The sequence below is a fragment of the Lygodium microphyllum genome, chromosome 21 (assembly GCF_053477565.2).
Source record: "Lygodium microphyllum isolate KBCC chromosome 21, Lygodium_microphyllum_v1.1.10, whole genome shotgun sequence".
In the NCBI taxonomy this organism is placed as follows: Eukaryota; Viridiplantae; Streptophyta; class Polypodiopsida; order Schizaeales; family Lygodiaceae; genus Lygodium; species Lygodium microphyllum.
In genome coordinates, this window is record NC_141155.1 from 61,050,639 (window position 1) to 61,194,817 (window position 144,179).

Below are 144,179 nucleotides of genomic sequence, written 5' to 3' on the forward strand. Positions count from 1 at the left end.
ATTCTTTGTTCATCATCATTTTGCTCTGGCAGGCTTCTCTAACTGCCTCACAACTAAGCAAGAACTCCTAGAACGGCTGCCTAGCAGGCTGTCAGAACAAGGTCACTAGAACTACCTTCTAAAATAGGTCTTTCAATGCCTGGCAATGTCTTTACAGAAGCCAACAACTACTCAAACCTCCTCAAACATACAGAACCTAAACCTAGGACTTCATGCCTCAAGTGCCAGTCCCCAACAAACAAAAGAAAGTAACCCTCACCCGCACATATATCATTAATTGCTTAAGGGAAAGACTTGAAAAGGGGACGAAACCACCTGGAATGGCCACAAGAAGCTCCTTTACAGCAACACCTCCCTCCACCGACCTCGTCAACTTGTATGGTGCAATCACTAAAACAACAAAGCATTAAACGTACTTGCACCAAACAGAAATAGGGCCCTCTTGGCCTAAAGAAATAGCACATTTCACTGCAAACTAACTGGCCCTCTTGGCCTAAAGAGATAGATTATTAAAACCTGAAAACAACTGGCCCTCTTGGCCTAAAGAAATCTAACATTAACTACTTAAAGCTACTGGCCGTCTTGGCCTAACGGAATAAACAAACTAGCTCATAGAAATCCCTCCTTGGAAGAAGGCAAATATACGCAAATATACTCCATTCCAAGGGGAAAAATAGGGCTCTCAACCCTAAACTAAATGCATCAAGTTATGGCCCATACCTCCTGCATATATAACAAGAGGCGTACGCATAACATATCATTGGATCAACCTATGGGTCTAAGATAATAGTGGTAGATAGGTCTCGGCTACTCTTTGCATTACCCATATCAACCATCCCCTGCCATATAACGTGTGGTCTGATAACATTCCCCACAAGCAACAAGGTCCTGTCTCATTATCAATAACAATGTCAAGAATCGCATGGTGGGGGGACTTGCTCAAGATGCTGGACCGAACACACACAGAATGCATAAGAAGAAGCTCACTCAAGAGACAAGAAGAGAGATGGAGGCCAAAACATTTTCTTGCTGGTTTTTTCTTCTTCTTCCACACACTTTACAATGTACACAAATTATAGATAAGATCCAACATAAAGGAAATTGGCCTACTAAGTCAAACAATGCATAACCGATTACACTAGTTGACTAGCGCTATAACTATGCCAGTTGTAAATAGGTGTAACAACCTGAATATAATAAGTAATGAGTCAGTGGCCATGTGAGAGTCATAATGACCACCAATGTGCTAAGTGTAGACGTGTGGACCCATCTAACTAGGCGGTCCATCATTACTATCTGCATGTGTTGAGCTTGTCATCTCAACAAACAATATTCGGACTAGGACCAGAGTTGAAAAAGAGGTCCTCCTCATAAGCAAAATTAGCTAAGGAATCCGCAAAAACTGATTCCAATAATGTGGAATCAGCTGAAGAGATATGCTCTCAAATTCATCAAGTAGGGTTATAGCACTTCAATGATACATATGAAGGAGAGGATTCCAGACTGTATATGTCCCATCTAGCTGATTCAAGATCAGCTGGAAATCCCCTTTTATTAACAACTGCCTAATAGCACCTTTCTTAGCAATATTCAAACCCATAATCAGAGCTTTATGCTCAGCCATGTTGTTAGTAAATCCTACCCCGAGATAAGTAGATAATTTCATTGTAACTCTACGTCGGGGATCTCAGATAACTACTCCAACACTTCCTTTTCTATTAGGGCCCCTGACACTCTATCAAAATATAATGTATACGTCCATAATGGGTTTACACAGCCAGCCATCAAGAACTCCCCTATTCATAATTATGATAGTCAAAGTTCAATATATTTAGAGGATGAACTAACGGCTCCATCGCACCTTCTTCATTAAACTCGATAGGGATGCTTGTCAAGATTTGTAAGCAGTCATGGCAAAAAACTTTAATTTCCCACACAAAGGTACCATCTTCTTGCTCAATCACTTTATGTCCCTTACTCCACTAGATATGCCTCCCCTAAGGATATCTTTGCTCAAGATATGGGTGCTCCAAATAAGGAATTAATCGCCCCATCAACCAATTTAATCTCTCCTGTAGGTCTCAAATCAACCCAAGCATGGACTTGCAATGCATTTAGCACATTAGCATACTTAAAATTAATAAGATTTAATCTTATTAAGATTAACTTTATTCTTAAATTCCACCCCTTGTAGATCAACTAATAGAACTGTGGACTTATTTTTACCTATCTTGTAAGGGCCATCCCATCGAGGTTCCAACTTTCCTGGAAACATCTCCCTATGCGCATCATATTATAGAACTAATTGCCCCTTTTTAAAAGTATATTTCTTCACTTTCAGATCATGCAACCGTTTCATTCAACGTTCAGCTACCTCCTGGTGCAACAAACTCTGCAATTTGAGCTCATCCAAGTGGGCTATAGTCGTAAATCGTTCAAATAGGGCATCTTCATCATTGCGAATCTAATGGTCGGCAACTCAATTTCTAAGGGCAAGACACACTCCTCCCTGTAAATAATTTGAATGGGGTGTGGCCAGTGGCTCATTTAAACGTCGTATTATACGTCCAAACTGCCACATATAATTTTGTATCCTGGTCCCGCTTCTTTTCAGAGACTATCTTGGATAGGATACCCACAAGCTACTTATTGGTACTTTCGACTTTTCCATTTGCTTGTGGATTATAGGGGGTCCTCTTGTTATGCATAATTTTCCATGTTTCAGTTAGGCTTCTAATTACCTTATTTAAAAAATGGGTTCCGCGGTCTGATACTATTTCTTTTGGCGGACCAAAACGACATATAATTTGCTCAAGTAGGAAACTGGCAGTCTCTTTTGCATTGTCTTGCCTTGTCGCCCGTGCTTCTAACCATTTTGTAAAATAATCAGTTGCTACTCTAATGTATCTTTGTTAGAAATCAAGCTCACCGTCAGTGTGTCTTTATCTATGACCGACATCTATGACAGCTAGAGTGTGCAGCTATCTACATGTGACTACATTAAATAAGTCGGGTCGGGTTAGTAGTCAGTTAGTGACCTGACTAGAGTTAGTCTGTCTAGTCTACACTTACACTAGGTCACTTTATCTTTGTATTGTGTGTGTTTTTGAGGGTTAGAGTGTGGAACATGAAGAAATGACTTTGAGAGCCTGAAGGCTCATGACAATGGAGTTTTCCTGTCTCTCTCTCTTAACTTTGAACATGGTATCAGAGCCTTACTTGGTGGACCTCTTGGAGCAGGAGGGAGTGAAGATGATCTGCAATTGAAGACTTGTGTCATTTGTCAAACAAGCTGAATGTCATTGTAAACTGGAAGGTATGCATTGAGTGATTGCCTACTCTATGGTTCAAGCTACAGGTTGTGGCTCGTTAAGAGCCTTGTGAAGGGGGTATTAAGCACTAGTGTGTGCTCCATCAACATCAACCTCATCAAATCAAGCTACTGGAGCAGAGGACAGATCTACACAAATTGCGCCTGGTTCTGCAGACATCTCAGTTGGCTGGAAACATCACATACGAGTGATATGAAGTGGCTAAATGCTTGACAGGGACTAGTGGGAAGTACTTGAAGAGTACAAAGTGTGAATGCTTGTGTGAGAGCTCACTTATGAGCTGAAAACAGAGATTACAGGTTTGTCATAAACAGTGGCCTGCTATATACAGCCACTACAAAGTGTATATACTTGTCTGGCATGAGCTTGAAGCACTCATACATACCTAGAAGCATCACTGTCAAGAAACCATATGTATCGGATGTAATGCATTTGAGCTAAAGTTGCTCACTGAAATCACTCAGATCTGAAGTATGTTAGTGGCTGAAAACTGTCATACACAGTCAATGACAAGCATTGCGTATTACTGAAGCAATACAGGTCATCTTGGGGGTTCTATCATCTATATGAACTGACCTATACATGTTGAATGTATGGAGGATTGAAGCAAGCAATGAGCATCATTGAAAACTGAATTCTGAAGCTGAAGTAAATGCAATCACACTGTCTTGGTTAATTACAAACAGTTCAGGAAGTTTATGTCATTGGTCAATGAAGACAGATTGTCTATGCCTACTCAGATGCTCATGTATTGAACTTGCAACTACAAAGTAAATGTATGATATGATTGGAAGACATTTTGGAGCTGCTTGGAGTTGCATCATGGCTAATGCACATGGGACTGACAATATCACTCAGATAGTTGGAGAGAAGTTGGACAACAAGAACTTTAATTTATGGAAATTCAGAATGAAAAACTTTTTGGTTGGCAGAGGTTATTGGGATCTATGATGAGGCTGCTCCTGAGTTGCCTGCACACAATCCAACAAATGAATAGAAAAGAGCCTACAGGCTATGGAATGAAAGAGCATGCAAGGTGATGCATTAGTTTTCTTTATGTATATATGATGCTATGGTAATTCAAATCACTGGATGTGAGACTCCGAAGGATGCTTGGGACATACTGATGAAAAATTATGGAACCATGACACATGCAAGGAAGATCCAATTGAAACAACAGTTCAACAACATGTCTAGGAATGGCAAGAGCATCCAGGTGTATACCACGAAGATTAAGAACATAGCTGATCAACTTGCTACCATTGGCTCAAGTGTATCAGAAGATGATATGATTGTTGTTGCCTTGAATGGCTTAGGCAAAGAGTACAAAGCTTTTGACACTTCTATTTCTGTTAAAGAAGAGCCCCCTAGCTGGGAAGAGCTAGTTTCCTTGTTGCTGCATGAGGAAGTCAAACTTGGTTTGAATACAGGTTCCAGTGCATCTCAGAGTAGAGACACTATGTTATACTCTAGCCAGCGTGGCAGAGGATCTAGAGGTCGTGGTTTATTTCGAGGTCGTGGTGACACTCGTAATGCTTATGGATAGCAGCATCAGTAGAGTAATTGGCATGCTGCAAATACACAAGGCCAGCGTGGATTTGGCGGGTTTAGAGGTAGGGGGAGATCACCCTGAGGTAGAGGTGGCGGATCTGGTTCATGGCAGTAATCTGATCAGTCCAATAGGGACAAGGATTGCCATTATTGTGGCCGGTATGGGCATATTACAAAGGATTGTTACAAGAAGCAGGGAGATATGAAGGCAAAGGGCAGATAGCATGGGCACTATGCATCTTCTAGTGGTACTCATGATGAGCTAGTTGATAGACTCTTTGCCATGCAGCATGTATCCAGAAATGCATGGAGACATGATAGAGATGACAGATGGTACATTGACTCTGGAGCGTCGAACCACATGACACCGCATGGAGAGTGGTTTGATGAGATGGTTGCACGTACACATGGTCATGTATGTACTGGGGATGACACCCAACATGACATAAAGCGTAAAGGGATTGTTCCTCTTATGATGCCTGATGGCAAGAAGAAAGCCCTGCATGATGTATTACATGTATCGACCATAACAAAGAATCTATTGTCTGTGGGTCAAATGGCAGAATAGAATTTGCAAGTGAGGTTTAACAAAGATGGGTGCTTCATTTAGGAGTATGGAAATGGCTGCAAGTTAATTGCCAAGGGTAGAAGGGATGGTAGGATGTTTACATTGGATGCGACCATTACGGGACTCAAGGCAGCCATGTTTGCTCATGATGAGAGTGCCATTCGGAATGTAGAGATTTGGCACAAGTGGATTGGACATGTCAATGTACAAAAGCTGAAATCTATGCAGCAGAAGGAAGTAGTACTTGGATTACCTAAATTCAAGTATAATGATTTTGGTCATGTATGCCCTGCATGTCAGTTTGGAAAGCAGGCACGGTTTCCTTTCATGAGACATGTAAAAAACAGCACTAGGCCTTTACAGTTGGTGCACTCTGATGTCTGGGGTCCTTCACATAATGCTTCTTTTGGTGGTGCACGGTATTATGTCTCATTCGTTGATGATTTCAGCAGGTACACTTGGCTTTATATTTTGAAGCATAAGGATGATGTGTTTGATGCATTCAGAGACTTCAAGAAGCATGCTGAAAATGAATTGGGATGTTACATATCATGCTTGAGATCAGATGGAGGAGGTGAATATGTCTCCAATTACTTTGACAAGTATCTTGCTAAATATGGGATCAAAAGACAGCTCACATGTAGTTATACATCGCAGCAAAACGGTGTTGCAGAGAGGAAAAACTGGGTTTTGATGGAGTCAGCTAGAGCTATGCCGAATGAAAAATGTCTGCCAAATGGTTATTGGGCTGAAGCAGTGATGACTGCTGTCTATGTGTTTAATTATGGAACGATCCCTAAATGCTATGCACAAAGAGGAAAATCAGAATTTGTATCTTTTCAGCATTTAGATCATCACACAAACTTCCTCCCCCCCTCACCGTTTAGGTGTTGCTGCGGTGCATAGGTGTAAATGGTTGTTTTGTGTCATTTTTGTACGCAAAAAAATAATAAACACGTACTATAACACAAAGGACAAGGCCAAATTGAGGCTTGACCTCATGCTTTAACCTCGCCAAACATTCACGCACATAAATCTTATTTTTCCATATTTTTTAACTACAAAAATCCCAATTTTCTTTATTTTTTGCTATTTTTTCCTATTTATTATTCATGGAAAATAAGTATTTTCTGATTTATTTGTGTTGAATTATTATTTTGATTGAGACTTAACATTTTCTTTGAGTTTATCCCATTTCCATTCCTTTTTTTCCAACTCAAAATCGGAAAAAACCACTAATTTCCATTAAAAATGACATTTTGCGGGTTTTAAAGAATTAATAACACCTCTAAATCATCACGGGTTTTGCATTTTTGTAGTTACAGCCCTCAAATATGATGGAAACAAGGTTCAAACAAAAATTCATCACATATGAACAACATTTGGACCATGAAACAACAAAAACAAGCAAATTTCTTCATAAAATTGGAGCATACCACGTGTCTTACGTGTTGCGGGTTTTTTAATAATTATTCCGAGCAGCCCACGGACCGACCAACAACCATTCTTCAGTGTTGAACCTCTTTCCTCAGCCTGAACTTCATCTTGAAGCAATCCGATCACAGCCGGACAAGCATCCTTCAGCCCCTCTTCTTCTTGATTTCTTGCATACAAACCACCACTTAGAGAAGAGAGATGGAGAGAGAAATACTAGATCTGCATCTCCACAACCGGGCAGCCATTGGAGGAGCGGATTGAAGCGATGGAGAGCAAAGATAGGAAGAAGAACAGGCCCAAGATTAGTTGGGGGGTTTTTTTTGGCTCCATAACCATCTCTCCTCCATTTCTCTTTGTGGCACCTTCTTTCTTACCTGCGTGAGAAAAAAACGAACCCCCCTCCCCCCCACATTGTTTGATTTTTGGGGCTCCCCAAAGGGAGCCCCAAAGGGTCACACCCTTTGGGCCTTCCGGGCACTCCCTCTTCCACGTCCCGTACCCGAATCGTGGTCTGAAAAATCCTGGGCATCTGTCTTGAAGTCCTCCATTGCGAAGCATCTCCCAGGGTCTTGTCTATCATGCCAAAAAATTATGAAAATTCTCCAGCCGCCATCCAGTGGCTCTTTTAAGCACTTTTCGGGCATTGCCACTTAAAATCGTACTGATTGCCACCGCTGCCTTCGACGAAGTCTATTTTTCCCCTGATATTCATAAATTTTGGCTATTTTTAAGCACTTCTCGGCATCTAAAATCATCTATGAATTGATGCAACTATCTATGGGCTGCAAATTGAGCCAACTAAATCAAGTTTAAAAGCATGTAAAGCTAATGTGCAATCTAAAGTATGGATGCAGGTACTAGATCAAATGGAACATGGTAAAGCAATCAAAGAAGATTTGGCTAATGTGAGTCAGTGCATTCGAGGAATAACTGGTTGGAAAGAACCGGTAGATTCTTTTTCTGCCTTTGCACATTTGGCTAATGTCAATCATAAAGAAGTCTCGATTGAATAAAAGAGAAGAAGAGAAGATGAACTAGGGCCTTCCTCTTCTAGCCCTCCAAAATGGGTAACTAGAAGAATGCCTGAACAACCAAATCTTCTTGAAAATATAACCTCAGATCAAGAGATGGAAGATGCGCCACAAACAAAGAAGACCGAAGGAAAGAAGATAGGCAAGCAGCCAGGCTACAAATTGCAATCTGACATAGAATCCGCAAAACCGATCTCAAATGAGTCCTAGAAGAACAAATTCTAGGAAGCAAAATTGAATTCACCTTGAGCGAAATTCTTGGAATTGCTAAATGTGAATTCCATGATGTAATTATTAATGTAATCAAAAGGAAAAGACAAAGTGTTGGTGATGAAGCTGAAGAAACAGCACATGCTTTTTGGCAAGTTCTTTGAGTTTTTGTGCAAGATGAAAAGAAGCCGACTTCACAAGGAATTCAACTTGAAGCAGTTAAAGAATTAATTGCAGTAATTGAAGCTGAAGATAAAGAAAGCATGAATGCAAAAATTAAAGAAGTGAAAGCTAAAAATGTAATGGTCCGCTCGTCCAAACCAATTGGGCAGCCCACCTCTCAAAAAGAAGGCCGTCTACAGCACATGCATGAGGAGGAAGAGGCTCAGTTCATTCCAATCAGTCACTACTCCCATAAGCATTGGGCAAGAGCAACAATGGAGATAGTCGTTAAAATTGGAGAAAAAGAAACACCATGTATTACACTCTTAGACCATGGCTCAAAGATAAACATCATGGCAAGGAGTCTCTATGAAAGTGGCACATGGCCCATAGATGTTGATCTAGGTTGGCAAATGAGAGCTGCAAACAACTCTTCTGGAGAGTTATATGCTACATGTCCTATTGTGCAGATAACTATTAGAGACATAAAAGACAATTTTTACTTTTTTGTTCAAGACTCTTGTAGTTATCCTATCATTCTTGGGCAACCTTACATTTCTAAAGCTCGCTTGTAAACAAAAGCTCTCGATGATGCTTCTTTCTATGCTCGAATCCGAAGCAAGGATAATGAACGAGCTGTCCAATTTCTTACTGTGTGTGTTAACCATCATCAAAAGAGAGATTGACTGTGTGATTATCATATGCCTTCTAATGCCCAAGAATTCAAGGGTTTTCGGGCTGCACTGTTATAAAAGGAGGCTATGGTAGTGCATCATGTAAAAAGATTGAACCTCCTTATATTATACAAACTATGTCTCTAGCAAATCTATATGTATGTACAGCCAATAGTATGGGTTGTTATAAGTCTCTTCTAGCCATGACTAAAGCTGAAAGAAAATACTTATGTCATGTAAAAAGGGAGCTAAAAACTTATGACATGATGGCTGAAAATGAATATATTTCAGGCTTTTTTTTGTACTGATTACTACTGACACATTGGCTGAAATATATGCAGCTCCTCATACAGAAAATTAGGCTGAAAATCAGTCCATAAAAGTATGTACATTGGATTTTTATCAAACAATTCAAGAAATTTTTTAGTAGGAAGATATTGATTTACTCAATAAGGTTGAAGCGCAAGTGGAGACAAGATACAAGATGGTGGATAAGAAAGTCAAGCCTGTGGCAATCCCACTACCTCCTGAAAGTGAAGGGTTGGTTGATAGGGCAACAAATCAGCCAATTCTTCCTGATCCTTCCAACATTGGCCACAAGTTCACATCCAAAAGTATAAAAAAGCTCAAAATAGGTGAAAATTATTTCCTTTCGCCGATTGAAAAACACTCTTTTATGCAAATGCTAATGAAACATAGAAAAGCTTTTGCATTTCAGCCAAGTGAAATAGGCTGTGTGGATCCAAATATTGTCGCTCCTATGGTCATTTTTATAGCTCCACATGTACCTTGGAACCTCAAATCTATTCCTCTTCCAAGGGCGCATTTACCCAAATTACTGGAACTTCTAAATGAAAGATCAGAATGAAGATTTTGGAACCTTCTTCAGCACCTTACTCAAATTGATGGTATACTGTGCCTAAGAAAAATGGATCTTTACGATTTATTCAAGATCTACAGTCTGTCAATTGTGTCACAATCCAAAATGTTGGTTCGGGTCCAATTGTTGATGAGTTTGTTAAAGCTTTTGTAGCTAGAGCAATTTATTCTATGGGCGATCACCTATATTCAGGATATGACCAATTTCAGCTTTCATTAGAAAGCCGAGACATTACCACAACGAAGACACCTCTTGGATTGGTCCGCATGTGCACTCTACCACAAGGTGCAATAGACTCAGGAGCCCATATGATAAATGCCATGCACAAAGTCTTAAGGGACTTTATTCCACAACTTACTATTCCATTTCTTGATGATGTACCTATCAAGGGATGTGAAGTCTATGAAAAGAATGAGGAGCTTGACAAAGATGGTTGCAGGACATTTGTAGTTAACCATATTCATGATTGTGACAGGATTTTGACAAGGCTAGAAGAGGTACATCTTACCCTTTCTGGAGCTAAGTCGATTTTTGAAGTAGAAGAAGTCCTAGTGGTCAGTCATCTATGTGGTCCCTATGGATGTAAACCTTCGCCAATCAAGATAGATGCCATCAGCAGAATGCAAGAAAAATGCAAAAATGCTTCAGAAGTAAGAAGATTTCTTAGCGCATGCGCATTCTATCTCATATGGATACCACATTTTGCTCATGTAGCCGAAAATATTTATCAATTATTAAGAAAAGGCCAAAAATTCTCTTGGGGTAATGAGCATACTCTCACTATGCGTAAATTAAAGAAGCTCTTAATTTTAGCCCCCACTCTCAAAAGGGCTAATTATTCAAATCATCAACCCATCATCCTTACTGTGGTGGATACAAGTCCCATTGGGATAGGATGGGTTATTGGCCAAGAGGATCTTAAAGGTAACAGGTATGCAATTTGTTTTGGAAGAAAAGTTCTCAATGAACATCAAAGAAGGTATGCATAAGTAAAAAGGGAATTGTAACAACATTAAAGTGTGATCATGAATACTTTATAGGTGCTTCCGTAGTGGTGGAAACTAATTGTCTTCCACTCTTGGGCATGATTGCCAACTGCTCTACACCTGACATTGCTATGCTAAGATGGATTGCACATATTAAATCTCGCAATCCCAAATTAAAGCATATTGCATGAAAGGTGAATTCAGCTGTTGACATGCTATCACGTGCAAGATATGACAATTAAGAAGAGTTGATGGAAGAAGATGAAGCTGAAGAATCTATACTTGCTTAAATTCATTCCATGGCTGCTGAAAACACATTTTCAGTTATAGCATATACTAGTCCAAAGCTAAAAACAACAGGGTGGTCAACTAGAAGCTAGCATGCTCATTGCATTGTTCAAGTTCTAGTTCATTTCCTTGAAGAAGATTATGAAGAAGATTGCCGAAGATTGGTCAATATTTGAGCACAATGAAGAAGAAGGAGACTTGGACTGATGAGGAGTTCAAGCATATCAAGAGGAAAGCTTATGGCTTTTTTCTTAAAGAATGACATCTATGGAAGCACACAAAGAAGAAGAAAGGAGCGCCTGTCCGAGTTGTAGGTAACAAAAAGTTGCAACAAAAGATTATGAAGAAATTTCATGAAAGCTTGTGGGCAGGACATAGAGGCATATGGGGAACCTTTATTAAAGTCAAAGAAAAATATTGGTGGCAAAACATGTATTAGGACATAGCACATTTTGTTGAAACATGTTATGTGTGTCAGATGCATTCTACGATCAAGCATTGAGATGGGTTACAACCAACTTATCCATTGTCTATACATTATAGATGGGTTATTGATCTTGTAACCATACTTACAAGAATATGGAATATGTGATATTTAGTGCTTGCAAGAGAGGATCTAACCAATCAAGTTGAGGACAAAGCCTTAACAACCAAATCCACTCAAGCTGTTTGTCGTTTTTTGCTTGAATAAGTGTTTTGTAGATATGGTTGTGTGGGAGAGTTGGATGCTGATGAGGCACGTAACTTCTTTGCTCAATTGGGTATTAAGTTGGTTGTAACATCAGCCTACAACCCTGAAGGCAATGGGAAAAGTGAGAGAGGGCACCAGCCTATTCTCAAAGCTCTAGCAAAGTCTTGTAGAGAAAGATCAAAGAATGGCCTAAAATGATACCTTTTGCATTATGGGCTGATTGGACTACTCACAGTACAATGACTAGCTATATGCTAGCTAAACTTATGCATGGACAACAACCAATTATGCCAATTGAAGAATCTATTCTCACATGGAGTCTTCTACCTTGGGAGGAAGGCATCAGTAGAGAAGGGTTGTTGACTTTGCGCATATAGAAGCTAGAAAAAGGTCCTGAAGATGTTCAAGCAGCTATTGAGAAGCTAAAGACAACAAGACTAAAGAATAAAAGAAGATTTGATCAGCAACATTGACTTCGGCCAAGAGAAATTCAAGAAAATGGCTGGGTGCTTGTCTATGACAACAGCATAGGTAATCAATATAATGCTTCTGGGAAGATGGTAAAGTGTTGGTTTGGCCCATATGTGGTAAAGATCGTTCATGACAATGCCACATATTCATTGGTTGAATTGGATGGAACAAACATGAAGATACCCATAGCTGGAAAAAGAATCAAGCTCTTCAAACGAAGAGAAAGTTCAACATATGAGCTAGAAGACTTGAATATAATTCAAGAGCATGAAGACGTAGAGGTAGAAGATGAAGACATTGACATGGCAGAAGATACTTCTTCCGACACTGCAAATCTGTAAGACTTTGGCACATGTTGGAGGATGTGCATGTTAGGAGGGGGTGGATGCCATGCCGCTATGCACACATTGTGTAAAAAAATCTCGAGTGTGGCTTCCTTTTAGATTTAGAGAGCCAATGCCACTTTAGGCATTAGTGTTAGTGTCCATGGTTCAAAATATTAGATTTTTTTGGACAAGTTTTTAGTCAATTTTTTTATATTCTAGATATTATCTATTGTAAAAGTCCATAAAACTATAGACAACTTCTAGATTAGGATGACATGTAAAATAAAGCATGTAGCTTTCAACCAATTTGAGAGGATTTTATGTAAAAAGAGAGATTGATAAAATCACACGACGTGCGATTGCTGTTTTCAAGCAGTGAACAACACACCGAAGTGGGAGATGAAGAAGGAGTGATCTGGCTAAATTTTTGTCAAGTATCCGAGAATTTAACCCCCCTTAGGAGCTAATGGAGGCATCAGATTGGCAATCTTGAGTAGCATAGAGGAAGGTATTATTTTGTACACATTTTTGTCTATTAGAGTTATATTTTCTCATAATGTTGAAAGAAACTGACATGCTTCATCTCTGCTAGTATTCTTCTATATTTTCTAATTCTTTTTTAGAGTATTCTTCTACATCTTCAATCTCTTTGAACCCCTTCTCTTCTGTCTACTCCTCTCCCTAAATCTACCTTCACCCTGTTGTCTCTTATCTTCAAGAACTTGGCTTGAAACCTTCAACCCTTCTCTTATCTCTACCGTCTCCAAAGTAAAAGCTCTTGAACCCCCATACATTCTTCTCTTGCCAAACCCCTTTGGTGACCTTCAACCCTACGTGCTACAACAACGCTATACTACAAGGCTCCCTGGCCTTCCTTCTCGCATCTATGCCAGATGGGTTGGGACGCACTAATGCACCATCAATTGTGCACATTATCCTACTCCCTCTAAACCATCCCTCTCCTCAATTTGTAAACCGGGTGTGAGATATGGGTTCCCTTCATTCCTCTCCAAGTGATGTGGGCTATAGGGTGCGAGATTGATCTATCATTCTAACCTGAGTGGCTATGAGTCGAGTGCTGTATTCTTCATGTCATTAATAACTTAATAGGTCTTCATCAATAATGCTACTGTCCTAGGTGTTTTTGCATGGTCCCCCCTATGATTGAAGCATGATGTGGTGAGCCATGATACCTCTAATAAAATCAACTTTGATACCTTGCATATCAACAATGTCTTGTCTTAAGTGTCGGGACATGAGGATTCTATTGATTTTGAGTATCTTGGTTCCTGTTGAGATTATCATCACCAATTTTTTAATATTTAAGTATGGGGACACGTCCCTATACGTTTATTCTGCATATCATCAAGCAAACACCTCTATCCAATCTCTAAACATAGAACTCCCCTTTTTATATCCTCTTGGGGTCCCTACCCCACCCTTCCATCATGTCTCATCTCTTAACTAGTGGTTTTCTAATTTTCCTTTTAGCATTGTTCTTATTTTTTCAATTTTCCACATTGTCGTGTCACTACGCGGACATAGTGTGAAAAACTCTAAAGTGCATGATCATCCAGCTTTCTTATTGATCTAGAAAGTCAATGTCATCTAAGTCATTAGTGCTAGTGTCCATGGCATGGATGGTTCAAAAGTACTAGTTTTTGGGACAATTTGAGACTATTTTTGATGTTTTGGATATTATTTATTGTAAATATCCTAAAAAGCTATGAAACTTCTAGAATAGGGTTGCATGCAAAAGCAAGTTTCTTTTTCAGTCAATTTTGGATTTCTCATGAAAAAGAAAGATGGGTGAAATCACGCACATCATGATCGCAATTGACAGGCAGTAAACAGCACTTTGAATTGAGAAAAGAAGAAGGAATGATCTGGGAGATTCCTGAGCGAGTGTCTTGGAGTTTTACCCCCCCTTTTGAAGCCAATTGAACCATTAGATTTGGATTCTGAGCAACAAAGAAGAAGCTAATGTTTGATGCATGTTTTGGGGTCTATGAGGGAGCTCTAGGAGATCTAATGCTTAGAGATTGCTTTTGAGTAGTGCTAGACAATAGATTTTAGGTTCTATCAATACATAGTGATTAAATTCATTATGATTTGTGTTTTATCGTATTTACCTCTTGTCTATTCTTTTTCTTCTTTTACATCTCATATCCTCTACTTCCTTCTATCTCTAATCCTCAATGGATACAACCTTTCAACTAAAACCCCTACAACATTAGTGAACCCAACATGAAAGGTCGTCAAAAGGAAAGACAAGATGGGAGAACCTTTAAGCACAATTTCCAATTATGTTTTGCAGTAGTTAGTGCAGAGGATGAACATGCTTATGCAGGTACAACAACAACAACAAGTGATGCATGCTTCTGCTCAAACAGAAACTGGTATGATGAATGTCTTGCAAGCAGTTGAGTGTGAGATGAAGTTGTTCAATGGCATGAATGTATCTGCATATGTACATACCTATGCTCAAATGATGGAATTCTTTGGGGTGGCTCAACTTGCATGGAGCTAATATTTTGTTTGGATGATTGTATATGAATTGAAAGCATGAATTAGTGAATTGTACATGCAGGATGTTGACTGGGTAGCTTTCAAGAAGACACTCAGGGAAGAATTTTACATTGAAGATACTAGTTTGATTACGCATAAGACTTTTCAAGAATGGGTTTTACAACCCAATAAGGGTCTTGTGGCTACAAAATTGTTAAGAGAATTTGAAAGCCGATTTGAGCAGTTAGATCTTGCAGAACATTAAGCTCTTGCAAGTCATAAATTTGAATTGTTTCTACAAGCAGCAAATCTTGAGCCTCAAGAGAAGCTTGATGATTTTCTAGAGGATTAGACTACAAATACAGGTCTTAAAACAGAGTGAAGACATGTCAAGGAAGCTGTTACGGCACTTGTGAAAAAGCATATAAGAAGAGAAAGATTGCATGTCTCTAGCTTGCCCACTATTATAGGAAAAACAATTGATGTATCCAATAAACCACCCACTTCTGTGGCTAAACCTATGGCTTTACTTGCTATTGTTCCCAACGTTAGGGAAGATGTATTAGATGAATTGGTTAAAGGCATGCAGGATCTTCAATTGAAGGTCGCAAAGTTGGATAAAAAAGGATAAGAGTAAAGGGGAGGGACAACAATCCCTAAACCAAGAAAAATATATATGTGGTATGATAGTTTGTAGCATGAGAGAAAGGATTTGTGTTGCCTATCAGGAGGCCTTGGCATGACAGCTCATCTTTTTGAAAGATGGCAAGATCCATGCACAAGAAATGGGATTGCCTCTTGCTTTGAATTTTGGAAAGGGAGGTATGCAAACATTGTTAGAAGACCTGGCTTCTCTAAATGCTTATTCAACTATACATGCTTCTACTTTTGGTCTAAAATTAGATAGAATACGTGGCCAAGTGATAGTTGGTCCAAAGGCTGCAATATGGACACATGCTTTGCATGCAACTGAAAAGATAAAAGTTATTGATAGTGAAATGTCTCATGTAGGGCAAGACATTTGTGACATAACTGGTTGGGAATCACTGGTAGATGCATATTTAGTGTATGCATATTTAGCAAAGGTACAAAATATGGATGTACTTGTGGAAGAGAAATGAAAGAGATATGAAGATAATGCAAGGACGTCTAAAAGAGTGACAAGAAGAAGTGTGGATCATCCTAAAGCTACAAATCAGCCTCCTCCCGAGCATGTTATGGAAGAGGTTAGTCAAAAGTAAAAACAAGATAGCAAACAAGAGGGCAAAAAGAAGGGCAAACAATCAGGATATAAGTTGTAGTTTGACATTGAGACAGCCATAGATCTTAAGAAGGTACTTGAAGAACGGATCTTAAATAGTTGGGTGGAATTCATCTTGGAAGAGGTGCTTGGCATCGCCAAGCACAAGCAATAATTTCATGATGAAATCACTGACATAATCAAGAGGAAGCATTAGTTTCTTGGTGATACCACTAGTACATTGTTGCAATTTGAAGAGAAAATTGGTTTGTTGGGTATTGGGGCTAAATATGAGCATGACCTAAGTACTAGATTATCTATGCAGGATGCTAATAATTAGTGGAAAACATGTGGAAAAGATAAGGAAGTGGTTAAAAATGCATTGTCTTGTAGCAATATACATGGTGGAGTAAGGCAAATGCAACAATATGGGGAAGAGACTCTAGGATTTATTCCTCGGAGTCATTACACAAGAAATTATTGGGCCAGGGCTACCACTGAAACGGTAGTTAAAATAGGGGAGCCTGGAACTCCTTGTGTTGCCTTGCTTGACCATGGGTTTGAAATTAATGTCATTGAGTGTGGATTTTATGAGAATGGTGCATGGCCTGTGGACACTGGTCATGGTTTGCATATGAGGGCTACAAATAATTCTTTAGGGGAGCTCTATGCTGCACGTCGTGATGTGAGGGTGAAATTGGTGATTATAAGAAAAGCAACACTTCTTTGTGCAAGGTAGTTCCTCATCTGCATTGATTTTGGGACAACAGCCCTATATTATAGGGGTGCATATGGAAACAAAGGTGCTTGATGATGGTTCTACTTATTACAGGGGTGCATATGGAAACAAAGGTGCTTGATGATGGTTCTGCTTATGCAAGAGTCAAAAGCAAGGATGGGAAGAAAGCATTTCGATTTCTTACTATTTTGTGTTAATCATCCTCCTAGGAATCGGGATACACTTCGAGAGTCTCCTTTGCCTCCAAATGCAAGGGAATTCAAAGACCTGGATTTTCATTAAGCACTACAATAATGCAGGGATACAGTAGTGTTGTTCAAAGGATGTACTCACATCTTGATGGAATGAAGCATGTATTTACTATTGGTTATTCTTAATTTACAGCAAACAATTCATGTTGGTTTAAGCCTGTGGAAGCTATTTGCAAGGTTGAACATATATCTATGAAATGGGCTACTAAGGAATTGAGAGTATTGGGGCTGTTAGTTGAAAATGAAGGCATTTTAGGCATCTTTTATGGGCTGAATATTAATGACACTATGGCTGAAATTTTAGCAACTATACATGCGAAAAATGAGGTTGAAAACAAAGTGTTGTCAGTATTTTCTTTGGACATGTATGATGTTAGGCATTGTTTGCTTAGCACAAAGGATTACAATGGGTTGAAGCACTTGTGAAGACAAAGTATAAGACAGTTGAAAAAAAGGTGAAACCAATTGCTTTTCCGCTTCCACTAGAAAGTGAGGCTCTGTATGAAAAAGTGCCAAGGTAGCCTAGCTTATGGGATCCTAAAGATATAGGTCATCAGTTTACATCTGAAACATTACAAGAATTGAAAGTTGGTGCAAAAGGGGAGTCTTTTGCCTGTTGAAAGAGACAGTTTTATGCAGATGTTGGCTAGGCATGGAAAAGCATTTGCATTTCAGTCAACTCAAATAGGTTGTGTGGATCCAAATATTGTCTCTCCTATGGTAATATTTACTGTGCCACATGTACCATGGAACTTGAGGTCTATTCCAGTACACCTGAAGCTTACTTGCAAAAGCTAATGGATTTGCTAAATGAAAAGATTCACATGAAGATCATGGATCCCTCTTCAGCCCCGTACTCAAATCGTTGGTTTACTATGCCCAAAAAGAATGGGGCTTTGAGGTGTATTCAAGACATGGAACTGATAAATAAAGTGAACATAAGAAATGGTTGTGTAGTGGATGAAAAGAATGAAGAGATGGATGCTCATGGGTGCAGACAATTTGTTGCATACCATATTGTGGATTGTGAAAGGATTTTGATGCGCCTAGAAGAGGTGATTTTAACTCTTTCTCGACAAAAGTCTATCTTCGGAGTTGAAGAGGTTTTGGTTGTTGGGCATATGTGTGGGCCCTATGGGCGGAGACCATCATCATAAAAAATAGATGGGATTGATAGAATTCAAGATGTATGCAAGAATGTAATAGAGGTGCGTAGATTCTTGGGAGCATGTGTGTTCTATTTGATATGGATTCCTCACTTTGCACACGTAGCTGATGCTCTATATTAGCTCTTGAGGAAAGGTCAAAGGTTTAGAAAGTAATGAAATTGAAGCAGCTCTTGAAATCTACTCCTACATTAAGAAAGGCTAATTATGCACATGGAAAGCCTATCATTATTACTATTGATACAAGCCCAATCAGGATTGGATGGAAAATTGGGCAAGGTGATGAGGAAGGGCAAAGATATGCAATCTTATTTGGTGCTAAAGTATTGATTGAATGAAAGAGAAGGTATCCACAGGTCAAAAGAGAATTATGGGGAATTGCGATAGCCCTTAAATGTGATAAGGAGTATTTTATGGGTGCTCATGTAGTCATCGAGACCAATTTTTTGCCTATATTGGGTATGATTACTAGTTGTGCTACCTCGGACATTGCTATTCTCCAGTGGATTGTATACATCAAATCTTTGAACCCTGAATTTCAACATATTGCAGGAAGAGATAACCTAGTGGTAGACATGTTATCTCGGGCATGCTATGTGAATGAAGATGGGATGATGGATGAGGAGGAAGAAGATGACTTTATTGTAGCTAAAAATGATGTTGTAAGAGTGAATCTAGCAATACAAGGAGTTTCTACAGCACTAATAGAAGTTTGGACAGCAAAGAGAAGACACTTTAGATGTTTTGAATCTTGTATAGAAGTGTTTCTAAAAGACAAATATGCAGGAGAATGGCTGAAAATTAGTCAATACCTCAGTACATTAACAAACAGAGACAAATGGTCAAATGGGGAGTTTAAGAAGATCAAGAGGAAAGCTTATGGGTTTTCTTAAAAGATGGATACTTATGGAAACATGCTAAAAAGAAACAGGTTATGCCATTGTGAGTTTTGGGTGACAGAGCTTCACAAGCAAATGTTATGCAAGAATTTTATGAAAGCTTATGGGCTAGCCATAGAGGTGTTTGGGGTACTTTTGCAAAGATCAAACAAAGATATTGGTGGCATGGTATGTATAAGGATGTTTCTCACTTTGTGGAAACATGCACAACATGTCAAATGTATTCATCTATGAGACATCAGGATGGATTGCAGCCCACATATCCATTGTCTTTTCATTTTAAGTGGGTGGTGGATTTAGTCACAATGCCTACAGGTCTTTGGAAAATGAGATATCTTGTACTTGCTTGTGAAGACTTGAATAATCATGTAGAAGGGAGAGCTCTATGTACTAAGATAACAAATGCAGTGTATATTTTTCTCTTAGAAGTGATCTTTTGTCGATGTGGCTGTGTGGGAAAAACTACAGTAGATAGGGGTGAGTTGGATGCAAATAAAGCTCATGATTTCTTTGCACGGTTGGGGGTAAAGCTTGCTTTAACTTCAGCTTATAACCGTGAAGGAAATGTAAAAAGTGAAAGAGTTCATCCACCTATTGTGAAGGCATTGGCAAAAGCATGTGGAGAGAAGGTAAAAGAGTGGCCATAATTGCTCCCTTATGCTTTGTGGGCTGACAAAACAACTCATAGTGATGTTATAGGATACATGCCTACTGAATTGATGTAAGGTCAAAAACCTATCATGCCGATAAAAGAGACGATAGTCACATGGAGTGTACTACCCTGGGAAGAAGTTGAATCGAGAGGAGTTGTTGGCCTTACGCATTAGACAGTTGCAAAGAAAGTTAGAAGACATATAAACAGCAGTTGCAAAGTTAAGGGCAGCAAGGATATAGAACAAGAAAAAAAGACATAGATTTAGGCCAAGAACCATAAAAGATGGGGATTGGGTATTGCTTTATGATAGCAATTTAGACAATTGGCATAGTGCCATGCGTAAAGTTTCCAAAAGATAGTTTGCACGCTATGTGGTAAGACATATATTTGATAATGCTACTTATGCATTAAATGAGCTGGATGGGACATCCATAAAACTTTTGGTAGCAAGAAAAAGAATCAAATTATTCAAGAGATGGGAATCTATTGCCTATGAGTTGCCAGAATTGGAAGAAAATAGTGGCCATGATACAAGGGCTAGTCAAGAAGATATGGAAGATGAAGAAGCAAAGAATATGGCTGTAGAGGATGAGGAGGACTCAGAATCTAGTGACCAGTGGATGTCATGCCACTATGCAAAGTGTGAAAAACTCTGGAGTGCATCGTCATCTGTATTTTTTATTGATCTAGAGAGTCAATGTCATCTGAGTCATTAATGCTAGTGTCCATGGCATGGATGGTTCAAAAATACTAGATTTTTTGACCATTTAAGCTTATTTTTTATATTTTGAATATTATTTATTGTAATTATCCTAAAAAGATAGGGAAACTTCTAGAATAGGGTGGCATACAAAAGCAAGTTACTTTTTCAGCCAGTTTTGGATTTTTCATGAAAAAGAAAGATGGGTGAAATCGCATGCGTCGTGATCACAATTGATAGGTAGTAAATAGCACTTTGATCTAAGAGAAGAAGGAGTGATCTAGGAGATTCCTAATCAGGTGTCCTAGTGTTTTATCCCCCTTTTGGAGCCAACAGAACCATCAGATTTGGGTTCAGAGTAGCAGAGAAGAAGCTAATGTTTGATGCACATTTTGAGGTCTATGAGGGAGCTCCAGGAGATTTAATGCTTGGAGATTTCTTAGTGCTTGCCAGATAAGGGATTTTAGGTTTTATAAATACATAATGATTCGATTCATCGTTCTTTGTGTTTTATCTTGTTTACCTCTTGTCTATTCTTTTTCTTCTCTTCCATCTCCTATCCTCTACCTCCTTCTATCTTTGATCCTTGGTGGATACGACCTTTCGACTAAAACCCCTTCGACAATGTGAACCTCACCTAAGATCCATGGAACTAAAATATGATGTGATACACCTGTTTATCCCTTCAAGCTACACACTTCCCCTATTTCAACTACCTTGATATGTTATGAATTTTTGAAAATGTTTACACCAATCAGACGTGTTTTTATGTGACCACCTTCTTTTTCGCATCAAAACTATTATGTGAGCTTCCAGCCTTGATCATCCCATCACACCACACATTTTTCATTTTTACAACATGTTATTCCAATGCATGTCTTAATCATTATTAAATTTTTAAGGGTTTAGGATACTTTAATACTCATATTTTCCATCTTTCTATGTGAATGCACCCTTGCTTCAATAGAGTTGCACTTTAATATCACTCTCGTATTCATCCCTTTGAAGTGAACTTTTTTTTTCTTTTATAGTCCCATGTTTCAACTTACAGTTCATTCATTATTTATTTTTAACCACTTTTACGCTCTTTAAATGTATTTCCATGTCCCCTATCATCCTAGAGATGAAACTTGCCTTTATGTCAATATTTATCCCTTTGAATTGGACATTTTTCCATTTTACCACCCTTTGTTTCAAGCCTTGTGTGCATAAGCTATTAATTTTTAAAGGATTTTATGTGAATCGGATGTGTTTTCACATGAACATGTCATTTTTGCTTTGGAACTGTGGTTTGTTGACCTAATAGTCCCAATTCTTCCCTTTCCTCAAAAAATTTCCATTTTGACAAGCCATCATTTTGATGCACAAATTGGTCGTTATTAATTTTTATGTGTTTGCTTGTATTTTTATTTGGTATTTTTTTATTTTTTCCATGTGAATATCCTCATTTCTCATCGAAACTACATTCTTACTTGATAGCCTTGTCCATTACCTCCAACTAGACATTTTTTCTTCTTATTTCCTTCTATTCAAGTAGATAAATTTTTTGTTATTAATTTTTTATTATGCTTTTGTGTGCTTTTTGTGGTATTTTTCCATGTGAACATCTCTTTTGCCACCAAAAGAGTTGGTTGAGTTGCCCATCCTGTTCCCCCATTGGCATGCACACTTTTTCTTTTTTCCACCTCTTCCCGGTTGGTCCCCAGTTAATTTTTCCATGTTTTTATGCATGATGGCTTCCGTGTGTGTTGCGTAACAGCCTGGTTTTCATCTCGTAACTTGCGCCATTGGAACTGACGTATTGTATCTAACCCACCTGTACTCTCGTTGTGCTTGGCTGATTCCAACATCTCAATTTTTTAAACCCCGCTTTAGGCTCATGTATGGGATGATAAGGCGTTCATGGTTCATTATTTAAAACACAAAAAACCCTGCAACCCGATGTCAAGTGTTTTCACAAAAACTAAAAGCCCCCTATAACAACTTTAGGTAGGAAGTTCTTTTTATAGTTTAGATGTTGTGTGGTTGTTTGATTTGTAGTTTTGTAGTTGAATTTTTTATGTTTGTTTAGCATTTTTTTGCTGATTATGTTTAGATTTTTGAGTGTGGAAACTTGATAGCCTTGGTCGAGATTGGAGTTTTCTTGGACAAGTTGGAGCTAGAGTTTGTAGGTAGTTGCCAAACATCTTGGAAACACATATATTTTTTTGTCTATACTCTTGCACATCACGGGGATCATGGGTTCACGAGCATTTCACATTGCACTTGTTAGATACACTACACTCAGGGGTTGTCTTTTGAACTTATCAAATAATTCTATGCCATGGATTGGGTTGATGCACATTTTGCACCATCACTGAGCACTAGCACAACATAAGGCCTGCTACAGCTATATGCAGTAAATCTTAGATGCATGCGTACTTGAGATCAAAGCACCTTTCATTGTGCACGCATAGTTCTTGCAAGCACGACAATTGGGATATTCATCACTCAAATAGGAACCTTTAGATGAGTGAGAAAGGTGGTTGGGTGAGTTTAAGGGTCATGAAGGATGCACCAATTGTGAGATGGGTTATTTTCTTAACTGATTGTGAGATCTTGGGAGGGTAGAGAGGAGTACGATATTTAACTTGTTGAGTGATGTGAGGTGAGCTAAAGGATTTAATGTAATGAAGGAACTATGTTTGCATCTTGTATGATGCACAAGCACATGTAGACACGCTAGGCACTCAATTTTTCAGTGCATTCATCTCTTTGCATGGAGGATTGCTTATTATTTGATTGCATAGCATGGATTCAATTTTGCATTTTCTTCTCAAATCATGTATGATTGGGCACAAAGTTTATTTTTTAATAGCATATTCTTGCTAGGACACATTGCATTGTGACAAAATATGTATGTCTGAATAAAATAAAATGTCTTTGAAGGCTCACAGAATAAAGGAATGTCATATACTTCATAGTAAAGTTATGGGATACCTTGATGAAGTATCACGATTTAGTATGGAAGAAGTTAGTGTAGCAACAATTTTTAGCTAGGAAAGAGATAGACATGCTACTCAACTATGGTACAATAGAAGAACACTCAAAGAATTATGGAGAGGAATTTAGATTGCATTAATGATGATAAAGATGATTATCATTGAAGTAGTCAATTCCATTGCATATGGGTCACTTGTGGCTAGTTGCCTTTATTATAGGAGAAGAACATTATAGTCAATTTGGCAATCCTAAAATTTGATTGATGTTGGGTCATTGGACACCACAACGACATGTCTTACTTATACGCTTGAAGAGGATAAAGGTCATGAAAGGCATAAACCATGGAGCTTATGACTTTCTAATCAAGCCAGAGAAGGAATTGAGAAGAAATATAATAGACAAAAAGAATATGATTGAATGATATGAAAGGAGTTGTTTTGCCACATTGCTAGAATAGGCTAAGGATCATCCAAGACCATAGGATTCTCTTGTCAAGAACAATTTTTGGTTGAGCTCAGAACTTGAGAAAGTCGCCCTACCAAGATTGATACCAATACTACCATCGGACAAAGTTCAAGATCATGGACCAATGGAGGTCCTATTTTGCAAAATCAGGAGCAGACATATGGATTGCCATTGAAAAAGCCATCATCCTTGCAACCATAGGTTTCCTATAAAATTTAAGGTTAAAAAGAGTGAGATAGTAGAAATCCTGAAGGCTGCTGAAGTTACATTGGGAAACATCGATGCTACTGTGTTGAGTGAATTAGTGCTGGTAATAGATGTGACTAATCTTAAGAAGGAAAGTGAGGCTAAAAGGCTTGAGAAGGGTAGAACTCCAAGCAAAAGAGTGGAGGATGAATAACTTTTTTATAGCTAGGCAAAAGCATTGATACTTGTGGGAGCCATGCAACATAGGATCTCAATACTTTACCGTTGTAGAGGAAATAAGAAATTATGCAAGCAAAGATCTAGCTTGTTCACGGACTTTGGGCAAGAAGATTAAAGATTTGCGGACCAAAGACTACATATCTAACCAAAAATTTTGAGTCACATCACAAACCTATTTAGGCTTGATTTTATAACAAATGGATTTAAAGAAAGGGGACACGATTTGCAAGGTGGAGCAAAGGAGAGAAATTGAAGAGTGCCATGGAAAACGAAAACATCTCCTTAAGGGAGAAGGTCCATGATTTGGAAAAGCAAGTATTGCAAAGGGAGTATGAGTTAGAGAGCATTAGAAAGAGAGAGGCAGAACAACTTAAACAATATGGAGAAAGAGATATTGGAACCACATGGAGCAGAATCTTCTAAACATGTCAGGATTGAGGAGGAATCAAAGCGTTGAAGGTCAAGCTAGAAAAAAGCAACAGTTAAGGCATGCTGCCCTTAAAAACTATGAAGGACAGGCTCTATTATGAGTAGAGATTCAAAGAAGGAGATGCGGTGAAATAGAAGGAAAAGCTTAGATAAGCTTTTGAAAAGATTAAAAACTTAAAAGGCTAAAAGGTTTTCTTAAACCAAGAATGATTAGAAAAGCCTTAGCTTTTCAAAAAACACAACAAGTGTTTTGGGAGAGGAGATATTATACAAAGAGAAGAGAGTGAAGTGCTAAGGGCACCTTCCTTGTGAGTAAAATTTATCTTATGAGAGAAGAGAGAGGAGGGTCACTTCAAGACTATTCAACTTGTTGTTGTTGGATGTTGCACAATTTCACAGGCATTAAACGTATGTTTATTGTATCAAAGTCAATAAATCAAAGCTTTTGTGTATGTTTGTGGAAAAATATGAAACACTACATTGTGCATTTTTTGAAATTATAAGCTATAAGAGGCAACATAGATCATTTTTGCTGGTGTGTTGGTAGTTAAGAGTCAAAAATATTATATTAGTGTGTAGTATTTATACAAAGACAATTCTATAATTGACACTCCTTGTTGTACATTTTGGGGTTGTGTAAGACGTTTATCTTGCACACCACTCGCTTAACATCTTTTTTCATGCCCCTGATGAGGAGTGCTGATAGAATTGACTTTGTTGAGATTTGTTGCATTCTTGAGACTACTTTTCGTGGCCAGTTCATTCTTGGAATTTCACAATAGATGCATCATTGAGTGAATCACTTATTCAAATTTGAAACTCCAAATTTTAAAATTCTAGTTGTTGGATGAGGGTCAAATTTGGTATGAGGATTATGAAAAAACCCTCAAATTGAGAAATCCTCCTATTACTATGGAATATAAAGAAACCAAGTAGGTGTTTCTTTAACAATTTAAGGAAATTAAAACTTCTCAAGTCCTTTAGCGAAAAATAGAAACTTGCCAAAAAAAAGAATACTAGACCATAGATTTTTTTGTCTTAGAGTACACCGGACTTTGGGATTGTTGGAATACATCCCTAGGCCCAGGAGAGAAAGCATGTAAAATGCTGAAAATAAAACATTTTCTTGAAAATTTGCAGGGAGAGGGGAGAATAAAATTGAAAATTAAGGAACCAAGTACCTTTGAGGAAATTGTAATGAATGCCATAGAAAAAGAGAGAGAAAAAAAAAGAGCCATATAGAATACCTAATGTTGAAAGTAGAGATAAAAAATGGCAAGGGGATGGTCAAAATTATTAGATTTTAGTAAGACAAAATACTCAATTATCTCTAGAGGTTTAAGATCAATTGTCTTGACAAATGCAAAACATGAGCTTAGGAGCTTTGAGAGGTAGACACTTAGGAAGAGGTCATGGGGGATTGGGACAAACTAATCAAGAAAATATGAGAGGAGAAAGAGGAGGAAATGGGAGAGGATATTTTCAAAGTCCAATGGTGGCTTGTTATTCATGTGAGGAGATAGGTCACATAAGTAACATTTGTCCATTTCCACCTAGAGTAGGAGGAGACATGTATCGTTTGCCTCTAGACGAAATGATTATGAAATAGAAATAAAGACTAAACATCTTCTCAAACACAAAAACCTATGGAAGAAGAAAAAGGAAAGACCGTAATAAACTGTATTCTTGTTGAAAAAAAGGAGGAGGAAAAGAAAACTGTAGATGTAATGCCAACAATGAAAAGAAGGAGAAATGCAGAGAGAGATGAACCTAAGACTACTAAAACTCGAGAGAAAAGAGGGAGGAAGCTTTAAAAATGAGGAAAAAGAGAAGGTGATAATTTTAAAAAACCTAGGAAACATGATCATACTTCAAATATTCCTTTAGTGGAAGGAGAAAGTGATTATGACTTGAGAAAGGATTTGATGGGTAGAAGCAGATATAATATTTGCTCAACTAATGGAGTTATATCCTAGGATGAGAGGACAATGGAAGAAATTAGTAAATCCAAGAGAGAGAGAGAGAGAGAGAGAAAGAGAGAGAGAGAGAGAGAGAGAGAGAGAGAGAGAGAGAGAGAGAGAGAGAGAGAGAGGAACTGTAAGAGTTTTGAGTGTAGAGGAGTCACCTGATATTTGTCTCGTAGTTGATGCTTGGTACAAAACCCAAAATATAGGAGAGGCTTACATTGATGGAGGAGCACAAGTCAATGTGATTACAAAAGCATGTGTAGAGCAATTTGGACTTCGAATAATTATAGGACTCGGATTTCGGATCAAGCTTACAAATTGTGCAAAAGTGAAATGTATAGGAATAATTTAGAATATGGAAGTCAAGGTGTATGGAGTAGCTATGAAAATCACTTGTCATGTTATGCCAACAAGTTTAGGTGCTTTTTTACTTGTCCTGGGTAGACCTTGGTTCAAAAAGGCAAGTGCAATACAAGATTGGGGAAAAGGAATCATAACAATTTATGCCCATTGAAGAATAGCAAAGAAGTTTGATATTGCCTTAAGAAAGGAATTAGTAAATAAGGATGATAGTGAAGAAGAAGAAGAAGAGGAGGAGAGTGAGTTTTGAAGACGATGAAAGTGAGGATGAAAGTTCAGAAAGTGACTTAGATCCAGAGGCTTCATCAATAATAATTGAGAAAAAGAAGGAAAAAAAGAAAACATCATTTAAAGATATCAAAGAGAAGTCAATAACACCTTTCAAACCTTCAATAGTTTTAAGATTATCGAGAAACATAGCTTTCATCCTTCATCTAAAGAAAAAGGACTTTTGCTTCTGCTAAAGGATGAAGAATTATCATTAGAAGAAGAACAATTTGTGAATGTTAAGACTAAAGAAAATTTAAAAAACATATTGATTAGAGAAGATGAATAAGCAAATCTAGAAGAATTTAAAAAAGTAAAAAATAAATTATCAAAAAATATATGCCATGGTTTTATCTTCTTCCTTATGTTATCAATTTTTAGACTGGATGGATTGCATGTTGGTTCCTTGGTGGATGTCACCATTTCTTTTTAGCGTGCACATTTCGATTATAGTGTATACATACATCCTATAGGTATCAAATTTCTTCATTTTTTTAGTGCATGATAAACCACATTTAATTCCTAATATGAATCCAACTAATCAATTTTTTCACATGTATCCATGCTCAACACACCATTAAAATAAAATAAAATAAATAGACCATTCACATTGCATGCACTTCATACACTAAACACACATCATAATTTGTAATAAAAGAAACAAGTTGTCACTCATGCATGGAGTGGAAAAAAGCACTACTACACACATGATAATTTTTAATAATGAATTTACATTTAGAGGCCCTATGAGTCAAGATCACAGTTATGGATTGTGCTTAATACATCAATCAAAATTTTAAAAAGATTATAGTGGGGTAGTTAAGAAATTACCATTTTTTCTAAAGTTTATCACCTAATAAAAATGTCACCCATTGGTGATAAAAATTTTAAAAAATGATCAAAAATTAAAGTTGCACCTACTCACCTCTCACTGATCGCTAATTCAATGAATGCGCTACATGGGAGTGCAGGTGATGAATCTACTAGTTAGTCATTGTCGACATGATTAGTTTAGCCTTGGTTTTGTAGTGTCCATATATTGTGGTTTTTCTAGTTTTTTTAGTATTTTGATGGTCACGATGTTTTGGTCAAGGATATGGTATGTATGTTTGGTTTTTTTTAATTGTTTGATATGGGGATCGGAATGTCTGTGTGTTGCATATCATAAAGCTTCCAATCATATTTGTAGCTAGGACATGTCAAAATTTCTATTGGATGTGGTTTGCTTGGGGTGGTCAGTGGTCTTGGTGTACGAGAGCTGATACTTTTGTTGATCTCTCATCTATTTTTGTTCTATTTTTTTGTAGGCATTCTTTCTATCTGTATTGTGTGTGTGTGTGTGTGTGTGTGTGTGTTTATCATCTAAATGGCACCTCAACCCATTCAATATGTTTCTCTAGTTTGTAGAGATTATTCTCCACTATTAAAATCAAACATTCTTATTAAGGCCATCTTTTCAATTTTGTGGCTATTTCATTGTCACTGATTCCAGATGATCTTGCTATGTGTATTTTCCAGTAGCTTGTCATTTGTTAGCTAATGAGGATATTATCAAAGTGTTGTAGAAACAAACCCGTACCATCCTGTATCCTAAGAAAGTTCTAATCACCTTAGGTGTCTAGATGGCAATGATTTCTTATCCATTATGAAAGTTGTTGTGTCAATTTCTTCAAGACTAGTTCATGCCTGCCAAGACTCCCTCCAATTACTTGTCCAAGGTATTGTTCATTGCCTTTAAAAGGGTATTTAAAGGAGTGGTCATTGACTAGAGTTTATACCTTTGTATAAAAATAGATCAATATTTTATTAAGGTATCTAGGCTAATGTCACTATGGACCCTATATGTATGCTTTTTTGACATACTCTACCCTTTCCAAAGAAATTCCACCACCTTCTAAAAACCTTCTAGTGGTTCCTCCTCCTTCAAAAAATCTTGAAACCATTCCTAAAGATTATGATTCTCCTCCTCCTCTGGTGATCCAGAGAAAGTGCTTAAAGCATGTGGCAAAAAATATTCTAGTTTCAATACCTCTAGTGTGATTAAGTGATCTTCCTGCATGCCTTTTATCTACAATTTTTTTAAGGGCACATAGAGATGTTAATGTAGAAATATTAATTCCTTCTTTGCACTACCTACTACCTCAATTATGCTCTATTCCACCAAGTCCTAGTATACTCCTAATGCCTTCTTTGTCAGATACGGACTTGGTTGCTCTTCAATGTAGTGTGATGTTATGTCTGCTATTTCAAGCTAAGGTGGAGAGGTTACACTCTAGAATGAACTTTTCTAGACTTGTTATGAGAAATTTATGAAATATATCCCACCAGATTACTTCTTTTTTTGTGCATTATCAACAACAAAAGATTTCCTTTTATATGAAGTTATCTACTATGGATTTGTGTCATCTACAAGATGGGTGAGTGGTGCTTGGTTCTCTAATCTCCTTGTGGAAGTGGTTAGGATGGTATCTGAAGCCTATGTTACACCTGATACCATGTTGATGGCATACATATATATTTGAGGTAATCTTGCAATTCCAGAGGATGAGGATTTGTCTTGGTATGTGGGGGATATTATTTTGCAAGCTATCCTTTATGTTTGATATTTGGAGATAAGAATAGATGAAACTTTCCAAGCTTATTTATCCAAAGTGAATGACTGCCCTAAAGTTTCTTGGTATCCAATGCTAGATTTTTTGGCATTGAATTATTGACAATTAAAAGCCTCTACATGTCTATAAAATGCTAGCCAACTGAAGGAGGATCTTTTAGCCCATATTTCTTCCCAGCCTCCTTTTGAAACATCCTTCTTTGAAGCTTACAATCATCAATTTGTTTTAGGTCTATAAATACCTTCACTCATTTATTATTAATAGATGGCCCATAGATTTGATTCTTATTTATCCATACTTCAATCAACTCCCCATATTATTCCCTAACTTATTTTTTAAAATTAGATCCCCAAATTTTTGTTTTTACTCATTGTTCGTTCATTGCAGATCGTGTTTTTTTACCTCCTCCTTGTCCTCTACCATCTACTACACTTCTTTATACTTTTCTACCATATTTCTGGACTCCTTTCTTATCATATTATATTAAATCACTTGATTCTCCATCTTAGGCTTCTTCTTTATGATTTTTCATATCCATAACTTCATCCTTTAATGCTTGTTTCTCTTTATTCTTCCACATCTTTCATTTTTGATCCACCTTAGTTGGTTGATAGCCACTTAGGTTTGGATTTGTAGATATCTAAATGTAGATGATGGAGTCAAATAGATTTGTTGATAGGTTCCCATATTAATTGGCATGCCATTCCAAGGGAATGGAAGACTCTTATTTAAGCTTATTAGAGTTATTTGTAGTTTGCCCAAATATTTTATCAATCTACTGATACTTCAATTAATTTGGTTGCTCATTTTGCATGGTTCTTAGCGTATATGCACCATCATTCTCATAATTATTAGAAGCTAGTAACTAAATTGTGCCTTAAGCCAATGTGGATATTGATCCCCATTAGTTGGGCATATTGTATTTCCATGCTCTTTGTATCTTCGACCAGATATCTTGTACTTATGGAGCAAATGTGTTGTTTGCAATTCATTCAAAATCCTCCCAAGACATTTATGGACAAATCTCTTTTCATACACATATTTAGAAATCATCAAGCTTTAAGAGTGATACATTCAATTGATTCTTGATGTATCTTTGTTAAGGCATAATGATATATTGTGTTTTTGGAGGTGATATTCAAGTGACTGTTGTATATCCAGTTTGTGTATGTGGTGTGAGTTATGTATAAAGGGGTCATGGTTTGATGAAGATAAATGAGAGGATGATTCTTTGATAATTGAAATGGATAGCAAAAACCCATTATATCATTTACAAGTTTATCATGATTTTATCTTTTTAGAATAAGTTCATGGATAAAGGTGTTTTCCTTTCGTCAGAGACTTGTTTGCTAGGTGCATGCTATTAGAAGGGATCCTAGATTTGTTTGAGCTAGATTTGATGATTAATAATTGTTATTTTAGATCTTTTATTCTCTTTTTTTAAGGTTGTGAGGACTATCCTTGATTAAGTGTAGAGATATGTTGAGTGCTTGGAGATATGTTGAGTGCTAAAATGATCGTATTTTTTGTTGGATTCTAGGTGATTTTTTTTTAGTTTTATGATTGATTGATTGGTTTTTGGATGGTTTGAAAGTTTTTTAAAGTATTTTGGAATGTCTTGAGTTGGTTTTGGTTTGAGCTCTATAGTTTTTATGCCTTCTATAGACATTTTGTGGTGTACTGTTAAGCTTCGATATGCCTTCTGCTACCTTTTGTATGCTTTTGTAAGTGTTTTGATGGATGGATGTTTAGATTGGGGAGGCTTCTAATCTTGGAAAAATAAGAATAAAATATCTTAATATATTGAAGAAGCAAAATAAGTATATGATGAAAGCTTGAACTAAAGACTAAAGTAACAATGCCATTGATGTGCTCTCAAGGGATATTGTAGTGGCTTTGTTGCCTCGTCATATCATGCATACCTCTTGGGAGGGGTATCCATGACCAAGAGAGGATTATTGAGTGTTATTCTTATGTATTATTGAGAGAGACCATACGTGAGAGATATATTTGTATGAGAGATAGCCAATTTTTATGAAGAAACAATGCATCTACATAAGAGAGATTAAGAGAAGGACTATAAAGACTATGAAGATGATGAAATATGAATACTATATGATGAATTATATTAAAATATGATCATTTATTTGTGTTATTTTGGTTCTTTGATGGTTTCTATGAAGAATATGAAAAATAATTTTAGATTTATTGTGATAAATCCATGGGAGATTTACTATATGATGTTGTGTGAAGATTGGTTAGTCTTGGTGTTCTTTTTCTTCTTATGGTTGATTAAAGTATGAACAACATGCTTTTTGGTATGACAAGATAGATTTTCTTACGATAGTCTTTCTATTTTCTTGGTGTTCCTCTTGGGATTATTAAGCAATATAGACATGGATGCTTTGCATTTGCACAATTGGAGATTTCAGATATACCTTTTGAATTTTTCATGTCTCCTACAAGATGCAATTGCACTAAGTATTGACCATATCCTTCAAGTGAGTACATCTCTCCATATTTTATTATGTTTGAAATACTTGTGTGTGTAAAGAATAGATGTAGCACCTCAAATGTTTACTTAGAAACCTCAAATGCAGTGAGCCACCACATATGGCCGCACTTTGATTGAGCACTAAAATTTCATGGGTTATTCTTGTTGAATTATAAAGCTTTGTTAATCAAAGTTACACTAACTCTTTCAAGATTTACTCCTTTGACGATCTCACTTTCATCTAATTTTATAAAAAACTATAGTTTACCATTATATTTCTCAACAAACATATTATAGTACATTATTATTTCTGTTTGCACCTTGTATAGATGTAGATAATAATTGTTGAGCTCAATGAGCTTCACCTTGTATGCATTATTGGTCCCAACCTTTAGTATTTTGATGCCTTGAACATGCATGAGATCTCCTATTGGGTCCAAAACCTTTGCATTAAGTTGTCGTACTAGGTTTGGTCATGCACTGAAGAGAAATAGAATTATGTCTCTTTGTAGACCTTCAAAGTTAATAGAGTCCTTGAATATTTTTTAGTAAGTCATTGTACTAATATGCCAGGGGGTTCACCTATAACAAATCATCTATAGAACAAACGTTCAAAGGATATTAAGAAATACCCTTTCTTTACATGCTAAAAGGCCTTTAAATGATCCCTTTTACTTTACTAAACTTAAGGATTTTTTGAATACTCTATTTGCATCTGAATTTACTTCCAGTGGGAGCTCCTTGGTATATTCGGATGTACACAGAGTCTTACTTACACTTGAGCTTGAGCTTGTGGGACAGTTACATGCATTTGCTCTCTCGAGAGCTTTATGTCTGCAGTTAGTTTGTAGTGGGCTGATTTGATACGCCTATTGGGGCAAGCACCTATCTCTATCACATATTTGTCAATTTTGTATGCATCTTGGATGGTTATGCACTGAGCTTCTTACTCTATCAGTTGTGCTTGCGCTTGGTCTCTTCTCTTACCCCAAGACCCATTACATGCATGACTTCTAGATCTATGAGATGTCTCTTGCCTGATAGGTTATTGGCTTGACAGTTCTTGGTACCTTCTTGCCACTTGACACTCACTGTTGGATGTATCTTGCTACCTAGCAGTTGCAGTGACATATGTATTGGTGATTGCTTCACTTTGGGACAGTTTTACATACTACTATCATTTATTCCAGCAAGCTGAAATCTGTAGATTTTGAGCACTTTTATGAGGGTAATGCTTACTGTTTGATGTTATCTTGGTCATATTTGGTGGATAGGTGGTTCTCTTGGTGATATCCACTCTTTCAGCCAGTTTTAGTAGTGGTTTTAGTGCACTTTCTACTAATTATAGCAACCTACAATTTTAGTTTTTTGCCTTGATTTGGGACAGTATGACTTGTCATCTGAAAGACACAGCTCTCTTTAACATTACCAAGTTGAATGGTACCAACTATGGGTATTGGAAGTCCCAGATATGGCAAGTTTTGGTGTAGAAGTTGCAAATTAAACCATTGCATTTCAAGGGTGCTAAATCTGAGGATATGGATGATGATGTTTGGATGGAAGTTTATGAGCTATGCAAGTCTACCATTATCTTGTCACTCTCAGAAGAGGTCCATCATAATGTTGTTGAAGATGAGAATCAAAGTGCATGGGATTTATGGGAGAAGATTCAGGAGCTTTATGTGCAACAGAGTCCTACATCACAGATGTATTGGCTGAAGCAGTTAATGGACCTTCGCATGAAGGAGGCGACATCCCTATCATCTCATTTTAGCCAGTTTCATGCTATCATGAAGAATCTATTGTCACAGGGTATTGAGTTCAAAGACAACTTGCACCCGTTGTTTCTGCTTGGCACCTTGCCTGAATCATGGGATGTCTTACATACTACCATATGCATGAACAAGCTTGATGGGCTGAAAATCAAAGATGTTGAGAGTGCTTTGTTGAATGAGGAAATCAAGAGGAGAAAAAAATGATGCTTCCCGCTCTTCACATGCATTGACTGCTAGAGGTGGGAGACATGGCACGCATGATAATGATCATAAGGGCATGGACTCTCAGAAGTCCAGGTGCAAGTCACGTGGTCGCAGTAAGTCCCGTGGATGGAAGTCTGATCTTACCTATCATTATTGTGGGAAAGCATGACATATTAGGTTGTAGTGCCATAAGATGCACGATGATAAGTGCAAGGAAAAGTGAAAAGAGAAAGTGCAGGAAAAGTCTTCTGAATGTAGTATTGTACCTACAAAGTCCAGTGTGAAGATAGAAGAGGTTAATGTCATGCAAGCCATTGATTCAAATGGAGATTACATACTTGCAGCTTCTTCATGCGATGCCTTACAAGCTTCTCAGATACATTCTATGTATGCACAATGCTGGCTTTTGGATTCGGGTGCGTCATTTCATGTGACACCCTGTAGAGATTGGTTTCATACCTATCGTACCATCTCTGATTTTGTGCATCCTGGTGATGACAGGTCTCTTGAAATTGTGGGAATTGGAGATGTTAGGCTGCAGTTTCCTTCTAGCAGTTCTTTTATTTTGCATGATGTATGCCATGTACCTGCATTGACTCGCAGCCTTATGTCAGCTGGACAGCTTGATGATGCAGGGTATTTTGTGTCTTTTGGAGACTCTGCATGAAAGATTACTCGTGGCAGGCTTGTGCTTGCAAGAGGTGCCAATTCTGGCAGCCTCTATCCCTTACTTGTATCTGGAGCTACCTTGGATCATATTTTTTTCTGTGGGTTCTATCCCCCATGTATCCCTCTAGCATGCTCTTTTGGGGCATATGTCCCTTAAAGGAATGAAACTGCTCCATGCTTTGCAGTATCTTCCGCCTTTTGACTCTTCGCATTTTGATTCTTGTGATCATTGTTTGTATGGCAGGCAGACTAGAAATATGCATAAAAAGTCCGGTAAGAAATGCATGGGTGAGCCCTTGGCTCTTGTGCACTCAGATGTATGTGGGCCCATGCCCTATCAGTCACTCGGTGGGGTAAAGTACTTTGTTACTTTCATAGATGATTACTCACGTAAGATTTGGGCTTATCCAATCAAGAGACAATCCGATGTCTTAGATATATTTCAGCATTGGCTACATTAGGAGAGAACCAGTCTAGGAAAAGGCTAAAATGCCTAAGGTTAGATAATGAGGGTGAGTATGTATCACATGATTTTGAGTAGTTTTATGATGAGTGGGGTATTAAGCTTTAGTTGATCGCCCCTTACACGCCACCCTAGAATGGTATGGCTGAAGGTATGAATAGGACCATTCAGGAAAGGGTCCGTAGCATATGCAACCTGAGAAAGTGGTCGAGGTACACAGAGTTATCTTTCAAGAGGAGCCACCTGCTCTCGTTCAGCCTGCTCCACAGCAAGCTAGACAGAGTGAGCATCGCCTAATGCTCATGGCCCAGATGTTAGACATGCTGATGTTAGACAGGATGTTGGTCAGGTAGCAAAGCTTGGGTTGAGGTGTTCTACTAGAGATAGATGACCTCCTGGCTGTTTTGTGCTCTATATGGATTATGTACTGGTTACAGATGTAGGAGAGCCTCTCACTTATGATGAAGCTATGCATAGGGGTGATTTTCACTCTTGGGAGAGGGCTATGTAGTCTGAGCTTGACTTATTGCAGACTTGGGATTTGGTTTCCTTGCCTCAGGGTAAGAAGGCTTTGCCATGCAAGTGGGTGTACAAGTTGAAAAGTACCCCTGGACACCCCAAGCCGGTATACAAGGCTCGATTGGTTGCTAAGGTTTTTAAGTAGGAGCATGGTGTTGACTTTGATGAAGTCTTTTCTCCTATGGTCAAGATGACCACCCTACGCTTAGTCTTGGCCTTGGTTGCATAGCTTGACCTGGACTTGTACCATATGGATGTCAAGACGGCTATTTTACATGGGGACTTGCATGATGAGATTTACATGGAGCAGTCTAAGGGCTTTGCCGACCTTGGCAGGGAACATTTAGTGTGTAAGCTAAAGAAGAGTCTATATGGCTTGAAGCAAGAACCTAGGGAATGGTACCATAAGTTTGATGCATTCATGCAGTCACAGGGCTACAGCCACAGTGCTATGGATCCGTGCTTGTACACGAAGAGAGCTCGTGACGGTTCTTTACTGGTTTTTGTACTCTATGTGGATGACATGCTTTTAGTAGCAGGGACAACTCATGAGGAGCTAGATGCTCTTAAGGCTCAACTCAGGAAGAGCTTTGAGATGAAAGATCTGGGATATGCCTCTCATATACTTGGTATGTGCATTACGTGCGATAGATCTCAGAGACTACTCTATCTGTCACAGAGGGAGTACATTCATAAAGTCCTTGAGCGCTTCCGTACGTAGGATGTTAAGCCTATTGGCTGTCCATTACCTTCTCACATAAAGGTTTCACAGGCCGATTGTCCACAGACAGATGAGCAGAGGGACGAGATGGCCAAGATTACCTATGCATTAGTCGTGGGCATTCTTATGTATGCCATGATAGCCACCCGTCCAGATATTGCTTTTGTAGTTGGGGTTGTGGCACATTATATGGCTATACCTGGCAAGAAACATTGGGACGCCATGAAGGGTATCATGAGGTACCTGAAGGGCATAGCAGATATGTGTATTTGCTATGGCAGCCAGGATACAGGAGTCGTGTGGTACACTAAATTTGATTATGTAGGATATGCAGATAGTAGGAAGTCCACTTCTAGCTATGTGTTCACTTATGCTAAAGGGGCTATCTCTTGGATGTCTAGGGCGCAGAAGTGTACGGTTCTTTCTACTACAGAGCTTGAGTATATTGCAGCCAAAGAGGCTTGCAAGGAGCCTATCTGGTTAGGCCGTTTGATTGCAGACCTTGGTATGACAGATGTTATGCCTACACTACATTCGGATTCTATGAGTGCTATTCAGTTGGCCAAGAATCCAGTCTTCCATACGAGGATGAGACATTGAGGTGAGTTATCACTTCATTCGTGAGGTTGTTGAGGACAGGTCTATTGACCTTGTCAAGATTTCGACTGAGCAGAATCTTGCAAACTTGCTCAAGAAGAGCCTCACTATAGAGCACTTTGTCTTCCTCAGGAGATTGATGGGTGTTAAATGAGATGATGCCTTTTTCCTCATCCTGTTGTACATGAGTATATGTTGTATTGTCTTTTCTTTTCTTTTCTCTCTTAGTGGGGTAGATTCTCCTTTAAGTGGGAGGTTGTTGGGGGTAAAGGCGCCTCCACCTAGCCACTCGTGTATTACTACACTGACAGTACCCGCCATTGCACACTGCAGGTGGGGGGCGTCATCACAGTCACTTATTCTTTATTCTTTTAATGCCAATTTGAATAAAAGGAAGGCCCGGCCACACATTGTGGTTGTTGGAGTTCCCACTTTGAGTTTCACTCTCTCTCTTGCTCTTGCTCTCCATCCGCCATAGCTCTCACCGCCAAGCTTCTTCCTCCTGGGTTCCACTTCCCTTTCACTACAATGTTAAGAGTTCACACATAGTATAGGCACCCGGGGGGTCCACTAGGGTCTACCGTATGGTACCATGTAAATGTAAGGGAGGGGGTTATTTAAGGGAATGAAGGTACATTTTATGAGGTAAGGTCCCATAAATAGAGGGTAGATAAGGGGTATTTTCATATATTTCTTGCAAGTAGGTGACATCTCCTTATTACTACTAGTGAATCCCCCGTGTATAGGCATAGCTCATTGCAAAGATGATTGGCTGAAATAGGAAAATTTTGATCAAAATAGCCAACAAAGCTTAGATAAATAGGCACACAATGTACAAGATTGAAGAAATAAAAATGCAGATGCTAGAAGGAAAAATAAAGTTCACAGAAGCATTTGATGCAAGCAATATGGTAGTAGAATAAAGGGGAAAAAATGCAAAAGATAGCTCAAATCAAAACGCAGGTAGTAGGGGATGAAAATAGGTTATTCTACAATAAACAAGGGTTACTTGAGCTAATGCCACACCGTAATAGTCAAGGAAGATAAGCAATAGTAGTAGATATTGATGGTAGGCTTGAAGTAGAAAAGAGCACCATAGGACCTAACACTAACTTTGATGCCATGTCAAAAGTGAGTGCAACAATTGAAGCATGTGAAAATATTGTAATATACTATGCAGTACAATAAAAAAGAGAGACAACAAAGATAAAGAAGAACAATAGAAAGAAAGAACTAAGAATAATGTTGGGGAAATAGAACCCATATATTAAGACATGAGATAATCAAATATGACTGTGATTCATTGGAGCTAAACATGCACTAGTATTGACTCCCTCTCTCCAACAAGACTTGTAAGAAAAAGAGAGTATGCTGATAATACAACTAAGGAGGAGGGAGTCCCATGGCTAAAAATAGCCATAAAAATCTTGAAACTATCGACCAATTGAATAAAATGATAAATTAAAAATCTAGTTGGCCATATCAACAATAAATAATCAAACACCCATAAAATAGGGAAAAATAATTGGTGCTTACTACTCCACTCTAGAAAAAAAATGTACAAGCAATATACTCTTGGTAATTGTAGAATGTTGCATTCCAAGGTGGTCTAGCTAGGGCAATCAAGAAGTATACCTTCTACATATTGATATCAACAATCTTATAACACCATATTGGGGAATATGGGAATTTCCCATAAGTTTAGGACACGTGGTCAAATCTTTGTATTTGTCATAATTTGAACATTATAACTCCAAATTGAGTGCTCTATAGCTCAATAGATTCCATTTTTCAAGCACTTTCTAATGATAGGTCACATCATATGGTTTCGAGAAACTTATGGGCATGTTATTCGGATGCCACCTTCTTAGAATTCAAAAAATGGGAATTGGGAGATTTCCAAACTCACTAATACTGTGTTTTATGAGGATACATTCAACAAATAAAATTATACTTTCTATAACATCCACTGATGTCTATGGTAGATGGGTTTACTCACCAAACCTCAAGCTAGAGTTTCATTTGTGCTAAATAGTTTTTATATATCATTGAGAATAAGACAAGTTCCAACTCCAATACATTACATACAAACTATGGGGAGGATGTTGAAAGACTTCCACATATTTATGGCTAAAATATTAAATAAAACATCAAACAATACTTTCTACACTATGATAACTAAAATTAGGTTCCTAAGCTAATGATACACCAAACACTAAGCCAATACTTCAAATTATGAAACACAAACTATCTCAACCACACTTTCAGAATACATTAGAGACAACAACCCAATGAACCTAATAAGAGACAACATTGGTGGCATAAGAAGTGTAGCATATTAAATTTATGGATGCACTTATGACCCCCATGTTTTTTCCCTCCTTATTTAAGGTTATGAATTTACATTTTTGGTATTCTTCCTTTTCATTATTTTTAATTGTAGGATTGTGTCTACCCTTCATTGCTACTCCATCACTATTTGCATTTTTTCTTTTCCCTCTTACTATTGTTTCCAAACATTAGTATCAAAGCATTTACCATTTTACCCCCTTTAGAATCCTCTCCCACATGGATGCAAAATTCATCATATTGGTATATTGTTCAAGGTGGACTTAATCCATGTACTCAATTCATACCTCAACATGATAAAGGATATTGTGATAGTTTCTAGCATCTACATACAAAAAAAGTGGAGAAGTTCCCAATAAGGATTTTCTTAGCTCACCAATTAACAAGGAAGGAAGAATTTGGATAGAAAGCTTATTGTCTCCATACCATTTGCACTTTTGCATATTTTGCTACATGAAACTCTTCCAAAAAGTTGTTTTGCACAGTGTATTTGTGGAGAACATGGAAATTAAACATGTGTGATAGACCTTTTTCATATCTTATCCAAGTGTGGGTCCAAACTCACCCTAAGGTCTAAAGGAGGTATGAAATCTACTATGGTAGGTTGGAATTTTGCAACCTTTCCTAGAAATACATGTTTAAAGATCTATGAGGATTTTGGTGTCTTTTAAAACCCCTAGAATGACTTATATTTACTCATTCTTGGCAATTTGCTGCATTGCAAAGACCAAATATTGCATCAAGTTCCATCTATAGTTTTCAACTTTACCAAATTTGCACTTATTGCTCTTATTACATTAGTTTGTATGCTCTGAACAAATTTTTCTTTTCTAATATATGCACACTAGTTTATAGCAATCATTATTGCATTGGGAGTGTAGACATGATTTTGCAATTGGGATCACTTTGTAGTTGTGATTTGAGCAGTTTCCTGGTGCATTTGAGACATCAAAGTATTTGGAAACAACAAAGTATTCAATAATCTACTTTTGACCAATGAGAAATTTGATGGAAGAAACTATCCACTTTGGTCCTATATGATGGGCCATGTGTTGGGTGACAAAGGCACATGGAATGTTACTACAAATATTGAAAAGTGACCTAAGCCTCTCCTATTATAATTACTACTTTGTTACATTTAAGGACAAGGCAGGTCCTAGTTCCAATATACCAAATGTGTGTCCTATTGAACAAAAGCCTAGATGGGATGCTAATAGTGTCCAAGCATATGCATTAGATGATATGTTGAAACAACAATCATACCTTATATTCTCTTATGTGAAATTGTTATGTACGCTTGGGATACAATTATCAAGATCTATTAGGTGCAAAATGAGGCATGTGTTACCTACCTACATAAATAATTTTTTTCTAAGCTATGAATGGGGGTCATGGAATGGATGCATTTCTCACAACATCAACAATCTCATAGAGCATCTTGCTACAATGGATGGAAGCATGCTAGATGGCACCTTAATTGTCAATATTTCAATTCCTTACTATTGTCTTATCAATATTTGCATCTATACTTTGGCACATCATGAAATAAAATCCCAAGGCACACATTTGATGACTTGACATCATTGTTACTGTAGGAAGATTAAAAGTTGTAGTCCAAGGAGAAGAGGAAGAAATTGCAAGGTTTGGAATTTACTAATATAATGAATTTTAGTTTTGAGGAGAAGGATGATAAACATCATGTTCATGAGGATTATGTATTTGGCATACATTATAGTTATGATCCTTCTATGAATGACACATGTACATTCCTTTTTTATTTCAAATGTTTGATATTTTGATAGTAATATCAATAAACTTGTCATTCCTCACATAAAAAGTTGTTTTTCTCTTTAGAAATGATGCTATACAAAGGCTATGTTTAGTACATGCTAGCAATGCCTCATACTTGTTAAAGGAGTTGATAAGGTGCAATTGTAGCAACTAATGGTAGTATGCTTACTCTCTCATTCGTGCTTTATGTATCCGAGATAAAACGTGTTGTCGTCAGATAATCACAAATGCTAGTTTTAGAGTTATGGTTGTGGATAAAATATGTGCGGTTCATTATCTTAGTGGCGATGGTACTATTGTAGCATTAGGGACTTTATATCATGGACTCTATAAGATGGATATCTATGAGAGACTTGTATATGATGCATGTGCTATTATTGTAAGTTCTACTAATGATGTTAAGTTGCCATTAAATGTTTTGACCACCCAAATTATGATTCTTTGTTGCCTCTTGCTAGGCCAGACATGGTGTTTGATTTTCCACATTCACCTATAAAATATGTGAAGATTTTATTCTTAGTAGTAAAGGCTAATGTGATAATTTCAAAGGATAATTTTATTAGGGTGACTCAGAATTTATAGCTTGTATATAGTGATGATTGTGTTCCTACAAGGACCCATTCGATGGCAACTATTTTTATTCTCACATATGATTTAGGGTGTTCTTATGTATGATTGAATATGAGACAAGTTATACCCTTGGTACACTATATATAGATCTTGGGGTGGAGTATATGTCCAAAGAGTGTTATAACATTTAAGATGAAAAAGGAATTGAGCATGAATGTATAGTGCTTACACTTGATAGAAAAATGGAGTGGCAAAGAAGAAAAATAAGACTTGTATGTAGAGTGCATTATGCATAGCAAAAGTTCAAACATTGCCTTGGTTTCTAGTTGGAAGCTATTATGTGTTCTAGTTACATAGTGAATAAGTGTCCAACCAATGTTTTGCAAATAGTTACATCTTATAAAGCCTTCTATTGCACATTTATGTGTTTTTAGATGTTTGGTCTATGCTCTTGAGCGATAAAAAAAAATAGCCAATGTTGGATAACAATGCCATGAAATCTACTTTTGTGGGGTGTGGCAAGGAAATAGTATATAATTTATAATCCCACTACAAAGAAAGTGATTATTAGTTGGGGATGTAGGATTTGAAAACGTGCTATCGATGTTCACTTAGATAGACATGTTACATGGATCATTTTGCAAGTAATTTCTCTCATCTTAAGAGACATGAGACGATATGTAATTGATTTTCATGCTCCTCTAATGACTTACTATAAATAAGTATATCATTGGGACAAACAACTATCCCCTTTTCGAGATACAAACAAGACAAATCATTTATTATCTATTGGAAAGTCATAGGGGCAGTTAACTCCTTCTCTCATATAAGTGACATCAAGATATATCCACAAAAGATATCCTTGATACTTTCTTTCCCTTGTTTACTATATGATATATAAATGGGGATCATGGCTCCTTACATCTACACAATCTCACATTGTGCAATCAGAGATGTTGCCCACTAATTAGTTTATTGATAGAAGCAGGCAATGCTTGAAGAGAGAGAAAATACTAATGAGTCAAAATAGTTTCACAAATGGGCTTGATAAACTACTATAGGCAATAAATTGGCTACTCATTTCCCTACAAGACACATACTAGAATCTATTTTCCCATTTTATTTGTTGGTAGCCATGCTTCTGTTAATTTTCTCGACATAAACAACAAAAGAGAGTCTTAATTGGATGCATGCCATGCACGTTGAGAGTGATATGATTATAATTATAATTGGCACATGGAGTTTAGTTGACTTGCCTAAGGGTAAAAAGTCCATTAGTACCAAGGGGTCCCTTACTAAAGAGCAAAAGTGATGGTAGCATTGATTTCTACAAGGCTCAATTTGTTGCAACAAGTCATGCTAAAAAGAGGGGGGACTATTTATGATGACACTTTTACACATTCTTCACATATAACTACTATTTGATCTCTTATTGTATTGACTGCACATTATGGATGGGATGCATATCTACTAGAAATTAAGTGTTTTCCTTAATGATGGTGTGTATTAGAAGTTGTATGTCTTGAAGCCTCCTTGTTTTGTTGTTAGAGGGCATGAGGTAAAAGTACACAAGTTGAGAAAAGCTCTTTATGGAGTTCATGCAAGCACCTCAAACTTGGTTTGAAAAAAAGATAAATGCATACTTGTTGGCTTGTGGTTTTTGTAATAGCTTAGTTGAGAGTACACCTATATGAGAAAATATAAGGGATCTCTCTTGGTCAACAATTTGTATCTAAATGACTTGCTATTCACCGAACTAGATTAAGTTGCAATTTTAAACTTCAAAATTGATTTACAATGTACTTTCAAGCTTGGGATGGTTGAATTTGCCTTGACCATTCAATCTATGCAAAAAGAGTATGTTGTCTTGATGCATGTAATCCTATGGCTACTTTGATGGAATGTGACCTACCTCTTAGTCTTCAAGTTCTAGATGATCTAGCTGATCCATTAGTATATCAACATGACCTAGTTGATCCATTAATGTATCAACAGGCTGTTGGGATGCCTTCTTGATATTTTTGCCACATTAGGAGATGTGTCATTTGTAGTATCATATGTGAGCAAGCTTATGCATTTCCCAAGTTCAAAGCATTAGCTTGCAATGAAGAGGATCTTTCACTGCTAGTAAGACACATAATTATGCTTCTTCTATCTAGGTGATCCTCAGTTACTTGATTTTTGTGATTCTATTGGGCAAGTTTTTATGATGCTAGAGTATGCATTAGTGAGCTTTCTCTTGGTACTTCATATACATCGTGGGTTGAGGAAAAAGTAACCTATGGTGTGTGCTTCTACCTATAAACTTGAGTAAATGGCAACGGTATAGCTACAACTAAATGGGTATGGCTTAGATGACTTGCTGCTAACTTGGGTATTGATCAATGATATTCTATCATAATTAATACTAATAGTTCAAAGCGCTTCTACAATTATGAAGAATCCAATCTTCTATGCCACTTCCTTAAAATATTGTCATAGTAGTTAGTGATGCTTGTACCATACCCTCAAACATCATTTGCATAGGTTTCTATCTAATCCCATGCCAAAGGTTGACCAAAAGATCAATTGTGATGGAGGCTTTTTGCTTTGGAAGTGTTAGTGCCCATCTCGACTAATATATGTACTTAGAGTTGTTGGGAATCATGTGGCAAAATGTTTGGAGGTCTAGTTACCTCTAATAGTTTCTAACAGTCTTAAAAAACCCTATGGGAATCCCCTTTATGATCCATGCTTTAAAAATACCCTCAGAGCAATATCTAAACCGATGCTCGAAAGATTTGGGCACTTGCAATTGTAATAAAATCTAGTACCAGCATTATTGTCCACAATTGCTTTGGCTAGAAGGAAATTAATAGTGATGTGACTTTGCATGCTACGCTACGTCTATTGAATACTCAAGATATTTTACACCAGACCATGCTTTTGCATGCGATGCTAATTAATGTGCACTCAAATATATTCACTCCTTGTGCATGTTAGATGTGCACACAAAATAGTCTTTTGAAAAGCATTATGGGCTATAGCTTTCTTGTCAAGTTTGATGGCACCAAAGGCACTGCAAAGACACAAAAGATGTGTCTACACATGAATCACGTACGAGGGTGACGGAGGGTTGGAGATGCTATATATAAGAATGCAGGTTGGCGAGCACTCTCATACACCGCATATCTCTCAAGTCCACCATGGCTTCTTTCCAGGGAACTCCTTCTTCTTCTTCTTCTTCGTCGACTTCTTCTTCTTCTTCTTCTTCTTCTTCTTCGCCGACTTCTTCTCTGAATGCCTCGAGCAGCAGTCGCACATCTCGGATGAGACATTTGCAGCGGCCCCTCCCAAGACGAGGCCAAGTGAAGGCCGCCATCGCCTCCTCCTGCCTCAGCTCCCTCTCCTCCCTCCTCCTCCTCCTCCTCCTCATCACAACACCCTCAACCACAGCAGCAGCCGGCGCACATTTTCTCCTAAGCCAGCTGCTCCCCCGTCCTCCCCTCCCAACACAGGATCACAGGGATGAAGATGTGGTTCTATCCTAGATTATGATGGTACTTCCAGTGATGCGAGTGCTGATGGCGGTGATGACATGACTACAATGGTAGTGGATATCATAGATATGAAATTAATGGTACTCCTAATGATGGGAGTGGTGGGGGCGCTGATGAAGATTGTGATTATAATGGTGATGATGCTGTTTGCAAATCAAGTGCAGAATCATTTGCATGTTCTCACCTCCCCTTTCCTCTTCACCCTCCGTTTGCCTACTTGGAGATGTACAGCCTTTTCTTAAGGCGAGAGCTAGTTCATAGAGCCCACCCTTTCAAGACTCAAGGGGCCTGATTTGAGGTTCTCTCCTTTCGTTTTGACCTTCCTTATCATTACTGGGCAGCACCTACATGCATAGAAGATACTAGCACATGTACATCACTAATGTTGGCTTGTTCTCTTTATGGTGCATTGTATAGATGGGAAAATACTTCCAACTAGCTATGTGCATAACATATTGTTAATCAATGTATTATTGTATCATGATTGTGATCCATTCAGACATCTAAGGAGCAACTCTTTAAGTCCCACTTGTAAGTTGTTCCCACTGTAATTCACAATTTGTTTTTTAGTATAACTTCTTGTCTTTTAATGTAATTTATAGTCTACAAAGTTTAGAGTTGCAAGTATGACCAATAGGTACATTCTAGGGGAAACACATGACAAACTTTTGTAGTATTTCCTATGTTTGCAAAGTATGCATTAGGAAAATATTGCACTTTTAGGTGACAATCACACTTGTTGGTTTAGTAACTTTGCATTGAAATCTTCCAAAGATATCTAATATAAACATTCACTAATGATTGGTTTATCAATAATATAAATAAGGAAAAAAAGCTATCGTGTAACTATTTTGTGAGGTCATTTTGCACACACAATTGTAAGAGTGACATGAAAACCTTTAACTTGAATATTTACAGGCTTTTTCCAATCTCTTAATGGCTTTTACAACTCAAGAATTGGTCCCAATATTGTCTAATTAAACTAAAATGAGCTCATTTTAATCAATCTAGAATCTAGTTTTGAAACATTTGTAGGTTTTCTTCAATTTTGTTAATTATCTTGAAACCAAACCTCAACTTTTCATGGACATTGTTTATATGCAAAATTTTAAAGCAAAAGAAGGATCATAATACCATAAGCTCTGCTCATGTCTAAGTGAGTGATGGTATCAATGGTTGGAATTGAGTGGGCAAATAATGGTTTGAATACAGATTGCAAGGTTCTCTTATTTATCATCAATAAGACACCTTAAAATTTTTATGGAAAAGTAGGGCTTCATGGAAACTTCTATATGCTGTGGATATGAGGATGCTTAGTTGTGAATGGTTGGCATTGTCAACCAAAAGCATCTCTAGGAATCAATACAAAAAAATCCAACGTAGAGATGTGTAGTTTTTTTTTAAAGTTGTAAATTGTATTCCATTAAAATACTACTAAAAAGGCTCATGCATAACAATCTTAGAACCTTCTCTCTAAAAACTTAGAAGTAGTCCCCCAACTTTGTAAGTTGCTTGATATAAACCTTGTATTTTTTAATTAATATATCAAATTCAATTCCTTCTATTAACCAATCCACAATACTCAATGGGAGTACAAACTTAGATAGATAAAGTGAGATTTCTAGAATGACAATGTGGTGAGGGAGAGTAATTATTGTTACAAGTGGCTAGGCTCATGCATCCATGTAGGATCACCCATTGGATCAAGCTTTGGAAAAAAAAAAAGGTTCTCTACATCAATCAAAACTTGAAATGAATTCTTCCTCCCAGAAGTGATAGTCAACTCAACATAGTTATTCCCAATATATCGCTTCAAGGGTTCTTTTCCAGTGTATTTTCTTATTTTCAATACCATGATGTGGAATTTTAAAAGGTTGGGTCTTTAAAGCTGCCTTAATATTTAAAAAGTAAAATATTTTATCTTGATTTAAGATATGTCTCAACAGTTTTTGTTCTTCATTTCCTTCGTTTTTGCATTCCTCTTGTAGCTCTCATCATTTTGGCACGTTAGTTCCTCCAAACTCCTCTTTCTACATTATCTCTACCTAATCAATCTCTTTTTTTGTCAATATCTCAGTTTTCTTCAATGTATTTTTCTATGTGACCATCTAACTCTATACAAACTTTTACATTCTACAATAGAAGAGAGGATGATATGTGCTATCCATAATTTGTAAAGATACTCACAAAACCACCAAACCAAAAAAAGAAAATCAAAGCTTTCACTGGAAATGGCAAATTTTTAGGCAATTTCTTAGAAATGAAATCGTGTGGCCTACTGCCATCATGCAAAGTAACTATATCTAAATCTTGCATATAAAGCATGAAGAGAGACATGTGTGCATTTCTTATCTTTAGTTGTTGCCTCTTGTTGTAGAGAGTCGATGTTCCAATCAAGAGCATACTATGGCACTTCTTCTATATTGTGCAATTGAGCAATGATGTTATTGGTGATACTATTATTGTTGTTGTGGTGGTTGTCATTGTTGTTTGACAATCTAACCCACATCAATTCACTCATAGATGGCTAAGATGACCATAATGGTAACATGTTGGCTTAAACTTTTTACATTGAACATTGAGATTTGAAATTTGAAATTTTACCTTGGGTGCTTTGTTTTTTGGTCCATAGTGCCCCTAGATGTGAAATTGGGTGAACAAGAAGGCAAGATAGCATTTTTCATGGACATGCCATGATCAAGTATACATATTAATTCTTGCTCATGCCATATGAATCCACATCCCATGTGAATGCACCCTTAACAGGACATCCTTGAGCCAACCAAGCAAACCCACCCTTGCCATGTCATCATAAAACCTCTAGAAGACATTCCCTATCATTGCTTGCATCATCGATTACCTCATCATAGAATATTCTAGATGATCTTTAGGCGTGCTCCAACACTTATAAAAGGGGGGCTCACCATAGAGGTCCTCAATCTTGCCAATGCCAGTCTTGGGGGCTCAAGGATTTGAGGCTTCTAAGTAAGTAACTTTGAGTTCTAGTTCTAGTTCTTGTCTAATCATGGTATCTAGTCTTATCTTGTCTTCCATTATACTCCTATTGTCTTGTCACCTTGTAATCTCGTAGTACGAGATCTTGTCTAATATTGTCTTGTATCTTATTCATCCTCGTCGAGGGAGATCTTGTGATTCTGATATCTTGTATCCATACCTATAGTCCCAAGTTGTGGGATCCTTCATATCCTATCGAGTCCTATTGTCTATATCTACGGTCTCAAGTTGTGGGATTTTTTATATCTTGTTAAGTTATCATTGTGCCCCTACGTGACATTATCTTGTAGTTAGAATTATTGTAACAAATACTGCATCTAGTCTAGTCTCTCAAGCACAGTCTAGTGCTCCTATAATAGTTTGGCAAGACTACTTTCTAGCCCTACTGAGCACCATGGAGGTGAATCTTGAAAGAATCATGGCCTTCCTTCAAAACCTTCAACAACAAATTCAAGACTTGAATGAATGACAAGCACAACTTCAAATAGAATACCCTATGCAGCTAGGCCCTACACTTCAAGAGGTGCAAGACTAGATTTGAGACTTGTAGAACAACAAAGAAAGTGATCAGATGATTTTGCGTGTTTATCAACCCCCAACAAGAGAACCCAAGATCAGCATGCTAGAAAAGTTCAATGGTGATCATTCGAAGTTCAAGGGATTCTTGCAACAAGTAAAGCTCTATATCTGCATGTTACCGAATAGGTATCGAGATGATGCTTCAAATGTGGGATTCATTGTGACTTTTCTTTCTGGTCAAGATTTATCATGGTTTTTCCCAATCTTGGAAAAGAATATGCCAATACTTCATAACTATGAGGCATTTCTTTGTGAGCTCACTTTCACATTTGGAGATGCAGATATTGGTTGAGTAGTAGAAACAAAACTTTAGAAGCTATTGCAAGGTAACTGCCATGCCTTTGCTTATGCATATGAATTTAGGCAATTAATTTTGTGTGACCTCACTTGGCATGAGGGGTATTTTATCAGCCAATTTCGATGGGTCTTCAAGATGACATCAAGGATCTCATGCTCACTATGCCTGAGGTAAAAACACTCAATGATTATATCATACAAGCCATCCAATGTGATAATAGATTATTTGAGAGGAAGCATGAAAAGTGAGAAGAATTAATGGATTGCCAATGGAACCTAGCCCTAATCAAAGAACCAATTAGAGAAGAAACCAAGCCCGACCCGATGCAAATAGATAATACCAAATTCCAACCCCCCTTGACCCCATAAGAAAAGAAAAGATGAAGAGAGAATCATCTATGCATATATTGTGGAAACCCTAGACACATCACCCTAAATTTCCGAAATAAGAGGGCAAGAACCCCAAGAGTTGCTAAAACCACCCTTTACCAAAAAAAGAGGATGTTTGATTGTAAATGAGACTGTATAACTAGACCTTAATATAAGAAAGGGTCTCTTGATCCTAGCCATGATCCTAGCCACACCCATGGAAACTTTCCTTATCATAGTCTAGATGATTTTACCAAGAAAGACCCTTTCACTACAAGATATAGACCTTATATCGACGTTTAAAGTGATGAAAATACAAACAACAAAATTTGCCCCCGTCGTCGCAAAAAGCGTCGTTATTGATGACGCCATAGAAACGTCGCTATTGGCGTCGCTATGCGACGCCAATAGCGACGTAACCAGTAAATTTGCGACGCGCATAGCGACGGTAATAGTGACGAGAGCAGTAAATTTGCGACGCTAATAGCGACGGTAACAGGGATAAAAAAAATTTTGTGGTAGGGCAGGCACTGTGTGCTGTATGAGAGCCATACAAAATAGTTTCTGCACTACTGTATACAAAGCACTTGCAAAGAAAAAGAATGTATACTGAAATCATAAAACTGATACATGAAATAAATACATGATCGCATAAAAAGCGATTGGTACAATCATGACAGGATATCACTAATACATAGAAAATGTCTACATAGATCAGGCGACTAAAAAATAAAGGTGTGTGAGCTCCAAGGATCCAAGGGCGAGCTACAAATCCTCATCCCCCGAAAGCTCATCCCGCCGCAAAGGAGCATTGAACGGATTCTGCAGAAAAAGAAACAATACATCAATCCACCATACAATAATGCATTCGAATATCTCATGGTAACTACGGATAAGAAAGATGAGTGACTTACAGGGCCGCCGCATCTATACAATCGGTCGATCAATGCATTGAGACCGTGCCTCTCTGCATATCGAGTCTCAAGGCCTTGCGGATCACGATTTGTAATGGAGTGCTGCAAAGAAAACAAAATGCTAACTGTTAGAAACATGATTGTCAATACAAAGAATATTTCAAAAAAACAAATAAGAAAAACAAAAGAGAAACTTACAAAGTCCTCCAAATATGTCATGTGGCCGCCACTCCCAAGATGATGGACTACTCTGGCCTCGAGTCGTGCCCTCGCCGCCTCGCGCTGCTGACTCCAACATCCTGGAGAATCTATAGCCTCCTCCCTCAGTCGGCGCCAGTCATCTGCATCTAACCACTCGGGCTTTGCAGCCCCACTCTTGATTGCCTTGCATGCGTCGGATTGTCTATGTGACATGTATGCACGCATGCAATCCATCATCCAGCCCGTAGAGAATCTATCTACTGCGGCTGGCACCGGAAACTCCTCGTGCAAGGATGCTACTATGTAGTCTGAGAGCGGAATTTAGGAGCCATGAAGTGCTTAAAAATAGCAAAAAATTATGAATATCAAGGGAAAAATAATCAATGTCAAAGGCGGCGGCTTGATCTAGGACGATTTTAAGCGCCCAAGTGCTTTAAAGGCGCCCGAGCGACACTTGTTGATTTTTCATAAATTTTCAGACAATCGTGCAGGTTGACACGAGCTACTGGCCAATGCAGGATGCTAAGCCGGACGCCCAGGATTTTTCAGAGCTCGATTCCAAGTCCGGACGGGGAAATGGCCAAGAAACCGGTCAAGATGCGAAGAGGTGGACAAAATTTGGCCAAAATGGGCAACTGACCCTTGGGAGCCCAATTTTAAATGTCACATGAAAAGTTTGATGAAAGAGATAAAAAAAACGTGGAGAAGAAGGCGCCATACTGCGCCCGATTTTTGCGCCATGATGATGGAGGAGCCATCTCCTGCCTGTGAGCAACCCCCCCAATCGACATTGGGCATTGATTCCCCTCTGAACCCTGACTCTATCGCCGCCCTTCGCTTGCGCAATGATGCCCTCTTTGAAGATCTCTGATTTCAGTCTTTCTCTCTCCTCCCTCTCTCTCTTCTAAAGGCAAGTTCATGTGGGAAGAAGAAGGAAGAAGAAAGAATGGTGGAGGCTTGTCCGGCATGGATCGGATTGCTCCACGGGCTGGAAATGGTGATTGGTGATTGTGCTGGACATGAAGTGCTGCTGATTTCCAAATTTGCAGCCATGGACATGAAACCCAAAACACGCAAATAAGCGGTAATTTAAAATTTTCAAAGGAAATTTGAGATTCTATAGCTTTTGATTGATGAAACGTTGTTCATGTGGGCTAAAAATTATGTATGTTGCTATTTTACATGAGTTCTTGCTGGTCATAATCAGAAAATCAGGAAAACATGCATCTTGTGGTTCAAAATAATACATTAAAACACGTAAAACATGAAAAATCAAGGGAAAATGATGGTTTTTTTGGCATAAAAGGGGGAAGTAAATAGGAACATCAACTAAACTTTCATTTTTCTGCAAGAAGGAACTAAGGGCCACAGCCCATAACCTGTTTTGAATTTTCAGTAATTAAATAATGCAGGAAAATAAGGAAAAATACAAGAAAATGGTGGAAAAACCCTAAAAAATAGGGGAAAAATACATTTTGGGTTCCGAAAAATAAGGATAAATAAGAACAATGGTTGTGAATGTTTGTGGGGACTGAAGCATGAGGATTTGCCTCAGTTCAACCCCACCTTCTTGTTCTAAGTGTGTTTTTTCCGTTTTTTTCACATAAAATGATGGTAAAATACCCCATAAACCTATCCAACGATGCACTATTTAAACGGGGAAGGGTAGAGGAGTTGAAATATGTCTAAATGCCATGTGAGATGATGGGAAAGTTGCTGATTTCTATGCATAGCATTTAGGACGGATGATAATTAAAATTAAGAGCTTAGTACCACGAGGATCACCTCGGTGCTAAGCCCATACAACGAAGCACGAACGGTAGTTGGAAACCATTAAAAGAATGTTTTTGCACTTGTACAGGATACTATTTTGCTAAATGTTTGAGCACTAGGCATCCACTAAATGCATAGAGCATGAAAAGAATTTAAAAAAAGAAAAGTATCAGTAATCAGCTCCTGGACATGCATTGCAATTGGTTTATTAGGACATGACCTACGATGAGAGGCAGTGAGGTACCCATGCTGTAGGTAGACGCGGGTCCCAAAGGGGAAATCAAGTAAGGACAATGGTACATTCCTGGACACGCTTATTTGGTACCTTGAGCGACTTTTGTGCGAAATGTTTAGATGTTGAGCGACGCATCGAGGGGCCAATCCCCAAGGTGTAGGAGAGTCGCAGAGGTTGACGGCATTCAGCCGTAGGAGGAACCCCATGTGTATGTGATTCGAGCCTTTTGGCTATGTGAAAGGGACTCCCTCTGAGGAGTAATATCGGGTTAGGATCAGTTGGACTACAACGTATTACAAACGCAATGTTTAGGAAGGCAGAGATTTTGATAGACGCTCCTGGCCGCGAGGCCGAGGGGTTGTCTTGTGCATAATGACGAGGCCCGGCTAGTGCATGAGCCAGTGCCGGCCCATTTTTAGGTCCATCAGTGGTGCGTCTGCCGGGAGCCGCTTAAAAGTGGCGGTTCTCGAATCCTGGTTGTTTAGGGACCAACTAGTAGTTTATGCCAAAGGATACTGAGATTGATCCGTTATTTATTGATAAGCATCGTCTAGCAGAAATCCAAAAGCAAGAAAGAGACGAAAGAGCTAGGCGACGTGCTGAAATTTTTAGGAGATATTCCCCTAAGCGTAGCGGTGCTGAACCCTTACGAGGGAGTGGATCTAGTGGTCTTGGGGCCACAAGCAGTAAGTTAGGAGAAGGCGGAAGCTCTAGTGCTCCCCTTCCTTCTATAAGCCAGTCTATGTCAAGTACGGGAGGTGTAACCCCACCATCCCCTATTCCTAGTGCAAATCCAATCCTTGTCATGGTGCAGCCTATTGCAATTCCAGCAGGAACGACGGATTTGCCGGCTCTAGGTTACCCGCTACCCATTTTTAATGGGCTAGTTGAGGAAGATGCGGAACTCCACATTAGGGAGTTTCAAAAGCTGATGTTTAACTGTCGGATTCAAGAAGAAGGACATTTAATGATGTTCTTCAATATGACTCTCAAAGGAAGAGCTGCTATATGGTATCATGGTTTAGAAGCCGGAACCATATTGAATATTGATTCATTTTATGGAGCTTTTCGAAGGGAGTTTGCCCCTGAAAGGGGTGGGAAATATTGGTTGCGTGTACTCAACGTGACCTGCCAAGAACCACACGAGGATATTCGTGCTTATGCGAAGAAGATAAAAGAGGTTTTTCGTAAGTTGGACACCTCCATTCCTATCCCCGCAGCCGCCCAATTGCAATATTTCCTACATGGTTTGGACTTTAATATCCAATTGCAGTTGAGTAGTGTTCCCTTGGGGGATATAGATACTGCCATTACACGAGCACAAGAGGTGGAATCCCGATTACAAGTAGCCTATGCTTCTCGAGGCAATTTGAACATGGGTTTAGTATTGGGAAATAATGTGGCAATGGCCAATGGCAGTGGTGGTCAAGGGATAGCGATGGCTAACCCTAATGGGAGAGGGAGCATGATGCAGAATGTCCCTTTATTACCAGCTCCCCCTAGCATGTCGATGCCTACGGGCAGTCAAATGGTGGAAGCCAGGCGGTCAATTCTAATACCATGCCTGTGGCTCAACAACCAGTGCCTAATCGAATTGTTAGGCCGATGGAACGACATGATAATGACCAAGGCTATGAGTCGAGTTCTTCCAATATTCTTGGCGAGGTTAAGGACATGATGAAGCATTATATCGACATGATTACGGAGCAGTATCGACAAATAGCCGTTGATGTCAACTTCCTTAAAAAACAACAAAATTTGATAGGAAGTAGATACCCAGAGGAGGGTGCACCTTCGAGGTTTAGTTGCAAATGGTGTGGCGGGCAGCACTATCCAAGAAATTGCCCAAATGTTAAGTGCGACATTTGTGGAAAATCTGGCCATTTAGCAGCTACTTGCTGGAGTAAGATCAGTTCTCTCCAGCGAGGAAGTCGGCAACCAGGGCCTGTTAATCATCGTGCCCAAGGAAATGATTCCCAGCGAGAGGACGGGCCTAAACAAATACTTCAACGACCAAAGACTACAGTGGAGGAGCTACCAAGTGGTAGTGGGGTTAGTTTGATTGAGGCTGTACGCGTTAATGATGCTGAAACCTCTAATTTACGAGCTGTTCTTACAAGAGGTCAAAAGGGTAGAGAAGCCGACAAGGATAAGCCTGTCGACGGAAACCCTAAACAAGGCGACAAAGGGACGCAAGTTTTGGATCCTGCCATGGAAGGGGGACCTTTGAAGCCCGTAGAAAGTAAAGCTGATAAGGAACCTCCAAAGAAGAAGGTGAAAGTTAAAAAAGAGGCATTAAAGCCAGTTCAGCGACCTAAAGAGCGGATGGTTTGGCGTGAAAAGCGAGCTCTATCGAACTATCATGAATTCGATTTGGCGAGCTCTCTTTACGAAGTCAAGCCGGATGTGAATCTCTTGCAGCTTATTAAGCTTTCCCCAGGAGTACGCAAGGAATTTAGAAAGATCCTACGTACCGGGTATATCGTAGAACCTTTGGGTATTGCGCGAGTTAGTGATGACTGGTTCGAGCATGCTGAGAAGCATTGCCCAAGGGTTGCAGCCTATGTCGATGGGATATTAGTAGATTATGCCATTGTCGACAGGGGATCATCTGTTAACATTATGAGTTCTGAACTAATGGAAAGGTTGGGTCTTGCGATCTAGAAAGATACCTCCACAATTCTCAGAATGGCAGATGATAGTTTGAGACAGCCGGAAGGCTCCATTACTAGGGTCCATGTCACTGTTGCAAGTGTAGAATGCCTGTTGGACTTTAGGGTGATTCATTTTGCAGGCCGTCCAAGTTACCAAGTATTACTCGGACGACCTTGGATCCTGCAAGCGGACTGCCAAGTGGATATACCTGCCGGTCGGCTAATATTCGGCAGAGGTGCCCAGCGTGTGGTGGTTGATGCTTATCCTGAGTCCCCGCAGAGTGAGAGAGCTCCTCTATCTTCTACAGAATTGGAGACATTAGAAGATTTATCTACCAGTGAGACATCATCGAGTGATGAGTCTAAAAAGGGATCCACCATGGAAGACATCTATCAGATCACTTTGAACGAGCCGATAGAGGCCCAAGATCGTATAAGAGATGCAGATGTTATCGAGCTAGACCTTGGTACGCCTGATGATTCGCGGCCAATCAAATTAGGTTCTATGCTCAGCTCAGCAGAAAGGGAGGACTATGTGGCCTTGATCCAGGAATTCCGTGATATCTTTGCCTGGAGTTATGATGAGTTGAGAGGCATCCCTCCTAGTCTTGCGGTTCATACAATTCCGTTGAAAGAGGGCAGTCGTCCTGTACGGCAGAAAGTAAGGCGTATGCCTTTCGAACTCAGGGACGGCCTGTTTGAAGAGTTACAGAAGCTTCGGAAAGTGGGTTTGATTTTTCCTGTGCAACACACGGAATGATGTTCGCCAGTTGTGATTAGAAAGAAGAAGAATAATCAAATCCGTTTATGTGTAGACTTTAGAGAACTGAATAAGCAGACAGTTAAGGACTACTACCCATTGCCATTTATTGACCAGATTTTGGATCAATTAGCGGGTAGGGAGATATATTCATTCATGGATTGCTTTGCAGGATATAACCAGATGGCAATTGCAGAAGAGGACAAGTTGAAAACAACTTTTATCATTGTATTTAGTACTTTTGCGTACCATGTGATGGCCTTTGGTTTATGCAATGCACCTGGTTCGTGGCAACGAACAACAGATAAGACATTCGGTGACATATCCCCTTAAGAGTTGAAGGTGTTTATTGATGACTTAGGGGCTGCCACCGTGAGAGAGAGGCAGTTGATCATTTTAAGAAAATACTTTGAGCGCTGTAGACAATTCTGCATCACCTTAAACCCACGGAAGTGTGTTTTTGGAGTATCTTATGGGCTATTGCTAGGTCATGTGGTCAATTCGGTAGAAATTGCGACAGACCCCGAGAAAGTCAAAGTTATAGCTGCCATGGGTCCACCACGCACTCCGAAAGAAGTTCATAGCTTTCTGTCTTCGGTTGGTTATTACCGTAGATTCATCAACGCCTTAGCAGAAAGAACGTTGCCGCTTACAAATTTATTGTCCTTTAGCTGTTCGTTTGTATGGGGTGACCCTTGTAAGGTAGCATTCGAGGATGTGAAACAAGAGCTAGCAAGAGCGCCCGTTTTAAAAGCACCTAAAAGAGGTGAGGTGTTTTATATATTTTCAGCAGCCACGATGTATAGTATCAGCTGCTGTTTAGCCCAAATTTGGGAAGAGAAGTGGTACCACCCGATTGCTTTTGCTAGTCGGAAGCTAGGGGTATCCGAAATCAATTATACTTACATGGAGAAATTGTGTCTAGCGATGGTCTTTGGGACCAAGAAATTCAGGCATTACATTCTCTATGAGAAAGTCGTGCTTTATACGAAGGCGGAGGGACTTCGACTAGCCACCAAGGTTGCAAGGCATCGTGGAATGTCTAGTGGACTTTGGGGAGCCGAAAGAATCTGTGGCTGAAGGTAGTGACATGGAGTTGTTATTTAAAATAGATGAGGCATCTATTTCCTCCTGGTATGCTGCAATAACGCATTATTTATCAACGGGAGAGGGGGGATCCGAACTATCTAAAGCTGAGAGAAGGAAAATTAAGCAGCAAGCGTTAAAGTTTGCTTTGATCGCAGGTACATTATATCGGCAAGGGGTTGATGATATCTATCGCCGGTGTGTGATGCCTGACGAGGTGCCATTCATTTTGGAAGAGTGCCATGATTCTGCTTGCGGTGGCCATTTTGCTGGACGGCTTACAGCACAAAAGGCTTTAAGAGCAGGTTATTGGTGGCCCGCCATCTTCCAGGATGCATTTGCGTATGTTAAGAGATGCGATATTTGCCAACGACATGATAGTCGAGAGAATAGGAAACGACCACTCACCCCTATTATGGCGATACTTCCATTTGAGAAGTGGGGAATAGACTTTGTGGGTCCTATTACTCCGTTGTCGACTACGCAAAAGAGGTACATCATTGTAGCAACTGACTACTTCACAAAGTGGTCAGAAGCACGTGCAACAAGGAAAGATGATGCTAAAGAAACTGCTAGTTTCCTTTTAGAGCAGATAATATGCCAGTTTGGTCCGCCGAAAGAATTAGTGTCGGACCGTGGAACCCATTTCGTGAATAAGGTGATTAAAGGTTTGACAGAGCTATGGAAAATCAAGCATAACAAGACAACCCCATATAATCCGCAAGCCAATGGGCAAGTTGAAAGCACCAACAAGCAGCTTGTGGGCATCCTGTCCAAAATTGTGTCGGAAAAGAAACGGGATTGGGATAAAAAGTTATACGTGGCAGTGTGGGCCTACAATACGACCTTCAAACGAGCCACTGGCCATACCCCGTTCAAGTTAGTATATGGGGAGGAGTGTGTCTTGCCTTTAGAAATTGAGCTGCCGACTATTCGGTTTGCCATCAATCATTCTTTGAGCGATGAAGACGCACTTTTTGAACGCTTGACGACACTGGCACATTTAGATGAGCTTAAGTTGCAGAGTTTATTGCACCAAGAAGTGGCGAAGCGCCGAATGAAGCAGCTACACGACCTCAAAGCCAAGAAATACACCTTCAAGAAAGGATAGCTTGTTCTGTATTATGACGCACGACGTGAATTATTTCCAGGCAAGCTAGAGCCCAAATGGGATGGGCCCTATAGGATCGTCAGAATAGGAAAGAATAAATCCACAGTGTTGTTAGTTGACCTTGAGGGGATAGAATTTAAAAATAAGGTTAATCTTAATAAGATTAACCTTATTATTTCTGACTGCACTAATGCTATGACTGCCTTGCAGGTCTAGGCGAGATCGATCAAACATCTGCAAGGAAATCGTGATAGAGGTTGATGGGTCGTCTGATCCCTTATTTAGAACACCCATATTTAGAACAGAGGTATCATCAGGGAAAGCTCATTTGGTGGAGCAAAGGATACAAGGTGATTGAGCAAGAAGGCGGGACATTTATTTGGGAGATCAAGGTCTTCTGCCATCACTGCCTACAAATTTTGACGAGCATCCCTGTTGAATTCAATGACGATGGAGGGATAGAGCCTACAGTCCACCCATTGAATATGTTGAATTTCGATTACCATAATTACCAGTAGAGTTCCGGATGGCGGGCTATGTAAACCCTTTATGGACGTACACCTTGTACTTTGATGGGGCGTCCAGGGGTCCATGCAAAAAAGGAAGTGTAGGAGTTGTCATCCGAGACCCCCGACAACGCATTGTCATGAAGCTAGCTGCTTATCTCGGGGTGAATTTTACCAATAATATGGCAGAATACAAAGCCCTGATTATGGGTTTGAATATTGCAAAGAAGGGTGGTATTCGCCAGTTACTGGTGAAAGGGGACTCTCAGTTGGTTTTAAATCAACTCAATGGGACGTACATGGTACGAAACCCCATCCTTTGCATGTACCATCATACTGCCATAGCCCTGCTAGACGAATTCGATAGAGTGTCTTTTCAACTGATTCCACGGAATTGGAATCAGTTTGCTGATTCTTTGGCTAATTTTGCGTATGAAGAAGACCTCTTCTTTAATTGTGGCCCTTGTCCCGATATATCTATTGATGGTGAGACAGGACCTGGTTGTTTGTGGGGTATGCTTTCTGAACATGCCCTCTTTGGCAGACGATGGTTGATCTAGGTGATGCAGAGGGTAAGCGAGACTCATCTGCCTCTATTATCTTGGACCCATAGACTGATTCGATGACATGTGATGCGAACACCTCTTGCAATATACGTAGGAGGGATAGGTCATAATTTAATGCACTTAGTTTAGGGCTACAAGCCCTGTTCCCCTAGGAATGGTATGCTTTGATGTCTATCATGGTTGTTTCCAGGAGGATGTTATGCGTAGTATTGTTTGATTTCATTAGGCCAAGAGGGCCGATTCAGTTTTGTAGCAAAGTAATGTCTGATTTCATTAGGCCAAGAGGGCCATTTGCCTGTCTAGTGCAGGTACGTTTAATTGGGTTTTTGTTTTAAGTGTTGTGCTGGACAAGTTTTGTGGTTCGTGGAATTTAGTGAAGCTTGGAGGGAGCCTTTGTCGCGGCATCGATGGAAGCTTCTTGTGGCCAATCCAGGTGATACCTCTCCTTGTACTTGTCGAGGGGATACATTTTTGTTGGGGACCGGCAACCAAGGCATGAAGTCCCAGGTTTAGGTTGAGTATGTTTGAGGGAGGTCGGAGTAGTCATTGCCTCCTGTTAAGACATTGTTAGACATTGAAAGACCTGTTTTAGAAGGAAGTCCTAGTGGCCCTGTCCTGCTAGCCTGCTAGGCAGCCGTTCTAGGAGCTCTTGTCAGTAGTGAGGCAGTTAGAGAAGCCTGCCAGAAGATAATAATGATGATGCCAAGAAACTCTGTACATCCTAGAAGATGAATATAAATACGAAGGTGTGTAAAAAGGGGTTCTCACCCCTCTCAAAGAAAAGAAAAGAAAAGAAATGTAAATATATAAGCAGTTGATCATTGCCTTGCGAAGGCCTGGTAGGTTCTTGGGGACGAATCAGACCCGGGGCTGATACCTTGTCTTCCTAGGGGTGGCTTCTTGCCAAATATAATACCCAAACAAGGAAGGTTGGAGCGAAAATAAAAGTGAGCGTTAGAAAAGGATTAAGTGTCGCCTTGTGAGGGCTTGGCAGGTTCTTGGGTGCCGAGACAGGTCGTGAGGCCGATGCCCTGTTCTCCTTGGGTCACTACGCTCAGCTCCCTCCTTTTTACATGTCCAAGTATGTTCATCCAATACAAACCCTAAAAGAAAAACTGTACTGACAAAAAAAACTCTTTGATCAGGCTATAGGAGTCCTCGCCTTGTAGGAGCTCCTAGTTGTGTTGTCTTTGGTTGGTAAGTAGTGCAGACTACCACTTAGGGCAACCTCTTTGATAGGTTTTTTTTTAGTTTGGCTGTGTTGGAGCAGCTGGTTTGTGACTCACTTCGGATCTTCTATTAGATGATGCTATGCCTACTCCTTGTGGATGTCATGCCTTGGTTCTGTCCAAGGGTAGGGGGAGCATTGTGCTGAGTTTTATTATATAATTGTTTTGTATTAGTTTGATGCTTCTTTGGTTGTTTATGTGCAGATATGTTCGTGGATTCGACGGGCTGAGTCGCCCTATCCCATGGTCGCCAATGAGAGCGGAATTTAGGAGCCATGAAGTGCTTAAAAATAGCAAAAAATTATGAATATCAAGGGAAAAATATTCAATGTCAAAGGCGGCGGCTCGATCTAGGACGATTTTAAGCGCAAAGTGCTTTAAAGGCGCCCGAGCGACACTTGTTGATTTTTCATAATTTTTCAGACAGTCGTGCGGGTTGACACGAGCTACTGGCCAATGCGGGATGCTAAGCAGGACGCCTAGGATTTTTCAGAGCTCGATTCCGAGTCCGGACGGGGAAATGGCCAAGAAACTGGTCAAGATGCGAAGAGGTGGACAAAATTTGGCCAAAATGGGCAAGTGACCCTTGGGAGCCCAATTTTAAATGTCACATGAAAAGTTTGATGAAAGAGATTAAAAAAAACGTGGAGAAGAAGGCGCCATACTGCGCCCGATTTTTGCGCCATGATGATGGAGGAGCCATCTCCTGCCTGTGAGCAACCCCCCCAATCGACATTGGGCATTGATTCCCCTCTGAACCCTGACTCTATCGCCGGTCTTCGCTCGCGCAATGATGCCCTCTTTGAATATCTTTGATTTCAGTCTTTCTCTCTCCTCCCTCTCTCTCTTCTAAAGGCAAGTTCATGTGGGAAGAAGAAGGAAGAAGAAAGAATGGTGGAGGCTTGTCCGGCATGGATCAGATTGCTCCACGGGCTGGAAATGGTGATTGGTGATTGTGCTAGACATGAAGTGCTGCTGATTTCCAAATTTGCAGCCATGGACATGAAACCCGAAACACGCAAATAAGCGGTAATTTAAAATTTTCAAAGGAAATTTGAGATTCTATAGCTTTTGATTGATGAAACGTTGTTCATGTGGGCTAAAAATTATGTTTGTTGCTATTTTACATGAGTTCTTGCTGGTCATAATCAGAAAATCAGGAAAACATGCATCTTGTGGTTCAAAATAATACATTAAAACACGTAAAACATGAAAAATCAAGGGAAAATGATGGTTTTTTTGGCATAAAAGGGGGAAGTAAATAGGAACATCAACTAAACTTTCATTTTTCTGCAAGAAGGAACTAAGGGCCACAGCCCATAACCTGTTTTGAATTTTAAGGAAAAATACAAGAAAAGGGTGGAAAAACCCTAAAAAATAGGAGAAAAATACATTTTGGGTTCCGAAAAATAAGGATAAATAAGAAAAATGGTTGTGAATGTTTGTGGGGACTGAAGCATGAGGATTTGCCTCAGTTCAACCCCACCTTCTTGTTCTAAGTGTGTTTTTTCCATTTTTTTCACATAAAATGATGGTAAAATACCCCATAAACCTATCCAACGATGCACTATTTAAACGGGGAAGGGTAGAGGAGTTGAAATATGTCTAAACGCCGTGTGAGATGATGGAAAAGTTGTTGATTTCTATGTATAGCATTTAGGACGGATGATAATTAAAATTAAGAGCTTAGTAGCACGAGGATCACCTCGGTGCTAAGCCCATACAATGAAGCACGAACGGTAGTTGGAAACCATTAAAAGAATGTTTTTGCACTTGTGCACGATACTGTTTTGCTAAATGTTTGAGCACTAGGCATCCACTAAATGCATAGAGCATGAAAAGAATTTAAAAAAAAGAAAAGTATCAGTGATCAGCTCCTGGACATGCATTGCAATTGGTTTATTAGGACATGACCTACGATGAGAGGCAGTGAGGTACCCATGCTGTAGGTAGACGCGGGTCCCAAAGGGGAAATCAAGTAAGAACAATGGTACATTCCTGGACACGCTTATTTGGTACCTTGAGCGACTTTTGTGCGAAATGTTTAGATGTTGAGCGACGCATCGAGGGGCCAATCCCCAAGGTGTAGGAGAGTCGCAGAGGTTGACGGCATTCAGCCGTAGGAGGAACCCCATGTGTATGTGATTCGAGCCTTTTGGCTATGTGAAAGGGACTCCCTCTGAGGAGTAATATCGGGTTAGGATCAGTTGGACTACAACGTATTACAAACGCAATGTTTAGGAAGGCAGAGATTTTGATAGACGCTCCTGGCCGCGAGGCCGAGGGGTTGTCTTGTGCGTAGTGACGAGGCCCGGCTAGTGCAGGAGCCAGTGCCGGCCTGTTTTTAGGTCCATCATAGTCCTTGCTCCCCTCCGGTATGTTCTTCCAATGATCCAGGACGTTGTGCCGAAAAACTTGTTGGCGCAACTCTCTCATGCGAGCCATCACCCTCCTCCCCTCATCATTCATGATGATGGCTCCTGACCTACTATCAACTAGATATCCATAACCCCTAGGAGTCTGCCTAAGATGGGTCCTCTCCCATCTTCGTCCACACTCTTGGGCATATCCAGGAGACCCTTCTACATCTGGTGTACCGACGGGGGTAACCTCTCTCGGAGTGGCACCCAAAGGGGTGCCACCTCTGCTGACGGCTGCGCAAAAGCCAGAGTAACTGGAGTAGACGTCCCCACAGGTGTGACAAATCCTGGAGGTGACGAAGCTCTAGCTGAACGATGAGACGGAGACACCACATCCGTGTCTCCACAGCAGCATCCCCTTGATCCTGATGCAATCCCTCCCTCTGTCCCAAGTCGTGAGCGTCGAGATCGTTTGCTCGAAGCCGAAGCATCTGATTGCGCTGAAGCAGATCTAGCAGAGCGCCCTGACGAAGAATGAGACAGCTCCTGGATTGGCATTTCTCTGAATCTCGCAAGCTGGTCTGGAGACATGCGTGCGAAGATGTCCTGCAACTCCTCATCGCTCATTCCTCGACTCATCATGAAAATGTCACCTGCACAGATAAAAAATGGTGTTAGAATAATCAATTAAAATTATACAAAGCACAGTAATATAAATCATTTTTTAAAAATCCCTCTTAAAATGCATATCTTATTTACCTTTATAAGAGATCTAAACAACGAATTGAGTAAGTGGATTCTCGAAGTATGAAGTATTCTATGGTCCCATGTTAATCTCCTGACACAACTCCGCATACACTGGAAGGTCGATAGACATGTCACCACAAAAGAATGAGTCTGCCTCATTCTCAAAAAATTCTTGGACTCCTGTATTTCCATCATTGTTAGCGGATGCGGGCTCCAAGCTTTCGACGGCCTCCACCCCTTGTAATGACGACCCCTCTATTTGCATATTATCTTCATCTATGCTCGGAACATCGCTTTGATCATATACTCTCACACTTCGGGGAGTTGAAGGTATAACATACCACCATCGAGGTTGTTGGGGGTTTGGATAGAAGATTACCTGTTCACAAACACGTACAAAGCGAGTTCAAACCATTGTGACATAAACCATGTCGTATTACAATTAGCAAGTAAATGACTCCATGCACCTATTCACAATGGGCCGGCAACACAAAGGTGTCGCGCAAATCTGTCCATTTTTTTCGGAATCTATTTCAAGAAATCTCGATGGAACTCGTCGAACTATTGCTCCATCTCCTCCAAGTACCACTTTGAACCACTACACATCGAATAGTATCATGGAGAAGCTATGGTAATCCACTGTAATAATACTTTGCAAGTTCCCAAAATACTCCATCTCATCCATAACCGTGTTCGGATCCGTTGCTCGTCGCCGGCTCTCTTGCACGAACCTTGCCATGACACCACAGTCCATTGTGGAGCGCATTTTGTCAATACGCTCCACGCGAAATGGCCGTCCGTGCAACCACGCTACACTATATATTTTGTACTGTACATTGAAATACTCAAATTAGATGTCGCATATAAATTTAGATACGACAGATTCTAAACCCCTCATCACCTTTGGACTACATCCCCTCGAGAATTCCCACTCCTCCATTGAGACCTCTGTCCCTTTGCTGGATGCTGCGGTCAAGGCTCCATGCAACCATCGTGTGACATAAACCGCGGCATCTCCTCCATGCCTTCGGGATATTGAATCGGTCGATGATGCGTACTACGTCGGAATTCAGCTCGCACTTTCTCTCGATCTTGCCTTGCAATCTGGTACTTGGCGAGCCACGTCTCCATGGAGGCATGGTGAAACATACAAAAGCGATTCACCTTCTCTTCCATTGAGGCATCCTTCTTTTTTCTACCCCATTTCCAACCACCACATCTCCAGTCAGTCTATCATCGTCCTTCAGCGTCCATAGCATTTCATTGTCTGGTTCCACCGTTGGTAGCCATTGTGAGATATGCACTAACGCCTCTGACACCAACCAACCTTCGGCCATACTACCTTCTGGCCGAGATCGTTGTTGCACAAAGCCTTTCAGGGTTTTCATGAAGCGCTCCAGGAAGAACATCCATCGCGTATGGACAGGTCGAGCAATCTCCACTTCGTCCCACAAGATGCACAAGAAGGTGGACTTGTATTGTGAGCATGCTAGTGGGCAGGTATTTCTCAAAGAGACAGATCGTCTCCACTGCTCCCCACCTCGCGGATTCAATAGAAGACGTCTTAATCTCTTTCTATGAGATCCATTGCACTAAAGTCGACAACTTGTAAATGGCCCTGTGAATTTCTGGAGTAAGGCATCCTGCGATCGCGATCGGTAGGACAAACTGCCACAAATGAGAAAGCATTATGAATAATGGCCACTTTTCAAATTGCAAAATGCCCACGCTAATTACAATCCATTCGTAGCACAAACTTGACATATCTTATGCCAATCATGGGATTTTAGCCCCAACAATTGGTCATCTTTAGAAAATGCGGACCTGAGAGAACGCATCATACCCGTCGGAGTGCGAATAGACTTGATTACTTGCTTCACAATGCGCTCTTCTTTAGTGGACAAAACCCAAGGAGCGTGAGAAAGCTGCACGTGACCATCAGCACTCGAGTACGGCCAAAGCGCCTCCATCTTACATACCTCCTTCAAATCCATTCGTGCCCCTATAGTGTCTCTCTTTCCTGTGATGTGGTCCCATAGCAAGCTGCCCACATTCTTGAAAATATGCATGGGATCCAACAAGTGGTTGACTTGTAAGTGTCAAGATTGTGGGAGAGAAGGAAGGAGTCTCACTTGTAGCTTTCTTGCTTGCACAATGGGAAAATACACACAAGGGTGGAGGCTGAAAACAATTTTCCTCTTCTTAGTTGTGTAAGCCAAAAGAACTCTCTTACAAAGAAAATAGAAGAACCCTATATATGGGTCTCAAACCAAACTCAACTAACTAAGGTGGCATACTAACTGAGCCACGAACTAGAGTAGATAAGGATAGCTGTCATGTAGCTATTATTCATGGGCGGTGTACCAACCGCGTCTGCAACTGACAAGTCGGTGACATAAATACACAACGGTCACCTTGGCGTATCACGAGTGGAGCTCGATATCTCAACACTCCCCCTCGAGCTCAATCCCAATTCCTGCACACCAAGCAGGTCTCTGAACTTGCGCAGCTTCTTTGCACCCAATGCCTTCGTGAATATGTCAGCTACCTGATCCTCTGTGCTGACATAAACTAGATCAATAAGACCTAGTAAAACCCTCTCTCGCACATAGTGATAATGCACCTCAATGTGCTTTGTTCTAGCATGATAGACTGGGTTATTTGCCAAGTGTATACTACTCATATTGTCACAATAAATGACAACTAGCCCATCTGTAGACTGATGCATATCATAAAGTAGCTTATGCAACCAAGCTACCTCACATGCAGCCATTGCTGCACCCCTGTACTCAGCCTCTGTGCTCGATAAGGCAATTGTAGGCTGTTTCTTGCTACTCCAAGTGACTACAGCACTCCCAAAAGAGAACACATATCCACTGGTAGATCGTCTATCAGAAATGCTACCAGCCCAATCAGCATCAGTGTATCCATGCAACTGTATCTGAACCCCAGTCTCATAAAATAGTCCATATTGCAATATGGACTTCACATACCTGAGTATGCGTCTAGCCGCATCCAAATGCGATTTCCTTGGAGCCTACATAAACTGACTTACCAATCCAATAGCATAGCTCAAATCTGGCCTGGTAATAGTCATATAAATCAAACTTCCTACTATGCGTCTGTACATAGTAGGGTCTTCTAGAAGCTCACCTGCATCTGTGCTCAGCTTCACATTCTGCTCCAAAGGAACTGAAATAGGCTTACAGCCTGTCATCCCATATTTGGACAGCATGTCCAATCCATACTGCCTCTGCAAGAGCTGTATCCCACTTGGTGATCTAATCACCTCAATGCGCAAGAAATAACGCAGCTCTCCCAAATCCTTCATCTCAAACTTCTGCTTCAATAGCATTTTCACATGAAGGATATCTTCATCACTATCACCTGTCATAATCAAATCATCAACATAAATGACAAGTAGCATAATACCTTTCTCTGTTTTTCTCACATAAAGTGAGAAATCTGCCTTGGAAATCTGAAAGCCAATAGTGACAAGATACTGTCCTATCTTGTCAGACCATGCTCTAGGTGCTTGCTTCAAGCCATACAAGGCTTTCTTCAACCTGCAAACAAACTCAGGATGAACAGCATGCACATAACCAACCAAACTCAACTAACTAAGGTGGCATACTAACTGAGCCACGAACTAGAGTAGATAAGGATAGCTGTCATGTAGCTATTATTCATGGGCGGTGTACCAACTGCATCTGCAACTGACAAGTCGGTGACATAAATACACAACGGTCACCTTGGCGTATCATGAATGGAGCTCGATATCTCAACAGTAAGTGGGTCCAATATGGCAACTCGTAGAAAACTGAGAACCGTCGCATTCCATTTGGATGTGATTTCGGGTTGACCATTTTCAGCTCGTACCAGCTTGCGGCATTCATACCTGTTGGAGGTTGTCCAAGGAAACCTTCCCTGATTTCATGATCCTCCAGCAAGAAAGCGGCGTGTCCTTGATATACCATCTTCTTTATGGTTCGTGACCTTCGGGAGTCTAATTGTGGCCCACACAATGGACATGCATGATAACCTGAGGTAACCATACCTGTAAGGCGAGCCACGACCTAGTGAATACTTGATTGAATGAGATAAAATATAGATATTACCAGCGAGAACGGAGGTCTGCTCACATGAGCACTCTCCCAATTCCGGAAAGTCATGCATCGTCCACATGAGAATGGCTCAAATGTTGGCTGACCGTCGACCATCGCGCATGCTCATATCTTGCATAGTGACCCCCTCCTCCCACAAAATCTTAAGCTCATCGACTAATGGATGAAGATACACGTCCATATTTTTTACTTTGTAGCGGCCTGGGACAAGCAAGCTAAGGATGAGATGTCCTTTCTTCGTAGAAAGCCATGGAGGGATGTTGTAGTTGACAAGGACTATAGGCCACACACTGTAAGAAGTTGAGCGCAAACCAAATGGGTTCACACCATCTATCACGAGACCGAGCCGAAGATTCCTTGGCTCTCGCGCAAAGCCTGGGAAGGTAGAGTCAATGTGGCTCCATGTGCGCGAATACGCTGATATTCGTTGAACTCCATCCATGGACCTATTCTGCACATGCCACATTGTCAAGCTTGCCATGCCGGACGTACGAAACATGTGGTTTATGCGGGGGATGAGCGGAAAGTGTCTGAGAACTTTTTGAGGGATGGTTTTCCCTTGCAAGTCCTGTCGATACCTGTGAGCACCACACTTTGGACATGTCTCCATAGTCTTGTATTCATCTCAAAACAGTATGCAATCGTTGATACATGCATGGATGTTATTGTAGTCCATGCCAAGCTTCCGTAAAACATGTCGTGCATCATCACGAGACTCAGGCATGGTATTTGCAGGTGGTAATATATGATATTTCAATAACTTGAAAAAAATCATAAAACACCTTGAAAAATCACAAATGTTTGTAATAATAGTGTCAAAAAATAATAATCAATGAAGCCTATGTGTAAGGTACGTGAATAACTCGGTCACACTCGTATCGCTCCACCCGTATTTTGCTTGCACACTTAAGAGTGCAAGCAATGTCTTCAACCGAGATACTCGGCACCCATCATATAATGGTATGGATGCTTCCTCTCTAAGTGGATCAGATGTCTCGACATCCATGGGAATCAATGCATCGATCATTGCCTCCATCTTAGGCTCCAAGATTGTAGGTAGGTCTGGAAGGTTGTCTGTCTCCTCTAGCATTGATGGTATAGATTGGCCTTGCGAGTGGTGGATTGGCTCCTGCACTCCATCCATCGCACGCCCACGAACTCTTCTAATTGGCCACAAAGGGTGCACTCCCCCTTGGGACAAGACATCACCCCCCTGGGTAGAAAATTTGCCAACAAGACCCAATCTTATTGTGTATGGTTTTCAATTAGCTTGCGAGTACAATGCATGATTAATATTAACTTCAAATTACTGTTTGCTGAAAATCCGCAATCGCCCAATCAATGATCTCAGATTGAAACTCGCCAAATCATCGTACGTGTTCTATAGACAATCGACGTTTTCGTCTAATTGCCAACTTGCATTGAGAGCAAGGACATGGGACACGCTGATTAAGATACGCCTCGCGATCTTGAACAATAAGACCTTCTTCGTTTTCCATCTTATCTACATTACATCAAATGAGGCTCAAATGGATAGCTTTATGGAGATGTATGTTGAGTTACAAGTTGACCATAAGCTCTTGCTTGAGAGGTTTTAGCCTCTGCAAGAGCTTGAGAAGCAAATTTAAAGAAATCTAAACTTCAAGATATAAGAAATGCTTTACTGATTAATGTAAAGAATGCATTGTACATAGTAGTTGAGAGATTTATTGATGTTATATCTCGGCCATATACCATGCTCAAGGATTTGTTTGTCCCGGTAGATAATTATTCGTTATTGTAAAAAAAAAAGAGCATTGGTTCATAAGGTTCATGAGTCGAAGACTAAATGTTTGGACTTGACTAAAAGATTGGATAATGGCTTAGATGCTAAAAGGAAAAGTGATGAATATGTTACTTCATCATTGCAACAAAAAGATTGGTGACAAGGATGCTATGATTAATGAAGTTTTTCACGAGGTGAATATAGAGTTGAAGGGGATGGAACACGATTCTTCTTTGGGATTTAATGGCGATAAGTCAATTATTGAGGTGTCTTCTTGTACAACCATTATACCTTATATACCTAGCTACGGTCTCTAGGTTATGTGCTTTGAGTATCTTAGAGGGGCTCTACTAGGATTACTTATACAACTGCACTAGAGGGCTTTGAGTATAAGTAATCCATTTATGAGCATCATTGAGGATCTCTTAGTCTAATAATAAATCAGTCTCAACAAAAAGCATCTTAGAAATGTGGTTTTTTTGTCCTAGGTCCATATATTAAAATTAATGCCATCTATGAAATTTATCAACTATAGTAGTAAAATTTGTTTCAATCAATTCTACTCATAGTCATAACATTTGAAGAAAATATCCTATGCTCAATTTAAGGGATTCTTCTTCTATAACAATACTTTTGGGTTCATTTTGATGAAGTACCGTAATGACCATTAGCTAGGGTATCATTTTCTTTTAGTCCTTCCGTTGACTAGTTGGTATGATTTCTAATTTGTTATGCCTATAAAGTTAATACAAAAACAATGAATTATGCATATCACAATTAGATCCCTTACTTGGACATTATGAAGGATATGACCAATTTTAAGCCATCTTAAAGAGTCACCAATATACGTGGCCCATGGCAAAGCACATTGCATACCATTATCGATAAGTCTATTATCGTGCATCTTAAATCTCCTAATTAGACTTTATAAAGTGTATGACTAATTTTTAGCCCTCTTAAGGAGTCGATGTAATGGTACCCATAAAAAAAGCAAAGTGGATACCATTACCATAATCATGGATATGCTATCGTTCAATATATGTTATCTTTCTCTTTCTCTCCCTCTCCCTCTCTTTCTCTCGCATTTCCTCTCCCTCTCACAATATATCTTAACACTCTCCAAAAGCAAAAGGGAGAGGGAGAGAGAGAATGCACTCTCCCTCCCTCTCCCTCTCCCTCTCTTTCTCTTTCTCTCCCTCTCTCATTTCCTCCCCCTCCCTCCCTCTCCCTCTCCCTCTCTTTCTCTCTTTCTCTCTTTCTCTCTCATTTCCTCTCCTAAACAAGCAAAAAAGAAAGTGATTTAAACCTTTAACAAGCAAAAGGGAGAGGGAGAGAGAGAATGCACTCTCCCTCCCTCTCCCTCTCCCTCTCTTTCTCTTTCTCTCCCTCTCTCATTTCCTCCCCCTCCCTCTCCCTCTCCCTCTCTTTCTCTTTCTCTTTCTCTCCCTCTTTCTCCCTCTCCCTCTCTTTCTCTCTCATTTCCTCTCCTAAACAAGCAAAAAAGAAAGTGATTTAAACATTAAACAAGAAAAAGGGAGAGGGAGAGGGGGAGAGAGAATGCACTCTCTCCTCTCCTCTCCCTCTCCCTCTCCCTCTCCCTCTCCCTCTCCCTCTCCCTCTCCCTCTCCCTCTCTTTCTCTTTCTCTCCCTCTCCCTCTCTTTCTCTCTTTCTCTCTCATTTCCTCTCCTAAACAAGCAAAAAAGAAAGTGATTTAAACCTTAAACAAGCAAAAGGGAGAGGGAGAGAGAGAATGCACTCTCCCTCCCTCTCCCTCTCCCTCTCCCTCTCCCTCTCCCTCTCCCTCTCTCTTTCTCTCCCTCTCTCTCCCTCTCCCTCTCTTTCTCTCTCATTTCCTCTCCTAAACAAGCAAAAGAGAAAGTGATTTAAACCTTAAACAAGCAAAAGAAAGAGAGAGGGAGACTCACCGATGAGATATGGCGAGTGTGGGGCGGCTCCTCTTTACGATGAAGGCTCCTCCTCTCCTTCACGAACAACGGCGGCGGCGGCAAGTCTTCTTCCTCTCCTTCTTTCACGACGGTCGCTCTCTCCCTCGCTCTCGCTCTCAAAACACAAAATGTGAAAATGCGAAATAAAGCCGCGCTCGGTTTCAGCCCGCTTTTATCCCTGTGGATCGGCGCTCAATAGCGACGCAAATAGCGACGCCGCTACCCGCCGTCGCTAATCGCCATCACTACCAGCTCAAATCCTTGTAGTGTTTCCCTCAAGGCCTTAGTTAACTTTGGGGCCTCTACATGTTTCATTGATGATGGCTTTGTGAATATATACTATATGTTGGTACTCCATGGAAATCCTACAATAGTTGAAGTCATGGATGGAAGACCTCTAGCATTTGGAGACATTATTAAGGAAACCTGACCACTCATGGAAACTCTTGGCAATCACAAATCTCGTAAATACTTTAGTGTCATATCCATTCCCACAAATCCAATCATCATTGGGATGCCTTGACTAAAGAAACACACCTAGAAATTGATTGGATTAAGCAAAAGATTACATGTTATGAAAATCAAGGAAAGTTAGTATATTTAGGAGCCAAAGCCTTTATGCATACAAAAAGGCAAGAACTGACCTAGATGATATATCATATACCAACTCAAGAATCTAGTAAGGATGAGTCAGACAAGCTACCAAGCCAGTATCAAGAATTCCAAGATGTCTTTGAAAAATAATACAGATCTCTTGCTCGAACACAAACAATATGATTGTGCTACATAACTCCATGAGGGGGACTCAACCACCTTTTGGACCCATCTATCCCTCGATGAACTAGGTGAACTATGCAAGAACGTTGATGAGAACTTAGCCAAGGGTTCATTAGGTACTCAAAGTCTCCTACTAGAGCCCATTTCTATTCGTGAAGAAGAAAGATGCGTCACTTTGAATGTGTGTGGATTATCGAGGACTCAACAAGATAACAATCAAGAATCGATACCCTTTTCCATTGATATCAGAGCTCTTGGAACACCTTGGAAAAGCCGAGATCTTCACAAATATTGATCTATGAGGTGATTACAATCTTTTACGAATTAAAGGAGGAGACGAATGTAAGACAACCTTTTGCACAAGGTATGGTCACTTCAAGTATGTTGTTATGCCATTCAGTCTCACCAATGCTCATGTAGTGTTTCAACATATGATGAATGATATCTTTTGAGAGCATCTAGATGATTTTGTAGTTATATACTTGGATAATATATTGATATTCTCAAAGAATCCAAAGGAGCATGAGCACCATGTAAAATTAGTTTTGAAAATACTTAGACCAAAAAAACTATATGCAAAACTTGAGAAGTATTTTTTTCCATCAGACAAAAGTGGAATTCTTAGGATACAATGTTTCCAAAAGAGGAATCTTCATGAACCACAAGAAGATCAAGACTATTCTTGATTGGTAGACACCCACATGTGTCCATGATGTCCAATGTTTCCTTGACTTTGCCAACTTCTATGGGATATCTATCAAGAATTAATCAAAGTTAGTCACACCACTCACTTGACTCACAAGAAACTCAAAGTTCTCATGGACCTTAGAAGTTGAGAAGCCCTTCTAGACCCTAAATACCACTTTCACCACCACTGCCCCAATCCTAGTCTAGTCAGATCCTACCAAGCCATTTTTCTTAGAGACTAATGCATCAAACTATGCCTTAGGAGCCATCTCGTCCCAGCATGGAGATGATGGTCATATGTATCCAGTGGAATTCCACTCAAGGAAGTTCTCCCCTCTAGAGATAAACCATGAGATCCATGACAAAGAACTCATTGCCATTTCAAATGCCCTTGATACTTGGCGTCATCATCTAGAGGGTGCAACCCATAAAGTTATCATATATACAAATCACAAAAATCTAGAATACTTTATGACAACCAACATCCTCAATCAAAGACAATCACGTTGGAGTAACTTCTTATTTGGGTTTGAGTTTGTCATCACCTATCACCTAGGATGTCAACAATGCCAATTAGATGCTTTATCAAGAAGATCCTATCTAGCACCTAAGAAGGGAGTAGAAGCTTTTGATCAACAATGAGCAATACTACTCAAGCCAGAGCACCTCCAGCTAGCAGCAATCTCCAGTTGTTGACGACCCTATCTTGATCTACTTAATCCATGAAGCCCTATCGCATGATAATTTGGCCAATGATGTCAAGAGAAAAAATCAAGAGGGAAAAGGAAATTAAGTTTGTGGGTTTTAGGAAACTAATGGATTGTTATACTATAAGGATCTACTTTACATCCCTCTGGGAAAGTTGAGACTCTAGGTACTTCAACAATGCCATGATACACCAATAGCGAAGACACTTTAGAGTTAATAAGACCTTAGAGCTTATTTTAGGAGATTTCTGGTGGCCCCAAATGTGGAAAAAGCTAAGGAATATATAAAATCATGTGATATCTACAATAGGGCCAAGGTATGCCATCATAAACCACATGGCCTCTTGCAACCCTTGCCCATTCTAGCATGACCTTGGTCTTATCTATCAATGGATTTCATTACAAATCTTCCCAAATCAGAAAAATATGACTCTATTCTTATTGTGGTAAATAGGTTCACAAAAATGACACATGTCATCTCTATCACCAAGACCATCACAAGCACAGTGTGTCAGGACCTAAAATAGGCCTACTGACACTGGCTAAATGGCACTAGCTAGGACTCTACTACACACCCAACCATCCCTCATGGCCTCGCGGCCCAGGAGTGTCTAAGGGATATACTACCCTAACCTCTAATGTAGAACTTCACATTTGTATGGATTATAATCCAATGACTAACCCTTCCCAAACTCCTTAGAGGGAGTCTCTACACATATTGGTGTAATACACCACATAAGCACAAACAAAGGGAGTGTCCCTAGGTTGATTACCGTTGTGCCACTATGGCTCTCCTACACGTGGGGGATTGGGGGCCATGAAAACATAAAGCATGTATGATACATAATCCACTCTTTCAAATTATTGATCCATGAGATAATTGATAGTCCTCATCACTAAATACTCCCCAAGGAACAAACCACTAACCCTATAGCTTAGGGTACCTCATCTCCTCAACGTAGGTCATCGTTCATGAAATTGATTCATGTGCATCCAGGATGATACCATATGGTGCATGCAATGAAATTGTGTATGATGTATAGTTCTCAAACAAGTTTTATTCATCAACAACTAGCATTGTGAAGGTGTAAAAATGGTTCTTTTTATGCCTTTCTTCTAACTAAGATTGTTGCATTGGTTAGGGCCAACACTGAGCATTCTCATGCTACTGGACCCTCTTAATTTTAAACCACATATGTCCTATATGTCATGCATAAAAAAACATTAGAATTTAATGTATTATCAACACTTTAAGACCCCCCTTCTTCTTACCGCTTAAGATTGTGCATTCGTGGTAGGTTTAGAGCATATGTTTTATGTATTTGTCCTTCATGAAAGCCATAAAAACCCACTGCAACATAGAGATAGGGCTGAATTGAGACTAGACCTTATATCTCAGCCTTATCATGCATTCACAAACACAAATATTATTTTTCTCTATTTTTCAAATGTTATATATATATATATATATATATATATATATATATATATATATATATATATAAAATTTTTCACTATTTATTTATTGATAAATATAAAAAAAATTACTTACTGATTTAGACTGATTGATCTTACTAAGAATTATTTTCCTATCATATTCCATCCCATATGAACACTATATGCATGATAAAACCCCAAAATCGCATAACTTCCCTTAAATCGCAATGTTGCAGGTTTTGTTGCAAAGAAATGATTAGATGACTTCTTTTTCTTGATTTCTCTAACATTTTTGATCAATCATAGCATTGGCAACCAAATGCAACCATTTCCAATCAAAAATTATCATAAAACAATAAAATCTACGACATACGCATCTCGTGATTGGAGGCCCATTAACGCTTTCCAACAGTCTTTGACGATCCTTCCAACCTCTATCTATGCTCGTTATACTCATCATCATCCCACGATCAAAATCTCTCATCCCAGTCCACCCCCTTCTCTTATAGAATCAACCATGGAAATACACACGAGGAGAGATGAGAGAGGAGAGGAGAGAGAAAGACTACAAATTGATCTCTTGATAGAATATAACATTTTTTTAATGGATTGAAGCATCGAAGAGCATGGAAATTTTGTGTCTTTTTGCATTCTTCTATCCCCATGATGTCAAGGGGCACAAAAATCAAATTTTTATTCAAGGGGGGGAGGGGCCGTTGGGGGGGAGGGGTGCACTGAAAAAATGGCACCCCCCCTCCCCATGGTTCATGTTTTTTGAGTTAGCCTTTTCATTAGGCTACTAAGCTTAACCACTCAAAATAACTAGTTTATCCTTGGCTTTTCACACTGTCAGCAACTGGATTTTTGCTTTTGGTAGGGCAAAGGAGCTCAGATGGCTTTGGTGACATTGAAATCTATAAACTTGGCCTCCATCGCACACTTTTTGACTCCTGGATCACATAATTGCTTCATAAGAGGTGAAACATTGCGGGGATTAAATAGGGATTCAAACGAACTTCAATCGACAAACCGAGACTTGTGTTGTGTTTCTGGCATCGAACTCCATCTAGAAAAACTCTAGCTCATCGATCAACAACCGTTTCATTTTGCATGAAAAATTGGTCTTTTACGCCTCTTGGGCCACTTTTTTCTTTTTTAAAAAGTCCAAAATCCAGCTCTCATTGGTGACCACGGGATAGGGCGACTCATCCCATTGAATCCCATGAACTTATCTACACGAACAACAACCATAAAAAGTATCAAGCTGCCACAAAAAATAATACTCAACAAAGCACAAGAATAGCTCTCATGTACCCCCCTAACAAAATCAAGATATGATAATCCTCAAGGGATAGGCCCAACATAATCTGACAAAAATCCAGAGCAAGTCACTAACCAACTATTCCAACATAGATTGGCTAAAAAGAACTATCAAAGAAGTCGTCCTAGGTGGTGGTTTGAACTAGCTATTGAACTTAGGACAACTGGACCAAGAACTCCTACTAGGCAAGGACTCCTATAGCCTAGAAGCATAGATTTTCATTTAACACATTTTTCTCTTTCAAGGTTTTTATACCTAAGCGTGTAAAAAGGAGGGAGTGAGTGTAGTGACCCAAGGAGAATAGGGTATTAGCCTCAGGTCCCTGACTTGGCACCCAAGAGCCTACGAAGCTCTTGCAAAGGTGACACTTCAATCTTTTTCTTTCTCGCTCACTTTTATTTTTGCTCAAATTTCATTATCTCTTTATTTTGGCTAGCTGCTACCCCAAGGAAGACAAAGCATCGGCCCTAGGTTTGACTCGTCCCTAGGTACCTACCAAGCCCTCGCAAGGCGATAATCAACTGCTCTTAAGTTTTTTTCCTTCTTCTCTTTTCTATTTTAGGGGGGTTAGAACCCGTTTTTACACACCTCTGTATTTTGATATTTCAGTAGGCTTCTCTAATTGCCTCACACTAGCAGGGACTTCTAGAACAATTGCCTAGCAGGCTAGCAGAATAGGGTTACTAGGACTTCCTTCTAAAAATAGGTCTTTCAATGCCTGAGAATATCTTTACAAGAGGTAGACAACTACTCAAACCTCCCCCAGATATACCTAACCTAACCCTAGGACTTCATGCCTTGATTTCCTATCCTCAACAAAAAAACAATTCTCCCCAAGTACATAAACACATATAACATAAAAGAAAAGTAATTATAAAGGAAGAACACCACCTAGAATTGACCATAAGAAGCTTCAACACAGTAAAAGACTCCCTCCAAATTTCGCTAAATTTGTCTAATACAAAACTAAGACAAAACCCATTAACCGCACCCGCACTAAATAGACACATGGACCTCTTGGCCTAACGACATGTGACATTTCACTGCAAAATGATTGGCCCTCTTGGCCTAACGAGATAATCAAAACAACCATTCAACAGTGTACTGCTAAAACAAACTCTTGATCCTGACATAACTCCACTGAAGCACAAGATTGACCAAGGATAAGGGCTCCTCAATCCCTACACTAGATGCATTAGATTATTGGCTAATCCCCTACATAAACAGCAAGGGGTATCTAATGAATATGATGATAAACAATCCTATCATCCATGACAGAATAGGAAGGTGCTCAATTGCTACCTAACTCATAACCCAAACTAGCCATCGGTGGCCAAAATAGGACGTGTCAGCAAGAAAGTCCCCAAAGTAGTCTTGGGCTAATATTAGAGGATAATTGTAAGAGCTCCCTTGAACCACAATTGAAAAAGATATCTTAAACAAAAGCATAATTGGCCAAGGAATCTGCAAAGTGATTCCATTGCCGAGGAACTCGCTAACAAGTCATTGTCTCAAAAATATACAATATATCCAAGGCTGCATGACAGTACATCCATAGCATGGGATCCCACACACTATAGGTCCCATTCAACTGGTTTATCACTAATTGCGATTCACCTTTCACCAATAACTGGTGGATACCACCACATCATGCTACATTCATCCCCATAATCAAGGCCTTGTATTCTATCATATTATTAGTAAAACAGTGTCCTAAATATACTCCCGTTTTCATAACAACCCTATGTTGGGGATCTTCAATGACCACACCAGCACTCGCATGTTTAGTGGGCCTTCTAGAAGCTTCATCAAAATACAAAGTATAGACTAAGTCTTCACTGCTAGGCCATGCCATACTGATTAGCTCACTTGTACTTATGATAATCAAAGTCAAGCCAAGAGAGATGATGTATGACAAGTACAATCCCTCCTTCCTTGCGAAGCACTATGTATTGATAGAACTTGAGAAGATAAACAAAATCCTTGTATGGGACTACTCGAAAGCAATCTCCAAGCATTAGATCTCCTAGACCTCCCTGCTGGACAAAAAATGCACACCAAATACTAACTTCTTTTTTGCTGCTCAGACATCAAATTTGATGGTTTGGTTGGCTCCGAAAGGGGGCCAAAAAGTTGGGATACTTTCTCACAATTCTCACAAATCGCTCCTTCTTCCTCCAAGTCTTTGGGGGAGTACTACTCGCTACTTCAAAATTACGATATGCATCATGTGAATTTGGAAGTCCCTCTTTTTGCATGAGATCTCCAAAACTTGGTTGAAACGTAACTTGTTTTTTTGCATGACACCCTACTCTAGAAGTTTTCTACACCTTTTCAGGATATTTATAAGAAATAATACCCAAATATAAAAAATAGGCCAAATTTATCCAAAAATCTTGTATTTTCAAACCATTTATACTATGGACATTGGCACTAATGACTAATATGGCATTGACTCTCTGGATCAATAAGAAACCTAGATGATGATGCACTTCAAGGTTTTTCACACCATATCTGCGTATGTTTGAAAAATGTACGTCATGTCCATTTATATATGATTTGAGAAATATGCAATAGTGGATCTATGATATGCACCCAATCAATCAATGCTCACATGAAAATTATGTATGCACTAAAGAATTGTGCCTAGCCTATCTACACGTGCTCATGTGTCATGCATAATTTAAACAAAGTTCCTTGATTATTTAAATCCTTATCCTCACCTCTCAACTTTTAGCAAGAAAATATGTCATACTCTGCTCCACCCATCCAAAATCCCACAAACACTCTGGAAATGATGGTCCTCAAGATGTTGATAAGAACAACCCATCTCACAATTGGTGGCATCCTTCACGACCCTCTAACTCACCCAACCACCTTATCCACTCATCCAGAGGTTCCTAACTTTGTGATGAACATCCCAAATACGATGTGTGCAAGAAATGTACGTGCTCAATGATAGGTGCTCTCTCATGTACATGTGCATCTAAGATTTACTGCATATAGCTATAGCAGGCCTCATGCCATGTTAGTGCTCAACAATGGTGTAAAATGTGTATAATCCCAATGCATGGCATGGAAGTATTTGAACAATTCAAGAGACAACCCTTGAGGGTAGTGCATCAACAAGTGCAACGTGAAGTGCTCGTGAACCCATAATCCCTATGATGTGCAAGAGTCTCAGCAAGAAAACAAACCTTGTTCCACAATGTTCGGCAGCTACTAGCAAACTCTAGCTTCAACCTGTCCAAAAAAATACCAAGCTCAACCAAGGCTATCAAGTCTCACATTCAACAAATAAAAATTTTTTTAAAAAAAACAAATCCTAAATTGGACAAACATAGAAAGTTCAACTACAAAACAACAAAACAAACTATCACACAAACAATTAATCTTGCAGAAATCAAACCTAACTACAGTTTGATTAGGGGTTTTCAATTTTCAGAAAAATGCTTGACAACGAGATTGTTCAAAAGGGCTAGCTACAAGAGTGAAGATTTCTATTGACTGCAGGTCGACATATAGAAAAAGAGTTTGATGTCTATCATATAACACCATATTAGAGAATTTGGAAATTTTCCAAGTCACAATTTCAAATAAGTGATAAATATTTGATCATGTGTCTAAACATTGATCCATATTTAAAAGTGGGATTTGGAAAGGTAGCTTATATAGCATTTATGACAGACTCCACCTTTAAGTAAGACAACAAGATTTGATCATGTGATCAAATAATAATTGCCTCATACAAAGAGGCCACAGTGGGTGTGATTGTAAATCTTAGCACCCCTCCTCAATCACAACCAAAAAGTACAAAGTGTGTAGAGGCTTTAGTGAAAACAACACCTGCAAAGTGTGGGCACACCATAGACATGGCAAAATACCAGAGGCTATCATCGTAGAAAAGGCTAAGTGTAGGTACCACAAACATGGTGGTCATCCAAAGGCTATAACAAGGGCCTCACAAAGTGTGCAGAGGCTGTAGTACCAGGCTACATGAGGAGTTTACAAGCTTATGTCAGAAGCATTAGGGCTAGGCACTACAAGCCATGTCTTCAAGTTCTTCAAATGAATACATTGATTGCTCTTTGGTGTAGGTAGCTTCATGTCCTCCTGCAAGTGGATCACAAGAATCTTCTATGTATTGTAGATAAGCAACACAAGTCATGTTACTCTTCATGAAGTGTATCCACATAGATATCTTCTTGTTTGTCATTGACATCAGCATCAAGTAAGTGAGATTAGACCAGTGATGAGTTGATCTTTGAATATGCCAAAGGACGCAAGACAGTAGTGTGAAGGCACACCGTAGTATCAAGAGATACTAGAGTTGAAGATGATGACTCTTGATGTTGATCTTTTTCTTGATGAAGGTCTTTAAATCTTTAAATCTTCCAAGGTCTCCCCTCCTCATTGATTTGATGGGCAATCTGTGGATTTGAGTGGCAGTAGCCGGGTCGAAGTGGCAAGAATGAGAGAATGAAGTAAACTTGAAGCTTTGGTGCTTGTGGCTATGGAGGTGAGCTATGGATACTTGATCTTCAAGTCTTCCAAAAACACTTCCCCTCCTTGATGATTTGAGTGGTGAATCTTGCTTGAAACTTCAAAAAATCAATGGATTAGAGTGGCCTTAGGTGGGTAGGAGAGAGAGAATAAAGATGAGGTAAACTAAAAAGCTTGAAGTTGAAATGATATGGCTTCTCTACAGTTAGGGTTTTGAGCCAGCTGGTTTTTTATTCTGTGCAACTCGTATAGGTAGCTATAGCACGAATGGTTTGATGGGAGTAAGATTATGAGATAGGCATCATTTGCCCATGACCAGTGATGGATTCGCGCAGCGTAGGAGGAGAAAAATCAGTACAACCAAAGAGTGCGCTTGTTTTGACAACGATCATGAAAAAACAGAATGATGCACCATAGAGTGGATAATGTCCAATTGTTTTGTGATACATAGAAGCATTTAGAGTCAATAAATGCTTTTCCAGAAGGAAGCTTCCAAAGATATAGCCTATATGATGAGATATGAAAGCTCCAAGTACAACAGGTCCTGTTTGGCTATGGCAGTCACAAGCTGGATTAAAGATAAAGATGAAGTTGAAAAAATGAAGTCCTGAGCTGGATGTGAGTTGGGCAGAGATGATCAAAGGTGAGAAGAGATTGGAGAGGTAATGGCATGATCAGTTGAGCTCTGGTACCATGTCATAGATGTGGGATCTAGAGCATGGTAGTAGCTATGGTGGCTCGAAGATGAAGATTAAGCTCATGATGACATAGACAAAGACTTGACCTGTTACACAAGTGAATTAGATTCCAAGATTGAGACTTGGACTCATGAACACAATCTTGTGTATAAGACTAACAATGACCAAGACACTAACTGAAATGGTAAAGCATCATGATATTGCATTCATCATACATTTAAGTGGTAGTCAAGTACAATGTTTTATAGTTGTTGGATGGGTAGCAGTTTCCCTTTCTGTGCATATGGGATTCAATCTACCTGCATGTTCTAAGCCCAGAACTGCCTTATACAAAGAGTCCACAATGGGTGTGATTGTAAATCTCAACAAAAAATCTAATGTTTGTATACAAGATTGTGATGTAACTATTGGTTATTTGAGTTGCACAAGAGGAGTCCAAAGCCAATCCCAAGGAACAATGCTTCCACTGCTAGATGTTGAAGAGGTAGAGGATATTATGAATGCAAATATAGAGTTAGGGATAATTGATGATGTAGAGGATTTGTTTAGGGATGCTCTAGTTATAGATGTATTACCTATCATTGTAGCTACATACATAGTACTCAAGAGTCATGCAGAAGTGGAGGTTTTGATTGAGGATGTTGCTATGATTTTTGATATGCAAGAGGGTATTTAGGATATAAATGCCTGGACTTAGGCAATGGAATATGTTACAAATGCTATGGATGATAATCTAGATATGTTGTCCCACTGATATTATTGGAAACATGTCTAATGATGATTATGTGAAGATGGATTGTATTGATTCTATAGTGCAAGAGAGGGATGATGATATGAAAGTTGAGGATGTAAAAAAAGGCTATGTTTTGGGCGATACTTGGTTGTGTAGTTGTATGCTCCAATACTTTTTTGGTATTGAGGTAATTAGATGTGGTGATGGTATATGGCTATCCCAAAGGCAATACGGCTTGGATGTGTTATCCAAATATGGTATGATATCATGTAAGCCTCTTTTAGTACCATTAGAGCAAAATGTAAGGTTGAGTGTTGATATTGGGGATGAGATAGAAGACCCTGCCCTATTCAAGAGTATAGTAGGAAGTTTAGTATACATGACTATCATAAGGCTATACTTGAGCTATGTTGTTGAACTTGTCAATCAATTTATGTAGATGCTTAGAAAGCCTCATTTGGATGCAATTAGACGCATATTGAGGTATGTGAAGTCCACTTTACACTATGGACTCTTTTATGAGGTGGATAAGGATATACAAGTGTTTGGACACAGAAACAAAGATTGGAATGGTAGCATGTTTGATAGAAGATCTACTAGTAGATTCATATTTTTCCTTGGTAGTGTAGCAATTACATGGAGTAGTAAAAAGCAACCTAAAATCGTTTTATCGAGTACAAAGGTGGAGTACAGAGATGCTATTATGGCAGCATGTGAGGTGGTATGGCTACAAAAGTTATTGGGTGATTTGAATGTGCAGGGAGATGGTCTAGTTGTCATTCACTATGACAATATGAGTAGCATACAGTTAGCTAGAAACCTAGTATTCCATACTAGGACAAAAAAACTAAGATGCATTACCACTTTATAAGAGAGAAGGCATTTGCATGATAGATTGAATTGGCATATGTCATCACATAGGATCAGATAGATGACATTTTTACAAAGGTAGTTTGTGCATAGAAGCTTCAAAATTTTTGAAGCTTACTTGGAGTTAGAGAGATATAATTGAGCTTGAGGGGAAATGTTGAGATGGCAAGCTCAATATGAGTGGATATTAATGATGGACTATCTGATAAGATGGATCCACATGTCTATGCTTAGCACATTAATGGTCATTATGATCCTCATATGGCCATAAACTAATCACTTATTACACTTAGTTTGTTGCACCTACCTATAGCTAGCATAGTTATAGCGCTAGTCAATTAGTATAGTTAGTTATGCACTATTTGACGTAGTATGTCACTTCCTTTATATTGTATCTTGTTTATACTCTATGTACATTGTATTCTATGTGAAATAAGAAGAAGAAGAAATGAGAAAGAAAAAATTTTGGCCTCCATTTCTCTTATTATGTTCTTATTGAGCTTCCTCGTGTGTATGGTCTTTGTTTGGCATAGTAGCTCAAGCAAGTCCCCCCACCATGCGATTCATGACATCATAGAACATGTAATGCATTAGTAGGTATGAAACCAATCCTGATGCAAGGTAACATAAAAGAAAGCCCTCGAATCAAGTAGCCAACACTAAAAGTAAGTAGATGAAGCATTGGTCAATTGAGGTAGCATCAAGAGACAAAGTAGCTAAAATATAATCATCATTAGACTCATGCTGCACTATATTTATCTCTTTAATTTTCACATTGGGATTATTAGGGACAATGCTACAATCATCAAAATTTGCATTATCCTATGGTTTTCCCTTGCCTTTCTAATTGTGCCTACCATTACACATTTTATGGCATGTGGCTTAATATGACCCTATTGTCCATAATAATTATATGCTAGAGAGGACTAATGTCTGTTGGACTTACTACAAGATTTGCCTATGATACTAAGACTTTCCCCTCTTGGTCTCTGAGTCTCTACCATGGTTATTATTGCCATTTCCATCATTTCTACCTCTCCTATATCATTTCATTTAACACCACCCTGAGGCAGATGAGCACTCATAATAGTACGAAAGGTGGCCCATGACTCAGGCAATGTAACAAGCAAGACCAAATACTTGATGTTACATTCAAGTTGAATTCCCTATGATACAAGTTGGTTGAAAATGGAATGAAGCTCATTCTAATGAGTAGACATATCCATATCATCCTTCATGCAAAGGTCTTCAAAACGCTATATTAGAGAATTTGGAAATTTCCAAGTCCAATTTCAAAACATGGCTAAATCTTGATCCATATTTGAAAGTGGGATTTGGGAAGGTAGCTTATTTGCATTTAGGATAGACTCCACCTTTAAGTAAGACAACAAGATTTGACTACATTGTCAAATAACAAAGGTATTGTTGATTCCCAAAGTACATAGAAATTCTCTCCACTTCCCTAATTCAGTATTTACAAGCTTCTTCAGCTACTACTAGTACAATTGAGATGCAAAATTTTTCTTTTCATAAAGATCACAAATCTTTTTCCATAGTGCATAAGTACTAGCATCAATATCAATGATATTAAATTACAGTTGGTTTAATAATGACAAAATGATAGTAGATTTACATAGCTCATCAAGTTCTGTGCAATCTTCTGCAGCATAAAGCTCAAGATTTATGCCCTCTAACTGCAATGGTTTAACATGCCTCTTCTACACCAAGTTGCAATACTTGCATCTTACAGTATTGGAAATTATTGTCATGAAGCTTTTCAATATTGAAATAACACTATCGGCCACCGTTTGAAGTGATTTATGGTTATAGATTGTCTACACCTATTGCATCTTTATCAAATAAGATTTAGAGTGCTGATGACATTGCTAACATGCACGCTACTATTTTTTATGAGGTTAAAGATATGATTGCCAAAGCCCAACAATCATATAAAAAGCAAGAAAATAAGAAAAGAGAGGCCATGAATTTCAAAGTTGATGATTATGTTTGGTTAAGAATAGAAAAACGTAGATTACAAAGTGTAGATAAAAACCCAGTTGTGAAATTAGCACCTAGATTCTATGGACCATTTAAGATCATTCACAAAATCAATGACAATGCATTTAAGTTAGAATTACCACCAGATATTTGGTCAAGTTTAAAAACCATCCTGTTGAAGAGGCCCAATGGATGCACGCTAGAGACTTAAATGCTTTCCCCACTCTGTTAGCTCCACATTGAGCTAATAGCAATTGAGGACAATTGCTATCCCAACCTGGGGGTATGATGCCAGGAGGCATATTTCACAGTGGATTCTATGCCACTGCGGATTCTGTGAGGTTTTACAATGGATTCCGTAAACTTTTATTATCAGGGCTCATACACAAAGTGGATTCTTTGTGCGAGAAGTTGATGGGGACGCCTATCCTTTTCGGGCGTTTCGTTAATTTAGTGTGTACATGGGTGATTCCATACCGGGTGATTCCGCAAAATACATATTAAATTAATAGACGTTTATGAGTTTAGAGTGCGCACTCGTGATAAATTAAGGTTAGGATTGATTTCTAACCAGTTGATTTATTTATGTAGCTAAAGACTACTAGGTATTCACTTTTGTCGGTTTAATTGTATTATTTTACTAACGATTGTGAATGCTTCAGTTGATGTGTAGAGATAACAACAGTGGTGGTGGAAAGCATTGGCGGATAGCCTGTATTCGAGTTATCATCTATATTTTGATGGGCGCATACCTTAGCCATGGCGCCTATATTTTGTTGCGCCTATTTATTAAGGCGTTGGATATTTATTTATTATTTTGTATGCACATGGGTGCACGATTATGATATTTGTATTTGGACATTGTATTGGGTATGCCTGACTTCTTGCACGCCCGCCCATTAGGTTTATTTCTATTTAGCACTAAAGCAAACTCAAAAACCAAAAGCGTGCTATTTTGTAATTTGGGCTATTATTTAAGCTTGAAGACGATTAATACATAAAATACATGCTTTGTGGAGCGCTCACACAAGGCATGGGGGGAGATTGCACCCAATTGGTCTCTTGTTCATGTCGTGCATGCTTTCTACCTTGAGTTTTGTGCAAAAAGTAGAGTTCTTTTGTTCTTGGGGACCTTCCGACGCTCACTATGCGCGCTTATGGCATTTGATCTGTGCACCAATATTGTAAGTAATTACTGGAAGAAATATTCTGAAAAAATGAAGTGTAATAAATGCAAAAAGACTGGGCACATCACCAATAAGTGTCCTAGTGTTCCAGAACCACCTAAAGAATTGGAGGCTAGCTTTGCCTCCCAATCCACTGAAGGTCGGCTCTTTTGAGTCTTGTAAACTCTCTACCTATAACCATCTTTTGTAGCCTGATTTATAAAAGGCATCTCAGTATAGATTAAGGGGGGGCATCCTGTCATGCTTTATCCAATGCCACCTGGTATTGAGAGGGGGTGTTGAGAATGTAAGCATGTAAACTCTCCTTATGCTAGAGGGGATAAGGGTAGCTAAGTGTGAATGGTCTTGGGGGGAGGGGAAACCCTAACCCTAGCCAACTAGGGCTATATAAATAGCCCATGAGTCTACATCAACTGTGAGTGAGAGTGACCCAAGTTGTACTTTCGTGAGTAATTGAATAAGTAAGACTTGTTCTTGCACTTGTGAGCTATTCTCTCCCTCTTGTGCACACTTCAATATTTGCTTCGACTCTGATTTTCCACATTGTACAAGTGAGGAAAAGATGAAGTGCTGTGGGAATGAGATTGGGATATTGCTAAAAGCATGCCATGATGAGTCTTGTGGTAGATAGAAGCATAGCATGATAAGCCCTATGGTGGCAAATACTTTATGGAAGAAGCGACAACTAGGAAGACTATGCTCGCAGGTTATTGGTGGCCTACATTGCATAAAGATGCATATAAATACTGCAAGTGTTGTGATGCTTGTCAAGTGATGGGAAAGACTACCAAAACTAGTGCCATGCCATTGCAACCCATCATTTTCCTAAAGTTGTTTGAGAACTGGGGCATCGACTTTGCGGTCCCAATTGACCCTCCAACCTGAAGAAAGTAGAACCAATATATTCCGGTATATACATACTATGTGACGAAATGGTGTGAGCTAAAGCTCTCAAACAAGATGATGACAACAAAGTGGTTCTCTTCCTATATGAGAATATCATCACGTACTTTGGAAGTCCCTTAGAGTTGATAAGTGATAGAGACACTCACTTTCTGAATAAGATTATGGAAGAGTTAATAGATCTTTACAAGATTCGCCACCGCAAGTCCACACTGTACTACCCTAGAGTCGATATCCAAGTCGAAGTCACCAATTAGATCATTTGTTTCATCTTGACAAGGACAATTTTTGTACATGATTGTGATTGGATGATCACCTTACAGTGACCCTCTAGGTGTATAGAACCTTCCATAAGAATACTACAAGATATACACCTTTCTAGTTGGTATATGGCATAAAAGTTGTCTTCCCTATCAAGCTAGAACTACCTTCTTTATAAGTGGCCATTAAAGAGTAGCTCTGAGATGATGAGTCCCTGCAGTGCTACCTGTTGCACTTAGAATGTTGGGATGAGACATGCAGGATGGCCTTACAATGTATGGAAGCCACATAAGGCCAGCAAAAGGTTTACCATGATAGCTTCATCAAGTACAAAAAATTCAAGGAAGATGACTTAGTGCTCGCCTATGATTTGCACTTTCTAGAAAAGCTCCAACAGTGTTGGATGGGCCCCTACAAGGTACTCATGGTTAACCCTAATGGCTTTGGCTATCAATGCCTTTAATGATCCTTTCTTGATTAATGGCTATTGCCTGAAGAAGTATTTCCCTCCTTGGGGATCCTAAGAATCATATAAGTCAATAGTCCCTCTCTCTCTTGGGCGTCGCTCCTCCTTACTACTTCTCATGCTACTACTAATGATAGCTATTATTCTCATTCTAACAAGGTGGCATCATTCTTTTAGCCCCTCATCTCCACCTCTCATGCCTATTATATTACCTTTCTTTTCAATCTAGCAGATGTGGCATAGATAATTATGATATATGGTATTTCTACCATTTATCTGAAGAAAAAGAGAAAAGAAGAAATAGTCATGAAGAGAGAAAATGACTTTCGTCCTATCATGGTGACCTACTCTTCAAGAAAAGGTGAAAATACCCTTGGGGATAGGAAGAAAGGAAAAACAAGGGAAAGAAAAAAATATGAAAAAAAAATGAATAAAATGTCATGAGAGAAAAGAAAGAAATTCCTTGTCATAACAGACTACCTTGCTCTAAGAAAATGTCATAACACCCTTGGGTGGGAAGCTGGTTGTGGAAAAGATGGCAACATCCCGCAGTCCAAAATAGATGACTTCTCAATTGAAATACCTAGGATGCAAATAGCTAACCTTTCCATTGAAATCCCTAGGATGTAATTCCAAGGCCGCCTCCCTTGGTGTGTTGTGTCCTTGCTTCGACAGTTGTGTTTGACTCTTATAGCAAACGACCTCTTTTACATGCAATTCAAGTTCATGATTTGTTGGCTACCTCCCTAGGTATGCATCTTCATCAGGAAATCTTGTTTGCCATCATCAACAAGATGAGTTAGCTCTTCATTGACAATTTTTGAGTGATGTAAGCTTTTATCCTAACTGAATGGGGACGTAAGTATGGGCTGCCCTTTGGATCTATCAATAGAGCATACAATAGAGGGGGAGCTAAGTGTGATTGGTTTTTCCTTTAATTAAATCTAAGAGGTGGGGATTGGGGAACATTACAACACTGGCACTAGGTATGTTTTCATTTCCTTATGCACACATAGGAGGGCCTCTATGATCACCATAGGACATGATACTTTGCTTTGTGCACTACACTCTAAGGCTCCCTAGCCTACCTTCTTGCACCTATACCAAATGGGTTGGGATGCATTGATACATCATCAATTGTGCACACTGTCATATTACCTTTGTGCCATTTGTATTGTTGATTTCTCAATCGAGTGTGAGATATGGATTCACTTCCTTCCTCTCTAAGTGATTGAGCCATGGGGTGAGAGACTGATCTATCATTCTTACATGAGCACCTGTTGAGCTAAGCATTGTATTCTTTGTTATCAATAACTTAATGGCTCTTCAACAACAATGTTGCCTTCTTGGGTATTGTTGCATGGTCCCTGCCATGTTGGATGTTTGTTCTGGTGAGCTATGGTACCTCCTATAGATGACTCCAACGCTTAATGCATCGTCAACAATGGTCGACCTCTACCATCTAAATGGGCCAAGTGTTGCTAACCCTACCTCTTGCATTTATATATATATATATATATATATATATATATATATATATATATATATATATATATATATATATATATATATGTATGTCATGTTTTAAGTATAGGGACGTAAGGATTTAGTTCATGGTCAAATGCTAGGCCCCTGCCGATTAGATAAATCGGTCCATTAAGGTTTTAAGTGTGGGGATGTGTCCCTATGTATCTCGTGTACATATACTTATGAACACCCTGCTATATGATCTTTAAATGATATCATGTCTTCTCTATGCCCTCTTGGGGTCCCTTTCCTGCCCACCCATCTTGTTCCACCACATACCCAAGGTCTTCCTTGCCCATTTATCCCATTTTCTCATTTTGTTGTTCTTCCATGTGAACTTATCCTATGTTCACTAAAACTGACATCTAACCTTACCATACAATTTTTCTCTTTGGGTTGGGCATTTTTTCCTTCTACAATGTCCTGTTGTGACTTATAGTTTATCTGTTATTAATTTTTTCTCACTTTTATGCCATTCAAATGTATTTCTATGTGAATGTACCCTATGTTCACCCAAACTAATATCTAACCTTACAACCTTATTTGTCCTTGCAAATCCAACACTTTTGTTTTTACTTCTCTCTGTTTCGAGCAACTATTCTTTAGTTATTAATTTTTGAAGAATTCTATGCGAATCAAATGTGTTTCCATGAAAACTCACCTTTCTTGTGCCAAAATTGCAATTTGTTGACCTTATATCCCTTTCCTTTCCTTTTTACAACCTATCATTCTAACGCACAGATTGTCGTTATTCATTTTGTGTATTTGCAAGTATTTCCTTACATATTCTTTCATATTTTCCAAAGTAAACATACTTTCTTCTCATTAGAGTGGTGTATGCTTGGATAGCCTTGAGCAACATATCCAAATGGATATTCTTTCTTTTTTCTCCCCTTCATTCTGGCACATGGATTTCATGTTATTAATTTTTAATTGTGTTTTTATAAGTATTTTTGTCAATATTTTCATGTGAATGCACCCTCTTGCCACCAGCATTGTGTTTTGATATGACAACCATGTCAAACACCGCATTCATGATATTTTTCCTTTTTGTTGTACTCTATTTTGCTTGATGGATCTTTTCAAATTAATTTTTGTTTTGCTTTTTGTGTGTTTTTTTACCATTTTTCCATGCGAATGCCCATGTTTCTCACTGGACCCGTATTTTGATTTGATAACCATGTTCGTATTGTTAAATCAAACATTTTTCATTTTTTCTACAATCCATTTTGGTGAATAGATTTTTTGTTATTAAATTCCAATCACTTTTTTGAGAGTATTTTTTACCATTTTTCCATGTGAATGCCTATTTTTCATGTTGAACGTATCATTTATGTCATCCATTCCTGTTCTCCCAGTCATCGTGCCAACTTTTCCTTTTTATCGCATATCAATTCAATGCTCAGATCGTTTCAATTTAATTTTTTAGTGACTGTTTAGTCTTATTACTCTGCATGTCCTCTTGTGACCACCCAGTTTTCACCTCGAAATGTGTGCCATCAATTCCAAAGTCTTGTGGACGACCTGTTCATGGTCCTTCCCCCTTCCATTTGCTCTCGATAACGTAAATTTTTATCCCCATGCCGTGCTTGTGCATGAGATGGAGGGGTCTATTTTTCCCTTTATTTATTTAAAATAAACTACCCTTCCCCACCCATTTGTGTCCCTCGCTCCCTTCCCTCTCTTTCTTCTTCTTTCTTCTTCAAAAGCAAAGTGCATATCATTACCATAATCATGGATATGTTATCATTCTAATATATACACACATAGGTGGACTACATCTTGAGTAGACAAAAACTATCCATTTCAGTAGACATACATCTCCATAAAGCTATCCATTTGAGTATACATCTCTTTCTCTTTCTCTCCCTCTCTCTCCCTCTCCCTCTCTTTCTCTCTCATTTCCTCTCCCTCTCACAATATATCCTAACACTCTCCAAAAGCAAAAGGGAGAGGGAGAGAGAGAATGCACTCTCCCTCCCTCTCCCTCTCTTTCTCTTTCTCTCCCTCTCCCTCTCCCTCTCTTTCTCTTTCTCTTTCTCCCTCTCTCTTTCTCTCCCTCCCAGCACCCCATCCCACCACCCATCCCCCTTGCCAACACCCTGCCCGCCCAACCTCCTCCCCCCTCGCCCAACACCTCCCCCACCCCCCATTCTACCACCCTACCTAGCCCCCCATCCCACCCTACCATTGTCCCCCCTATCTGCCCAACCCCCCACCCCGAACTCCTCCTTCTCCTCTTTAACCATTCCCCTCCTTCCTCCTCCCCCACCATCTCCTCCTCCTCCTCCTTCACCATCCCCCTCCTTCCTCATCCCTCACCACCACCTCCTCCTTTCCCACCACCACCACCACCTCCTTCACCTCCCTCCTTGCCCTCTCCTCCTCCTCCTCCTCAACCATCTCCTCCTCCGCCCACCTCCCATAGCCCCTATTCCCACACACCTCCGTGACCCCCTTTCCCCCCACCATCTTCAACCCACACCCATGCCCCTTCCACAACCCCCATTTGTGTGCCCCCATAGGACACGCCTCTCTTTGAACCCCCATCATTCCCTTGCTACCCTAAAACCCTGGGACCCATTTTTAAAAATTTTCAAAATTTCATTATAAATAAAGCTAAAATTTTTGGAATATTTAGTTCCCATTAAAAATTTTCAAAAAAATTAAAAATCTAAAATAACATCAGAGAAAAAGTTTAATATCCCATAAAGTTCATAAATATTTGAAAGTATAGCAAAAAAGTACTAAAATTTTAAAAAAACCTTATAATGCATCATTTTTACATTTTAAGTGAAAAAATAAAAAGTAAAAAGTTTTTAGAAAACAAAACAAAAAACCCAAAACAAAATAAAACAAATCAAACCAACCTAAACACAACTATACATGTCTCAATATTATTTATTTAACAAAATCAAACAAACACATAAATCTATTGATTGATCACACCCCAAAAACTCTCTTTTTTGTTGGTTTTATTTGTTTTAAAAAATTTAAAACTAAAAAAATTCATAAAGATCCAAAATAAATCATGAAAAATACATGTCATATTTTTGTTTGTTTTTCCTCCTTGCATTGTCAATTTTAAGCTTCGCTAGATTGCATTTTGGGATTGCTTCATGGTTGCAATTTTCTCTCCATCAATTAATTTTCATGTGGTCATTCAGATAAGTGTGCACTCACACACCCTGCAGATATCAAATTTTTTTCTTTTTTTTTTATGTACCACAAACCATAGTTATTTACTAAAATGAACTAAGTGATCACTTTTTTACATGCATCTGTGCTCAACACATAACATTTAATTAAAATAAAAAATAGCAGTTCGTATTGCACATGCTTCATGTGCTAAACATGCATATCATATTTTGTAATAAAGTGAACCAGTCACCATCACTCTTGCACGCACTAGCAAAAAAGCGCTCCACACACAATAATTTATAAAAATGAAGATGCATCTAGAGACTCTCAGAGTCAGGTTTGAAGTCTGAGGTCTGTTTAATGCATTGTGAACACGTAGTAATTATCTTTAATGGATAAAAGGTACCATTGTTTTCTTTTTTAAAGATTGATCACCTAATAAAACAATTCACCCATTGATAATAATTTGTAAAACTCATATGTCAGTAAATATGAATTTATCTATATTCCACATCCATTATCTCATCAATGAATGCGCTAGGTGGATATGACGATGATGCAGTCTCTTAATCATTCCATGTTGTTAGGTGCAATCCAGTCTCGGTTCTGTAGTGTGAGTGTGGTGAAGTTCGTTGTATTTTTGGTATTTTGATGGTCACAGTGATGTAGTTCGGGGTATGGTGTGTATATATATTTTATTTTCTTACTTGATACGAGAGATTAGGGTGCCTGTATGTTTGTATCTCATGAAGCTATTTGTTGCATGTGTGGATAGGTCATGCCAAAATTTTTCTAGGATTTGGTTTGCTTGGGGTAGTCTTTTGTGTTGTGTACCAGCTAATACTCTATCAAAATCTTATCTATCTTCTGTTTTGCCACTTTGTAGGCCTCCTTTATGTCTGTATGTGTGGTGTGTATTTTGTTTTTATCTGAATGGCACCTTGAAATCCTCCCCCAATCCAATATGTTCCTTTGATCAGCTGCAACTATCCTCAATTGTTAGAATCAGATCTTATTACTAAGGCCAGCCTATTCCATTTTTGTGGCTCTCTCATTGCCACTCATTCCTGACTAATGATCCTACCTTGCGTGATGATTTCTTAACCTCTTATAGCAAGAAGTCTGGTTTTGTTTGTGATACCACTATTCTAATGACACCTCAAGGCTTGGGGAGGTCTTTTGTCTCTTCCTTGCCATGGGGAATCCTTTCTAGTAGCGTGCCAACTCTTTGCCAATGCAACCATTATGAAGCTCTTGTAGAGACATACTAAGGACTTATTGGATGCTAAATGGGTCATCACTACATCCAATGTTTGTGTTTCCATGATCTTTGATCCCGTTTGGAAACAATTGTGTTAGTTCCTTTAGGATAGGTGCATGCTTGCCAAGACTCCATCTAATTATATGTCCAAGGAATTATTCACTGCTTCTAAAATTATGCTAAAAGGCATGACCATTGATTGGAATTCTTATCTCCTTGTCAAAATTGATCAACACTTTATCATGGTCATTAGGGGTAATATGACTAATGTCACCTATGGTTCTTACTTGTATGTTTTCCTGACATACACTACCCCTGTAAAGGAAATTCCATTGCCTCCTAAAAATTCTCTAGTGGTTCCTGCTCCTCCTATTGAAGATTCTGAATATATCCTTGAAGATCATGACTCCCATTATCCTATGGTAATTCTTTAGAAGAAGCGCTTAAAGCATGTGGCTGAAATAGTTCCTACCCCAGTTTTGTCAGTTCCTACTACATTATCATTCTTGCATGCCTTAATTACATCTACAAATTTATTTAGGGTACATAGAGATGCTAGTTTAGACATATCAGTTCCTTCTCTATATCACCTGGTAACAATAGACACCATTTCTTTCTTGTGTAAGGACATTCCGAGTTCCATAGAAATATTAGTTATAGCATGTGTTGAACAGTTGTACTCTTCTTTCTAAGAGGAGCTATAGCAATCTAAGGAGGAGCTACATAAGACTAATACTGAGCTTGCCTTTATTAAGGAAATCCTTTTTGATGTTTTCAAATATATAGAGTCATAGACTAAATTAGTGGAAGCCCAAAGAGTAGAAATATCCTCTTTACAAGGCGAATTGGCTGAATTAAAGGCTCAAGTGGCTACTGTCAATGAGGATAAAGATCATCTTTTTAAGAAAACCTAGGAGCTTAAAGATTTAATTGCTTCCCAAACATTAGAGTCACAATCAGCAAATTGCACAGTTGAGAATCAAAATACCAAGGTTGAGGATTTAAAAGAACACTTGGCTCATTCCTGCAAGTCCTAATGTACCATCAGTATCTTCATTATCACCTACGGACTTGGCTACTCTCTAGCTTAATACAATAGTGTGTCCTTTATTCCAAGCTAAGGTGAAAAGGCTTCAATATAGAATAGACATTTTGTAGTTGAATTTTGAGCAACTTATGGTGCATCCCACCAGATCATTCTTTCTTTGCACACTATTATCAATAACACAAGATGGCCTTTTATATGAAGTTGTCTACCATGGATTTGCATCCTCTAGAGGATGGATGGAGTGGTGCTTGGTCCTCAGATCTCCTGGTAGAGGTTTTCTGAATGGTATTTTTGGATTCGGTTATACCTGACACTATGTTGATTTCTTATATGTATCGTAGAGGTGATCTTTTGGTTTCAAACAATGAAGAACTATCTTAGTATATGAGGAACGCTATTTTGCTAGTTGTTCTTTATTTCTAACATTTGGAATTGCAAATGGATGAGATTTTTCAAGCCTATTCCTTCAAAGTGGTCGCCTACCCTGAATTTTCTTGGCATTCCATGACAGATTCTATTGTATTGAATCAACGACAATTGAAAGCCCTTGCATGTTTACAAAATGCTAACCAAGTGAGAGAGGATCTTTTAGCCCATGTTTCTAAACAATCCCCTTTTGACACCTCCTTCTTTAAAGCTTACAATCACTGATGTGTTCTAAGTCCATTAGTGCCTTCCCTCGTTTATTATCACCAGCGATGGCCCACATATTTGATTCTTATTTATCCATACATCAATAGACTCTCCCCATGTTATTTCTCCTTTTCTTTTCTAACCGCAAGGTGCTCCCCAAATTCCCATTTTTACTCATTACCCATTCATTATGGATTGTGTTTTCTCCCTTGCTCCTCCTTGTTCTCCATTGTCTACCACACTCATTTCTACTTTTTCATTGTGTTTCTTAACTTCTTTATTATCTGATTAAATTAAATTACACGAGTCTCCATCTTTGACCCTTTCTTCTTATTATGATTTTGCCTATCACTCAGTTCATCCCTTGATGCTTGTTCCTCTTCCTCCATCCACATCTTTTATTCCTAGTCCCCCTTAGTTGGTCATTATAGACACGTTGGTTTTGATTGCAGATACCTAGATGTAGAGGGTGGAGTCAAATTGATTCATTGACAAGTCCTTAGATTAATTGCCCTGTGATTCCAGGGGATTGGTAGACTCCTATACAAGCTTATCAAAAAGATTTGTCATTTTTCCAGATTTATTATCAATCTATTGATCCTTTAGTTAGATTAACTACTCATTTTGCTTGGTACTTAGCGTACATGCATCGTCGTTATCATAATGATCAGGAGCTAGTACCAAAGTTATGCACCAATGTGAATGTGGATATTGATTCCCATCAGTTGGATATCTTGTATTTCCATGCTCCTTGCCTTCCAAGCTGATATCTTGTCCTTGTGGAGAGAATGTGCTATTTGCAATTCTTTTAGAGTTCTCCCAAGATATTTGTCAATGGATTTCTTTCCATGGATATGTTTCAAAATCATTCGGCCTTTAAAAGAGAACATCTTCATTGATGTTTTCTTTCTAGATATAATTGGTGGTTGAGCTTTAATGGAATCCTTTTTCATTCTCCCTTATTGGGGTGTCATTCATATTTCTATGTGTTATGTGTATGTGTGTGGGTGTGTTTGATTTGTGTCCTTTTGGTGATATGGTTCGAGAAAGCTACAAAGATTCGAAGATGTTGATTTATTGATATGTCTCAGGTTTTGAAGGCTTGCATTGGAATGGAAGAATCTCTTATATCCTTTACTAGTTTTTTTGGTTATATTTTTTAAGCTTAGAATTGGTTCATGCTTCAAGGCGTTTTTCTTTCGTCAATCTTTTTATAGATCTAGGTTATTTGGAACTTGATGGGATCGAGGTTGATTCATAGATATTGCTTGATCAATGTTCAAGATAGTAATGTTGAGCTAGTTTTTGGGCTTAGTATTCTTTTTTTTTCCAAGGTTGCAAATACGCTCCCTAATTAAGCGTGGGGACATGTTGAGAGTTGAATTGACTTATTTTTTAAAGCTAATTTTTGTTGTTTTTGTGAGTTGAATGGTCAATTTTGTCATGAAATGACTTTTTTTGTTGAGCTTTGTAGTTTTTTAGATTAGGTTGAATATGTTTTAGAAGCTCATGGTGGTTTTTGGTTGAGTTATGCTATTTTGATAGGTTTTGTGGTGTGTCTGTTAGGTTTTGATTATTAGCGTCTATTTTGCCTTTGTTTTGGTCTTTTTTCTTTTTGTTTGCAAGCTTGAGATTGTGAATGAGTGAGCTGAGAAATTATTGAGAGTATATTGGAAGGTTTTTAATTAATTGAGTTGGTTTTGGTTTGAGATGCATGGTTTTTATGTGTTTTGTTGACCTTCTATGGTCTTCTTGTAGAGCTTTTGTATGTGGTCTATAAGCCTTTGTTTACTTCTATACATGTTCTATTTGATGGATATTTACCTTGAAGATGTTTTGCAATTTTGGAAGAGGAATAATAAAAGCTTGAAATAGCTCGAAGAAGCAAAAAAATTAGCTGATAAAGACTTGAACTGAAGGCTGAAGTGACGGTAACATTGATGAGCTTTCAAGGGTTACTATAGCATCTTTGGTGACTCTTTATATTAGGCATACCCCTTGGGAGGGGTATCCAGGACGAAGAGAGGATTATTGAGAGTTATTCTTGGTTATTCCAATATACTATTGAGAGAGAGCATATGTGAGAGGGATAGTGTATGAGAGATAGCCAATTTTTTATGAAGAATATTGTATCTATATGAGAGAGATTGAGAAGAAGACAATGAAGATGATGAAACATGAATACTATGTGATAAATTCCATTCAAAGTTGATAATTTCTTTGTGTTATTTTAGTTTTTGGATGGTTTCTATGAAGAATATAAAGAATATGTTGAAGATTTGTTGTAATAAACTCATGGGAGCTTAACTATATGATGCCGCATGAAGATTGATTATTTCGTGTTCTTTTTTTTCTTGTGGTTGATTAAAGTATGAAGAATATACTTGTTGGTGTGACAAGATAGATTTTTTTACAGTAGTTTTCCCATTTTCTTGACATTTCTATTGGGGCTTCATTTACCAATGTCCTTTCAATTAGAGAAGTTTTATCAATAGCACGGGTCTCTATTTACAATTTAGGATTTTTGAAACTATTGGGGGTAAAGGCACCTATATCTAGCTTTCCACATTTACATACTTTACACTATACTCACACACCTATACATGTAGGTGGTAGGCTCCCATCATTGTTATTTTATTCTTTATTCTTTCAGTGTGACTATTTGAATAGGGTAAGGCCGGTCACACATTTTGACTATTTAAAGACTGTCCACATACGGTGTTTCTCGCTCTTACTCTCTTACTCCATCCACCATAGCTCTTTCTTTACTATTGCTTCCCATTGTGTGCTTCCACTCAGGCTCCACCTTTTAATTGGTATCAAGGCTTAGACTCAAGGAGCTTCACCGATCATTTGCTTTAGCCTATGAAAAGAAGCTTCAACTCAACGTTTCATAGCATCCCTTGTTTCTTCCTCCCAAGCTATGCATCAGGACTTTCCTTCTTCCCACTTGTTCCTACTTGCTCTTAGCTTATTGAGAAGCTTCATAGAGCTTAGCTAAACCTTTTTTAGCACTTATTATTCAGCTGAGAAGTGGCCATTCTATCCATTTTTTAAGTGGATAAAGAGCATGATGTAAAAGTTATGGATAACTATAGTAGCTTGATAACACTGGTGTATTTTAGCCATAACTTTTGCACACAATATCAAATTTAAATGCTTTATAGCTAGAAACAAAGCGCACAACAAGAGCTACAAGCGTTAGCCTATGAAGAAGCTTCAACTCAACGTTTCATAGCATCCCTTGTTTCTTCCTCCTAGGCTATGCATCAAGACTTTCCTTCTCCCCACTTGTTCCCACTTGCTTGAAGCTTATTGAAATGGATATAGATCATGATCTAGTAGCTTGATAACATTGTTGTATTTTAGCCATAACTTTTGCACACAATATCAAATTTAAATGCTTTATAGCTAGAAACAAAGAGGACAATGAGAGCTACAAATTTTGAGTACTCATAGAGTAGTTTCTATGTAGTTTTCAATTTTGTATTTTACACAGAATAGAACACTTTTGATTTGGATAGCAAGCATTGCTTGGTTTATGTTGTTCTAATGCTTATGGGGAAAGTTTGTAATAACTAGATGATGTATTGATGCTCTAGAAAGGCTTTTGGGATAGTTAGAGCTTGATTAACTCAATCATTGAAGTATTTATTACTATAATAAGAGTTTGGGTAGCAAGCATATAATAGTGAGCTTCATGCTTTGAATGTCTATTGTGCTTATATGATATTTCATATATGCTACATGTCTACAATGATATCTAGCATTGATGCATGAACTTAGATATGGTTATGATATACTTTGGCACTTGAATTTGAGCTACATTTGATATACTTGGGATTTGGTAAGTCACTTTGAGCTTTCATGCTCACTCCCTTATGGATATTGAAGCTTCATTGGATTCTTATGCCCTTAGATATATTTGTGATGTACTTGGGTTTCTTGGATGCTTTGATATATACTACTTAAGCTTTGCTTGCTCACTTTACTTTTTGAATTTGCTTATAGTGAGAGATGCTTATACTTACTTGGCAAAGCTTGGTTCTTTGAGACAATGGTACTCTTGGTCTATGTATATGCTTTCTTATATGCTATTGGATGCAGTTACCTCTGCTTTTGTGGATTGATTTGATCTCATACACTTTGGACAATGACAATTATTTGTGTCAATATTTTGTTAGTGATGTATAGATTCATAAACTTTGTTGACCGGGGCTCATACACAAAGTGGATTCTTTGTGCGAGAAGTTGATGGGGACGCCTATCCTTTTCGGGCGTTTCATTAATTTAGTGTGTACATGGGTGATTCCATAGCGGGTGATTTTGCAAAATACATATTAAATTAATACACGTTTATAAGTTTAGAGTGCGCACTCGTAATAAATTAAGGTTAGGATTGATTTCTAACCAGTTGATTTATTTATGTAGCTAAAGACTGCTAGGTATTCACTTTTGTCAGTTTAATTGTATTATTTTACTAACGATTGTGAATGCTTCAGTTGATGTGTAGAGATAGCAGCAGTGGTGGAGGAAAGCATTGGAGGATAGCGTGTATTCGAGTTATCACTTATATTCTGATGGGCGCATACCTTAGGCATGGCGCCTATATTTTGTCGCTCCTATTTATTGAGGCGTTGGATATTTATTTATTATTTTGTATGTGCATGGGCGCATGATTATGATATTTGTATTTGGACATTGTATTGGGTACGCTCGACTCTTTGGGCGCCCGCCCATTAGCTTTATTTCTATTTTGTGCTAAAGCAAACTCAAAAGCCAAAAGCGTGCTATTTTGTAATTTGGGCTATTATTTGAGCTTGAAGATGATTAATACATAAAATACATGCTTTGTGGAGCGCTCACACAAGGCATGGGGGGAGATTGCACCCAATTGGTCTCTTGTTCATGTCGTGCATGCTTTTTACCTTGAGTTTTGTGCAAAAAGTAGAGTTATTTTGTTCTTGGGGACCTTCCGGCATTCACTATGCGAGCATACAGCATCCGATCTGCGCACCACTTTGTAGCTGTGTGTGGTGTAATGTTATATGCAAACTGAAGTAAATGTAGATGTGTATCCCATGTATGCAGTTTAGAAATAGTGTAAGCACGTAAAAGATCTAAAATAGTACTGTTAGTAGCTTTTGTTTGACCATTAGTTTCAGGATGAAATGCAGATGAAAAATCAATCTTTGTTCCTAAGTTAGCACACAAAGTAATCCAAAAATTATTACAGAATCTAGAATCACGGTCAGAAATAATAACTTTTGGTAAACCATGATTAGTGAGAATAGTTTTCAAAAACAATTGTGCTGCTTGAGATGTTGTTAAAGTTTTCTTGCATGGAATGAAATATGCTTGTTTACTAAACCTGTCTACAACAGTCCAAATCATATCATGGTTAGCTTTAGTGTTAGGTAAACCAGTAATAAAATCCATAGAAATCTGTTCCCATGGTCGTGATGGAATAGATAAAGGCATTAGTAAACCATACTGTTTACCATGATGTCTTTTAACTCTTTGACAAACTAAACGTTCAAAAAAAAAGTTAGATACATCAATGCCCATATGTGGCCAATAAAAATCTTCAGTCAATGTACGTAAAGTAGATATGATACCTCTATGACCTTGATATGGAGGACAATGAATCTCATTCAAAACAAAAGATCTAAATGGAACTGTAACACATAATCTCTTTTCATAAAACATGAATCCATCATTGTAAGATAGTGAATCAATAGGAATCCAGTTATTTCCAACTAATTTATTCCAATCAGCTTGAAAAGTAATGTCCTGATGATAAGTATCTTTCATAGGGATAAGGGAATCAAATGATATGACAGAGATATTATGAATGGTCGGTCTTCTACTTAAAGCATCGGCTACTACATTTTCTTTTCCTGGTTGATATTGAATAAGGGGATGAAAACTCTGAATGAAAGCTGCCCATTTGATATGTTGGTCAGATATTTGAGGTTGACTAAGGAGATGTCTAATACTTTGTTGGTCAATCTTAATCATAAACTCAGAACCCATTAAGTAATGTTTCCATTGTCTTAAAGCTTGTACTACAGCTAGCAATTCTTTATCATATGTAGAATATTTAAGTTCGGATGGTTTCAGTTTAGAGCTAGAATAGGCTATGGGATGATTATCTTGCATAAGTATAGCTCCTATTCCAGATCTGCTAGCATCAGTTACTACTAAAAAGAATGGTTTATTGAAATCAGGTAGTTGTAATACAGGAGCATGGGTTAATGCATGTTTCAATAAATCAAAAGATTTTTGTTGATTATCAGACCAATGATAAACAATACCTTTCTTTAAAAGTTTAGTCAAAGGCAAAGCAAGTAATGAAAATTTTCGCACAAACTTCCTGTAGAAACTAGCAAGACCTAGAAAAGAACGTAACTCATGCAAATTTTTGGGTATGGGCCAATTCAATATTTCTTCTATCTTCTTAGAGTCAACTTTAATACCTTCTGATGACACAATATGACCTAAATATTCAATTTCTGTTTGAAAGAACTCACTCTTTTCTGGATTAGCATACAATTTATTATCTTTCAACAACTTGAAAACTAAAGACAGATGTTCATAATGCTCATTCTCATTTTTACTGAATACCAATATATCATCAAAAAATACTATAACACAATGCTGATATTTCAAAAATATGCGATTCATCATTCGACTAAATGTAGCAGGTGCATTAGTCAATCCAAAAGGCATCACTAAAAATTCATAATGTCCAAATTGTGTTCTAAATGCAGTTTTGAATATATCAGATTTATCTAATCTCACTTGATGATAACCAGATTTAAGATCTATTTTACTGAATATAGCAGAACCTTGTAGTTTATCCATAAGATCATCTACCCTAGGAATTAGATATCTATTCTTTACAGTAATCTTATTTAGGGCACGATAATCTATGCACATGTGATAAATATTATTCTTCTTCTTTACCAATAAAACAAATGCGCCAAATGGAGAACTACTAGGTCTAATTAATCCTCTGTTTAATAATTTCTCTACTTGATTTTGAATTTTTTTCTGTTCAATTTGGTTATGCCTATATGGTGCTTTACATGGTGGCTGTGTACCAAGAATTAAATCTATTTTGTGGTCTTCAGGACATGAAGGAGGTAGTCCAGGTGGTAAATCTTCAGCAAAATAATCTTTAAATTGTGCAAGGAATTCTTTATGCCTAGGGTGCATATGTTTTTCTTTAGCTTGAAGTTCATTCACCCAAATTAAATAAGATTTACTACTTTTACGTAATGCACGTTTAGCTTGAGTATGAGTAAGTAGTGGAAAATTATTAGATGCGTGCATACCATGCAATGTAATTTGTTTTCCTTGAAAATAAATTTTAATTGAATGCGTGGAATAATCTATGTCAGGATTATGCTGATGACGCCAAGGCATACCTAGGATAATATCACTTGACTGTAAAGGTACAACTAGAAAATTCCTTCATTTAGTGTATTCACCAATTTTAATTTCTAAATTATGCACCTCTTGTGTTCCATTATATCTTGTGCCTAAGAATGCTGCTTTAATGCGATAATGCGTAGGAACAATTTGTAATTTCAATTATTTCACTAACTTTGCAGAAATAAAATCATGTGTACTACCATCATCATGCAAAATATTCTTTTCTTTTCCATGCACTAAGCATTTCATTGTCAACAAAGAATGTGGAGTTGGCATACCTGGTAAAGTATCTGAAGGAATATCAATGTCATCTTCATCTTCTGTAAAGTCAGGCATTTCCTCATGTTCTTCATCTTCCATTGCGCCAAGATAATTGATATGGATAGGTGGCTTCTTTGATTGGCAATTGCCTACTAGATGTCCAGGTTGGTGGCATTTGTAACAGACTATAGGTTTAGCTTTAGATACATTGTTCGCAATGGCAGGAAGTCTAGGAATATTGGGATTTGGTTGTGAGGATGGCTTAGGGTTTTGATTGGTATTTGATGGCAAAGCAGGTGGTTTTGTCCAAGACTTATGGAAAGATGATGAAGGAAAACGACTTTGATTGAATCTTCTAAAATTTGAATTGAATTGCTTAGAACCATAGTTATCATTTGCTTGAAATTGTTGTGGATGCTTGTCTCTTCCTCGAATCTTGTATTCAGTGTCATGAGCCAAAGAAATTGCATCTTCAAGGGTTGTAGGCTTGAACATATTGACTTCAGTGTAGGAATGTCCAAGTAAGCTAGACATAAACTTGCGTTTGTGAGTCGTTTCAGGTACGTCTTCAAGCATTCTGAGTTGCAGTAGAGCATTCCAAAAATGTTCAGTATACTGGGAAATAGGCTCACGATCTCTTTGCTGAAGAAGATCCCATTGCTTTATGGCTTTTTCATGAAATTGAGGAGGAAGGAAATTCTACAGAAACTTCTTTTTGAAACTCTCCCAGGTAGTGGGACATTCAATACTCTTACGAACCACGGTCCACCAAAGAGAGGCTCGATCGACTAAATGATTAGTGACACATTTAATTTTGTCTTTTTCAGTGTATGTCTCTTCATGAAAGTAATCATCAAACTGACTGATGAATGCAAGGGCAGTCTTTCCATCTCGAATTCCATTGAAAGTACGGAATTTGAAATTTCTTTTACTTATCTTTGTTTCTTTGCGGATGGATTGAGTTTCGAGTGTCACATCGATGGTACGTCAGATAAGATCTTCGGGTTGTGGTCCATCTTTGTCGGTGGTCGATCGTTGCAAATTGGCCAATTGAACTTGCAAAGCTTGTCAGGCTCTTCGTTCTTCATCAAGCTGCATCATAATTAAATCCAATTTTTATTCCATCGTAGGTTTGAGAAGATCGCCTTCAGCCATTAAGTCGTCCATATTTTGTTTCGTCATCCTGTAAAAATCCAAAAGACCTCACACTCTCAAAATCCAATTAGCGGGATGAGCGTAGCTCAAAGTTGGGTATACAAGGCTTATAGATGTTGTTTTGGCTTTTACGGTCTTCGTCCTTTGCAGTTGCGGGATTTGTAGTCTTCTTTGAAATTGCATATGACCTTCTGCATGTGTTGAAACTGGTTTAGCAAGTCTGCATATGTGAACAGAGTCTTCTAGTGAACAATTTTGTAGTTATGTGCTTCTACGCAGGAATAGTCCTTATGGGAGTAATTGAGGTAAGTTGATTTTGATCTCTGTGGACTTGGTGAACTTGGAGATTACTTAGATGATTTAGCTTTTATAAAGCTTAAGTAACTTAAGCTTAGTAACACTAAAACTGACGACAAATTTTGAGGGGGGGGGCCATTTTTTTCCACCGCTGATCACGGTATGCCGCGATACTGGTCGATGAAATTCTTTTAAGTAAGCTTTTATAAAGCTTACTATTAACTCCCTAAGCTTTATTTTAAAGCTTATTGAACTTGTGGATATAGAGATAAAGCTTATATGTACTCTCTGTTACAAAATGACTTGTTGAAGAAGATATTGGCGTGGTCCTCTACTTCCTCAGGCCGGTCCTTCGCGATCAAAGGCTGTAGACAGAGGTTATTGACCGCCACGAATCCACCCGTATCGACCGTTCGCGATGAAATTGACTGTAGAGCTCGATCGTTCTAGGAGCTCCGCCTTCGCGTAAGATGGGTAGCGATTGGAAGCTCTCGATCTCAGCTTCGCTCTGATACCACTGGTGCACAGATCGGATGATGTAAGCACCGTAATGAGTGTCGGAAGGTCCCCAAGAACAAAAGAACTCTACTTTTTGCACAAAACTCAAGGTAGAAAGCATGCATGACATGAACAAGAGACCAATTGGGTGCAATCTCCCCCCATGCCTTGTGTGAGCGCTCCACAAAGCATGTATTTTATGTATTAATCATCTTCAAGCTCAAATAATAGCCCAAATTACAAAATAGCACGCTTTTGGCTTTTGAGTTTGCTTTAGTGCTAAATAGAAATAAAGCTAATGGGCGGGTGCCCAAGAAGTCAGGCATACCCAATACAATGTCCAAATACAAATATCATAATCGTGCACCCATGTGCATACAAAATAATAAATAAATATCCAACGCCTTAATAAATAGGCGCGACAAAATATAGGCGCCATGCCTAAGGTATGCGCCCATCAAAATATAGATAATAACTTGAATACAGGCTATCCGCCAATGCTTTCCACCACCACTATTGTTATGTCTACACATCAACGGAAGCATTCACAATCGTTAGTAAAATAATACAATTAAACCGACAAAAGTGAATACCTAGCAGTCTTCAGCTACATAAATAAATCAACTGGTTAGAAATCAATCCTAACCTTAATTTATCACGAGTGCGCACTCTAAACTCATAAATGTTTATTAATTCAATATGTATTTTGCGAAATCACCCACTATGGAATCACCCATGTACACACTAAATTAACGAAACGCCCGAAAAGGATAGGCGTCCCCATCAACTTCTCGCACAAAGAATCCACTTTGTGTATGAGCGCCGATAATAAAAGTTTACGGAATCCACCGTAAAACCTCACGGAATCCACCGTGGCATGGAATCCACCGTGAAATATGCCTCCTGGCATCAAATATTCCATTTTTTATGATAGAAGGAGCACTTTCTAGAAGCTGTATGGATTAACACTTGCTCACGAGAAGTAAATGCTGAAGTGCCTTCGTTATGGTTCCTCTTCTCTTCATCCAGGCATGATTGGATGGTACTTGCCAAAGTTGGGTTTGGGATATTAGTAAGGGTAGTAATGAGGGTTGGAAAGACCTTCTTTACAGGCTTCAGAAGGATGGCAATGGCAACTTCATCATGAATTGGTGCTTGAACGGAGGCCATATGTGCCATGAGCCCCTTCATATGTGAAATAAACTTACTTAGATCTTCTCCTTGTTTATACTCCAAGCTAAAAATTTCAATCTTTAGATTGGAGTTCTTCCTTGTAGCGTCATAGGCCTTTCAAGCTCATCCCATTTCTCCTTGGTAGTGGAGAGCTGGTCAACATGATGAATTAAGGATTCATCCAAATGAAGCATGATGATGGCATGAGCTCTTTCATCGTCTTCTACATCAAGGGGATTTGATGGATCAATAACTTTGGTCCCTTTTATGAAGGGCTAGTAAACCCGTTCTATCATTTTATATTTCATTAAGACTTGCCATGGATGGAAATCTTTTCCATTAAACTTGTGAATTTGAGGCTTTACATATGCAAAAGCCATGGTCATAATAGGAAGGTCTTACCTATTGCCCTAGGCAATGGTAGTGTCTAATCGTTTACAGTGGCCAAGTACGAACCAAATAACAGAATTGATAGCCCTACAAAACCAATAACCAACTTTAAAACTGTAAGGATGAAAATGGTTGGAAATCATACATATGTAATATCTCAAGGTAAGATTTTGGCAGTCTTGTCCTTCGAAAAACCCATTATTTAAGTTTTACTATTTGTCTAGGTTTCAATGAGGTGAACTTTGATTGTACTTCTGACTCCTCCCCACCTTTGTGGTTTAGTGTATGAACAGTTGGTTGAGAAAGGTCGATTAATGACTTTGACACTTGGTGAAGAGACTGAGGAGATCTTAATCACATCAATATTCATGTTTCAACATAAGGAAATACTACTAATGTCACTAAATGCCTTTTTAATGCTTAGAAGTACTCATCTCAAGATTGAGATGTTTAGGTATTTACCTTGTCAAGCTTGGTGAGATCATTGGTGTTGAGAGAAGGCTTCTCAGTGAGCTTATGATGTCCTCCAAGCATTGAAGCTATTCAAAAATCAAGAACACACTTTATAGCATGTGCTTCAGTGATTAAAATCACTATCAATGATTCCCAGATTGAAAAAAATGGAAAATAGGAAGCTTGAAGCTTCTTGGCTATGGCTACCAGAAAACCCACAATTAGGGTTTTGGTCACAGCAGCCAGTAGAAGAGGAATTAGTACAAACCCTCTAAGATGAAGATGGTCCACTGTAGGGGCTACAATAGCCCTATGATGGCTGGGAAGATTGCACCTCCTGGGGGTCATGCCATGCTCTGGGACTTCACGCTCCCAAAACTATGTTGATTTCTAGGAACTGAGCAATGTTGCCTTCCACATCACCTAATACCTGCCTTTAATGTGCCACGCTAAAGCATTCTGAGATGGGGAGAAGATCTCTAGAAGCAATCAGGATCTGAAATTCTCTCCCCAGGTCCTCCAACAAAGGTGGGTCAAGCTGGCTATGGTGGAAAAGAAGGTAAATGTGAGGGCAAAAGTTCTTCTTGTGCACTTAGGTGTGTAAAGAGGCTAAGGGAAGCTGAAGGATCAGAGATGGCTTTGATACCATGTGGAAGATTAGAGTGGAAGTAAAGATTTAATTGTGCACATGAGGGAGAGAAGAGCTCACAAGTGCAAGAACAAGTCTTGCTTATTCAGTTGCTCATGAAAGTACAACTTGGGTCACTCTCACTCACAATTGATGTAGACCCATGGACTGTTTATATAGCCTAAACTGGCTAGGGTTAGGGTTTCCCCTTTTCCCCAAGACCATTCACACTCAGCTACCCTTATCCCCTCCAGCATAAGGAGAGTTCACATGCATACATTCTCAACATACAATGCATCGCCTAGCAAGGTGTAGGGGCCTGATTCCAATAGAAGCTTCTTCTTCTATTTGCTATAGATGCAAGGGGGATATTTTTGTGTGGCCAAGAGGTTGGCAATGTCTGCATACCATGGGGTTACTATTTTGACTAGAAACATTGAAGCACTAGGGAGATCTAGATCATCCTGCTCCTCTTCTTCAGTTTGAGGGATTTGTGAGACAGATGATTGGCCAAAACATGGGAGCAACCAAGATTTATAACCACTTCAAAATCAAACTCGTGAAATAAGAGTAACCATTGTATCATTCTACCTTTAACATCAGGTTTATTCATCATGAAGGATAGTGCCTCTTCTGATCCACATAAACTTGATGTGTGTCGACAGTAGGTAGTGTCAAAACTTCTCCAAGGAAAACACCATTGCAAGGTTCTCTAACTTAGTCATTGTGTAGTTTCTTTCTCTATCAATGACTTTATGCCTTGTATAGTGGATGGGCTAATCCAACTTTGAAGAGCCTTTCTGGAAAAGGACTACATCTAAGCCTTATACAAATGCATCAATGTGCACATGAAACTCCTTTGTCCAATCAAGAGGTTTGCAAAATGAGTGCTTCAATCGGAAATTTCTTCAGAGTAGTGAAAGATTTTTCACAATGATCTATCTATATGAACTCCATATCTTTACTCAAGAGCTTGTGTAGGGGGCCATCTTTGTTGCAAAATGCACAATGAATCATTTGTAATAGCCCACATGGCCAAGAAATTCCCTCAACTATTTGAGGTTGGTTGGTGCTATTTGAGCTGCAATCTTCTCAATCTTGGCAAGGTTGTTGCTATCCCTTGTGCATAGAGAACGTGACCTAAAAGAATTCATGAAGAGACTCCAAAGATGCATTTATCAATATTGAGAGAGATCCCATACTCCCAGCATCAGTCAAAGCATTGCTCTTAGTGTCCCTAGTGCTTAGAAATTAGATTAAAGACATAGAAATCATCTAGATATATTTCAATGAAATCATACAAGTGATTTTTGAATGTGGCCATTATGACTCGTTGAAAGGTAGCAAGGGTGTTATAGAGCCCAAATGGCATCACTCTATAGGCATAGGTACCCTGTTCTATTGTAAAAGTTGTCTTAGATTGGTCCTCTTCTACCATGTACACTTGGTTGTACTCATTGAATCCATCCAATAGAAAATAGCACTCATGTCTTGCCATTATGTCCAACAATTGGTCTGTGAAATGGATAGGAAAATGATCCTTCTTTGTCTTGGAGTTTAACTTGCAAAAGTTCACACATATTCCTAACTTTCCATTCTTCTTTGGTACTACCATAATGGGTGAAACCTATTCAATATTGGCCATTGGATAGATGAACTCAGCTTCTAAGAACTTCAGCAATTTTGCTTTCACCAAGATTGAGTAATGTGGATTCATGTGCCTCTACTTTTTCCTTACAACTTAGCGTTAGTCTCTAGGTCAATGTGATGTTGACACACTCTCCTTCAATAGGTCACGCATGTCCAATAGCTCCTTTGCTAGAAGGTTGCTACCCACCTTCAAGTGACATTCAGTACCATTTACATCCACAAAAGTTAATTTCTTTTCACTTTCCACTTCATAGATAAAAGTCCCATGGATTGCTTTTGGATATAGATCTGACTCCTTCAAGGAAGTGGTGTCCTCATCTAATGCTCCACTAGAATTGACTTCTTCCTTCCATCCTAGGGACTTGGCTAGCTTTTTGGAATGATGAAATAGTATCATGACTATTTCATATTTTGTTTGAGAGTTAATTACTTCTTGACTCGAGGTCTCATCTTATGAAGATGCCTCCAAAAATGTCACATAATAGGGACCATCTGTATTTTGTTCTAGATGCAACACTGATGCTTCTTGGCAGGGTGCATCGTTATCACTCTTTCTTGAGAAGGATAGATTCAGGAGACAAGAGCCACTCCTAAAAAAAGGCTTATTTTGCTTAATCCGTCTCTTATAAATCCTTTACATATGGTGAGATTCATTTACCAATCCACCAAAGGATACCAAAGTCATTCTATCCAATAGCATGGGATCTTTAGCTTCTAAAGCCTCTGGGACTTCCTCCTTATTTCTATCCTCTTTCGATTGGATAGCTTCTTCCATGTTGCTTTCATTATGTGTGTCTTGACTTTTATCATCATCCTTGTCCTACTTTGCCTCTGCCTCTTTAAGGACTCCGTAAGAGAATAATAGGCTCTGTTTTCATCTTTTGCTTCTGCTTCACCTCTATATCTACTCTTGTGCTTTTGACTCTAGCTCTGCTATGGCAATGTAATAGGGAGAGAAATACATCCATGCATCTATCTCACTATCAAAGGTAATTTTAGAAGTCATTCTTGGTTCAGCCATCGCACGAGTTATTCATCCATTGACAAGGATTTTCATTCTTTTGGGGGTTGGCTCATAGTACCCACTATGAGGGACTACACCTCTATTTTCTTGGGAAATATCTGTTTGACAACTTCTTCATTTATTGATGTACCATCTGTAACTTCATTGGAGGAATGTGTTAAGACTTTGATAGAGGTGGATCCATTACCTTTTTGCGATCCATACAACTGCACTATCACCTTGTTGGGTCCTCTACCTAGGGTTAGGGTTCCCTTGAACCAATCCATTCATGCTCTTGCTTTAAAAAGCCATGGTCTTCCTAGTAGTAGAGGATATGAGATCCTGTAGGAATTTGGTTTCACCACTAGGTAGGTCAGCTAATAGTCTCTTCCTGCTAGAGTTGTATTCACATATGGAAGAATGCCAATAGGCTTAATTCTCCTCTGGTCTGCTAGTCTGATAAGCCATTATGTAGATTGTATACCTTGCAGGCCTAGGTCCTTCATTATCACATCCATCATTACATTCACTGATGAGCCTCCATCAATCAATGCATCTACAATAAAACATCATTCAATCTAGATGCCAATCTTTGGGGTATCGGGATCCAAAAAGGCGTTAGCCACATCCAATCTTTGGGGTATTGGGATCAAAAAAGGTGTTAGCCATATCCACTTCTTTCACTAGCTCTAGGGTCTTATTGGACTTAGTGGCAATTGTGGGAGAAATCCTTAGGCCATGCCTTCTTGTTATTATGCTTTTAAATTTCTTTCGACATTGCTGGCAGATAGCATCAGTAATTGTCAAAATGTTGGGCTTGGTTTGAAGGTGTCTAGGTCTTTGACCAAGTCATACTCTTTGATAGGATCTATAGGCTTCTCAAGTCGACTAGGAAATGGGGCAACACCCACTTTCATATTTCCTCATCTAGAAGTGGCAATATCTGAACTTCTTCTATTATTGGAGGTACTTCTATATTGTCTATCTCTTGGACCTCTAGTCCTATCTCCTAGTCTATCTCTGTTGGATACTGTTTTGTTTCTATGTTGGAAGATTAAACTTCATAGTTTTGACATGAGGATAATTTCCTTTTGGACAAGTGATTCCTTTTTCTTAGCATACGTGATTGTGGCAAGTTTTAATTCAACCAAGTTAGAGGCAGGTTCTTATTGGTCTAGCTTTCAATAGCATTGGCCTTCACAAGGGTTGGATTGGAATAGTCATCACCAACAGACTATCTTCCTCTAGGCTTTGGTCCAATATCTTGGATTGCTATCTTGGATTCCAACAAGTTGAATCTTGCTTCTTTGTCTTGGCAGTCCTTGAGTTCCACTTGTATGCCAAAATAGAGGGGAAAATATTCAATTCTGAAGGATCAAACTTCATTCTTCTAAGAATAGCCATGGTGCCATCATCATGGTAATACCATATTCTGAGGATTTCAATGGTATATGTTGTGAAAAACACTCTATCTACCAACTTCCAATGGGTTGCCAATTGGACAAAACAAAATACCAGAGCACCGAATCTCCCACATATCTTGGTGTTGAGCATCTATGAATAGATCCTAACTCTTTTCCTTCTTAGTCTCGTGAAATCAATAGAGCATGACTTTTGAAGCTTCTTCACAATCTCCCTTTAAATGTCTAGAAATTCTTCCATAAAGGAAAAATGTTTCCTGGCTAGTAATTCTCTTTGTTTCAAGTTTTTTGTTCAATTTTATGGGAAATAGCTTTAGAAGACAATGCATTGGGATCTATCTATCACATAGAGCCTGCATTAAAATAGTGACATGTTTCCACCATTGAAAGATGCACTACTGGTAGAAAGTGACTTTGAAAAAGGAAGATCTCATATTCTTCAAATGTAGTAAAAATTCTAAAATATTCCATTACTTTTCTTCCTCTTTAATAATGCATTTTCTTCCATTTTCAACCTCTGCAAGTGCTTGTTCATGGCATGTTCCCTGCCTATGCATAAAAAACATGGTATCCCAAGAGAAACACCAAGAAAATGGAAAAAATACTACAATAAAATCTATCTTGTCACACCAACAATCATATTCTTTATACTTTAATCAACCACAAGAAAAGAAAGAACACCAAGAATAACCAATCTTCACGTAGTATAATATAGTGAATCTCCCAAGATTTTTTCACAATAATAGAAACCATCCAAGAACAAAAAGAATAAAAAATAATGATCATCTTTGAATGAAATTCATCACATAGTATTCATGTTTCATCATCTTCATAGTCTTCTTGTCAATCTCTCTCATATAGATACAATGCTCTTCATTAAAAATTGGCTCTCTCTCATACACTATCTCTCTCACATATATGCTCTCTCTTGATAGTACATTGGAATAACTAAGAATATCTCTCAATAATCCTCTCTTGGTCGCAGATACCTCTCCCAAAAGAAGGTATGCCTGATATAAAGAGTCATTAGAGACACTATACTAACCCTTGAAATCTCATCAATGTCACTATCGCTTTAGTCTTTAGTTCAAGTCTTTATCGACTACTTCTTCTGCTTCTTCAAGTTTTTTAGATCTTGTATTCTTCCTCTTTCAAGATTGTAAAACATCCTCAAGCTAAACATCCATCAAATAACACACATATAGGCTTACAAACCACATATAGAAGCTCTACAAAACACTACAGAAGGTCAATAAAACACATAAAAACCATACATCTCAAACCAAAACCAACTCAACCCATCAAAAACCTTCCAACACACTCTCAATAATTCCTCAACTCACTCATTCACAAACTCAACCTCAAAAATTGAAAGAAAACTCACCAAAATAGAGTCCAAACAAACCCTATCAAAACCAAACAGACACATCACACAACCTATCAGAATATCATAACTCAACCAAAAATCATCATGAGCTTATTAAACATATTCAACATAATCCAAAACTTTAAAAAAACCAATAATTTCATAGTAAAATCAACCATTTAGCTCACAAAAATAACAAAAATCAACTTAAGAAAACTAGTCAATTCAGTTCTCAATAGTAAAGGCATTGGCCAAGGCTCACATGAGCATCTTCAAATCCTTAACATGCAACCCTGCTACATATAAATGGCAAAGGAAAACTAAAGCCCAAACAATGATCATCTCTCAATGAAGGAACTATCTATAGAGTCAGAGATGTAGTTGAAAATCAACATAATAAATGTGCCCTTGTTGTTGAGGAGATAGTCAAAAATCAACATTAGAAAAGGTGTTGTACCAATATTCAAGGAGCAGTCTAAAAACTTGTCATGCTATGAAGGTAGTTGTTGTTGTACCACCATACAATTTTTCAAGAAATGTTCTAATCCTTTCATGGAAATCTATACCATAGTTTTTTTCCCCACGAGCTTATTTTCAATACATGTAATAAAAATTAATCCTATATCACATGTAGCCTTGATCCACAAATGCATTACCAAACATCTATATCTTAATTACTACATCTACATGATGAAAAGTACATTTTAGATTTTTTTTTAAAGTTGTGATATGTTTCACATGGATTCCACACTCCACCATGCTTCAACTTCAACGCTGCCCCTTGTGCACAAACTTGCACAACATACAATATAGTGATCAAAATCCTTAAAATCGAAGGTAAGACCTTCATCTAAGCTTGCATGGTAGATGTGTTGTTGAGAGAGGGATATATAGCCACAAACTTTCATCAAAACTTGCATGCTAGATGCATCACTGAGAGAGGGGGAGAGAGTAAATCTAAGTGGCATGTGATATCTTACACTATTGAACTCTTTTCGCATCATTATAGACTCTTAAATCCACATCTCTTGTAGATGGATTGCATGAAATGTAATAAAGCAATGAAATCAAATTCAAAGACTTGTATCAAACCTACATGCCACATGCATAATAATTGTGAAGATATATATATATATATATATATATATATATATATATATATATATATATATATATATATATATATATATATATATATATAATATTATGGAAGATATACCCTATCAAAATATAGGAGACAATGATAGCAAAACTATCACTCATTTCCCATGACCTCCATATCTAGCAACACACCATTAACTCAAGAATCTAGAGGACTTGTCAATAGCTATGCTTGCATTCCTAGGTTGTTGTTTTTGGAACTTTCACAAACTGTAAAATATAATATACATATACATACACATATACACACACATACATACATACATACACAAACTGCTGTATGTGTGTGTGTGTGTGTGTGTGTGTGTGTACATATATACATATATATATATATATATATAGAGAGAGAGAGAGAGAGAGAGTAGCAATTTAATGGCACTATTAACCTCAGTGCAAGAATAGAAAAAAATAAAAAGAAGGAAGCAAAAGAAAAATTTAAAATACAAGGGAAAGCAGAAAAAAGCAGTCCAATAGCAAAAGTAAGAGGGAAAAGGGGTAAAAGTTCAAAGACACCTTAAAAATCTAAGACGAGTGCAAAGATGGAAGAGGTGCATTTTAGAATGCAAAGGAACTCCTAAATCCTTGTAAAAGAGTGTCAGGCTCCATCCTGTGCAATTTATAAAGAGTAGACAGGCATGGGTGAAGCCACAATGTAAATAGAAGGAAATAGAAAAAGAGGACCTAGGCTAAAATGGCCAGTCATGTAAAAATTGGGTGGGTGCGCAGAAGGGATTAAGGCATGTATAAAAGCCAAAAAGTGAATAGAGAAGCTCATTCTTGTGTGTGGTAAAACTAGCTCTCCTCTTCTCTTCTTCTCTTTGTTGTTGCTTGCTTCAGTTTGTGCTTGAGAGAGGGAGTGAGAGAGTGAGTGTGTGAGGGTGAGGGACTGTGCTGGAGAAGCTCTCCACCTTCTCCTCTCTTCTTCTTCTTATCTTTTCTTCTCTTATCTCATGCGTGGTAATGAATCATGAAGCTTGGAGCTTGAGGGTCGAGTTTGCTTGAGCTTGCACCTTGGATCGTGGAGATATTGGAGTGATTGAGGAAGGAGAAACTCGACCGTGCATGGAGGTAAGCTCACTACAGTCGTAGGTGTGAGAGCGTGTACGGCTATATGAGAGGTAGCCATTGCACTTGGCTTCAAATGCTTGAAGAAATAAGACATCTGTGGGTCTTGGCGGTTGAGCGAAAGCTCCCACATTTTGGTTCCATTGCTGGGACTAATGGATTCAAGCTTTGAGTGCTTGCCTGTTCCGAATTGAGCATTGAAGTAGGGATTTCCCCGAACTGATGCTTGAGGTAGATAAGTATGAAGGGAGGGAGTTTGAAGAGGTATTCGATCTCCATAGTAAGTAAGTTTTCTGATTTTTGGATCTAGATGAGTAGGTTGGATTAGTGTAGGCACTTGGTTGTGATTTGAATGCATTAGGATCAAGAAAAAACAAGAAAAAGAAAGGTGGGCACAATAGGGTTTCTAATGCTATAAACATGCCAAATAGGGAAAAAATGAGAGAAAATGAGCTTTACTATGTAATGCATCAGAAGGAAGAAAAGGGGAAGATCAAAACTGAGTAGAGAAGGGCTTTAATAAGCTAGGAACATGTGGGAGAGCTCATTTTGTCATCACAGAGAGAGAGAGAGAGAGAGAGAGAGAGAGAGAGAGAGAGAGAGAGAGACAGAGAGAGAGAGAGAGCTACATGCAAAGATAAGAGATTATGCATGTTGATCTTCATCTCAATGTATTTCATCCCTCCAAGTATGTTGTGGATATTTCTTGGTGCTTATTGATTAGTGTCGACTCCCTAGATGTAATCATTAGCAAGGCATGAGGTTTTTTAAAGATTTTTCATCATTCAACAACTCGCCGCCGCACTCAAACGCTTGCCGCAAGTGAGGGTCCGCGACTGCCCTAATCGGACCATCCAAATTCCACCCACTCGAACACGCCTTTCCTTATTTGAATCACTAGACTTCAACACTCATACTCAAACCACTAAGGCCACTTGTCCACTCAGACACACTCATATGTTTGACTCGGATAACATTGATTGGACTATCCAACTGCGATGCAGTCCCCAACTCAGACCCCAAACACTCGAATGCCCAAAATCAGGCACTGAGACGACTTGAACCATCTGACTCGACCCCTCAAACTCAGACCGTTTGAGCCGACCACTCAAAAAAGAGCCAGATTTGGAGAGTCTAATTCTGGGAATTAGACACCTAATACTAGGAAACTAAAAACAGAACTTGAAGGCTAACATAACCAACATGCCCTAAACTAGCTAAGTAACACCCCAATAGACCTCCAAACACCTCAAAAGGATCATAGAGCCTCAAAACTCCAAAAACCATGACTTAGTAGCCTAGGAAGCAACTGTGAATATAACCTCTCAGACCACCCATCCATGACGTCTTAAAGGACTCCTAGGAACTTGTTGAAGTGACTACCACATGCAGCAAAAGACTAGAAAAGTGTGTGTTGTACCATATTATTTTTCTCACAGTCACACATTGCATGAATAATCATTTGAAGTGTACTTAGAAAGCTAAAAGCCTGATTTTGCACAGCACATGAAAGGAAGCACCCCATGAGCACTTGAGTGCACTTAAAATTGAGAGCTATCTAAAATAACAAGGAACCCACATGCAACATAACTAAGACTAGACAAACCCATAAATAGGAGAAGACCCTCAGATCTTGAATGTGCGACTGTGGATACTAGGCCTCAAAGCAAGCCTCTTGGAGAGTGAAAGGAGATGACACGATAAGGGACACAATCTTACCCAAGTTGATAAGCCTGATCGACACCCTAGTGGCCCAAGAGATGAACAAAATGTCAAGATCTAACACCAATCTCAAAAACGATGAGCTTGACTTGGGGGACTTCCAAGTTGACATCCAACAAATGATAAACCGATATGACTTGCATACCAAAATGGAGCACCATAGAAGACTAGGTGAGGACATCCTAGTAGACCGCAAGGAGGAGCAAAGATTGGCAAAGAAAGCATTTCAAGGCATAGCTGGCTATAATTAGGAATAGAAACTTAGAGGCCAAGGTAGGAGATAGAAATGTGGGAGGTCCAGCAAGTTTTAGTGCTTGCCAATAGAAATAGGACAAGAACCAAGGCTGAGAGGAAAAGAGTGCTTGAAGCCAATGTTACGTTGAGTGAGCTTCTCACAAAGTGACTCATAGATAACACAATTGTGGAACAGAGCAAAGTAACCCTAGCAACTTTATTGCTAACAGGCCTAATTATTACTCCGAATTCCAAAAGCCAAACTAATATACTCGTAGTTGCCAAGCAACTTGACAAGTATCAACCCAATAATGACCCATATAGATTTGTAGAGCAGTTTGAACAGGTATGCAAGGAAAATGGCCTAATGGACCTTGATCAATGCTTAGAGGCTTTTGGTCTTTGCCTTGGGGATAAAGGATAGACGTGGTACACTAGTCTAGATAATGCCAAACAAAATAATTTCAACAACCTCAAGAGTCTCTTCATTGAGATTCTCTAAGGCAAGGAAATCAGATTACCTTATTTTCTGTCTTATGAACATCAGCCAAAAGGACAAAGAAGATATTCGAGACTACGTCACCCAAATGCAGAGTCTCTTCAAGAGAATCCCAGCCATAGAGTGACCTAGCAAACGAGTAGTCTCCATTGTGTTCGTAAGTGGAATCCAAAGTGAAGGCTCATATATGCAATAATTTTGGCCATGATGCACTGCATTGCCGATTGCTTAGGTGTGCCATACCCACTTTACTACCTAGGAAATTAGCCTTACTACCTAGGAAATAGACCACCGTTGTCATGCCACTACGCAGACACAGTGTGAAAAACTATGGAGTGCATCATTATCCACTTTCTAAATATACTAGATTTTTGTACAATTTTAGCCTTTTTTTATATTATTTATTGTAAAATTCTTAAAAAGTTAGGAAAGCTTCTAGATTCGGATGGCATGCAAAAAGCAAGTTGCTTTTTCAGTCAGTTTTGGATTTTTCATAAAAAAGAAAGATGGGTGAAATCATGTGCATTGCGATCAGATAATAGGTTGAAAACTGCACTTTGAACTGGAAGAAGAGAAACGAGTGAACTAGGAGATTCTGGATCATGTGTCCTAGGGTTACCTCCCTTTTGAAGCCAACAGAGCCATCAGATTTGGGTTCCAAGTAGCAGAGAGGAAGCTATTTTTTGATCCACATTTTTGGTCTACAAGGGAGCTCTAGGAGATCTAATACTTGGAGATTGCTTCCAAGGAGTGCCAGCATACAAGGGATTCTAGATTCTATCAATACATATTGATTTGATTCATTGTGCTTTGTATTTGTCATGTTTACCTCTTGTCTATTCTTTTTCTTCTCTTCCATCTCCTATCTCTACTTCCTTCTATCTCTGATCCTTGGTGGATATGACCTTTCAACAAAAATCCCTCCGATATTGGTGAACCCGACGTGAAAGGTCATCAGAAGGAAAGACAAGATGGGAGAACCTTCGAGTACAATTTCCAGTAATGTTTTGCAATAGTTGGTATAGAATATGAATATGCTTATGTAGGTACAACAACAACAACAAGTGATGCAAGCTTTTTCTCAAACAAAAAGTGTTTTGATAAATGCTTTGCAAGCAGTTGAGCGTGAGATAAAGTTGTTCAGTGGCAGGAATGTATCTGCATATTTACATACCTATGCTCAAAAGATGGAATTCTTTGGAGTGGCTCAACTTGCATGGAGCCAATATTTTGTTCGGATCACTGTACATAAACTGAAAGCGCAAATTACTGAATTATATATGTAGGATGCTAACTGGGTAGCTTTCAAGAAGACACTCAAGGAAGAATTTTACATTGAAGATACCAGTTTGATTATGCGCAAGACTTTTCGGGAGTGGGTTATACAACCCAATAAGGGTCTTGTGGCTACAGAATTGTTAAGAGAATTTGAAAGTTAATTTGAGTAGTTAGGTCTTGCAAAACAGCAAGCTCTTGCAAGTTAAAATTGAATTCTTTCTACAAGCAATAGATCTTGAGCTTCAAGATAAGCTTGATGATTTGCTAGAGGATCAAACTATAGAGACAGCTCTTAAAATAGAGTGGAGACATGTCAAGGAATCTATTACTGTACTTGTGAAAAATCATAGAATAAGAGAAAGATTGCATGTCTCTAGCTTGCCCACTGTTACAGGAAAAATAGTTGATGTATCCAGTAACCCACCCACTTCTACGGCTAAAACTATGGCTATACTTACTATTGGTCCCACTGTTAGGGAAGATGTATTAGATGAATTGGTCAAAGGCATGCGGGATCTTCAATTTAAGGTCTCAAACTTGGATAAAAAAGGGCAAGAGGAAAGGAGACGGGCAACAGCCTCTGAGCTAGAAAAAATATGTATGTGGTGTGATAGTTTGCAACATGAGAGAAAGGATTGTGCTACCTATCAGGTGACCGTGGCATGATAGCTCATCTTTTGGAAAGATGGCAAGATCCATGCACAAGAAACAAAATTGCCTCTTGCTTTGAATTTTGGGAAGGGAGGTAGGCAGAAGTTGTTAAAAGACTTGGCTGTCTGAAATGCTTATGCGGCTATACATGCTTCTACTTTTGGTCTACAATTGGAAAGAATGCAAGGCCAAGGTCCAAAGGCTGAAATATGGACACATGCTTTACATGTAGCTGAAAAGAGAAAAGTTGCTGATAGTGAAATGTCTCATGCAGGGCAACACATTCGTGACATAATTGGTTGGGAATCACCAATAGATGCATATTCAGTGTATGCATATTTAACAAAGATACAAAACACAGATGTACTTGTGGAAGAAAAACAAAAGAGAGATGAAGATAATGTAGGGACATCTAAAAGAGTGACAAGAAGAAGTGTGGATCAGCCTAAAGCTAAAAATCAGCCACCTCTTGAGCATGTTATAAAAGAGGTCAGTCATGAGAAAAAATAGGATAACAAACAAGAGGGCAAAAAGAAGGGCAAGCAACTAGGATATATGTTGTAGTTTGACATTGAGACAACCACAGATCTTAAGAAGGTTCTTGAAGAAAAGATCTTAAACTGTCTGGTGGAATTCACCTTGGGAGAGGTACTTGGCATCGCCAAGTGACAATTTCATGATGAGATCATTGGCATAATTAAGAGGAAGCGTTAGTTTCTTGGTGATACATGTAATCATTGTCTTTATGATAGGCAAACACACAATCTTCATAAAAAGTTTGACATTATGCACACGCGTGAGCCACTACCTCTTATTCCTTTTGATGTACGTGGTCCCATCCCTGCTAGTCACTAGGTGACACAAAGTATTTTGCGACTTCCATTGATGATTATTCGCATAATGTCTGAGTATATACCCATAAAGCAGAAATCAGATATATTGGCAACCTCAATGTTGACTTGCTCTTGTTGAGAATGAGTTTAGATATATGCTAAAATATCTAAGGTCAAATAATGGGGCTAAATATGTCTCAAGCATTTGAGTAGCTTTGCAATGAGTTGGATATTAAGCATCAGTTGACCTGCGCCTTACACCCTACCCTAGAATGTTGTTGCAAAACGCATGAACATGATGATTCATGAGAGAATCCATATTATGCTTAGCCAAGCAGGCTTACCACATTACTTTTGGGCTAAGGCAGTTACTACTTTTGTACACTTGATAAATAGATCTCCATGTAGCACTGCTATTGGTTGCCAAATTACATCGGAGATATGGTCTAGAAAACCTTTGTCATATGCTCATTTGTGTGTCTTTGGATATGAGGCTTGTCGCCATGTTTCCAAGGAAAAACATAATAAGTTGGATCCTAAATTAGTAAAATGTATTTTTTTAAAAATGGGGATGCAAGTGAGATGAGTTATTGCCCATGGGATTCACATACTTGGAATGTTACTTACAGCCATCGTGTTGTTTTCCACGAGAAGCAAGTGCATAGATATCATGAGTAGGGAGTTGAGATATAAAAGGGTGATCTTTCAGGAGGAGCCTCCTCTTACCATATATAGCTAGCTAGACAACCTATAGCTAATGTTCTAGTGGATGATGGTCATGATATTGGATAGGATGTGCAGTCCCCATAGCTTATTTTGAGATAGTCTACTAGAGACAGATGTTAGCTTAATCAGTTTGAGCCCTCCATAAACTATGTTATAGTGAAAGATTCTAGTGAGCCCCTTTTGAGAAGGCAATGCATAGATGTACTAGTTACTGTTGGGAGAGAGCCATGTATTCATGTATTCGGAGTTAGATTCATTGCAAAAAAGTCATACATGGGATTTGGTTTCTTTGCCCACCAATGGAAACATGCATTTTCATGCAAGTGGGTATACAAGTTAAAGAGTACCCCCGAATGCCCCAACCCATTATATAAGGCTAGATTGGTTGCTAAGGATACTAAATAGGAGCATGATATTGAGTCTGATGAGATATTTTCTTCTAGAGTCAAGATGACCACCCTATGTTTGGTGTTGGCCTTAGTTGATCCTTTAGATTTGAATCTCTATCATATGGATGTTAAGACAACTTTCTTACAGAGGGACTTGCATGATGAGATTTATACATAGAAATCTAAGGGATTTCATGAAAAGGACAAGTACATCTAGTGTGCAAGTTAAGGAAGTGCCTTTATGGTCTTAAGCAGGCACCTAGAGAATGGTATCATAAGTTTGATGCATGTATGCAGTTGTAGTCTTACTCTCATAGTGATATGGATCCATATCTCCACATGAAGAAGGCCTGTGATGGTAGCCTTATTATCTTGGTACTTTATGTGGATAATATGTTGATTTTTGGGAGAGTTGGATGCTTTGAAAACTTGAGTTAAGATGAGCTTTGAGATAAAGGATATGGGGTAGATCTCACATATTCTTGGGATGCGCATCACATATGATTACTCTTAGGGGCGCCTTTACTTGCCACAAAAGGAGTATATATAGAAAATCCTTGAGTGCTTTCGTATGTAGAATGTTAAGCCTATTGGTTGTCCTTTACCTTCCCATATGAAGGTCAATTTTAGGTAGATTATCCCCATCTAAATAAGCAAAAGGCCAAGATGTCCAAGATCCCTTATGCATTTGCAATGGGATATTTGATGTATGCCTTGATAGCCACTCAATCTGATATAGTATTTGCAATGGGAGTTGTTGTATGCTATATGGCTACACCTAGGCAATGATATTAAGATGTTGTGAAGGGTATCATGAGATATCAAAAAGGCACTACATATATGAGCATATTCTAGGGTGGTCAGCATACGTCAATCATGGGTTACACTGACACTAACTATGCAAGACATACAGATAGTAAGAAGTCCACCTCAAGGTATGTCTCCTCTTTTGCTAAAGGTGTTATTTCTCAAATGCCTAAGGTGCAAAAATACATAGACTTATCTAATGCCAAGGCAAAGTATGTTGCAACCATTAAGGCTTACAAAGAGACCCTATGGTTAGGCATGCCATTTGTGGTAGGCCTTGATATTAGTGTTACTCCTACACTATATTCAGATTATATGATTTCTATTTATTTTTTCCATCTTCCATGCAAAGATAAAGAAAATTGAGGTGCTCTATCACTTCATCAAAGAGGTTGTCGAGGACAAGTGTGTTGAGCTTATCAAGATCTTGATTAATGAGAATATTGTAAATCTACTCACTAAAAGTCTCTTAGCAAAATGTTTTACCTTCCTTATGAAGATGATGGGTATAGGATAAGATGTTGTATATTTCTCATCCTCTTGTACTTATGTACAATTATACTTTGTCGCTTTTTCTAGTCCTCTCCTCACTAGAGACACATTTGAATTTAAGTGGGAGGTTATTATGGGTAAAGGCACTTATACCTATGCCACCCTATATTTACTTCATATATCTGACCACCACACACTTGTACACTACAAGTGGAGGGTACCCATCAGTATCGCTTTATCTTTTATTCTTTCAGTGACCATTGAATAAGAGAAGGACAATCACACATTGTGATTGGGAGTTTCTAGATGCAGTGTATCTCTCTCTTACTCTCTTGCTCCATCTACCATAGCTCTTACTTTACTCTTGCTTGTGCTTGTGTGCTTCCACTTAGGCTCTACTTTTCAATGCTTAGTTTTCTTATTCTCAATATTAGCTTCTTAATTAGAGGGATTTTCTCCATGTTATCTTACATCATCAATGGTTTTATACGTACCATACTATTACAAGTTCAATAGATTGGGTGATGATCATGTATCCAATATAATTTTGGCATAGGTGAAGTGAGATTGTAGTTCGGTCTTAGTGCCCCATTTTTACTTCATGATGTACATCGTGTCCTAGGTTTGACTAAAAGCCTTATCTTTGTTAGAAAGTTATATTATTATAGGTACCATGTCTCTTTTGGTGATTTTTCATGGAAGATTGCACATGGCAACCTCATTTTTACTAGAGCATCCAAAATTGGTCACTTATATCCCTTGATTGTATTCGGATCTATTGGTAATATTTTGGCCATGACCAATCTTCCTCACGTATATCTTTGGCATTGCCATCTTGAGTATACATCTCTTAAAGGAATGATAATACTCACTCATTTGTAGTATTTTGCCACCTCTTGACTATTCATGGTCTAACTCTTGTGATCATTGTTCATATGGTAGGTAGATTCATAACTTTAAGAAGTTTGGTTCTACATGCATGGTGAGCCATTAGCTATTGTGTAGCCAAATGTTTGCAGTCCCATGCCCCCTAAGTCATTAGGTGGTGCCAATTATTTTGTCACATTTATTGATGATTATTTGCATAAGGTTTGGGGCTATCCCATGAAGCAGAAGTCAGGTGTCTTGGCTACATTTAGCACTTTCTTACTATGTTTGAGAACGAGTCTAGGCATAGGCTAAAATACCTACTATTTGATAATGGGGATGAATATGCCTCTAAGGAATTTGAGTAGGCTTGTGATGAGAGGGGTATAAGCATTAGTGACATCATTGCTCTTCTATGGCATGTGCCTCCACATCAGACAACCTTGCATTCCAAGTTGAAAGCTAGCCTCCTCATGCAAGAAATGAGCATTAAACCCCAATCAATGATACTGACCCTTAGGATATTATCTCTAGCAAATTCCAATACTACATTGTGGTGTGCAAGTCCAAATGGATGATGTGGGTACTATGCATGGCTTTCATCCCATCCATAGGTGCATTACCATACCATGTCTTTGTGCAAAGAAGACACGTGATGGTAGCTTCATTATTTTGGTGCTATATATTGATGACATGTCTATTATCGAGAGTACCCATGATGAGCTAGATGCTTTGAAGACTCAGTTCAAGAAGAGCTCTAAGCTGAAGGATATCAGATATGCCTCTCACATACTTGGTATGTACATTATGCAGAATCGCTTTAAGAAGGGACACCTCTACTTATCATAGAAGGAATACATTCATAAAGCCCTTGAGGGGTTGCATATGTAGCGTAGTAAGCCTAATGGTTTCCCATTACCTTCTCATATGAAGGTGAGTTAGTTTGGTAGATTATCCCTAGTCAGATGATGAGAGGACCAAGATGGCCAAGATCCAATCATGGGTAGCTTGATGTTTGCCATCATAGCCACTAGGCCTAACATTGCTTTTGCAATGGAGTTATATGGCAAGCAATACTTGGTAGGTGGCATTGGGACATCATGAAGGGCATCATGGGATACCTTAACAGCAGTGTATATATGTGCTTTATTATGGTAGCGAAGATACTAGAGTTATGGGCTACTTAGTTTCTAATTATATAGGACATGCAAATAGAACAAAGCCCATATTTGGCTATGTCTTTACTTTTTTTAGAGGTGTTGTTTCTTAAATATCCAAGGTGTAGAGATGCATGACCTTGTCTATTCTTACTGAGGCCAAGTACATTACATCCATTGAGGCTTGCAAGGAGGTGATATGTTTAGGCCTAGACCTTGGTATGATTATGAATCCTACATTGCATTTGGACTCTATGAGTGCCATTCAGTTGCATGGTACAATTATTACTATAAGCAGATTTCCATATGTTGGACTTTAAAAAAGTAGGCATTTTGCTATTTGTTGATGGGTGCATTGATAACATGTATATGGAGATTCAATAGCCTCTAGTATATGATGCGCACCCATGGCCTTATGACCCTAGAATAGGTGCTTGGTATGGTGTTAGATTTTGCAAATGCTAGTCATTTTGATCTATGATCTAGGGGATGTCTACTTATGTGCATGATGAGTGAAGAGTTGATGATATGAGTGTTTGACTTAGGTGGATGCACATCTGGAGGATGTGCAAGTTCAGAGGGGATGGGTGTCTTGCAGTTTTACCCCCCTTTCAAAGCCAATGAAACCATTAGATTTACTGTCTGAGTAACATAGTAGAAGCTAGTGTTTAGTGTGCATTTTTGGGTATAATAGGGTGAAATAAGACATGGTGAAGGGGAGACTCATTATAAACAAGTTTTCTTAATCAATGATTGGTTTTGGGATACTTTGAGCCTTAGATCTCTTGCATGTGTGTTGTTTCAATGCTCATTGGTCTCTACTCTATGCCATCTCTATCATCATCTCTACTCTCATACAAGAATCTTCCTAATCTCTTACTGTTGTTAATCCTCGCTTAAGAATATCTCTAATATCATATATATCTATCTATCCATTACTACTCTTATTGACTCTCACAACCAGAGACCCGGTGTTTTCCCTCCATACATGTAGATTATCTTGACAATGGTCACTAAGTATGAACCTGCTAGGAAAGAAGAGGTGGCAGTATGAATGTGCCAAAACCAAGGATGGACGACATGGGTGTAGTTTAGCTATAGAATCACTAGAGTATCCTCATGTCAATCACCTAACATGCTAGTGAATAATATCTTGCCACATCACCAAGGAATGTAGTGGATGCCAATTCATATAGAGCTCGACATCTCAATATCAGATCCCACAAAAACTATTGAATATCTTGCATGTGATAAATCCACAATCACTTCATTAGTATGGTAAATTTAGTGTACCTTGAAAGAGGAGGTAGTGGTTTTACAATTATTTGAGTTTGTTTATTTTTTCTTGAAAAAACTCTTTTGATAAGTAGTCCATTAAGATTAAGAATGATAAGTTTCTTGATTCTGCAAAAGTTTGAAATCACATAGTACCATCCCAGCTAGTCGAGTGAAATCTCCTCTACCTCGAGATGGATCTTCCTTCTTTTCATCTAGCTATACTTTGGCATCTAGCTAACTATCATTGATCAATTTGTCTACCTTATCTTTGGTTCTTTGATCTTTGTTGTCGAGTATTCTAGTTTTGCACATATAAATATATGTTTATACTAGACCTTGATAAACACTTATATCAATTTATACTATAAACATAACCATTGAATTTGAATTATTTATTGAACTCAATACATAAACTTATTGTAAAATCTTTTAAACTTATACCTTGTAGACTACTGCTATCCATTGCATTTATTTTGTGCACTTCAACATCAATGATCGTCCACTTAGGTGTACCTCCCCCTTTGTCTTCAAAAAATAAAGGAAAATTTTTTTAAACTTGAAATTTGTACCATGACAAAAAAACCTAGTACAAACACAATAATAAATAGACATAAATGAATGATGAATACTAGACAAAATGGAAAGTCATCATTCCCTTAGAATTGAAATTACGTGTCAAAAAAGAAGATGCGATGAGGCTATATGCCATAATTGGGCTATAGAGCAAACAATGTTAAGAGCATCAAAGGGGCCTATAAGAGTTTCTTACAAGACTATGGTATGGTAGAGTGAGTATTAGGATCCTTAAAGTGAGTATTCTTTCAAAGAGGTGAAAATTTAGATTTGTCAACTTTGTGGAAACCTTAGTCTTCTTCTTTAGAGTAAGGTAATGTGTAGTACTTTTTCTCTTTTTCTATCTCAAAAGTTTATCATAGACCTTTGAAATTATTTTCACCCCATCATCTAACAACTCTACTATTTCTCCTTCAACTAGCTTTTCCTGGTCTAGATTTATAGTTGCATATAGATATTATCTCACTTCAAGCACTATCTTCTAATGCTACTAGCCTTCTTCAAAGTGTCCTCTCTATCTCCTATTGGATGTGCTAATCTTCTACCCCATTCCTATGCCATATGGTGCGGCTTCTCACCACCCTCTATGGTACTAGACATGTTTCTAGGATGCATGCTTATTTGCTCCCTCATCACATGCACTATCAAAGTGAAGCTTTTGTGTGAAAATCTCGGGTAAGTTACTCATAAATATATGTGTGCATCACATGGGTTCAAAATAAGGTATTTTTAAAATACAAAATTTTACATTTTTTACATACTGAAGGGTATAATATAAAGGGGTTATTTACAGATTGAATAGAAAATGGTTATATTTTATTCAGGAAAAAATCACAGATAAGGATATTTGTAAATAGGCCTTGAACGCACATGATGTAGTGTATATACATACAATAACTTCCCTGAGGTGAAAACCCAACCTAGGAGTGCACTACACAAATGATAATGAAATAATATTCAACATTAAGTACTTTGAGCATTTCAAGAGAAAAATATCTAATATAATTTCAAAGTATTACCAACTCTATCAAATAATGATTTGAGTGTTGCTTCAATTGGTTTTTTCTCTCCCTTATCTACATAGGGAAAACAATAAATGTTTAGAGAGTGAAACAATAATCGAAAGTCTACTATCAGGTGTATATTCATATATTACTTACTCTATGTTTGTCCACATGCACATCACCAAGTGCTAGCATTGACAATGTATCATTAAAAGGCTCTTCACAACCATGAAATAGACAGTGGGAGGAATATATACATGCAATTATAAAGCAAAGTGGTCTCTATAAAATTTTAATGGACCACTTTATAGTGGTGGGCAGACTTTTAATGATGTTATACTATTTTTTAGTATTGCACCACTTTTTAGTGGTGAAAATCCACTTTGTAGTAGTGTAACATCACTTTAGGAAATATTTAAAACTAAGGTTTCATCGCTTATACCTCTTAATTCACCATGTTGTCATGTTGTTATAGGTTGAGTGAAGACAAATCAGAAGAACTATTTATGCAAAGATATATAACCACATATTCAAGAGTTTGGGAATTCCTAATGTGATTAATATTTGGACACATGGTCAAATTTATCCCCTTACTTGAAGGTGAAATTTTCCCTAGATACTATATAAGCAATCCTTCCAAGTCCCATGATCGAATATGGGGTCAAGATTTAGATACTTGGTCAAATCTTTACTTCTTATTTGAAAGTAGAACTTGGGAGATTCCCAAATTCTCTGATATGATATTATATGGTAGGGAGTCTTTACAGGGTTTTCTAGGAATAGAACTAGACTTTGAGATGGTCTAAGTATCTAGTATTAAGTTTTAGTTACTTAATGAGATCTTTGGATGAATACAAATATACATAATGACTTATTTTGAGTGGTACAAGTCATACAAGTTGAACAATTATTAGAAAGTGATGTGTTTATAGAAAAGAAACCTCTATGGCTATTTTGAGGGGCTTTTTATAAATTTTCCCAAGTTGTATTATTGTCTTTTTTTGTTAACTTCAATTTGAATACTTGGATAAATCTATTCTAAGTTTGTATGCATAAGTTTTAGAAAAACTAAGTTGGAGTCAGACAGATGGCTTGCACAAAGAAAAACAAATTTAGGAAAAGCACTCAAGTAAACATGGAGAAGATTGATAGGTGCTTGTGGATGCATGTTTGTGATAGATCTAGGGGAGATTTGGGACTCTTCTACTACCAATATATAACGATTTCTAGGAGTGAAGTGAGGTACTGAGAGTTTATAGAGGATCTTGCCTTGATTCAAGTGCTATCTCTCGCATATTGAGTACCAAAAAAGAGGATTTTTTAATGGATAGATTTACATCTCTCTTTTCCTACTGACGTAGGTGAATGAGAATAGGGATTTCATGCTAAAAACACACAAGTTTTGAAGCTTTTCTCAAGGAATAACATTTTTTGGGTCATTTTGATTAAAGTGTATCGTAAGGATATACCGATAGTACAATGTCAAGGTCCTAACTTGCATTACCTATGCAAAGATTAATGTATGGCTTTCATAAAGATTTTGAAATGAAGTGTTTAAGTCTGAGCTATTGTCTCAAAAGTGTTATTTGAATAAGCTATTGTCTTAGTCACAGGATTGTAAGTGTGAAAGTGGTAGTGAAGTTGTATAGAAATTGAAGCAAAGATTCTTTACAAGTGATATAGGATATAGTTTGATTTCTCTCTTGCATACATCTTTTGCCTATAGTTTCTTTTATCTCTCACTTATCGAATTGTATTCTTCAATCCTAGTGTTTTAGGAATGACACTCCCCCCCCCAAAAAAAAGGTGAACCTGACATGAAAGGCCAACTCGAGCATTGAAAGATGGAAGACGCAACTAAAGAATTTAACAGAGCAAGAGATACTAGGAATGTTATGCATAGTTATGAGATGGTCAAGCATGAATAGGTAGCTATCAAAGCTTTGTAGGAAGTGATCGTAGAGTTAAAGAAATTTGATGAAAGGAATTTATTTAGATTTCTCTGTATTTATGTAGAGAAGCTAGAGATAGCTAAGTTGATGTCATGATATTTTAATAAGGTTGTGGATCTTAAGCTACAAACTCAAATAAATGCAATTTATGTAGAGCATGGATGAACTTGGGCTAATCTCAAGAGTTCCCTAAAAGATGAATATTACATGGAGGATGCTAATGGGGTTACAAAAGAGTTTTTTCTTGAGTGGGTTGCAAAAAATATTTTGTTGATAAGCATGATACTTTGGGTGATTACCCTGATGATTACTATGTGGCCTTTTGACCCCAGGGAGATTAGTCATAAATATATGTATCTATCATAGGGATTTTTAAAATACCATTTTTTACATATAGAAGGGTCCCATATAAAGGGGTTACTTACAATTTGAATAGAAAATGGTTATGTTTTATTAAGGAAATATTCACATATAAGGATATTTATAAATAGGTCTTGAATGCATGTGATATAGAGGGCATACATACAATGAATTCCTTGGGCTTTTGACTTAGGCAAGTTGCACAGTGTGGTACATGTCGGATGATGTGCAGGTTTCAAGAGGGTGGATGTTATGTGTTTACATGTCTAGTGAAGACAAACCATAAGAAATATTAGTTATACTACAAAGACACATGGCAAGGAATCTTTATAGGGTTTTCTAGAAATAGAATTGGTCTTTCACATAGTCCAAGTATCCAATATTAAGTTTTAATGGCTTGATGAGGTCTTTGGTAAATGTAAACACATGCAATGACTTATGTTGAGTATACAAATCGTCCAAGCCAAAAAAATATTAAAAAGTGATGTGTTTACAGAAAAGTTGCATCTATGCCTATTTTGGGGAGATTTTGGCAATTCTTCTTATGTTGCCTTGTCGACCAGGTTTGTTCACTTTAATTTGAGTACCTAGGTGCAAAAGTTATAGCACAAAAAAGGTGCAGCCAGGCACAACACTTGCACAAAGAAAAATGGATTTGCGACTATTCTACTACTATTATATGGAATTTGAAAGGCCTAAAGTGCTAAAGTAAGAGTTTATAGAGGATTTTGCCTTGATTTGGGTGCTATCTCTTGCATATTGAGTTTTTGAAAAGAGTTTCTTTGTGTGTATATATTTGGATCTCTCTTTTTCTACTGATGTAGGTATAAGAGAACGGGGATTTTATGCCAAAAATACATGTGTTTTGAAGATTTTTCTCGAGGAATACATTATTTGGGTTGTTTTGATTCAACTATGTCATAGGGATATTTTGGCCTAGTTTCAAGGTCCTATTTGCATTGCCTATACAAATATTAATGTATTCCTTTCAATAAATATTTTAGATTGAAGTGTTTGGATTTGAGCTATTATCTCAAAAATGTTATTTGACTAAGCTATTGTCTTGGTCATATTGTAAGCCCAAAAGTGATAGCAAAGCTATATAGAGATTGAAGTAAAGGTTCTTTACAAGTGATATAGTATACAATTTGATTTCTCTCTTGTATACCTCTCTTACCTATAGTTTCTTTTGTCTCTCATTTGTAAAAACCTATTCTCTTGTATGTCTCTTGCCTACAGTTTCTTTTATCTCTCGTCTATAAACTCATCTTCTTTGAACGCGAGCAGTTTAGGCTTGATATCTTATCTCCCCCCTCCCCCCGTGACATTTACTACCACGTAAGAGTGGTTCTTCATGTTTAGACCATGTTATTTTACCTATTGAGCTAACCAATACTACCATGAAGGGATAGTTTATATGGTGCCTCACTTCATGGTGCATTGTTATCACTTAAAAGTAGTCTAAAAGTGGTTAGCTGCATCACAATGCACTACCACATACTATGACTTGAAACTAGTGTTCTACCACTTATTGATAGTATTAGAGTGCTTGGATTAGAGCACTTTTACAATCAAGATTTTACATAGTATGCAAGAGATATACTGCATGGAAAACCTTTGCTATACATTTAGTTAAGTAAAAAAACATATTTATGCATATCTATTCTATAGTCTTGACACCTTTCTATATTTTTTGGGCTTCACACCTTGCCTCTCAAAAATGTCAAACATGGCCATTTTACACCAAATGTAAACATAGATTGATCCTAACTTGCTTTTATGATGAATCTTCTGCTAAATTTAAATAGACTCATTATGCCTCTTTTGTAGAAAAATGATACCAAATATGGAAATTTTTATGCATGTGAAAAGCATCTTATTGGGTGACCCTTTTCTCTTCTAAGCCATACCATTCCTTGATTTGTAAATTCCATTTCATCGCAGTTGCATGTAGAAAAGGTTGCATGTCATATCAAAGCATGAAATTCCATTGCATTAAACGAAAGGTTGTAGGCATAGTTCCTTGATGTAAATCTTTGTAGGCTTTATGCAAGTTATTTTCCAAATTATCATGCGTAATGAATTTAGCAAGAAAAGAAAAGGGTTATTGCAAATCTTATAGTACATAGGGGTAATGATCGCATGTTTACACGTATTGTGATGATTTGCAACTATCTACACCCTTAGAACAAGTTTAGCATCTCTAGGAAAGGATTGTTCCTTGTCGCAGGACAAGTAGACTAATTTAGCTGAATCAATTGTAATGTTATATCCCCCTAGGGATTTGTATAAGCATGTATAGTTAGTACAACGAACACCTCAAAGTGCTAGCTAGGGATTAGCACATCAGAAATTCTGCCTAGTATCGTACTTGGACGCTAAGTCGAGACCCTCAAACCTAAAGGATCCTACCCACATTCATGGAACGGTTGGGTTAGGTGAATGCCCATACACTAATGATCTAGGGTTTCTACCCTAATGGTCGATCGACCTAATGCTAAAACTCGAATTGAATTTGGAAACCCTAGAACCGAACGTTGTACAATTAGGGTTGGGTTGGGTAAGAAGACACCCCAAACCCTACATCTTGACTAAACATACTCCTTGACAAGAAATACCATTGATGGGTGATATGATCCCATGAATTAGATGCGGCACTTTTGCAACAAGTTGCAATGTCGCATGGTTGTGTTAAAACACAGAGCATAGTTGCCATTCCTTGGAGTAAGGTTGGCATGTTCTAGCACAAGTCTAACTTGCAAGAGGATGAGTAGACATCCTGCTACATCACCCTTCCTGGGCTAAGATTTCATTCTTGTACTTTGAGCTCTTCTCTCCCTCTTGTGCACACATTCTATTGCTGCAAACTCTGATTCTCAACAGGTATATGGCTATCCCAAAGGCAATATGGCTTGGATATGTTATCCAAGTATTATATGATAGCATGTAAGCCTCTTTCAGTACCATTGGAGCGAAATGTGAAGTTGAGTGCTGGCGTTGGGGATGAGATAGAAGACCCTACTATATTCAGGAGGATAGTAGGGAGTTTGATTTACATAACTATCACAAGGCCAGACTTGAGCTATGTTGTTGGCCTTGTCAGTTAGTTTATGCAAATGCCTAGAAAACCTCATTTGGATGTAGTTAGACGTATATTGAGGTATATGAAGTCCACTTTACATTATAAAAATTTTTATGAGGCACATAAGGATGTACGGGTCTTTGGATACACATATGTAGATTGGGCTGGTAGCATGTCAGACAGAAGATCTACTAGTGGATTCATATTTTCCCTTGGTAGTGCAACGGTTACATGGAGTAGCAAAAAGAAACCTATAGTTGCTTTATCAAGTACAGATACTGAGTATAGAGGTGTTTCTATGGCATCATGTGAGGTGGTATGGCTAAAAAAGTTATTAGGTGATTTGGATGTGTAGGGAGATGGTCCAATTGTCATTCATTGTGACAACATGAGCAGCATGCAACTAGCTAGGAATCTAGTGTTCCATGCTAGGACAAAGCACATTGAGATGCACTACCACTTTGTGAGAGAAAATGTACTTCCAGGAGAGATTGACTTGGTATATGTCCACACACAAGATCAGATAGCTGACATTTTCACAAAGGCATTGGGTGTAGAGAAGCTTCGAAAGTTCTGAAGCTTACTTGGAGTTGCAGAGATAGAGTTGAGCTTGAGGGGGAGGGTTGAGATGGCAAGCTCAGCACGTGCAGACATTGATGATGGACCGCCTAGCTAGATGGGTCCGCACGTCTACACTTAGCATGTTGGTGGTCATTATGATACTCACATGGCCACTGACTTATCATTTATTATATTTAGTTTGTTACACCTACCTACAACTGGCAAAGATATAGCACCAGTCAATTAGTGTAGTCTGTTATGCACTGTTTGACTTAGTAGGCCACTTTTCTTTATGTTGTATCTTATCTATAATTTGTGTACATTGTATAGTGTGTGGAAGAAGAAGAAGAAATCAGTATAAAACGTTTTTGGCCTCCATCTCTCTTCTTGTGTTCTTCAGTGAGCTTCCTCGTGTATACAGTGTGTGTTTGGTGCAGCAGCTCAAGCAAGTCCCCCCATCATGCGATTCTTGACAATAATTAATTTTAGATATCCCCAATTTATGGTTAGTAAAGGCGATTGGATGATACCATTTCTCTTCCCAAATTTGGACTAAGCAACAACTAATACTATGCATTGTTGCTGCGAAAAATATATAAAAGACCTCACCTCTTTTGGGTGCTTTCAAGACCGGCACTTTTCCTAGTTCCTGCTTTACATCCTCAAAACAAACCTAATAGGCTTCACTCCAATTAAACAAACAATTAAAAGTTAATAGGTTCATTAATGGCAATGTTCTTTCTACCAATGCATTGATAAATCTTTGATAATATCCCATTGATGATGGAAAGCCATGTGTCTCTTTTGGAGTGCATGGTAGGCTCATAACAACTATAACCTTTGTCTTTTTAGGGTCAGCCCTTGCTGAACTAACCACATGGCCCAATAACAACCCATAGGGCACCCCAAATATGCACTTTCGTGGATTAAGAGCAATGCAAAACTATCTGCAATGCTCAAAACATTCCTTAAAATGATCAATTGTCTAACCCTTATGGTGGCTGCCCCAGATCATCAAGGAAAAATTTTAACTCCTCTAGGGAGATGTCACCAAGAGTCTTATCAATGGTTCGTTGCCAAGAACCAGGCGCATTGCATAACCCAAAGGCCATCACATGATATGCAAAGGTACCGAAGATAGTAATAAATATCGTTTTCAGCTTATCTTCCTCTGTAATAGCCATTTGATTGTATCTAGTAAAGCAATCCATAAATGAATAGATTTTTCTCCCTACTAATTGATATAAAATCTGATCAATGAACAATAATTAATAGTAATCCTTAACCATCTACTTATTAAGCTCCCTGAAATGTACACAAAACCAAATTTGATTATTCTTGTTCTTCCTGATAACGATTAGTGAACACCACTCTGTGTGTTGTACCTGAGATATGATACCAACTTTTCGTAATTTTGTCAACTCTTCGAATAGCCCGCCCCTTAGTTCGAAAGGCATACACCTCACTTTTTGTCGTATAGATCGGCTATCTTCCTTTAGGGGAATGGTATGAATAGCTAGGCTGGGAGAAATGCCTCTTAGCTTGTCATAACAACAAGTAAATATGTTGTGGAATTCTGAATCAAGGAGACATAGTCCTCTCTTTCTTCCAAACTCAGCATGGAACCTAATTTAATTGGCCATGAATCATCCATTGTCTGAAGGTCTAACTCAATTATGAATGTGTCTCTTATCCTCTCTATCGGTTCATTTAAAGTTACTTCATAGATATCCTATCTATAGTGGACCCCTCTTTGGATTTGTTACTAGATTATGTCTCACTCTAATAGATGGATCATCTAATGTATCTAACTCTGACAAAGATGAAGGTACTCTCTCACTTTGAGAAGACTCAGGGTAGGCATCTACTACTACACATCTAGCACCCCTAGCAAATATCAACCAATGAGCGGATATATCAATGTGGCAATTTTCTTGTAAGATCCATGGCCTACCTTAGCAATACTTGATAGCTAGGCCACCCTATGAACCTCATAACCCTAAATTCTAAAATGCATTCCACATTAGCCACAATCACTGGACTTTAGTGATGAAACCTTCAGGTTGTCTTAAACTTTCATCAACCATTTGGAGAATCGTGGAGGAATCTTTTTGTCTTTCTAGATTTCTAACTCTAGCATCTCCATCAATTGAGACCTCATAATATTGACAGAGGATCCCATATCTATAATGGCATGTTCCACTAATATGTCGTCAACGTATGTTGCTACCTTTGGACAATGATTTTCAGCATGCTCAAACCAATCATCTCCTACCCACATTGTTATGCCCAAGGGCTCCACAATATACCCAGTGCACAAAATCTTCTTGAATTCCTTGCACACTCCTGGGAGACAGCTTAATCAACTGCATGAGATTTACATCTAGCTTAACCTTGCAAAGAGAACTTACTAAATCAAAGTCATGATAGCTAGCAATGGCTCTCTTCTCCTGTCGACCATTCTCTCCTTTGGTAGTTGAACAGGCTTTGGTGCCTCTTTCTTGGCTTTTGCCTTCTTCTTTTGCAATTCCTTATCCTTCTTAGGGTCAGCTTTACTATCAACAACTTGTAGAGGTCTGCCTTCAATGTCAACATTAAGGACTTGCATCCCCTTATCATCTTTCTTAGGATTTTCCTTGACAGGTTTTACATTTTCCTTATCACCATCATTACCCTTTTGACCACTTGTAATGACCCTAGATTAGAAGCTCCAGTGCCATTGACATGTATAGCTTCAATAAGACTGGCTCCACTATCATTAGGCAGCTCCTCTCTACAAAAGCCTTCCCTCTTTGCAATATTTGTTTCAGTCTCTCATCTTGCTAGAGATTATTCCCTTGACTTGCTGGTTTACTAGACTTGGTTGTTTACTTCCTTGTTGGAGAGAGCTAATATTGCTCCAACAAGTACTAGCTAAGTGGCTAGATTCGCCGCATATGTCACAATTAACATTTGGACAATTCCTTGTTGGCTGCCACATTACTTATAGCTAAACCTTCTTCAAGGCATCAACTCCTTATTAAATTCTACTACTTCTTAAGGAAATTGACATCAATAAATATTTTCCTATATTGTTTAGTGATCATGTCAGTATAGTGCTTCATCATATCCTTAACTTTGCTAAGGACATTCAAGCCACTTGATACATAGTCATGATCGTCTACATGTCATTCCATTGGCCTAATCATTTGATTGGGAATAGGCTACTAATTCCCTGGAACATCATCAGAATTTGTCATTTGGCTTCCAACATTTAGTGGAGCCATTTGATTGACCATATGCATGGTCATATGGGAGGAGCTCGCAACATGGGCACATTCTAAATCATGTTTTCTCTCCCATTCGGAGTACTCATGGGTATCCCTTGACCTCCATTTGTCAATGCCAAAGTATTTTCAGCACCTGAACTCGAATTCTTGTTTGCCCCTAGAGGCATAGACTGCTTGTAATCACGAATCTACCTCCTTTGCTCGTGTAATATCCGTATCAATGTGTCAGCAAAAGAAACACTACTCAATTGCACTTGGATATTAAAGTCTAGCCCATGTGCAAAAAAAATTGTAGTAGTTGAATAGCTGCTAGAATGGGAATATGAGTCTACAACTTATGAAATACTTCCTTTAGTTTCTTGGCATAGCCTCGAAAATTCTTGTGAGGTTCTTGATGTGTTACATTGAGAACATGTAGCCAGTATTGACCCTCCCTTTCACATGGGAAAACTCTCTTCGAAAAGCTACTAAAAATAGATCAATCATAGTTATGGTTCCAGCCTCTAGGTTGTGATGCCATACTGCAGTGATCATCCTTTTAGAGTCATATTAAAGAGTATCATCCAATGTCCTTCGTCTTGGATTCAAAAATTAAACATTAACTTTTGAAACACATTAATATGAAGCTTTGCATCTTCTTCTGCCAACCCATTAAAAATGGGTAGAGAAAATCCTAAGGCTGGCAAATCCGGTGTTCCTACTGGGATTGCAATGGGTTGCAACATGACGACTAGATTAACTAAAGCTCCTTGAATGATGGGAATTATTACCCACTTGAAGTGGGTTGACCAACTAGGAGAGAGGGGAAGCACTAGGACTTCCTCCTCCTCCTATCAAACTATTTGTGGGGCTGGGGTTACTAAGACCCCTCCCTTGTAGGGATATCAAACCACTCCGTTGAAGAGAATATCTCCTAATGATATCGACTTGTCATCTATACCTTTCAGCTCTTTCTTGCTTTTGAAGCTCGACTTGACGGTCTTTTAGATCTATTTCACTGCCTTTTGGCATACAGTAATAAACCGGTCCCTATCGATGCCGAGATGCAAACACCACCACTTATTAACGGCTCCTAGCAAATGTACCACCTATCAGGACCTAAAATGGTCTTGATACTGGCTCTAAGGCTCTAGTCAAGGCCTTTATGCTCAACCAAAACACCCCACAGCCTCATGGCCAGGAGCGTCTAGAGGCTACACACTAATTTAACTAAATAAGCGTTTGTATGGCTCATAGTCCAACAAATAACCCTTTTGAAACTCCTCACGAGGAGTCTCTACACATATTGGTGTTATACACCTCGTAGAACAGACAGAGAGCATCCATCCAATAACTACCACATCCCCTCTACAGGCCTCCTATACCTTAGGGATTGGCCCCGAGATGTGTCGTGAACACATAAAGCACATACGATACATACTCCTCTCTTTAAGCAATTGTTCTAGGAGATAAAAGATAATCTTTACTGAATACTCTTCCAAAGTAAATGAATAACTAGCCCTATCGCTTGGGATACCTCGCCCTCAACGTGGGTCAATATTTATGAAAACAATTTCCATGCATCCAGGATAATACCATGTGTTGAATGTAATGCAACTGTGAATATAGTGCTCAACTATTTTTATTCATTTAAAACAGAATTGTGACCATGTGAAACCCTCTCTTTTCATGCTTTCATTCTAAGCCTAATTGCTACGTTGCATAGGGTCAGCAACGACCTTGCTCCTGCTACTAAACCCTTTAATTCTCAAACCACATGTATCCTATATGCAACATGCATTCATAAAAATCATATTTAACATGTGATTAGCACTTACTACCCATTTATGGTTGTGCATTTGATGGTAGGTTTAGAGAGCATTTGGATTTTATTTTTTTTTCATAGAGAGTGATAAATGCTCACTTTAATATAAGGATAGGGCTAAAGTGAGGCTAAACCTCATGCTTCATCCATACCATACATCCATGGACATATATATTATTTTTTCCTATATTTAAAGCACAAAAAACCTTTTTTTTTTATTTTTCTCTATTTATTTACCAACCAATAAATAACTATATTTCCTAATTTTTCGATTTGACTTTATTAAACTTGCTAAGAATTATCTTAGTCCCTCGTTCCATCCCATGTGGACACCATTGACACATTAAAACCCCCAAAATCTATGATTTACCATAAAACATCAATTTTAGGGATCTTGTATGTTAATAAAAAATTAATAAACAACTGATTCTTGCTAATTTTCTTAACATTTCTCATAAATCAAATCATTGACAATCAAGAACAACCATTTTTAACCCTTTGAAATTTACCAGTTACTCATCAAACTGCACTTTATCCCACACGTATCTTGCATTTAGAAGGTTGTTGATGCTCACTAATAGCTACAAACAATCCTCCAAAGAACAGTCTATACTCCATCATGTTTCAAAGTCATCTCCCAATTGAAATCTCTCCAATCAGCCCACCCCTTTCTCTCATAGAATGATGCATAAAAATAGGCACTAAGAGGTGAGAGAGAGGAGAGAGAAAGACTAGATTCTAAGATTTCAAAGTCGCTAGCCATTTCATGTGAGACAACCGACAAATCAAAGCCAAAAAATTAAGAAATTCATTGCATTGATTAGGTGGGTAGCTTGTTTGTTGCCTCTCATCTTCATAAATTAGCGTGATGCAAGAGGTTGCCATCTTGATCACTCCTTTTTTGAAACGGTCCCCCTTTCCCCCCTCCCCCCCTTCCCCATTTGATGAAACTTTTAAAATTGCCCCCCCCCCCCCCCCGCCCCCCCCCCAAAGCTTAAAGGCCATGCCCATTTGAACTTTGGCCAAATTTTGGCCTTCTAGGTGTCTAGCTCTAGTTTCTTCCTCATCCGACATCCAATTTCACGTCTAAAAAATCCTACACGTCTGGCTTGAGGTCTTCAATGACTAGGAAATCGTCTTACTTCAATCTAGTAATCAAAAAATTTATCAAAAATCTAGAATGACCACAACAGTCAAAATTTGCATTCATATCATCCACAATCACTTAAAATTGTTGAATCCACGTCTTTTACTTCCATTAGGCTTTAAATTCAGCATAAAATTTGCATCATTCCACTCCTTTTTGGCATGTCTTGGATGTTTAAATTCTGCTTTCCAATATGTCTTGGGTGTTTAAATTTTCCTCTCAATCCCATCGTGTCTCCATGATACCTTTCACCCTTTCCAATATTGCTCATGGCATTTAGCTCTAGCAAGCAACCAATGAGGTTAATAATAGAGTAGTAACCTACAAGTTGGCCACTATGATATAGGCTAGCTATCCTAGCTAGTCCTCCTCAATCATTTCCAACCTACTCTAGCTTTACACTTGCTTGAGCATTGAGTACTTGTTGGCATCCTCCTTGGGACTCATGGCTTTGATCTTGAGTATTATTTGCAGTATTTGAAGTCAATCATTGGCCTATTATTCAAGAAAACTTGCTATTCAATGTTTAAAGAGCAAGTATTTGCTTGTTTTATGCTCTTCTGGTGCTTGTGGAGCTCGTTTGTTATATTTTGGATGATATATTGATATTCACAAAAGGATTTTGACCTAATTTGAGCTAGGTTAGCTCAACACTTGAAGGGATCTTTGCTATTATACTCTTTGGGGGGTACCAAGCATTCACTATGAAATCTTATGTATTGAATGCCTACAGATGCTTTGGAAATGCTACATGGATGTATTGATGCTTGGCATTAATTATTATACACAAATATGCTCTTATTGAGCTCTACACCTTGTATTTGAGGTTTTATGGATACATATTTGTAGTGGCTACTTGCTTTGACACTTTCTAGATATAGGCTTGAAGGCATATTATGGATACATGCTCCTAAATGTATTGCTTCATGTCATTCAACACCTAGATATTATGCGGCATATGTATTGGGCTTTGGTTTCCTCTTGGACATTCTACATTTTCTTTCCTATGAGCACTTTGATATTTTTACTACAAAGATTGGACTCTTGATTCAATGGAAGACTTTTATCTGCCTACTGATTTGTGCATATATTGTCCTTGACATAATTTTATGCTTATGGGCTGGTTTAGCTTTGGTTTTTACACCCAATACTTCCTTCTGTCACACCGGTTTGTCAACTTTGAATGCATTCTTGGTTAATGTATTTAGACTCTATGAGTGCCATCCAATTAGCACAAAATTTGGTCTTTCATGTGAAGACCAATCATATTGAGGTCCATTACCACTTTATTAAAGAAGTGGTTAGGGACAAGTATATAGAGCTTGTCAAGATCTCGATCGATGAGAATCCTACACGTATGCTCACTAAAAATGTCTTTGTGAAATGTTATGTCTTCCTTAGGAAGATGATGGAAGTATGATGAGGTAACATCTATTCCTCATCCTATTGTACTTATATGTACATCTTGTACTTTGTCACTTGTTTCTTGTTTTCTCCACACTCAAGCACATTCACCTTTAAGTGGGAGGTTGTTGGGGATTAAAGGCCCTTGTGCCTAGTTGCCTACATTAATTGTACTTACTTTTTGCACATTGGCACAGTGCAAGTGGCAATCACACATCACTTGTAGTAGGTGGTAGTCATCCATCATTGGCACTTTATCCTTTATTTTTTGTATAAAAATAGAATAAGGGAAGGTGGGTCACACACTATGATTGTTGGAATCTTTACATACTATCTTGCTCTCTCTTAGTTGAACCCTAAAAGCTCTTGTCTTCTTGCTTCCACTTATGCTCTCACCTCTTGCTCCACCTTTCAAGATTATCAATGTCAAGGCCCTTTTGAAGTAGAAGTTTAAGATGAGGGATTTGGGTGAGTTGAGATACTTTCTTTATAATGAGGTAATCAGATGTGTTGATGGTCTATGGCTTTTCCAAAGGTAGTACGGCTTGAATATGTTATCCAAGTATGATATGATGGCATGTAAGTCTTTGTTGTTGCCATTGGAGAAAAATGTAAAGTTGAGTGCTAATATTGGGGATGATATAGAAAACCCTACTATATTCGAGAGGATAGTAGAGAGGTTGATTTATATAACTATCATAAGGCCAGACTTGAGCTATGATGTTGGTAGTTTATACATATATCTAAGAAGCCTTATTTGGATGCAGTCGAATGTATATTGTCATGTGAAGTCGACCTTGCATCATGGACTTTTTTATGAGGTAGCTAAGGATACACAAGTGCTTGACTACTTGGAGAAAAGAAAAGTAACCAACAGTTGCTTTATCAAATACAGAGGTTGAGTATAGGGATGATGCGCCGCCAACATGTAAGGTGGTATTGAGTATAGAGGTACTACTATGGCAACATGTGAGGTGGTATGGCTACAAAAGTTATTGGGCAATTTGATTATGCAGGGAGATGGTCCACTTGTCATTTACTGTGATAACATGAGCGATATACAATTGGCTACCTAGAAACCCGGTGTTCCATGCAGCTAGGACAAAACACATTGAGGTGCATTACCATTTTGTGAGAGAGAAGATACTTACAAGTTGAGATTGTCTTGGTGTATATCAATGCACAAGATCAAGTAGCTGACATTTTCACAAAGGCATTGGGTACAAAGAAGCTTCAAGAATCTCAAAGCTTACTTGAAGTTGCAAAGATGTAGTTGAGCTTGAGAGGGGTGTTGAGATAGCAAGCTCAACACATGTGGACATTGATAATGGGCTTCCTGGTTAGATGGTTCCACACATTTACACTTAGCATGTCAATGGTCATCATGATCCTCACATGGCTATTGACTTATCACTTATTATGAAGAGAAGGAAAAAACACCATCAAAAAAATTTTGGCCTCCATCTCCCTTTTTACATTCTTGAGTGAGCTTCTTCTTGCATTTATTATGTGTGTTTGACATAGTAGCTCAAGCAAGAACTACAATAATACGGAGGCATAGTGACAATGATTTCCGACGCAAAATAGCGGCATTGCTATTTGCATCGAAAATTGTGACGCAAAATAGCAACGGTGCTCAGATGAAAAAACGCAGGTAGAAACCCAAGCGCATTATTTTGCACGAACAAATGAAAGAGAGAGCAAAAGGGAGAGTGAACTCCATCTTGCATTTGAGAGGGAGAGGAAGAGAAAGAGAGAAAGATGGAGTA